The 144,179-nt window shown below is 41.8% G+C and overlaps 1 protein-coding gene across 1 annotated transcript; it reads right to left on the minus strand.

The window, feature by feature from the left end:
• Positions 1-202: 202 nt before the first annotated feature.
• ANKFN1 (ankyrin repeat and fibronectin type III domain containing 1) lies at positions 203-92,700 on the minus strand. Its single transcript, XM_073311045.1, has 17 exons — positions 92,500-92,700; positions 82,559-82,769; positions 75,251-75,445; positions 73,367-73,480; positions 49,680-49,777; positions 44,952-45,042; positions 40,721-40,828; positions 32,660-32,759; positions 31,297-31,429; positions 29,987-30,103; positions 25,618-25,833; positions 23,460-23,626; positions 21,013-21,163; positions 17,561-17,729; positions 12,529-12,695; positions 6,501-6,720; positions 203-1,002 (listed from the first exon to the last, which is right to left on the minus strand). Exons 1-17 carry the CDS (start codon positions 92,683-92,685, stop codon positions 203-205), a joined length of 3,243 nt encoding a protein of 1,080 aa, XP_073167146.1. The 5' UTR covers positions 92,686-92,700.
• Between the last annotated feature and the right edge of the window lie 51,479 nt (positions 92,701-144,179).

Here is a 144,179-nt window from a genome sequence, read left to right on the forward strand (position 1 = left end):
TTGCAGATGCGAGTGATTTGGCATGCGCTTTTGGGAATACCCATTTAAGGCCAGATCCTCAGCTGGTAAAGGAAGTGGAACGAGACGCCCGTTGAGGATCTGCATTTTAAAGGTCTTTTTGAAAATATGGTCCTAAATTCAGAATGCTCACAAGGCCATTTTGGGGGCAGTGCGAGGCAGTGCAATGACCCAGTGCAAACTCCTAAAGCGTGCTACTGAATACTTCAGAGATGGGAGAATTCGATTGATCATCCAAACCCATTTCCTGTCCCGTGGTATCATGCAAATCTCCATGTTCTACGGACTGCATACTCAGGGCCCAGGGCTTTCCCTCTTCGCCTGATAACGTGGTTTTGTAGGGCTCTACGTATATCCTACGGATATTCTGCCTTGATTCATGGTACTTGCCTTTCCCATCTTCTGGGAGGCTCGAAGCATGAGGTAAGAAAGCGCTCCGAGGACAATCGACGGGAATCCTTATTTGGTGGCTGGAGGTAGGCTCCTGTGATAATTCCGTGGCTCGTGTGAGATGCTGTGTGTACACGCCTTCGGAAAGAGAGGTGGGCTGCGTCTCACTGTGCACTCGCAGCCAGCGATGGTGCCGGCTGAAGTAGTTATAGTGCTGATGTTTCCCTTGCTTTGTTTTTTTCCCCAAGAAACTCAAAGGCTGCCTGGAGCTGGAAGTCTTGTCCAGGCTTTTTGATGTGAACCCTCCCGTGGTCAGACTGTTCATGTACTCCGTGCAGTATTCGGCATCGGCATCCAAGTCACTGCCCCCTTTCGGGTCTTCTTTCAAAGTCAGGTGAGGCTTCATATCATGGACCTGGAGGACATCAGGTGCACTGCCGCCCAGGCCACCCGCTGCCTGTTGGGATATGTCATGTGAGGATGAATAAACCAAATCCAGTTCTCTGGGGCTCAATGCATCACTGGAATCATAGTCGCTGTCGGTTGGAAGAAACACTTCAGAGCAGCCCTCTTCGTCCGAGCAGGGCTGGGAATCTGAAAATCGAAGACTCATTAAAACCGAATAACCACTAACATGACACACAGCCCCACTTAAAAGAACTGCTTAATACACTTAACATATTTTCTTAACTCGGGAGCAAAATGAATATCAGACATGTTTCTGGCAACCTCTGTGTATTTCCATTGTGGAATTTTCCATGGGGCCAGGTGACAGTTGCAAAGAGGAGATGGTTGTGGTGGATTGATGGGCATGCTAGCCAGGAGATAACGTCACAGTAAGAAACAGGAAGGGAAGAAAGGACTAATGAAGTGATGGGAGGTGAGCAAAGGGGAAGAACTGGGGTTGAGATGAAATTTTAAAGTAATCTTGTTTTCTGAGTTTCCAACTGAATTTCATGGAGATTGAAATTTTGGATTTTGAGAAACTGTAACCCAAATTCTATCCGCTGTTAAGCAGTGAATTGATTTAAACCTGTGTAATCCAGAGCAGGATGTGGCCTTACCGGTCTTTAACGGGCATGGAGAAAAGATATAGAGCTGCAAGAGCAAAGTCTGCCCTTTTGAAGGAATGTTTATCCAGATCCCAAACTGACAAATTTAATCCACATGTGAATTTATTAATCAAAGTTCAGACTGGCTTCCGCACCGACGTCATTGCCATTCTTTTGTCATGGCAGCATTAGGGCCAAGTTCTGCAGGAACGTAAATAGCGGTGGACGTGAACTCATGGGTCCGATTCTCTGCTGCCCTCTATAGGGGTCGTCAGTTACACCAGAACAAAGCAAGCACAGAGTTGGTATAAAATAATGCCCACTACTCACCTTGCATTGGTGTACATGACCATATACGAGGCGCAGGGCAATAATGAATCAGGCCCACCTAGGGGACACATTATGCTCTTAGATACATGGTGTTAATGCTAACTATCTCCACCTAATCCAAGAGGATTATTCTGCATTTGCACCATGTTATTCAAAGGAGAATTTGGCCTAGAGAGAGACCATGAAATCAAAGGAGAACATTAATATATAATGGATTAAATCAAAGTCAGGGACACATGCTTCTATAAAGGCCACAGTTTCCACCCAAATTCTCTGAGCTTTTTTTTTTTTTTGCTTTTACTCAAATAAGAGCAGATTTATTTGGTTTTCTTGACAGTAGGAAACTGCCATTTAGAAGTAAAAATAAATTATTATGACCAAAAAGGCTGTGGCAGTTGTTCCATGCAGCATCTGCAGCTTTTGTTTCTACCATGTCATTAACTCATTGCTTAATGACAGCTCAGCAGAACAGTGATTTATTTTTCCCCCGAAGTCCTTATTCTATTAATGAAACAGGCACTGTCATTTAATTTGCCTCCAATTTTCTTTGCTGCAATCCATTTATTTCATCGATTTAATTTTCCAGCTATTCAGAGCAGCGATAGCAGCCAATGAAGTGGGTATAGCATTTTACTAATTTGCTTAATTTTATATTCTTAAAGGGTCCATCTCAGATCACTTGGGACACCGAGCCATCTGAAAACAACAATTAAACCAAACTGGACCCAATGGCTCAGAAAGTCAGCTGCTTCGTTAATACAAAACCAGATGAGCATAGGAAAGAAATAGTGCAAAAAGAAAGAGTTGTCAAAGGATGGGAGGAAAATATGATCCGAGATGAACATGGAACAGTTGACCTCAATGTTCTGAAATGTTCTTTGATGCCTCTGTGGAGCACTAAATCCTCAGACATGATAAGAGACATCCTGGGCTCACTATTCCTCAGCCACTTATATTTCATATTTTGCAGTTCACAGGACTTAATCATCATGGATGAAATTCATGCGTATGCATACCAGCCCAGGGATAGCACACCACTTATGTCCTCAAAACAGACCTAAGAGATGCACAGATCTTGTGCTGGCCATGTGCAGAAGGATGAATTTAATTCTGGAATACTTTGCGTTGATATTGTTGCATATATGTTGCATACGTTGTACAAACATTAATTACTCTTCACAAAAGCCCTATGGGATAGCTACTGCAGGTTAATATCTTCACTTTACAGATGGGGAAACTGAGGCAGAGAGACAAAGTGATTTGTCCACAATCACATAGCAAGTGGCAGAACAGAAACCAGAACTGCCAATGCTGCCATCCCCACAGGCTACACTACCTCCCAAGTACAGCATCAAATGCAGTATGGCCTGAATATAATGCGTATGTTGGATTTAGCATGCAGTGGTGTGGGTGGCCTGGTATATACAGGAGGTCAGACTAGGTGATCTAGTGAGCCTTTCTGGCCTTAAACTCGATGGCTATGAATGTGGGGCTGCTCAGTGATTAGTATCGACCTGTACGCTGAGATGTGTTTTGCATATGGGATTCCTGAACTGGAGGGTTGGAAAGGAGCAGACACTTTCAGCACACTCTCTGACAATCATGCACCAGTGACTGCAAGCCATTTATGGGTCTAAATGCCACCCATACAATGGAGCAACCATTGCAAGGGCTTTCTCCTAGATGGCCTGGCTGACTGGCTGGGCAAAACCAGTCTGAGGCAAAAGGAAGGCTTCACAGCTAGGCCCTGTAACAAAAAAATTGAGCAATCAAATATAGAAACTAGGCTCAGGTGACACAGGGAAGATGGGGCTTTGAGAAAAGGGAATTTCCCAAGAAGGGGAAGATTCTGGGAGACTAATGCAGTGTGAAATTTTTCTGTATGATTTTTCCAGTCAGAACAACTTTTTGTTTTGAAATTTCCTTCAATTTTATTTACCACCCTTACCTTTTAAACATGCTCAAAACTGAAACAGAAGGTTTAGTTTGGGTCAGATAAAATGTTTTGTTTGACCTGAAACAATCTTTTAAACAAACTTTTTGGTGAGCCAAAATTTTTGAAAAGTTTTTATTTTGGGTTGACCCGAAACAATTGTTTGATTTTCATTTTTCAGAACTGCCAGCCAAACAAAACATTAGCTTTCCACACAGCTCTAAGGGAGATATACTCGCTGGAAGGCAAGGGAAGACCAAGCTGGGTCCCAAGAGCTATGGGACTTGCTAAAAGAAGGTGAGTTAGTGTACTTGGACTTTTGACAAGGTCCCTCACCAAAGGCTCTTAGGCGAAGTAAGCAGTCATGAGATAAGAGGGAAGTCCTCTCGTGGATCAGTATCTGGTTAAAAGGTAGGAAACAAAGGGTAGGAATAAATGGTTAGTTTTCAGAATGGATAGAGATAAATAGTGGTGTCCTCCAGGGGTCTCTACTGGGACCAGTATTGTTCAACATATTTATAAATGATCTGGAAAAAGGGGTAAACAGAGGTGGCAAAATTTGAAGACAAAACAAAATTACTCAAGGTAGTTAAGTCCGAAGCAGACTGTGAAGAGAGACAAAGGAATCTCAAAAAAGGGTGACTTGGTAACAAAATGGCAGATTAAATTCAATATTGATAAATGCAAAGTAATGCATGTTGGAAAACATAATCCCAACTATACATACAAAATGATGGAGTCTAAATTGGCTGTTAACACTCAAGGAAGAGATCTTGGGGTCATTGTGGATAGTTCTCTGAAAACATCCCCTCAATGTGCAGCAGCAGTCAAAAAGGCTAAAAGAATGTTAGGAACCATAAGGAAAGGGTTAGATAACAAGACAGAAAATATCATAATGCTGCTCTATAAATCCATGGTACACCTCCATCTTGAATACTGCATGCAGATCTGGATGATCCATCTCAAAAAAGATATATTGGAACTAAAAAAGATACAAAGATGTGCAACTAAAATGATTAGGGGTATGGAACAGCTTCCGAATGAGGAGAGATTAAAAAGACTAGGACTTTTCATCTTGGAAAAGAGATGATAAAGGGGGGATAAGATAGAGGTCTATAAAAGATTGACTGGTGTGGAGAAAGTGAATAAGGAAATGTTATTTGCTCCTTCACACAACACAAGAACTAGGGTCACCCAATGAAATTAATAGGCAGCAGGTTTAAAACAAATAAAGGAAGTACTTCTTCACACAACACACAGTCAACTCTTTGCCAGGAACTCTTTGCCAGGGCCCATGTTGTTAACAGGATGTGAGAACTAGATAAGTTCATGGAGGATAGGTCCACCGATGGCTATTAGCTAGGATGAACAGGGATGTAATACCATGCTCTGAGTGTCCCTAGCCTCTGTTCACCAGAAGCTGGGAGTGGGCGACAGGGGATGGATCACTCGGTGATTGCCTATTCTGTTCATTCCCTCTGAAGCACCTGGCATTGGCCACTGCTGGAAGGCAGGATACTGAGCTAGATGGACCATTGGTCTGACGCACTAAGAGTTGGGTCTTATGAGTTGGGTCTCTTTTATTCTTGTAACTCAAGAAGCATGCTAGCTTAATTTATCTTGTAATGAAGTACAGCGTTAGATGAGACTAAATTTGTGTTTTCTCTGTTTGTTGTTTTGAAACCATTTTCTCTAATGCTTTGTTCCATTTACTAATAAACATACTTGTTTTAAGAAGGCTGTTGGTTGCTACTTCACTGGTCATGGACTCCTGAAGTGAAGAAATGCAGGTATCCAGTGGGTTTTGCATGATAATAAATAGTTGTCATAGACAGGGTGTTGTACCCAGATCCCAGTCGAAGAGTGGGAGAGTTGTGAATTCCACCCCAAGACAGGTAAGGGCATGAGGCTTAACACCCAAGGAGACAGGTGTGGGGTGGAGCACTGATGGAGACTGGAAAGGGGCCCATCAGGGAAATCCTCTGGCGGGCCTGGATGGTTTGTTTACCTGCAGCGTCTGCAGGTTCGGCCGATCGCAGTTCCCACTGGCTGTGGTTCGCCGTTCCAGGCCAATGGGGGCTGCGGGAAGTGGTGTGGGCTGAGGGATGTGCACGCATGTATTTATTGTTTTGTATTGTCTGGTTCACTTCTTGTGGGGACTGCAGAAAATGGGAGTGACAGTGATTCATTGCTCCCTGAAGCCAAAGGGAGTCCTTCTGCTTACTTCACTGGGCGTTGGGTCAGGCCCGAAGCCAAGGACTTGAATGCAGAGAAGGTGATGTCTAGGCTGCCAGTCTGGGGAAGGCATTCCATGTGTGGGGAGGGAAGGGGGGTGGTGTGAAAAAAGAGACTGAGGTGGGCAGGAAGAAGGAGAAGACTGGGTACCATTGATGGTGAGGGGAAAGGAGAACTGCAGGGAATGATACTGCGGTGACGGGGAGACTGAGCTAATAGATGGTTTTTCCATCTGCAATTTCTATAATTCTGAGATTATACTGAGAGTGAACATTCAAGAAAAAAACACTGAAAGTAGGTATTGGAAGGCACTGTAATTTGATACCTCTTTCCCCCAATCTATGATTATCCTATCCAGCCTGTCAGTTTAAATAATAAATAATAACACTAAAAATAAAAAAATAAAACGGAATAATTGTTAAAATACCTCAACAGGCATGGAAAAAATACCACAGACTAGCTCCCGATGCAAATAGGAGATCAAAGGGCCGTCTTGATTTTCTACTCAGTTTCACCCAGGGGAAAAAAAATCCCTCTCTTACCACTCAGGGCTTTTCTCCTCTGGCTTCTGGCCTCTGGTGAGGGTGGTGGTGATGGAAGACAATCTAGATGGGAGGATGTTGAATTTATTTTCTTCTGATTCTGCTCTTCTGACAGGTCCACAAGCTTTGTTATGAGCAAGCCAGCCACTGGCTGTTTGTACCTGGCATACTGCAGTGCCTCTGTGATCCATCTCATTTCACGCCAGATCTCGTCAATTTGCTTTGGAAGAAAGGAAAAAAAAAAAGAGAACAAACAAAAACAGTGAAAATTTTTAATCACCCAGTGCTGAAGGTATTGATTTTGGTTTTCTTTAAAAAATATACAGAAATTGCCAGTTCTTTTTACATATTTTTATTTTTTCATTTAATTTTTACAAAAAGATGTATAGAACCAGGGTACAAATCTACATAGCACCATTGACAGAGCATAGAGAGATGGGCCCAAGCAAGGGAATTCAAATCCAGACCAGCTTTGAGGGGTTTGGGTTCATGTTCATGTTCAGGCCCATGCTTAGGCTGCCTCGAGGATGACCATTCTGTTTCATGGCAACTCTCAAGGTTTTGAAAGTTTGGTTTGGTTTTGCATTGGAATGAAAACAAGACTCTGGAACATTTTTAGGAAAACAAGAATTGTGTCAAAATGTCCATCTTTGGATCAAAACCTGAGCTTTTTGATTCGGGAAGCAGGCATGTGTGAGCGTGGCCTGGTGGCTACGGCACAGACTGGGATGTATGAGACCCAACTTAAGTCCCTGCTGAGCCTGATTCAGAGCAGACTTGTTCATTCCAGATCATTCTGAATCAGATAGAGCAGGGACTTTAACATGAGTCTCCTACATCCAAGGCCAGTGTCCTAACCACCAACTTACAGTCTCTCTCTCTCTCACCCCTTCCCCTAAATCAATATATATTGGGGGAGGGCGGAGTCAAGGCTCTGCACAATCTCCACCCGTCTGTATCGCAGGGGAGTAGTGGCTTCATGGGGATCTCCACCTACGCTGTGACCTGCAATGTGGGTAGCTCTTGCAGGGGAACAAGTTGGCACATTGGGCAAGTGACAATCCTGCCTTCTTTTCAATGTTGTAGCTGTGTCGGTCCCAGGATATTAGAGAGACAAAGTGGGGAGGTAATACTTTTTATTGGACCAATTTCTGTTGGGGAGAGAGACAAGCTTTCAAGCTACCCAGGGCTCTGCTTCAGGTCTTGGCGATTCCCAATAAAAGGTATTACCTTACCCACCTTATCTCTCTAAGCTTGCCCTTAACATGGAAAGCCAAATTCCCGCTGGCTTTCCCCATTCTCAAGAACTCCAATGGGGCTCCACAGTATTCAAGCCAGCACAGAATCTGGCCTCTGCTGTTATCTTTATTGATATTACATTTATGCCCAGAGTCCCTAATCCATCCAGACCATGGCTCCATTGTGCTAGGCACTGTACATATATATATATATGGAGACATGATTGCTCCCTGAGGAACATCAACAAGCAGGTGTGACAAATACTCTGCAGGGTTAGGGGGAAGGGAACCAGGAGAACAGATTTTTAAAGAACAACATGATGGTGTAGACTAGTCACCTGCGTAACTGGATGGATTTTTTTAAAGATATAAATAAATTATAAATATTAATAACAATAATAAATCCCGATGGCCATCTGTCTAGCCATTAGCAACTGGCAGTTTCCTGTAGGTAGAGCCTACAGATGCACAGATACAAAAATTTGGATCCGTCTCTGATCCACAATAATTAACTTGTATCTGACTCACGAGCTGCACTCTACCTTTTATATGTATCCACATCTACATCCACACCCACACAAGCACCTTATCTCACTGTTAGAGCCCTGCGTGGATACAAAAATTTGGATCCGCATCTGATCCCCGATCCGCAAAGATGGTAAACAATGCAACCGCATCTGCAGATGTGGATTTCCACAAATATAAAGTAGATATCCGCAGATTTGCAGGGCTCTACCTGTAAGAATCACAGTGGATGTTCAGAAGAAAACTGAAGAGTAGGGCAGGATGTTGGCTTTTCAGCTCCTACTCAAGTCAATGGGAACTCCCTGGGTGCCTTCAAAGGTTAAATTTGGCCTTTTAACTCACATGATGATTACAAAAAGTTGTGACATTTCACCAAAAATCCCTGGAGATCCTGTGCTCACATGGGAATTTTTTTTGCTCCCTGTAGAACTTTTAAAGCACAGAGGGCGGAATCCAAAGCCCACGGAAGTCAAAGGAAAGAGCTCATTGACTCAGGTCTGTGATCAGTAATGTTCCTCATCAGAGCTGGCAAACAGAGTGAAGTGACAGGTTTGTAAGTTAGATTCCTCCTTTAACAAGAGTGGATCTGCTTCAGCGCTAAGCTGCCCCAGTGTAATATCGGGGATGGGGGAGAACTCTACAGAAATCAATGGAGTTCTGCTGGTGAAAATTAAAATCAAGCCTGCGGTTTCATAAACTCTTGGTGAGAATTTAGTGCACGTGAAACGTGACAGGCTGGAGAATGAAGGCCTCCAAACCAAACAGGCACAACACATACAATAGCCGTTTGACCTTCTCTATCAACTGGGCCAAAGGGCCTCAAAACTGGCCTGAAGGGATCACCTGTAGGGCTAGTTGAGGTGCAATTCAGTTTCCTTACCCATCAGTTGAGTTAGGTGACAAGGGGCTAATTATTGTGGTGACAATGTTAACGAAGGCCACAGCTGTAGGCTGAGAACTGGACAGAATCCACTAACATATTTCATCATGGCCACTGGTCAGATGTTAGATTTTATTTATTTTTTTAGTTTGGTTTCAATAAAAGAAAATGCCCCTCTCAAAACCTCTAGCACACTGGTTCATTACGCATAGAGGGAAAGCATCTGCACTGGATCAATAGCCCGAAAGCCCCCGCCTTCTCCTGGAAGCCTTTCTAGTTCGCATCCATTTCATTAATACTAATGGGATCTGTGCCAGAGTTCCATGCCCTGAACTCCTCTTGAGGCAATGGGAGGTGTGTGGATAAATCGATAGCAGGATGTGACTTTAAGTGTCTGCACAGAGAGGAAAACGGGCACCTGTTAAAGTGAAGAATGTCTTTTGATAGTGAAACTGAGTGGTTATTTTTAATCGATGTAAGTGCTTTGACAACGGAATGGATGCTGCTGCAGCCATTTGAAGGGATGTAGCCGTGGGTGCAAGCTCCCTGTGATGCAGGTCCCTTTCCAGAGCTTCCTGTGGGCTGCCACATCTCTTCCAGTGCAGGCTGCTTCACATAAAGCATGACTGAGTCCTAAGGGATAGCATTAAAGCTGCTTAAATGGAGATGCCTTGAAGCCAAAGTAGCTAACTTTCTGCAGTGATGGCAAGAGCAACGGGAGAGTTGGTCAGTGAAAGGGTGTGAGTGATAAAATAATATAACTTGTGCTGAATTGGGAGTCGGTGAGTGTGCATAAGAGAGTGGTACCTTCCGTGCTGGGAGTGTGGAATGGGGCTTCAGTGGGGGAATCAATTAATAGGAGGCTGCAAATGAAGATTGCATAGGGCTTTCAATTCAACGCATCCTCTCTTTTGGTTGCCCTTCTTGCTTAACCTCCAATTCTGCCCCGTTGTTGTGTAAGTGGCACACTCAGTGCCATAGCAGTGCAAATTGCACCCATCCGGCATGATTCTCCATTGCCTTGCCCCTTCTGCCATCATCTCCACCAACACAAAGTGAGGGCACAGAGGATTTTGCCGATGCTTGGCATTGGTGCAAGTGGCTGCACAAGGCACCGGGCAATGGAGAATTAGGCCCATTATGTCACTTGCATCACTTTTTATGGCACCCCAGAATTCTACTCTGAGCCCTTTGTGCCAGGCCCATTCTCTTACACCAAATCAGGATGGTTTCCCAAGTTGCAGAGAAGCAGCAAGCAGTACATACAATAAGAATCAAGGGCATATTCTGGCTCCGCTGAAGTCAATGATTGTTTTGCGACTGACTTCAATGGGACTGGGATGTTCACCCCCAGGGTAATGAGAAGTGGTTCAGAGCATCTTCAGAAGTGGAGCTTTTCACCTATTTTACTGCAAACTGTAGAGAAATAAAGGGACTTGACAACATAATTCCATCTCATTTCAAGGTCTCAGTGTAACTCCAAGAGGTCGATGTGATTGGCCAATCAGCTAGCATGCGCCTCGCCCATTTGGCTTAGAGAAATCTAGATTTCCATTCCATAACTCATCCCCTAGCTGCATGCAGGAGAGATAATATTTTCACTAAAATGTAAAGCCAATCGGTTTTCTCCCCAATACCATTATAAGGTGTCTCCTGGGATACCTGGCCAGTCACATTTAATGAGCTAGGCTTCTTATACAGTTTAAGAGTATTTGAAGCATTACAGTATATAAATTATAACTTAATTGCAATTTCAGCTTAATTGCTGGAGAATATGCCTACACATTTCTTTTCTTACTACCATGCTGGTTTAGACTCCAAGTACCTTATCTGCTATTTTTTCTTTTTTTTTTTGGCTGCCTTCTGACTCCTTTTCAGAGCTGCATTTATATAGACTCCTTTGCTCTTTACAATGTTTGGTTTGTGTAGTAACTTCAACACTGTCTTAGATCTGGGATCACACAAATGCTCTTGTGGTTTTGTGGTTGCCACTGAAGATTGCAGTATGTGGTGGGCTGAGATATTTTCGCCAATAGGTGGAATACAGCTGGTTTTCATTTGAGAGGAAAACTGACAAGGCTAATACGTTTTCACAATAATTCAGTACCAAACATGGGGGTTTAAAGTACTCTCCTAAGTTTTCTTCAGAATATATATGTGAACTGAGACACCCTAGAGCAGCAGGGACAGTTGCTGCATCTACAGCTCTCCCTGCAATTTTATACACACACAGTGGCCTCTTTGGAGATGCTTTGGAACTTAGTTTTACTGCACATGGGGTGGCATGTCCCACTTCGCTGCCACTTGACAACTGCTTCTCCCCCTGCCGCACACAGATCCCTTCCCACTCCCATGCTCAGAAGAGCCAAATTGGTCCTAATGCTTGAGACCTGCTGGGTTTCCTGGGTGAATTTCACCCTTCATGCAAAATACATGCATTCCCCCAGCAACCCGAGAAGGTTTCATGCACTAGGACCAATTTGGCTCTGCTGAGTGTGAGAGTGTGGAGGGACTTGGGGAGAAAGCAGTTTTAAAGTGGGAGCACAGTGAGATATGCCACCATGTGTGAAGTAACACTAAGCTCCAAGGCAGCTCCAAAGAGGCTACTGCAAAGGTGGATTTGACTGCACGACAAAGATCAGCACAGTCATGGTCAGCTGGTCCATAATTATGTAGTTTTAAGTGGCCACCAATCTCTACAGAGGGGGTGAACAGTTGTGTTGGCCCATATTCCAACAGCTTGAGTTGCAGGAGAGTAAGGGCTGTACAGCTGATTTGTGTCCTGTCCTGTAGATGGACTGCATCCATAAATGCTTTGTGGAAGAGTCATAAGTTTCAACCAGGGAGTATTAGTTACCAAAATAGTTTGCAAGAGTCACCCTGGTGTAAAGGCCCCCTAGCACACAGATAACCCGCCTCTGCCTGGTTCTTTGTGTTGTCACTGGATCACATTGTCTTCAGATCATTTTTATTGACAATGATCTATTCCTATAGCTTGTGCCCTTGAAACAACTTTCATTTTTTTTCTTTGCAACCTGCCAATGAGAAAAAAATGTATGTCCTGTAGAAGAGAGAAGCTATGAGCCAGACTAATGCCCTGTGCTTGGCATTGGCTTCCCTCACACGGAGGGAGTCAGTTCTATAACCAAAACTGAGACATTTCTTTACAACATTCTAGTGTAATTGTCATTTGATTTTATCCATTACAAAAATCTCTTTTATAAAAACAACCATTGGAGAAATTGTGCTCTAGGTTTGGAATTTCATAAAAAATAAAATGTTGACACCACTAGTCTTTTTACGATGTCTACAAATAATTCTACTTTTAGATTCCAAATTATAGACCTTAAAAATCTCTTTGGTCTACTCAGACACAGACTGTTACCTGTATATAGTCTAAAACTTGCTGGTGTCTTTGTTTGGCAGCAGCAACTTCCCTGTCTGAAATTGCTTCCCTTAGGGACTGCTGGGTTTTCAGAGAGTCCAGCTCTATGACAGCAGAAAGGTGGCAATACAGACTAATAAATTTCTCCTTGTAACAGCAAAAATGAACTGTGAAAATGACAGAGAAAAAAATAATTAGTATTACATTCCGCTCCTGAAATCCTTACCTTCTTGAACACAAATTTTAATTAGACAGTTATTGAAATTCCTGATGGAACACGTTGAACCAGAAATAAATAATAAAGACCTGATTCTCCTCTCACTTGATGTCTGGGTTTCAAGGATGTTTGTTCTGGTGAAACTGATTTTGAGCCCTGCCTGGCCTGCTGTTTTTGCCAGGTTGTCTACCTTTGTAGCTTTCCAGAGGTGTCACTTAATAGCGTGATATCATCAGGAAAGTCTAGGTCTTCCAGGCATTTGCCATGTACCCAGGCTATACCATTGTCTGTTTGGCTAACACGCTTCATTATCCAGCCTACGGCTATGCCAAACAACAGTGGAGATAAAATGCAGCCCTATTTTACACTAGTTAGTGTCCACAAAGAACTGCTCAATAATCAGAAATCAGGGCTGCAGCACAGCCAGACTCTGGGCAACCTAATGAATTTGGTGACACCACCTGATGGGTTGGAAGAGTCAGCAAACCTGCTATGTTTCAGAGGAACAGCCGTGTTAGTCTGTATTCGCAAAAAGAAAAGGAGTACTTGTGGCACCTTAGAGACTAACCAATTTATTTGAGCATGAGCTCATGCTCAAATAAATTGGTTAGTCTCTAAGGTGCCACAAGTACTCCTTTTCTTTTTGCAAACCTGCTATGAGGCCTAGCAGCAGCAACAGGTGGCTGCTCAAAGCATTTGCCCACAGCTGCGACAGCTCCTGCCTTGCCTCACTCCAGGTAACTCAGCCTTGACCCGCAGCTCTGATTTCTGTCTTTGGCTCTGGCACCTGGCCTATGACACCTGACTCCTGCTCTAACCATTGGACATGACCGCCCACATCCCGATCACTGACAGTTATTCACCCTTGCAGAGAACTTCATGTCTCTGTACGTGGCCTTGATGATGCTGATGACTTTAACTTTAGTCCTTCCCACAATTCTCCTCTTCTGCCCAAAAAGGACAGACAAATTCACCCACAGTTTACTGAGAGAGAATTCGGAGAGCTTACTGCAGTGCAAAGAACCATGGGATATGTCCCCACAAGTCCTAGTGTCATACAGGAGAACCAGTGTGGACACAGCAGCTTGAGCAGGCCTGCTCTCACTCAAGCAAGGCTAACTTGAGGGCAATAATTAAAGTGTTGATCACTGCAGTAACATACCCTGTATTTCAGAAAATGCCCCAATTTGGGCAGAACAATTATGCTTTTCGGGGTCTTTCCTCACAGTCCATCCCCTGAAAATTCAGGCATAGGGAGAAAGAAGGAAACCCAGAATACAACCTCTTGCTTACTGGGGACCTGGTACTGTCCCTACAACTTATCAGAGGACTTCAAGTTTCCTTTGTACTTTACTAACCTCAGTCGTATAGTACATATCTTGGTATGGTAGTGAGGTACTTTTTGTCTTGTTATGGAATGGTTTGTTAACCATTTGGCAGGGGACTTAGAGATGGGGTAGTTGTGCCTGTGTTCCAATCAAAAATAGAGAAATATATTTTTCTCTCTTTTGCACGCCACGTGACAGAACAAATATAGGAAATCAAGCTACAACAACTTTGTTTGTAGAATAATAGAGGTCTAATCTGAACCCAAGAACCCCAGAAAATGGAGAGTCAAAGACAGAATTCTTTGCTCTGCTTTCTCCCCTCATTGTCTCTAGATATTGCCAAGATCTAGTCTGAACAGTGTGTGGTCTTACAGCATATATGCCATATGTGCTGCACTCTTGAGTGAATTACAGCCGTGGTTTCAGCTTCAGTGCTGAAGTTCCTAGCCTTTGTGGTTTTAAGGCAGAGCCTTTAATGTTACTTTAACAAATGTTACTTCAACATAGTCTTTTGTGGTTTTGCAATTATATATTTGGTAGCCACCAGCTAATGGGGAATGGAAGCTTCTAATATTTTCGATGTGAAACACAGCCATTTGATAGAATGTTGGGGAGACGTATGTAATAAATCAGAGAGAACGTATCATCGGCTTTCGGCCATAGGATTGGTTACTTTTTTATTTAAAGAGTAAAATTTAGCCTTCATTGTTATTCTTTCCACTATATTACACATTCTTATCACCGGAGCCTCGCTGGGCAGCGAGGAGTGGGCCCAGAACGCCGTAGGAGTGATCACCATTTCCCTACTGCATGCAGCAAGCTGTCGCAGCTACACTGCCTCACCCTGGTCTATGACTAATCTATGGAGTGCACAAGAGGCAAGACTCATTCCTCCTAGGACCTATGCATCACACAGTGAGGTTTCAGTGGTGCACAGGCCCTCTGCCCAGGAGGGAATTTCAGCCAATGTGAATGCACTTAAGCAAATCGAGTTAATTTCTCCCCTCTCACATGGGCAACATGGTCTGTACCCAGAGCCTGACTGTAGATCCTGAGTTACCCTCTCCTTACCTGTCTGATCTATTATTTTACCACCACACTGTCTCCAATGGAATTTTAGAATACTGCCTAGGAAATAACACAGCTGTACATCCTCCTGGGAAAGAACACAGCTCCACCCTAGTCAAAACAGCGGTGAGCTGGCCGCTCTGCATCTGAATTGACTCAGCTTTAGCAAGGGCAGAAATGAATCCATGAGGAAGAATGGTCCAGGGGTTAGAGCCCTAGACTAGCACTGGGGAGACTGCCTGTGTGACCCCAGGCAAGGTAATTAACCTATCTTGGCCTCGGTTTCCATCTGCAAAATGGGGATAAAATTTCTTGCCTGGTGAGGATAAATATATTAAAGATTGTGAGGTGCTGGGATAAGAACCCAAAATAGATTTAATTGGGGATTCAACTGAGTGACAGAGGATAACACACCTGTGACTTGAATGCTTGATTTCTCTATTTCTGAATCACAAGAAGCATAAAGTGTAATCTCAGTACATCCTGCTTCCTTATATTTCAATCGGCTGCATTCTCACATTCCTTGCCTTCTGCTGCGTTGTTACAAGACCCTCGTCTGTACAGGACTAGACTCAAAAGCGCGACCCTATTCACATCCACTATATATTTGAATGAAGACAGAGAAATTGAAACTGGGCTATTTGTTTCATGACTATATTCTATCTTGCAGCTAACAGCGTGTTGATAAATCTCTACTTTCAAGCTTGCCAATGTGTGGCCCAAACCATGGAGACATGGGACAATGACCAAAATGTAGAACATGTGTGCTTTGTTGTGTGTTGCACCCTAAGCAACATTCATGTTTTTTGATGTATAAATTTTCACCACTAAATCAGCTTTGTGGCCTGGTAGAGGTTCAGTGAGGGGAAGGAGGCCTGTTACAGAGTGAAATCTGGTTTACTTGACTCGCCCAGGGCGAAAACATCCTTCAAAACAATTTTATATTTAAAAGTGGGTCTCTGTTTCTGGTCCAAACATGTAACAACATTCAGGTGTTCCAACGTTTGGAACCAGTGTTCTTATCCTGGCTCCTGGGAGGTTTGGAGAGAAAGTCCCTGCCTGGGTTTCTTATGGGATACCAGGTTGAGGAAGGACTATGGAGGAAGGGGAGGTCTCTGTCCAGTTACCCCCAAAACAGACCATTCTTCAGGCATAGCTCTTCCTGTATCTGGTGTCCCAGGAGACACCCAGGCAGGGATTCCCTTTTCCTAACCTCCCATAGCCTCCTGCTGTCCAGTTCCTTCTTCCCTATCACACTCAGTTCATGCTACCTTCCCACCTGCCCATACACAATTCCTAATGCAGCCCCCCCTTCCCAATTAATACGAGCTCCCCTCTCCCCCTGCACACACAACGGATGTAGCCCCCCCTTGATCAGTGAATGCAGCCTGAGAGACACACAATTACTGCAGCCCTTCTACCCCCACCACGAATGCACTTTCCTGCCCTTCCCTATCTTGGAGTGACAGCTTTTGCTGGGGTTCAGGGACTGCCCATTGCTGCCCCTCTCTTGCCTTCCCCTCCAAGGTGACTGAGCGGAAGGGGAGAAGGAGGAAACAGAAAGAGGCCAGGAGTGTGGGGCTGGGTTTTCCCCCGTGTCTCTCCTCCAGCAAATATGTCAGGCTCAGTAGCTGCCTCTCTTATCCCCTCTCTGAGACCTACTGTGAGATCCTCTGTGCTGCTCCCCTCCGCTCCATGGAGGGAACTGAGAGAAAGGGGTGTCAGGAGCATCTTTTCCTTCACCATCAGTCAGCCAGGAGATCCCGCTCTATGGAATGCCACCCCAGCATGCACTGCAGTGGGACAGGGAGGTTGAAGTGGCTGTGATGCAGGATTCTTCCTCGCCTCACCATGGGGATTTTGCTGCATCCCTGTACTAACACTGGGCCCTTTGGTATTTCAGGATGAAAAGCAAAGAGATGGGCCTGATGTGTGAACATCCTTAAAGCGCCGGGGTCTCAGGCCCTGAGTAGGATCCTCTATAGCAAAAGCTGCAATAATTCTGCACTATAAAACTGCAAGATCTGTCCATTGACCTACTTCTTCTCCACGATGATGCCAACCTCACTTCAGAATAAAGACATTTTTGTGGCTGCTCTCAGAATATCAGGCTTGGCATCTTATGAGCAGTATAACCCCCCACCCCCGCATCCTCCTCCTCCATAATAGACTAGGGCTTATGCTTGATAACTGTGGGCTTTTGCTCTATGCTTTGCATTTCAATAATGATGGCTATAGTATATACTCCAGCCGCTATGCTCCTTCTATAACTTGTACACAGTTATAGGTAGTGTTGTTGCCAAAGCCATCATGTGATTTATTGACTCTCCACTGGGACAAGGGGGAAAACAGATACAACTTTGTGATTTTATTATAAGGAGTCTAGGTTAATATTTCTAGGTGAAGCAAGCTACTATACCGAGTTCAAACATCTGAAGAGGGAGGTTAAGAAATCCTGAATGTGGGGTGTAAGGATTATTCTGTCCTGGGGCAGTGCAGACATCGTCTGAGGCGGGGAGCAGGAGAAGAAAGGAGACATTGTGACCCAGTTCCAACACCTCCTGTGTATACAGACGGAAGTGCTTAGCCTGCAGAGGGACACGCGCGGGGAAAGAAGTGGGAGAGAGTTACAACATGGCACTTATATAAACAACACCCCAAATGGTATAAAACATTAAAGCAAACGTGCACAACATCAAGCTTGGAATTTTTATAAAACATAAATATTAGGGGGACTTAAACTCGGGTTAATGTCGCTACATAAAATCAGGCTTTAAAGCTGTAATGTTCCACATTAAAAAAAAAACCCACACAAACAACCCCCCTGAAAACAACATTTATGTTTCTTATTAGGCAGAAAATGATCACATGCCCTATGCTTTTCAAGATTATGATTGCATAATTATGTGAAAACATGAAAATGGATTCAATTAAAAGCCTTTAAGATTCAATTTAGGTCTGGTTAAGAGAAATATGCGAACCCCCCTTCCCCCAACACAGGACTGAAAAGATTTAGCAAGTGCTGCATGAAGGGAAACCGGCACAAATAGTAGTTGGATGAAGGCTGTTGTGTAGCTGCCGTGGAAAACACTGTCTTTGTGTTCTGTATTTGTATGGTGCAGGCTACAAGGGAATCCTGGGCCATGATTGGGTCTCCTAGGTGCTACCACAATACAAATAATAAATAACAACACTTATATACCGTTGTTGAATCCAAAATTAAATTCCTTAATCCACAATTAAGGACCTGATTCAGCCAAGCATTTAAACACATGCTGTAAGGATGTGTTTAAGTGCTTCATTGATTGGAGATGGAGCTCAGCATGTGCTGAAGTGCGTAGTTGAACTGGGGCCTAAGGAACAAATTGAATTCTGACTTACACTCTGCCCAGTCCCCACTGACTTCAGTAGAACTCCATTAGTTTTTTAAAAAGTGAATAATTTGGCATGAGCACTCCAAGTCTGCCTGGGGACCCGGTAGCATGGAGCCCCGTATAGGATTCTGAAATGGGAGGAAGTGGCCGCAAATCTGCAGCATGAGGCACGGGTCACTTGCAGGTTTAAACTAGTGTAAATGGTGAATTCGCTGTAACTTGAAGGCTTTAAACTATGATTTGAGGCCTTCAGTAACTCAGCCAGAGGTTAGGGTCTATTACAGGTGTGGGTAGGTGAGGTTCTGTGGCTTGCAATGTGCAGGAGGTGAGACTAGTTGATCATGATGGTCCCTTCTGACGTTAAAGTTTATGAGAAAGTCTTAATTTTGGATATACTTAGGTCTTATTTGGATTTTGCATTGGCACAGGGTCTGTGTGGGGCCTAAACCCAGCCCTTCAGTATTAATAAAAAAGTTTCATTGAAAAGTTGGACTAGATTTCCATTTACACTAAGGCCACTTTACACCTCTCTGAAGTGTAAACAGCCTTTAAAGCGAGTATACCAATAATGACAGGTTTCAGAGTAACAGCCGTGTTAGTCTGTATTCGCAAAAAGAAAAGGAGTACTTGTGGCATTTTAGAGACTAACCAATTTATCTGAGCCTAAGCTTTCGTGAGCTACAGCTCACTTCATCGGATGCATTCAGTGGAAAATACAGTGAGGAGATTTATATACACACAGAACATGAAAAAATGGGTGTTATCATACACACACTGTAAGGAGAGTGATCACTTAAGTGTGTATGATAACACCCATTTTTTCATGTTCTGTGTGTATATAAATCTCCTCACTGTATTTTCCACAGTATGCATCCGATGAAGTGAGCTGTAGCTCACGAAAGCTCATGCTCAGATAAATTGGTTAGTCTCTAAGGTGCCACAAGTCCTCCTTTTCTTTATACCAATAATATAGTTCCACTGTAAGGCCTCTTTTACATTGCCAGAGCAGGTAAAGTGACCTTCCTGCACATAAGAATTAGGCTTATGGGTTTTAATTTTTTTCTTCCATCACAGCCACATCTTGGCTTCTCTCTTAATCTTTTCTATCCTTTCTCCAGCAACTTCTTTACCTGTTCAGATTTGCTTTATTCTTCAGTTTGCCATACAGCCAGATTCTGATATCCTCACTCACCATGCATTGTATATTGCTATACAAGTAGCGTCACTAAAGTCAGGGCGAATACTTGTGTGAGCAACTGCGCACAAGTGTAAGTAAAGGGTAGGCAATCTGGTCCATCGTGACTGGGCATCTGCTGCTATTTTGGCCAACTCACCAGAGACCTATCGGGGACCTAAAAGAACGAGCAGCTATAGCCTAAGTTAAAGATCCAGAGTCCCTTGCAGGGGCTGTAACAGACCCATATCTCCCATGGCTTGGGCACAGAGGTGGACTGGTAGCGACCACTTACCAGTGGCTTACAATTGGATAAGTGTCTTTTGTTGTATAACCACAGTAAGTTCCTACTTCATGCAGCGTTGTGTGAGTGAAAAATAAATTATAAACACACTATAGGCTTGCTTAATGGCCGATGTGAAATACATTTGTGTTGGGACTTAGTTCAGTTCCAACTAGACAGGTCTCCACTACTACGGCTGGCCCTAATGGGCATTTTTAATGGCAGCATCAGCAGAGGCCAAGGATTGAATGGGCTATGGAGGCTCACCTATGCTCTCACCTCAATGGGTGATATCTCAGTTGACACACTGTGTGAAATCCTGGCCCCAGGGAAGTCAATGGGAGTTTTGCCATTCACTTCAGTGGAGCCAGGATTTCATCCACTGTTTAGGGAAGCTTGCACTGCTCCTGCCTATATTATCCCTATTTAGTGGGTGGAGGATTTCAGTCTCCAGGGCAGTGAGTCTGGAAGACCGGAGCTACATTTTCAGAAGCACCAAATTTCCATTGGATGTAAAAGAATTTAAACTCAATAGTACATGTTGGGCCAAACTTTCAGCTGGCCTTCTTATAAGTGCTTACAATAGCTGCAGATGCAGCCACAGGAATTTGCAAATTCTCCATGGCCATAGGCAAATACATATTTGCCCTTGCAAGTAGGATAAAGGGACACCTTACTGCTTGATGTGTGTGCAAAAGTGCCTGTCTGCTCATGCATGCAGTTGCACAAATACAAAGGCATGTGCCTGCAAATGCAAATGAGGAAGACGACTGAAAAATTGGCCCTGTTGATTGAGTGTTTTAGTCCCATATATTCATATACTCCAGGAAAGCATGCTATCCTAAAGGTGATTTTTACCAGATGATATTCCCAATACACTTAAAATAACCCTAGTTAAATAAACTCTTTCTGATTGCTTTGCTTTTGCAACTCTAACATGTAATCGCTAGTAGAACTATATACAGTTTTTAGATTTCATTCATGTTCCCAAGAATCAGTTGAAAAAAAATAAAGGTGATAAATGTCACAAAGCACAATACCTGTCGCAGAGGTAGATTGATCTGTTTGAGGAGAGCTTTCACTGCCATCTGGAGCTCACAGAAGAACAACTGAGTAGGGCAGTCTGAAGCATGATCCACACTTTCCACCGATTCCAAGCCAGAAAGCATTTGGAGCCATTCCCACTCATTTCTGTATGTTGAGTCGAGTTAAAATTAGAAATATAACAAAAGTTCAGTGCACAAGGAAGAATTTACAGTATGTGCATTTGGGATCGGTTGAGGGTTTAATCCTAAAATAGTCAAATGTTCTAAAATGATGCAGTCCTGCTTGTTTGTGGTTAAAAAACCTAAAAAACCTAAAACAGTTTTCTGTTTAATTTTTCTAGCACGTGTACATCAAGCTGACCCATTCCTTGCTAACATCTGAAAATCGACTGCCTTTGAAATATTTCAGCAAGATTTTTTCTTGGAGAAGAACTCCATTCCATGTCCTTTAAAACATACGTTGGTCTACAGCTGCTTTTACTGACGAGTTCAATGTCTGATCAGCTGCAGACATCTCCTATACTGAATGCAGCCAATGAACTGGATTCAGCTCTAGAGCAGATGAGCATAGGAATGGCACTACTGGATCAAACCCATAGTCCATCTAGTCCAGTATCCTATCTCTAACAGCGTCCAGCATTGGATGCTTCAGGAGAAGGTGCAAGAAACCCCACAATAGGCAGGCATGGGGCAATCTGCCCCATATGAAGGTCTGAACCTAATTCCTAATAGTAGAGATTGTTTTAAACCCTGAGACGTGAGGTTTTGCATCCCTTCCAAAACTGTTATTAAGAGATCCAAGAAAACACCAACCAGCAGCTCATCTTCACAAGAATCAGAAAGAAGCACTGGATATATTTGGTACATGTACCCTGGATGCCAACACCATCTCCCACATGAAGCTGTCAAGTGCAAACCATCTGGTGTGAGGAAACGAGGATGCCCAAGAGATGCTTTAAGAAGAACCCTTAGAATTAGGCAGAATAGTCAAGCTCCACACCACAGAGCAGATGGAAGCAATAGCAAATGACAGAGGGGAATAGAGGATACTAGTTTCTGCCCTGTTTACCAAGGGAAGGATGTAATGTAATGTAAAACTGTTGTTAGTATTAACTATTACAATGCTGGATGGTCTTGTTATCCATATTAATGTCCAGCCCATATTTGAATCTTGCCAAGTTCTTGGCTGGTTGATGGAACCATGTGGGCTAACAAACAAACAAAACAAACAGAGGAAGAAAGAAAATGCACTGATGCACTGCCCCAGGGGTGAGGACTGTGGAGACAGAACCAGGAAGAATGTGTTGACCCAACAGAGAGCACATCCAGAGCTGACAGCATTTGAACAAATGTGTTTTTTCAATCATCATCTATTTTATCGTTTAGGGGCAGGAGGGAGTTACAAACAAGGTATCACAGATCAGAGTATATTTTAAACTGACTTAACACCCTCTTAGGCCCTGATCATTCCCCCACTGAAGGTCAATGAGGAGACTCCCATTGGATCAGGCCTTTCGGTCCAGATCCTACCATCAGAGTCATGTTGGAGGACCCAGGCAGAGCCCCAGGATTGGGGTCTTTGGGCCTGAGCCATATCCCAGTGAAACCGATGGGATTTTCAACCAGTACGGGCTTTGGATCAGGCCCTCTGTATACCAGATAGATGGACGTAAGCATGTGCACATTTGAGATCAATATGGAGCTCTATGATACGCAGCTTGTGCCAAACTTAGTTGACAATTATACCTGCTCAACCAACAATAGATTCAGTGGGATTATGACTGAGAGTAGAATTTAGCTCTAAATGTTAACAAGTAACGTGATAGATGGTCGATAAGGGGTATACAGTAGAATTCATAAACTAAATAAATATTATATTCCAAGGGCTCTGCAAGGTGGTGAGTGCTCTGGTCCTGAACCAGCAAAGCACTTAAGCACATGCTTATCTTTACGTGGGTGTGCAGTCCTCCTGACTTCAATGTCTCAGTGCCTAAATTTCTTGTTATCTCAGGGCCAGTGTGCTCAATGTTTTGTAGGTTGCAAACCTCTGAGTTCACTTTACTCCTCTTTATTCAATGTGATGCAATTATTGACAGTACTGTTGTGACTATCAGCATTAATTATTAGTTATCTGCATCTTCTGTTTCTATTTATATAGTAGGTTTCAGAGTAGCAGCCGTGTTAGTCTGTATCCGCAAAAAGAAAAGGAGTTTTTCCACTGAATGCATCCGATGAAGTGAGCTGTAGCTCACGAAAGCTTATGCTCAAATAAATTGGTTAGTCTCTAAGGTGCCACAAGTCCTCCTTTTCTTTCTATTTATATGGTAGATTTCATATTTGGTGCCACATAAACCAAACATATTTTCACACACTTGGCACTTGAGTTTCCAAGTTTGATCAACTGTCTTAAACTAATGAGTATTTAAAAAAAAATCACTTACTTGGAAACATTGCTGTTGTCTCGGATTTTAACATGACACAGAATGTTGGGCAGCTTTTGCAGTACAAGGACTTTGATTTGATCTACAGAGCTGCAGAGTTTCAGGTAACCCAGATACAAGCCAGGAGGGAGGCGCTGCTGGCTTCTTTTGTGGTAGAAAAGTGTTTCCTGTTCGAACAGAAACATTCCTACATATAAATGCCCGTTTTCCCCCAGATAAGAAGAGAGATCTGCTAATGCTTTTATAGCAGGTCTTTTGCTTTAAGAGTGTCCTGAATCCAGAAAAACATGTAAGCACATGCTTAACTCTCGGCACAGCCACAATCCTCTTGCAGTTAGGAATGTTAAGCTTGATGCACTGAGGCTACTCGTGCTTAAAGTTAAGCATGTGCTTAAATGTTTTGGTGGATCAGGTGCTCAGAGTGCTCAGCACCTTGTAGGAGTCATCTGTAAAACAATAACTATCCAAAAATAAGAAGCATGTTGCAGTCCTAAAGCAAAATTCTCCTCTCTGATCTGTGCTCCGGGCTCTTTTATGCACAGTGTAAGTCGCCAGTGAACTCCTTCTACAGTTACTAACATCAATGAGGAGTTTTCTGTGTGCACCAGGTTGTCAAGTATAGTACCAAAGTAAAATGTATTGTCAAATGAATTACTACATTTTCAACACAATGAACTTTACCATCAAAAAGAGCCTGGAAAGGACTGGCACCGATGTTCTCTTTGCTGTAGCTAGCAGACATTAACCGGGCTATGTATAGCATTCCCCAAAGACTACCTTAATAAATGAAGTTGACGGCCATCCTGAGTAATGTGTCCCTCTGCAATGAGTAAGGATTAAGCCACCTGGCCCTCTGCCTTCACCCTTGGAACCATCACATTATTTGCCAGTGCTATGCTTGGCTCTAACTAGTGCAATTAGATCTTCATTTTCATGAGCACTTCATGAACAAAATACCCGCCTGATGATTCAACATGTAATACAAGAAAGGGAGGGCATTACACAGGAATGTGCAAACCATTAGGGGGAAATTTTTCCACTAGGATCTCTGTGGAAACCTGATCGGACCTGTATTTTGTGTTTCCTGATATAAAACTTTTGCCCAGATTGGGATTTTTTGCACCTGTGAGACATATTTTATATAGTACGTCGAGCACCAGATCAAGTATATTTTATTGTCATTTGGAAATCTTTTAATTTACCCCAAACCTTGCAATGTGTACATATGATTACCCATCAGCTTCTGGTGCACAAAAGCACACAGTCACCACCCAAGAAAATGACCATAAATCACAATTAGCCACAGTAGTCAATATCTAGCTGAAGTGACCCAAGACAGAGCTAAGACAATAACTTGTCTGGAAGTATTTCCAATGAGGAGGTGATCCCTAGGTTTAGAGAGAAGAGATATTGATAAATCGTTCTGTAGGATATATCCTGCTGTCACTTACACACAACTTCTCTTGACTTCAATATGAGTTATGTGCATGAGACAACAGAAGGATGTGACTTTAATAGACACAGTTCTGCAAGGTACAGAGCACCTGCAACTCACAGATGTTAAATGGGAGTTGGGGGTGCTCTTCACCTTGCAGGATCACTCCAATATCTTGGCGTCATTCCACCACTGAAGTCCACTGGGAATTTGACGTAAAAACAGATGGGAGGATATGGTCTGTAGATAATTCAATGGGAGCTGATTTCATTGGGAGTTGAGGGCCCTCAGCAACTCCCAGAAACTTGAATTTGTCTGGGTTCAAAAATAAAACCTGGTTTTAGTGATCAATCTCTGATGGAAAAATCATATAGTCTATAATAGAAAATGGTAGCTTCTCTATAGCTGTTCAGAGCCATCCTATAAGAGAGAATTACATCCCTTGCTATACAATTCTACAGCATGGTTCCAAAAACCTACAGAAAATATATCAGTCTCCTTTATATACTATAGGTCTTTAAAGTCATTTCTATAGAATCTTATTAGTTTTATTCATATTAAGAGCTCAATCCAATGCCCATTGAAGGCAATGGAAGACTTTACTCTCAATGGGAGCCTTTCCATGCATTGTAATGGGCATTGGATCAGGGTCTAAAACCTGTAAGACTTTTCCATAAAGCATGCTCACAGTCACAGGCTTTTAAAAATTAATAAAAGTGCTACCTGGATTGTTATGAGCAAGATGTCTAATGCCGTTGGCTCCTCGGGAGTTGAAAGGGATTTTCTCTGGCTTTGTAGCTTGGATATTTGCATCCATTTGCCATTAAAAAATGAATAGAGAGTCTCTACTTCTCTTATCGTAACTATCAGGATATTGCCATGTCTGTCCTTGATCGGCTCGTAATAAACTCTGCCTAAGTTGTGAGTTCCCAGCAAGTTCTAGAAAGGAAGCAGATTACAAAGGACAATATTAGCCATTACACATCAGGAGGGTGACATTTCCGGCGTAGGCCTAGCTCTGTTCCCACTGAACTCAATGAGTGTTTTGCCACTGACCTCAGGAGGAGCTGGTTAGGCCAATGCAAAGCACTTCTGCTATTTCAACCCTATGTCCAACATCATTCAGCGCAATCAGAGAAAATTCTGCCCTGGGTTGCATGTGTGAGAATTGCATTGTAGAATTTGGGGGCAATTCCTCAGCTGGTGTAGACAGAGGTTACTGGTAAATATCAATCTGATCATTATGACAAAAGGTCTTTTTAAAAGACCAAATTGCAATGTGATTTACATACACAACCTAGGGCAGAATTTTTTTTCTAGTTGCATCAAGGTCTGTGAATATAGGGTGGGATTTTCAAAAGCACTCAGTGTTGGCCTAACTCTGCTCCCATTGACTTCAATGGAATCAAGCTGATTTATATTGACTGAAGATCTGCATACACATTCCAACCTATCCAGGTCTGATTGTGGGATACAATGGGTGTCAAAGATGCTGTACAAGGGACACCAAAATGACTGATTCTGGAAACTTAAAATGCTGTTGAACTCCCTCCTTTAGGGTCAGTCACTTTCTATAAATTCAGGTTCATTATTTTTTCTGATGTAATTTATTTCCAGCAGTAAAAGTGAGGGGACACCAAATATGTGCGGAATGCAGGTCAGGTAAATCTGGGACTAAAATGAGTGATGTCTCTTGACAAGAGGGACTTTTGAGAGGTATTGATCCGCCCCTTTTATTTTGAAAACCAAAAATGTGCTAGACAAAAACAGCAGAGACCCTAACAATCTGCCAGGCCAAAATTTTTCTGGCAAAATATCTGAAGATTAAATAAATTTATTAAAAAGAACAAAACTAACCTCTGTCAAAATCCCTTTCCCCACATAGGAAGAATCAGCCTGTCGATGTGAGCACACTGACTTCAGTGACCAGCCACTGAAGAGGTTCCCAGATGTCTTAAAGAAAAATGCCTAACATTTAAAATATGCTCATGACTTTCGGAGTTTTCAAGAGATCTACAGTAAGCTGGTAAGGGGTGGAGATTGTTTAAAAGGAAAAACTCAATTGACAATGTAGCACATTGTACATATAGGAAAGTATGTAGCTGTACTTTAACTTAATGACATTCTGCACTGATAGATTACCCTGAGTTGATTTATCTGCACTTAGCAGGCACTATTTACTTATAATCTGTATTATTAAATTGTTTATAAACTAAGCACTCAAGGTAGTCAGTACAGTGGCTGTCATTTATAAGTAGCTTTAAGTAGCTATTTTAGTTTTATGTAGCCCTCTCTAGGGCATACTGGAGAAGGCTATGTTGCCACATGCTCTTCTTTTTTGCTGCCTGTAAAGATTAGCCTCCTAACCCTACCAGCATGGCAGGGGGTAGATTTTGCAGTATGTACTGGCATATGTGTCTAGGAAGGGGATGGGAGACAGTACACTAGCCAGAAGCTGGTCATATATTTGCCATTTTTAATTAAACCTGTTGTAATGGGATTATTGACAGCACTAGATTCTGAACTGAATTCCAGCAGACAGAATGGAAGAGCCTATGATGACTCAAGAACATATTGCTAGTACACAAGCAAAAAACATTTCTGAGCCTCCCCCCGCGGTGTGGCATTCTATCACTTATGTTTTGTTTGCTCTAGTTGTCTAATGGTAGCAGCAGGCAAAATTACAATCCCCAGTCTCTTTGAGTCCACTGATCCAGTCCCTTACCAGCTGTGTTGTCACTGATTTCTCCCACTCTGTCCTAAGTTCCTATGGAGTCAGTCTGTTAAACAGCCTCAATAAAGTTTATTCAACTGTATAAACTTTATTGAGACCCTTCCTGGGTAGATTCCATTAGACCACATACTGCTAAAGGTTGGCAGATTGGTGACAGTCCTATGTTCATCAGGGGACCAAACTGATAGAACAAATGTTTAGGATGATAAATTTGCCAAAAAAACCACCAGAGCAGTATACCACAGGGACAAACACACCATCTTTCTATGCTTCCAGCTCTTCTCTTATAACTGCTGCTAGCAAATCGAATGCAATGTGCCCAATATCTTGGGTATCTCAAAATACAGTCTCTGTACATTTACAAAGAGTATTAACAACAATGGTCTGTTAAAGACAATCTGCGCAGGCAAAATTAAACTCAGCTCAGCATAGGAATGTGTGCCACAGAAACCAAGCTCGCTGCTCTATATGGAGGCATTCAGCAAATATGGTGAAATCTGTGAAGTGACCACTCAAAGCTCTGACAAGCATCTATTGCTTAAAATAGGTGGTTCTATAATAAGGGGTATGTCTACACTTCAAGCTGGGGGGATGCAGGGCGGTCCCAGCTCAAGGAGACATACTCGTGCTAGCTCTCATCAAGCTAACATAGTAGCTGTGGGGGCATGAGCTGCAGAACAGGCTGGCTTTCCTGAGTACACACCTAGGGTCACGAACAGGTACATACTCGGTGTGGCTAGCCCATCCTGCCACTCACATCGCCATGGCTATTTTTAGCACAGTAGCTTGATGAGAACTCCTGCAAGTTTTCAACTTGAGCTGGGGCTCACATCCCCTCCTCGATTGGTGCAGTCATAGCCGAAGAGGGAGCAGACGTGTACTCCAGACATTTGCAGATATTTTGGGTCTACCTCCCAAGACAGGTGGCTGCCTGGGAAGGCTGGTCTCGGGCACAGCTTTCATTGTAGATAAATAAAAAACTAATATAAAGATATTCCTAATATGCCCACATCGCTAGTTTGTCACTAGGTGCCAGAATATCATGGATACCATAAAACTCCGTTTTTGACGTGATCTGGAATAGGAATAAGAGTGGTCTTGTAGTGACACACCAGCTGGGACTCAGGCAAGCTGGGTTCCTTCCATGGCTCTGCTCTAGATTTTCTGGGTAACTTTGAGCAAGTCATTTAAAAAAAAAACAAAAAAACCAAAACCAAAACCCCTCTGTGCCTCAGTTTCCCTATCTGTAAAATGAACTAAATACATTAATGTTTGATTTAGTTGGGGATTGGTCCTGCTTTGAGCAGGGGGTTGGACTAGATGACCTCCTGAGGTCCCTTCCAACCCTGATAATTCTAATGTCCTGGTGATTGGGATGGGGGGGCATAGAAATACTCAGATAGATTGACAGCTCTGGTGTATAAAGGCCCCAGGTAAGTCATTTATTTCACCATGCAGTTTCCTGAGATCTAGGATTATTATCATTATCAATAATTATTTGCATCTAAAGACCACAACTGAGAAAGGGGCCCCATTGTGTTAGGCACCCTATGTACGCATGACACTCCGCCCTCCCCAGAGAGTTTACAGTCTACATACACAAATCACACCAAAGGTGGGGAAAAGGAAGTGTTATTAATGTGTCTGATCAATTTTTCTTTGACAATCTCTATTCAATTCTGTAAGCCTATAGCCAGGAAGGATGGTCTTGTGGTTACACCACTGACCTGTGACTCTGGAGAGCTAAATTCAATTGCCACCACAGACTTCATATGTAACTGTGGGCTTCCATTGACATGTGATGGAATTTCTGTCTGTAAATGAGTATAATAATGCACCCAAACTTTTGTCTGCCATGTCATTTTTGACTACAAGTTCTCTGGGGCAGGGGCTGTCTCTTCCTGTGTGTGTGCCCAGCACCTTCCACAAAGGGGCTCTAATCTTGCTTGAGGCCTATAAGTGCTACAGTAATACAAATAACGGTAATATAAAGGTCTTTTCCATATGAAGCATCTTGGCCTTTGAGTAATATATCTCAGGGTTATGATTGCTGCTCTCTTTCTGTGTGTCCCCGACCTGCAAAATCTTGGACGTATTTGGGATATTTATTTGCTGCATTATGTTTGTTTCTTTTTCTGTTATTGTTTCTCCTTCCCCCTCGCTTCCTAGGGTTTACTTTTTACCTGACCACTCTTTTCCAGCAGGAGATATAGGTGCAGCAGCTCACTTCACAGCAGATGGTAATACTACTCCCAAGGACGAGCCCGTGGGGAGTGCTAAGGCAGAGAACAGCTGGTAGCACCTTTCCTCAGAGACCATGAATGAAATTAACGACTGAAAATATGCAGTGCAACTAACCTGTAACTGTGCAGTTGCTGAGACCATCTTTTGCCTGGCTTGAAGTGCTGTTGATGAGGACATGGATATGGACATATTCTGCCTCAGCCATCTGATATCATCCCACATACAAGACAGCTGCAAAATATATGTCACAGTTCAATCCCCTTTGTTCTCAGTGCTTGAAAAGCCGGCAGCAAAAATAAAAGCATATTTGGCTTTGGAAAAATCAGTAGCTATTGTTCATTTTGAGTTTCTGTGGGTGGTACTAAAGCAGAGAGTTACTGACTGGAGAGAAAGAGAGAGCGCGCCTTAGAAAAAGATCCCATATCTAGCTACAGAGAGAGCGAGCATTTCATAAACAGCATGCACCTATCCCGGTTCATCTGTGGATCTTCATGTAAGATTGATTCAGTGTCCACTTGGGTTAAAAAATAATGTGAAGATGTCTTTAATCCTGGACAATCAAAACACCAGCCCTTGAAACTTCTGGTCCGTGGTTAATGTTCTTTAACTCCTTCCTTCTTTCCCCAGAAGCCCTTAAATAACAGTAACTGGAAAACTGGAAGCCCTTAAATAACAGTAACTGGTCATGTGGGATTAGACATCTCAGTGAATGAATTCTGCTTTGGCCAGTGCCTTCCATGCCCATCAATGGGTTAGGCAGGATTTATCCCTTAAAAATGTTAGAAGGAAAAATAATTAACCCAAGCAAAAAGTACTGTGCTCAGGACCGGCTCTAGGCACCAGCAAAGCAAGCACGTGCTTAGGGCGGCACATTTCCAGGGGCGGCCTTCCGGCCACCCTTTCTTTTCGGGGCAGTTGTGCTCTCTGAGCTGCGCCCCTTAGACGGGGTGAGGGCGCCGCGCCCCCGGCTGCAGAGGGAAGGGGAAGCCCCAGCTCCGGGATGCTGAGCTGCCAGGGCCCTGCCGCTACCTGGGGAGGAGAGGCCGAGTCCTGCCGGGGAGCCGGGGCTGCGCCCCCTCATCTGCGCCCTGGCTGCTGCGCTGCCTTGTGCCACCCCTTATATCGGGGCTTCTCTGCGCGGCCGGGCGGGGGAGGGGGCCAAGCCCCTGCAGGCGCTGGGAGAAGGTGACATCACTCCCTCCGCTTCCAGCGCCGCCTGCGAGCCCCAGCCCCACCTGAGCTTGGGGTGGAACTTTTTTTTCCGTGGGGCGACAGAAAACCTAGAGCCGGCCCTGACTGTGCTTCATCACTTAGCTTCTTCACTCCTGTCAAGTTTTGTTCCGGAAATATACTAAGGTCGGAGCAATTTCTGGTACAGACCACTCATTGAGAGTCACTATGTGAAATTAGATGCCTGTTGTTACCTTTGTGAACCACAGAAAATCCTGCATAATGGAACTGGTGTGAGAGTCATCAATTTCCACAATGGGGATTTGATCTTCATTGGTTACTAACAGGTTGTCTTTGTAATAAAATATGACAGCTATGTAGAGTCCACTGAAAGGAAGAAAGACAAACAAGAAAGCGAGCAATCAGAGTCTCAATAGCTGTCTAAATCAGCACCAAGTGTCCTGGATAGGCAAAGACACATAGATCCATAGATTCTAAGGTCAGAAGGGACACTTTTGATAATCTAGTCTGACCTCTTGCGTAACACAGGCCATAGAACTTCAGCCAGTGATTCCTGCAAAATGGTCACAGGAAATGTATCGCTCCAAACAAAAGAAACTACCACAATGTCGTTATCTAGGACTCTGATCTGCACGGCTTGCTCAAGTAAAACAACCCGTTGACATCCATTTCAGCGGGATTTTTGCCTGAGTAAATGGTGGATGATTGGGGTCATTATGTTTTCTGAAATCATGAAATGTTAGTATTTTGTACAAATAATGGGTCAAGTTCTGCTCATTTCTACACCAGTGTAAATCTGGAGTAAATCCACTCAAATCAACAGGGCTATTATGGATTTACATAAATGTTCCAGAGTATAATTTGGCCAGCATATCTGCAAAACTGGTCATAGAAATCATTCCTTTCAATATTTACTCTTGTAATTAGTGACATAAACCAGTCGCTTTAGGGAATTTAAAGACCCCAGAGAGCACTTTTGGAAGAATCAAAACTCTTATCAAAACACAAAGAAGAAAAAGCAAACGGAACGCTCTTGGTGATGAAAGAAGTAGTAATCCAGTGTGGGCAACTTTCATTTACTGAAACCAAACCATCAAGGCTCAGTGCTGCCTGGGTCACCAAGGTCGCAGAACTAGCTAAAAATATTAGGGACCTCTCAGGTGGGTTGCTTGCTGGTGAAGGGGTATTATAAATATACGTAAGCAGGCTGTCAACACCCTACATTTTATGTCATAAACAAACGAAATTCCACTACTGAGCAGCAACAAAACCAGCATGTCAAAAACATTTAAATCACAGCATTGTGGTTTTGCGTGCAAAGTTCCATGATGTTATAAGTCCGCCGCCAGCAAGACAATGGCAAGATTCCCATTGACTTCAGTGGGTGCTGGCTCAGGCTCAATGAGCCTCATTTTCCACTCAGCCACCCCTGTTTTTTATACCTTCATGGACTTCACCACGGTTATGTCTGATTTATGGCAATTTAAGCCACAGGAGAACGTGTCCATAGCTATGTCTGAGTTGCGGTCTTTTGGGTGTCTAAGCTCCCATTTGTAGCTAAATTGGCATTTTGGGAAAATGAAATATATGACAAACCGTTTCAGAGTCTTCACAAACTTGTTTGAAGAATGGAAAAGATGCTTCAGGCTCCTGGAGACTGATTGCTTGCGACCAGCATTCTGTAGTTTAGAACTTTCTAAAATGGAAAATAAAAACCAACAAAAAAATCAGAGTGTGACTTTAAGGTTACAGGAAAATATAAAGAAAATTTGTGTCTTCCCATCTCATTACTTTCAGTATGTTTATGCTTATCCACAGACAAGCATTTCAAGAATGCACCCCTTTTCCTTACGTGTTCATGCTGTCGGTGATCAGGAAGATTAAAATGATCTCCTAATGCCAATGAAATCTGGAAAAAAATCTTGTTAGTTTGCTCCCAAGCAAGGACAGGCCTGAATCAATGTCTTGGATCTTGAGCTTTATGCCATTCAAAATCTGGTTCTGAATTTTGCAAATGGTCCCTATAATTATAATGGATGGAAACAAAGCTCCAGATCTGAATGCCCTTGAATTTTATGATGCTTGAAGTCATGTTCCAAATTTTGTGACTTGAGCCCATCTATACTCTCAAGCTCCTAGTAATGGAACAATTGATCTCCTTGTTTTGGTTTTAAACACTTAGAAAGGAGGGATGAGACTTACAAAAGCAATGTCAGGCATTAACATTTTGGTGACATCAATAAAAGATTAAATAAGACAGCGTAAGTGTCTACATGAATACTTAGTTCGTGGCAAGCTGAGGTGTAAATCTACCTTACTGTGTGTCTGACTGTAAACGCGTGATGGGTGGATCAGATCTGATAACAGAAGAAATCACCCTTTTCAGAGGTTCTAAAAAATTTGGTTAATGTTTTATTGGTTACATCGCTTTTAGCTTTCTTGAGTCTCTGCTAAAATAGTGTTCTGAGGGCCTGATCCGATTTCCTTTGAAGCCAATAAAAAGACTCCCAATGGGAGTTGGGGGGAACTGTTATGAGAGTGCTCTACAAAAGATATATGTAAATAGTTTTTAGAGGATGTGCCAGTAAATAGCACTCAAGAACTTGCAGCACTGTGCACAGGTTTTGTACAACCAGTAAAAGTCACTGTTGTGCTTTGCAAATCGCTTTTGGTGTATAGTTTTTTACATGCAGCTCTCAAGAGGAGCAGGCTTTCAAAACTGGTTTTACACTGATGAAACTCCATTGACTTCAACGGAGTCACTTCTATTTAACACTGGCGTCAAAGAGAGGAGAACCAGTCCGAGAGAGACAAGTCTCATGGTATTTCTGGCTGATCTGGAAAGAAAGAAGGGTAATTGTGTGAAATTACAGTTCAGTTTTAAAAGGCCAAGATGTTCTCATTGATTAGATGAAGTCTGGATAAGCATCTGGACTGAACCTCCAATACATCTGTAGGTTAACCTTTCTGTTTCGGAAAAGCTTATTATTCTGCCAGCTCTTTGCCGAAAACTGTTTGTTGCATGTTGCTAATCAGTCTCCTTGGATATTCTCAGGGTAACATATTTTCCTCGTGCCTCTAATGCTCAATAGAAGGTGTCTGACTGTGGCTCCTTAACAAGTTCTAAGTCTGAACATTTAAATTTGTTCCTGTCAATACCCCATCTGTGGAAGTACTCAACATATTTTAAAATGATGAATAAATTTGCACCGTAATTTGCACATTGAAGACCACAGAAAGAAGATACATTGTTAGCATAATTATTGCTCTGCCGAACAGCAAACACAAAGAGAACAAGTGAGGTGAATTTATTATGCAATGATACAGTTCAGAGATGGGAAAAACTTATTAGGTCATCAAATCCATACTCTTTCCAGTGCAAAACTCTTCTCAATTGTATTGTCTCTAGTGCTTTGTCTGGTCTAGTTTTAGATGTCTCAAGCTAAGTTCTTCCTTGGAAGATTATTCCTTTTATCATTATTTATTATTTACTAATTGTATTTTATTAGTGCATAGAGACCTCAATCAGATCATACCTCCATTGGGCCAGGCTCTGCAAAGACACAGGGCCAGATACTGCCCCCTTTACTTATGCTGAGTAGCTGTTTTCTACACAAGTATTCTCATTGATTTGAATGGGACTACATCGGTAGTAAGCTGCTACTCACCATGAGTACAGGTAGCAAAATCTGTCCCACACTGTAAAACAATCTCGTCTCCAAAGAATTTATGGATGGGGTTTTCAAAAATAGCCAGTATTAGGGTTGGCTGGAAAACAAGAATTCCGCTGTGTGAAAAAAATTGAGGCTTTTGCATTTATTTTTGCTCTCTCTTCTGCCTGATTTTGAGCAGGAATTTGAACCCGGGGCTCCCACATCCCAGCTAAGTCCCTAACCACTGAGTTAATGGATATTCAAGGGTAGGCTTGTTCATCCCTCGCTCTCTCTCCTTCCTTCCGCCAACCCCTCTTCTCACTCTCCCATTTTGACCAGAAATTCCAACATGGGCCTGAGAAAACTTCCTGACAAACATTTCATCAACACCTATACGTTTCTGCAAAAAGTTTCAGTTTTGACAAATTTGGCATTTTCTGACCAGAAAAAAATGCGTCGTTGAAAAATTCCCAACTGGCTCGACTCAGCATTAGTGTATCACGGCTCCCATTGAAATCAGTGACAGCAGAGTTAGGCCGACATTAAGTTGCTTTTAAACATCTCAGCGTACAGTCTTAGAGACAAGAGGCAACAGGTGGAGGGAAGATAGGTGAAGAATAATCTGAGCAATAATTTCACAACTAGGTCTCCCATAATGTAATGTTTTCTTATTCTTTGTATTGCAGTAGCAACTAGAGGCCCAAACTTGCTCGGCACTGCAATTAAGAGTTGGTTCTAGCCCCAAAGAGTTTACAATCTACAGAGTCAAGACAAAGGAAGGATTATTATCCCTGTTTTACAGAGAATGAGAAACTGAGGCAGAGAGAGATTAAATGAGTGGCTCAAGGAAAGCCAGGCATTGAAGCCTGTCTCCCATGCCAGTGCCTTAACTAGGGCTATTCCTTCTCTCATGCCCTCTCTAGATCCTTTCTCCGACGTTCATCTTCAATTTACTTTTCCTTAATTTTACCCCATTACTCTAAGTAACACCCCTGACTCCTTCTTCAGTGTTTACATCCTTCAAATACTGGTTCTGCCTTCTCCCCGCCCCCTGGAGAACGACAGTACTTGGAAAACATTCTCATGGATCATTATTACTGCCAAGTGAGTGTATGTCAGTGTATCTCCATAATGTAAACCAAACACTGTGTTAAAGCTCATGGATCATGCTTCCTTTCCTCCTTGACTAAAACCAGTTTAGCAATACCATTTCCATCCTAATTATGTAAATTAGATTCTCTCCTGTGTATGCGGGAGCTGAGTTGCTACAGGCAAAGCAACATAACTCCACATAAAATGCCCAGAGATTATAGCACTGAAATAATAGGGAACATTTAAAGTGAGCACACATGCTATTGGGCTATTCAGTGGTTTGGATTCAGTCCACAGCTTCTTAGATGCCAACAGCAAAAGAAATAATGTAAAGCTACATAAAAGACTGTAAACTTTCCCACATTGTTGTTCGCTTTTGTTTTACAATCTTCTGTAAGTAGAAGCCAGCAATGTGGAGCTGGGATTAGAGGATAATTTGAATCCAGAGGAAATGGAATTTTAATAGTCTGTTATTTAATTAACTAATAAATAACATGGAGTGCCCCTACTAGTAAAATATCAGTAGCAGCAGAGCAAGTCAACATTAATAAATGATAAGACAACCACGCTATGAGCTCACTTAACAAAAGCCTTAGCACAAACATTTACTGGCAGAAATTAGGGAATTGCTAGTGATTAGATTGAGATCAGAAACATTTAAACTTGGATTGTGCTAAGCAATTAACCACCAATGTAAATTTATAACGGGGCAGTTTCTCTTTCTTTAGGCAGGATGTCTAACTGTTTCTTTGCTGTCCACTAAATAATGGAAAATGCAACTGATATTTAAAAAAAGCAACACACATAGAGTTGTGGAGGGATAAGAGCAAAATTGCACCCAGGCTTCCAGTGTACAATAATCATGGCACCAGTCTCTAAAAGAATCTCTGTTACTTTGTCTCTTCTGTTTTCCTGACAAGGAAGAACATTTGGATGGAAAGGGTCTGCTTGTCTATCATCCCATCACTGCAGAAGCAAGTACCTCTCTCACAACTGGTGTAAATGAGAAGTAACTCCTTTGATGTTGATGGAATTACACCAGCGTCAGATTGTTATTAGAGGAGACTCCAACCCAATTAGGCCAGGGGTTTCCATAGAAGTTACATTCATTCAGAGTGAAATTCAACCATGAAGCGGGTCAGCACAAGTCCTATTCAGGACTCAGAGCCCACTTACCTCTGTTTGAGGGCATAAGCAGTGCCTAGCCTTTGTGCTGACTTGGCACATGGGGCTGAAATTCACCCTGCGTGAAAATGGATCCAGTGGCTGGAAGCTGAAGTGAGACAAATTCAGACTAGAAAAAAAGGCGTACATTTTTAACAGTGAGAGCAATTAACCACTGGAACAACTTGCCTAAGAATGTGGTGGCTTCTCCATCACCTCAAGCCTTTGTAACAAGACTGGATGTCTTTCTACAAGAGATGCTCTAGCTCAAAGAGAAGTTATGGGCTTGGTGCAGAAATGACTGAGTGAGGTTCTCTGGCCTGAGTTATACCAGAAGTTCAGACTGGATGGTCATCATGGTCTCTTCTGGCTTTATAATCTATGGATAGTTTTGTGCGTTGTTTTCAACCCATGGCATTATGAAAGCCCCCTCAGGCCTGGTATTTCATATTCACGCTAAACATTTAGTTCAAGCTAAAAACTTTTAAAATATGATGCACTATGAAATCAGAGCCCCCTCCGACCCCTTTGCTAAATGAAAAGAATGGGTTCTGCTGCTTATGAAAGAAATTACTACTAAAATATTTTTAAAAATTAACCTCTGACTTGTCCAGTAAAATATATTTACAACTATGTCCCAGAAAGAAAATATTTGGAAAGCATTTCAGTGAAGACAAGGGTTTCTCTTGTAACAAAGCACCACACAATTACTTCTTCCTGCACAGAATTTGTTTGGAATCAATGATCCTACATTAAAAAAAGCACTTAAAAGTACAACTGAAGTATTGCCAGGACATATGTAATTGTAGTAACTTGGTTACGCTATTCTGTAGCATGGTATTATGAAGACAAATGGATGACTTTGTTGTTTGTAATCATCAGGATTTTCCAGAAGATTAAACATATGAAAGCAAAGCTTCCTAAGCAATTCCCTAGGAGATTTCATCATATCACAGAGCAGGTTCAAAAGCAACAGCTGATCTAATTCCAAAAGCTCTTAAACTCACTGTACATTCCAATGTATTCTTCCTGGTGCTTTTGTGAGCTTTTCTACACACCAGGCCAAATTCCAGGCTTTCGTGCAAAGCCTGACAACCAGGCTTTGTGCAGAGCTCTTTGTGGAGACTGGGGAATTTACTCCTCCTTTATCATGCTGGAGCACTAACGCAGCTGCTGCCCTTAGAGTTCCCCTTATATAGGGAGATTTTGGTCAGTGGGATCTACACAGTCATGGATCTGTTACTGATGGTCATTCACCAAGGCAGCATGGTCTAGTGAATTGAGCACAAGGCTGGAGGCCAGGGAGGCCTGTGTTAAAATCCTACTTCTACTACTATCTAGTCTTAATTTCTACTAAACACTGGGCCTGATTCTGCTCTCACTTAAATCAATGGAGTTACACAGGTAAAGATGGTCTGAGAGCAAATTCTGTCCTATTTTTCAGCTATGCTGCAGAAACAGACTCAGAGAGCCGCATCCTCAGCGGACATAAATCAACAAAGCTTTATTGAAGTCAATATACCTATGCTGATTTACACTGGCTGAAACTCTGACCCTCAGATTTTAAGGTTTAACCTGAAGAGCGCTGTGTGGCCTAGTGGATTTGACATAAGACTGAGTGTCAGGAGATCAGGGTTGTGACACTAACTCATAGCCACTTCACCTCTCTGAGCCTCAGTCACTTCCTCTGTATAATGACGTAACAACATTTACTTACACTCTGTTGGACGTGTTGTGAGGCCTAACTAAATAATGGGCCGGCTCCTCAGTTGGTGTAAATCAGTGTGGCTCCATTGAGATCAGTGGAGCTGTGCTGATTTACTCCAGCTGAGGGGCTGGCTCAGTCTTTGCAAAGTGTTAGATTGATGAAAACTATTACGAAAGCCAGTTCTCAGTGGACAGGAGTCATGAGGTCCTTCCTTCCAGTCCGTGATCCACCCACTAGGCAACCCTTCTCCTGCTACAAACCTGGCTTTCCGTTCAGCTTGACAACTCCCAGCTGCAAATTGCAGAGCAAAAGTGACCTTGTAGTTCCCTCCCCCCACTGTACTTCAATGGAAACAGTTTCCAGGCGCCTCTAATTTCATAAAAATATTGAAATGGAAGGGGCTGACACCAGTTACACAGCTTAGGCAAGTCTCCAAAGGCTCTTTTATCATGTTACAATTCTCATTCATCCAATATGTGATGCTTTGCTACAACACAAGCGATTGAGAATTTTTATATGATCCAAAGTAAGAATGTGTGCCATGGCGGGTGCTGCCAGATGGTACTGTTCCAGAGAGTCTTCCAAATTCTTTTTCTTAGCATGCAAGAAAATGCTCAGCCTTGGGAAAACTCACTGTATTATTATTAGTTTTTCTAGGCAAGGAACAGAAATGGGAGTTGCGAAAGCAGCAGCCGAATTTGCTTTCTGCCTTGATCTCCAATTGGAGTCAATTCTTGAGGCAGAGGTGTTCCCTGGGAACTTGGCATTGGCTTAGGGCTGAGATTCCTGAAAGAATGGCTTGCCCTGCATGCAGTTTGTGACCACTTCTGCTCCAGGACTGGTGTGTGTGCAAATAAAATAAGCTACACTTAGAATATACCCAGACTCTGTATCATTTATTTCTCCTCCACTGAGAAGTTGACCTGAAAGACCCTGGACATCTGCTATTGCTCAGAGAGGGGAGACAGTCTCATGCAAAACAGCCCCTCTCATAGTCCTATATGAAGCCAGCTATTTAAGAGTCAGAATATGCAGTCTGCAGCTCACTTCCAAAATCCTCTACAAACGATGGTGTTTTTGTGACTCTTCATTGGAGAAACATTCTATTTTCTTGCAATATTTCTTTTCAATTTCCAAATAGCCTTGCTGAATTAAGTTGCCATAGTTACAATAGGACTGTGGCAGACCCTTGATCATCATGATTATGGCATATTTGCACTCAGAGAACTAAGGCTGCATCTTTCATGTTCAGTCTTAAGCACTTCTGTGAATGTGAATCGTTTGATGCAGCTTGGAATATGATAAGTAAAACAGCAGGGGAAAATGACAACTTCTCAGCAGTTTGATTTCTTCAGTTAAAACCAAATTCCAAGCTTTATTCCAGTTAGAAATCGGATTTAAAAAATAAATAGGAACATTTCAACAGTCGATATAGAAGAGAGACTTTTAAACAGCTTTAAAAAGTATCCCAGGCTGCTGCTTTGACTCTTGAGCTATCAAAGGCACAGTCTGGTTCCTATGAATGAAGAGCGCAGAACTGGCTGAGATTCGAACCCTCTCCCCGTTTTGGGTTGTTACGTTAAAAAAAAAAACGTAGCAGTCTTGCCCTCACACTGGTTAGTACAACAATTTTTCATTCCATTGGCACCACCTCTGCTAGAGTACATAGTGTCTCCCATCTGGAGGCGGCCAAGTCCTCTCTGTTGATCCAAAATAGTTAAAAAAAATTATTGGGGTGGGGGGCGGAGAATAGAAAGAGAGATCCTTGAAGCTTTTTCATGGATCCCTGCATGAAAACAATTTTCAGGGAAGAACAATTAAATGAGAGCAGGGATGCACGCTTGCTTTCACATGTTTGCATCTGACTTATTGCAAGGGTTAAGAGCAAGATAGTACGCTCAAGTGATTCCAGATGGGCCAATATTAATATCTTTCTTTTCCTGATGAATGAGAAGGTATGACCCAGTTAGGAAACTGCTAAAATTACAGGCGCCACAGAGGCTTTGACTGGTGCCCTACCACAGATTTTTTTATCCTTACCTCGGCAACTGTAATGCTGATGAGCCGCTCGAACCTGCTGAAGGAGACGTTCCAGGGCTTCGGTATGTCCCCAGTGCCTAGGTTCTCTGCCATCGCAGTCTTTCCAGTCTGTTGAACAAAAGAAATAAACAGATGGAAATGTAAAGGAGGAGAAGAGGGCTCTAAAATGTTTTCTTGCTCCTCATGTTTCCTGGCTGTTGTGGGGGGGGGGATTTGCATATATGCACATGGGATGGAATGGCACTGCTACACTATAAGTTTCCTCTCCCCCTGCAAAATAGATAATATAATAATAGCAATATAGGGCAAGAGATTCTAAAGAAATCAGCTCCCAGCAGCTTCTGTTGTGACAATTACTGCCAGAAACATCTAGCTGAGGTACCTATATGCCCCCCACTGCCATAGCTGGTCAGAAAATGGGGTTTACCATAGCCTCTGAATGTCTCACAATCGTTAATATAATTATCCTTTATCCCATTTTACAGATGGGGTGCTGAGACACAGAGAGAGACTAAGTGACGTGCCCAAGGTCACATGGGAAATCTGTTGTGGAGCAGAGAATCGAACCCAGGTCTCCTGATGGTGCCCAAACCATTGGAACATCCTTGCTTGCTGGGCTCAGCACTTTTGAAAACCTGTTCCTGGTTTGCTAGCTAAAATCTCAGCCTTACTAAGACCTTCCATCACAAATTCTTTGTCATGGGCATGAGAAAATCAACTGAGTTCATGAAATCCAGGCGAGCCATGATTTCAGATAATTTAAAATGTTATATTCACACTTCTTTTATTTACAAAAATAAAATGAAATAAAATAAAAAAAGACCCACACACCCCGGTTTCACAAATAAAAGCGTGCCCTTGGCATGTCAGTGCATCAACAGATTCCTTCTTCTCTTCTCAGCGGGCACAGAAGACATGTGCCACCAGCTAACTGCTCACTTGCTGAACATACAGTACTAATTTAAGTTGAGAGTGACATATTCCTTCCCAGAGACTCAACATGCCAGAGCCCTAAATGTGTTTTAGCCTTGACTTGCTACAATGATAACAAGCCCCACATACGGGTGGATGTAGTGGACAGTGGCTACTCCTATAGGCTATGGAAGTAACAGCTGTAGAGAAGTATCCTTTATGTCAGATATTCTGGTGGATGTCAAAAGCAATAACTTTTGTAGGTCAACACTGGGAGATCAATTCTTAGCTATATTCGGTATCCACTGGGTGCAGGTATGTGGGGAGACACATAGAAACCATTTGCTGCTCGCGGATCCTGGGGCCAGCTGGAAGTTGGTGTCATTTAGAACAGCTCAGCTTGGTTTGGCCTTCAGAGGGACATCTGCCAGCTGGGGATGGCCAGAGCAGAGCAGCATTCTGGCCATACCTCTTTTATTGCCGAAGTTTTCCTCGAATACATTTACTGGAGCTGGGGTGGGGGGTGGGGGGAGGGAGAGGGGTTAGAAGCCAGCACTCAATGAGTCCCCCATGCCAGGAGAATCTCCAGCCAAGAAGATTAATTGACTTTGCAATCCCTCGGTGCCTTGGGGGTGGAATGGGAGTCAAGCTTGAACCCTGGATCTTTAATTCCCCTAACACATTGATTCTCAGCGACCGGTCCACGGGCCGGTGCCAGTCTCTGAGATCTCCCTGGCACAGGCAGCAAGCTGGTCTCTGGGATCAGAAAGGTTGAGAAACTCTGCACTAGCATATTTTTCTGGCGGTAATTATAGACCATTTTATAGAGTGTTAAAGAATCTAACTTTAGTTCGTAGCTTAGGGCCAAATTCTGCTCGGTTACACCAGGGTCATTCCAGGGGCACACTGCTCTTGCTGAGTACTTGCTTTGCTAGCTTTCAAACCCAGTGGTAAAGGCAGTCCCCTGGATAAAGACCTTCTCACTAGAATAAGTCCTGCTGACTGTAAGTGGACCAATGAATAAATAGCATGTTGCTATTTAGCAAGCTGAAATTCTGACGTTAACGTTACCTCATAAAAAGAGTTGAAACTTAGGCTAACAGAGTCTCACTCAAGCTTGAGCGTGTGTCATTGAGGACACATAACAATGAAAATACACCATAATGGCCAGCTATACAACGGGATCTGGGCCTGCTTAATAGTACCGTGTTCCCCGAAGAAAACGTATGCCAATGGTCTTGTTGAAACACTGTTCTTTGACAGTTCTTTGCACGGGGGCCGTGCGTAAATTTCCATATGTATCATGGGCAATGACTGGTCTCTTTCTACTGTTGCCATGCCTGCCTCTTCTAAAAATAACACTGCAGCCTGCCACGAGTGCCCCACCTGCAGCCGTGGCACCATTGTCATAGAAGACGTTGACTGGGAGGAGGTAGGGGAAAGGTGGCTTTACTCCACCTAGATTCTCAGAAGCTGTGGGGACAAAGTGGCCTTAATTCTTACTTAACTGGGGCTGCCTATGGCTGCTCTGCAACTTTGTGTCCCTGCAGCACCGAGCTCTATGAGCACTTCCTTTCCCACCCGTGATCCTCCAGAGCAACAGTGCCCACAAGGAAGGCCACTGTTCATTTGCTTATATCGGCCCTAGGCTGCTCCTAAACTGGGGACATTCTCTCCCAGGCCACTGAAGCACCATACTGCTGCCAGAGTGGCATAGGCAGGCTGCAGGAAGGGCCACAGGGTTTTGGTTAGGGCTGGTCAAAAACTTTCCATCAAAACTGCTTTCGACATAAAATTGGGTTTTTGATAAAAGGAAAAGTTTGCTGGAATGTGCCTGCTCTCCTTGAAAATGTTTGTTTGTTGGAATACCGAAAAAGCCAATCCCAAAAATTTTCACTTGAAAACCAATTTTTTGGGTGTGTGTGTGTGGGGGGGGGGGGGGTACTTGTGGGGAGAAGTTTTCAATTAAAAAAAAAAAAAGCAGGTTCTTTTAGAAAGTCTTAACTTTCTCCAGGAAAATAAACCCCATTTTCTGACCAGCTCTTGTTTGGGTTCATAGTGCCTGATGGAAAGCCCACTGAAGTCTGTGACAAGACTTCATTTGACTTCAATGGGCTTTGGATCAGGCCCTTCTTGCAAAGTATTTTTAAAAGGTTGAACAAGAATACAAAGAAAGAGGCACTGTCAGAAGGATGGGACAATACAATATTCCCAGAATAATACCTCAGTCCAATACAGGGCTCCAGTATAAAATGCCACTTGTTTTGTCAGGGGTTCCCTGCTCTGCAGGGTTATGCTGTTGACTGACACTGAGGGTTTGTCTGCACTTATTGGTGGACCCACTCTGCGGCGATCAATCCACCGGGGGTCAATTTGTTAGAGTAACTCTGGATTTATATTGGTGTAAGTGAGAGCAGAATTCGGTCCAGAATAAGCCAGTAGTACTGTAACAGCCTCATTTACCCAAATTCCACTTCCCACAACTCTCAGCTAGTTAGTGTCAGTCCAGCTTCCTTTATGTTCTCACATTACCATTCAAGCTTATTAACTGGTTACATTAGCCTAATAAAAGAAAGTGCGAATGCAATAAAATGAAAACCTTCACCACACTAATCAATACAAGGGAAGCTGTAATGTGCCTAGCCAATTCAGCAGTGAATACTAATCCAGGAAAAGTGACTAACAATAGGATGCCATTAGGATAAATTAAAAAATTGCAAAAGAAAAATTACGGTCCCAGTGGAGTTTCAGCAAACCCACCATGATTTTTAAAAAGAAGGCGGGTTTCAGTCATGTGGAACACTTTAACTACTACTTAACTACTACTGTGAACATGCATGCACATAAGTATCTCTACTTATATGAGCAGTCCATTGACTTCATTGAGAATTAACACCTCTCAAAGTCTTAAAGGATTGGACCCACAATGTTTGTTTCAGTGCAATGCACAGGGCAGAATTGTCTGCGCTATCAATGTTTTCCTGATGGTAGTTCAGATTCAGACTATGATCTTCTCTTTTCCTTACATTATAGAAAGTTCAATATGACAGAAGCCTATTAAAGGACATAAGGATCAAAATCCTAACTCTTGTGCATATATGTATGCAGGATCAGGTCCTAAAGAGACAACCTGCTGACAAAGGACTGGAAAAAGTGTGGAAGTGGAAACAGTACAGGATAATTCTTTCCAGGTTTTTTTTGTTTGAAGTTATATTTTATTTATTTCATTCCTGGGTGACAATGGGTCAAATTCACTTTAAAAACAAAAAGACTCTGATAAAGTAGCTCTAATAAATCAATCATGGTGATCTTAACCTACTAGAAGGAGAAGCACAGGCAGGAGTGGTAGTCTGTGAAGGTCCCCATCCTTTCATGTTGTATGCTGAGACACGAGCGTAATAACTTTGGCCCTGCAAATGCGTTGAAATGGAAACAAAATGTTATTAAACATTTCACTTAAAATATTAACAGTAATACTTTGCACTTTGCTTCTTCAATGCCCCATACAAACATCAACTAATGAACCCCTTATCATAGCGACTTTTAAAATTACTTATAGCCAGTTCTACATTCCTAACTCATACCTAATAGGGCCACTGAACTCAATAATTGGTGCAGAGAAGTTAAATGACTTGCCCGGGGCTATACAGTGAGTCAGTGGCAAAGTGGTGAAATCAGAGAGATTAGTATGTACGTACTACTCACTCTAAAGGTCATAGAATCAGGGCCTATGAAAATATATAATGAAGTAATGATTACAGTTTTAGGGGTTTTTTGTTTGTTTGTTTGTCTCCCAGCAGTAGAGTAATCCCTATGACTGGGATCAATAGAAATCTGCTTTGTTTAAATACTAAAAGTTTACCCAAAGCTTATCTAACTGTCCATCCTCTTTGGTCTAAAAAACTGGGCTGGAGTTGCGATGAGAACAGATGTTTTTGCTAGATTTACAGCACTTCCCATTCTAGTTAGGTTGGAAAAACTGCAGAAACAGCCTCCCTCTGTGATATTTTGGTCCTTCTCCTCTGGTCCTGGAGGAACCCAGGAAGCATTGAGGCTGGCAAAGGTGAAACGCAAACAAACTAAACGTTAAAACAACTTTTCTGAAGTTGAAAATAGGTTCTGGTTCAGTTCAAACCAGAGGTACAAAGATGATTGATTCCTTACTAATCCAATCTGTTTTGACCATTGCTTGTCTACATGGCACAAATCTGGACTATAGGGGTATGAACTGTACAGTGCTCTAACGTGTTGAGCTGTAACTGCTCCATGTAGACCTTGCTGGCACAAAACCGAAAGATACCCAGCTCACACTGATGTAAAGTAGAACCTCAGAATTACGAACACCAGAGTTACGAACTGACTGGTCAACCACACACCTCATTTGGAACCAGAAGTATGAAATCAGGCAGCAGTAGAGACAAAACAAACAAACAAAAAGCAAACACAGTATTGTGTTAAATGTAAATAACTAAAAAAAAAATAAAGGGAAAGCAGCATTTTTCTTCTGCATAGTAAAGTTTCAAAACTTTATTAAGTCAACATTCAGTTGTAAACTTTTAAAAGAACAACCATAACGTTTTGTTCAAAGTTACAAACATTTCAGAGTTACAGACAACCTCCGTTCCCGAGGTGTTCATAACTTTGAGATTCTACTGTAGTCCCCTTTCAAACAGGATTACATGATTGTATACTAGATACCTTTTAGTTTACACTGGCGGAGTCAACCTGGAACAGTTAGAGCATGACTCGTTAGATTGCTCTACAATTCACACCCCTGTAGTCCAGACTCTGGTGATGTGTAGACAAGCCCTACGAATATAACTAAGGATAAGGTCCTTATATCCTTACTCACATTGGAGTATGCATCCGATGAAGTGAGCTGTAGCTCACGAAAGCTTATGCTCAAATAAATGTGTTAGTCTCTAAGGTGCCACAAGTCCTCCTTTTCTTTTTGCGAATACAGACTAACACAGCTGTTACTCTGAAACCTGTCACATTGGAGAGTGCCTTATTTCACAAGGAATCCCTAGGGGACTGATTCTCATTTGCATGAAGTTGTCCGTATGCCGCTCTGGCAATGGTAACAGGCCTCAGTATAAATGAGAATCAGGCTCACTGACTTCAGTGGGACTACTGGTGCATCAGGGTGGCAGATTCTGGTCCTTAGGACCCAGTCCTGCGAATAGTGTTTAGTCCCACTAACACCACAGTAGTAAGCTACTTCCAGCACTATGTGTTGGCAGGATCAGGACCTTAACTTGCTTGTAAGCTTGTGGGCAGATTCACCAGCCACAGAAGGAAACTACAGGCTTCTTTGTTCTATCTCAGGTACTTACATGGTCAATTTACTGCAGTATCCGAGTGCCTTGCAAGCTTCTCACAACACCTCTGTGAGGTAGGGAAGTCCTAGTGGGGGCAGAGAGGGTAAGTGACTAGCCCAAGATCATGCAGGGAGTCTGTGGCAGTGTAGGGATCTGAAGCCAGGCCTCCCCACTCCTACATGAGTGCCCTAGTCACTGGGCCAGCCTTCCCCTGCAACTCACAGCAATTTCCTCAGGACTTGTTTTGTTTCCAAAATTCAAAACTAGAGCAAATAAACTCAAGCTACTGAATTATAAATGCCTCAGGCATTTCCAGCCTCACACAACTGGGAGAGAGGACACATCTGTTGTGGCAGTCTCCTTTGCATCAGCTTCCTCTTTCCTTTTATAACTCTGCCTGGATCAGCCATGCGATAGGCGGGAACCTGGTAACTCCCTACACGCTCGAGTGCCTTTACACCTCGTCACACCACCAGAGCTAGGATACTCAGAACTAGGGCTGGTGTTCACTCCTTACTTCATTCCATTGTAGCTAGGTAGTACAGCTGAGTACTTAAATAGCTCAGCTACAAAGCATCAGGTAAGGAAGGCAGGAGAAGGAATGTATAGTGATTGAGTGTGTGGCAGATTGCAATTTACTGCATTTTGACAACTACAATCTCAGCTGGAACAGATCGTCTCTTGACTGAGACTGTGTAGTGCAAATAAGTGATACATTACACTTATGAGACACCTTTAAATTTAGGACATCAAGATGATTTCCAAGCACTTTTCAATCCTCAAAACACCCCATGAAGTAGCAGATATTACATCTGTTTCCCCCATGGTGAAACAGAGGTTAAGGCCCATATCCACAAAATCAATGGAAGTTAGGAGCTTAAATTCCTTTGTGGATCCTGGGCCCAAGTCACATAAAAATTCAGTCACATAGCTGGGAACAGAATCAGCAATTGCTTGCCCAGACCTGGGTTCTAACCACTAGACAATGTTCCCACACCCAGAGTCACCTTCCTCCAAACATACTACCCAAGGTGCTTTGACCAGAATATCATGAGAGACTGGAAGACATAGTTCAAAGATCTCCACAAAATCCCAGTACGGGTGGATCCCTGAGTTAATGGACCACAGTGGGTCCAAAAGAGACATTACAAACTATCAATTATCACTTAGGGAGACTCTTGACATTAATGGACAGCTCCACAGTCCTGCATCACAGCCTGCGCGCCAATGCAGACAGAAGCGTCTGGACACCTAACACGGCTCCCATCAAGCTTTACCATTGATTTGAATGAGACTAGCGTTAGCCCAGTGAGGAGTGCTTTTCGAAAATCCTGCCCTTCATTTAAAGATACGGCATCCTTGGCAGAGAGTGTGAGTGCAGACAGCGTACAATTGGCTCTGCTGTTAACATGTGCCCCTGAAAGTGACTATGCAAGCTGAGGTGCTTTTATGTCTAGTAAAGGTACTTTGAGAACATAGGTACTTTGAGGTACGTTGAGGAACATAAAGGTACTTTGAGGTACTTTGCTGAGAACATAGCCCAAATGCAGGAAATACAGCTATGGCCCGGCAGCCTGGAAAAGTTTCAAATCAAAGCTCTTCAGACTGAAAAAATGCCTGTTCTATTCTGGCTGGGAGGTTTTTATATTGTGCCCATCACTTTACTCTTTGCCTATCTACCCTACAATCGGACCTGTGACTGCTGCGGGGTGGGCACCCCTGAGCTAGCTTTGACCTAGCTAGCATGAGTGGCTATAGGAGTGACGCTCCAGCAGCTAGCTGCCTAAGTAAGTGACCAGGGTGGGCTTGTACAGCCTGGGTTGAAGCCTGTGGTGCTGCAGCCTCACTGCTAGCTTAGAGTTAGCTTGCGTATGCCTACATGGGCTGCAATCATCCCTCCACCTGCAGTGTAGACATGCTTCCAGGCATACACATTTGAGAATTTTAACCCAAGCAGACAGTCAGATCTCGAACACCTGTGCTTCAGGGTACTGGCGAGGGGTTTTTGGCATAAACTTGTTTTTCTCTCTGCTGTTATTTTGTCTTAAGGGCCTGATTCAATCCCGAGTGAAGACTCTCATTGACTTCAGTGTGTGCTGGATCAAGCCCCAAGTGAATGGTTCCAGCGCAAATATTTGTGTGAATTTTGAACAAGGTTTGTTCTCGGCAAGTATTTGCAAAACCAAAATTTGCTTGCACAAATGTTCACAAAAAGCCTGCAGAAAAGCGTTACAAACATATGGTTCAAGTTAGCCTGCTTAAAAATCCAAGTGAATATTCATGAGAGATTTTCTCCGTCATTGACCCAGTTCTTATCTGTATGAAAATACACATCTTCTGAAAAGACTGCAATCAGTGACTTTGTTCCTGAATGAGGTAGAGGAGATAGAATTGTTATTTTAACCATCAGACATGGAGTCAGGATTGGATCTCTCAGGAGCCTTTGATCTGCACTAAGATTATCCTGTGATCCAGAGAGCAGCGGCTTTCATTCCAATCTTTTCTGATCTCCCCATAACATGACAATTTACAAAACAGTTCCTGCTGTCTCTCTATTCCTTTGTGACTTTCAGATTATGGATACCAGACATATTATGCTTAATAACTGGCAGTTGTTGTCAGAGGAATGGCACTTGGCTGTTCTTGCCAAGAGGCCTGGATGCAAATGTCACAGCCCATGTACCATTTGGGGAGTTTAAGATCTAAATTAATGATTTGGCATTTACCATTCTGAGGCCTGTGATGGTGCATCTCAAAGACTGAAGATTGTCCATGATTATTTCCCCAGCCAAAGGAGAAAAGTCTTCAGAACAGCTCCATTCCACTAGAAAATAAATAACAAGGGGGAAATGTAATCAGATTTCAGTGTCAGGTAAAGAAATTGAGGCAGTTTAGCAACTCGGAAATTAACTAGCCTTCTTTTTCTTCCCCCCGCCACCTCCCATTTCCCTATTAGCTCTCCCATGGGACTATAGCGAGACAAAATGATGATGTTTCACAACACTGTGAACAGCAATTGACTGTGGTTTGTGTGTCTCTCAATAACAAAAAATAGCTCAAAAGCTTTTCATAAAAGTACATTTAAAATGTTTTGGCATGCAAGTTATATTCAGTTCGCATTTGCTCTCATTTAAGCAACTTCCTTTTAAAGAAAAAGCAGCAGCAGGAAAAACATCTTGTGTGGAGGACTTTGGTCTGCAAACACAATGAAGCAAGCCTATAAATAAAAATCAATAGAAAGCCCCTGATCTTGCAAATGGATTTGCGTGGGTGGACCCTTGTGCCTATGCAGAGCCCCAGGGAATCAGTGAAGTTTCACACGAGTGCCAAGTTCTGATCATAGATTCCGAAGCCAGAAGGGATCATTGTGATCATCTAGTCTGACCTCCTGTTTAGCACAGGCTACAGAACTTGCCCAAAATAATTCCTAGTGTAGATCTTTTAGAAAAAACACCTTGATTTAAAAAAATAGGCAATGATGGAGAATCCACCCTGATCCTTGGTAAATTGTTCCAATCGTCAATTACCCTCACTGTTAAAAATGTACATGTTATTTACAGTTTCAATTTTTCTAGCTTCAGTTTCCAACTAGCTGATCGTGTTATACCTTTGCCTGCTGGATTGAAGAGTCCATTATGAAATATTTGTTCCCCAGATAGGTATGTATAAATTATGATCAGGTCATCCCTTAACAGTTTCTTTGGTAAGATAAACAGGTTGAGCTCCTTGAGTCTCTCTCAGTGGTTGTCAATCTTTTTTTATTTGCGGACCCCTAAAAAATTTCAAATGGATGTGCGGACCCCTTTGGAAATTTTGAATGGAGCTGCAGACCCCTTTGGAAATCTATTGTCTGTAAATATATGAATTCTGGCCAGTCAGTTTTCAGTCTAAATCTTTTGCGGACCTCTTAGACATAGTCCATGGACCCGAGGGGTCAGCGGATCACCTCAGCTTGAGAACCACTGGTCTATCACAATAAACCACGTTTTCCAACCCTTCAATCATTCTTATGGCTCTTCTCTGGATCCTCTCCAATTTATCAACATCCTTCTTGAACTGCCAATCCCAGAAATGGATCGTATTCCAGCAACAGTGAGAATGGTACCAAATACTCTACTCTCCTATTTATGCATCCAAGGATCACATTCTCCCTTTTGGCTATAGCATCCCACTGGGAGCTCATGTTCAGCTCCAAGTATTTTTCAGTCATTGCATCCCAGGATAGAGTAAATATGGCCTACATATTATAACACATCACGTAGCTATTACTGCAGGAGCCATTACCCCTTTTTTGGCCTAAAAGTTGGCCTGAGTGGCTAATAAAACTTTGGGTTCTTGCAGGTTGTTCCAGTTAGGAGGAGAAATGGGATGGGGCCAGATACCTCTGATGCAATCTTGTTTATTTACAAAGAATGTACAAAGTCCTGTTTCCTTGAACACAGGAGGAATCAAAGAGGAGATAGTTTCTTGGCATATAGCCCCCAAACTCTTTTAGCCAGCACCACTCTGTGCTTGTCCGTGCTGTGTGTGTAGTTTTCTTCTCTCTCTCTTCCACCAGCCCACCCAGAACAATATCCAGTGAAACCCTCTGTACATGTAGTACTCATTCCTGGGTCGACTCGCAAACATATTTGTTTTAGGAGTGGACTTTTATAAAGGAGCATCAGCTATCTTAAATGATGGGTTGGAGTTGCAACCACCAGCTTCAATGATATTTTGCCCAACCCGCAACAGAATTATCCTCTCTGGGCCTGATCCAAAGCTCACTGAAGTCAATAGGAGTCTTTCTATTGACTTCAGAGGACATAGGACCAGATCTCTACTCCATTTCAGATTGTGTTACATAATCACAGAAGTCACACAGAACCATGAGGAATTACTAAGCAGTAGCCCACTATGAAAGTGAATCAAATGATGCTGTATTGACATATACTTTGCAACTGAAGGGGCTTATCCTGTGGGCTTAAGCAGATGCTGGGGTATCTTTACTCACTTAAGTCTTCCCATTAACTTATAAGAAGTTCTCATGAGTGAAAGATTTACAGGACCAGTCCCACTGCCATCAATCTCCCCCCTCCATTCCTTGCAAAAATGAATGAGAACATAAAAATAATATAAAATAGAGCGATGCAGACAAGTTAAATAGTTTTTAAAATGAGCACAAGCAAGTGGGGAAGTGTGACTGCTGACAGGAAAATAGCCTCTCTTTTTTTAAAAAAATTATACTCTAGCAATGGCAGGTACCAGGGGTATAGTCAAAGGCCAGTTACTACTGAAGACTCACACATCTGGGATTTAATAGTTGTCCACTTCAAAAACGCATCAGACTCAAACTTGTGGACAAGCTGTCATCCTGGACATCTATTTCAACAAACCCCCACAATGTCATTAAAGGTTAGAGACCAGCTTCTTCTCTCAGGTATGCTGATGTAAGTGTGGAAAAACTCCATTAGTTTTTTGCATTTACACCAATGTAACTGAGAGAAGAAGTTGCTGCAAAGATTTTTGCATTTTATACCCCCAAAATTCCCCAGAGAGGTTACTATTTTCAGAGGTTTAATTGTTATCAGCTTTAGTTTTTAAGATCAAGCACTAGATAAAAGTCTATTTAGAGCATATGATTCTCATACAGATCACTGGTAAAGCTGAGTCTGCCTTATTTGGAAAAAAAGAAAATAATATTTCACAATATTTTCTGCTTAGCAATTAATTTCCATATGTCTGCAGGGTTGCCAGAACAAGAGGCTCATGCCACCACCTTTCCCTTCTCTTCTCATTCCATCCCGCATGCTCAGCACTCCCTTTCTCCCTGACAGTGCTGTGTGATCTTAGATATTATATGCTATGTTCTCAAACACTTTAACATTCACTGCTAAGTAAACACTGTTGTTCTTGATTTTGTCCATTTGCCTCTGGCTTTTTTCAGGACACATTTCCCTAGAGTTCCGTGGAGTTTTAACTACCTATTTACCACTGGCTTTAATGGGAATCTCCATCCGCCTCTATGAACATGTAGAGATTGTTACTGTAAGATGTTGTAGGGTTTTTGGTGTGTGGAGGGTTTAATTATAGCAGTGCCTGTAAGTGCCATTATATTTGATGGCCTGTCAGAGTTTCCATTGTAAACCATGATTTTCAGGGTTTTATAACTCAGCTGTATTAAATCACTTAGAACTGAAGTCTGGAATGCATGCTGCTAGCATGGACATGTTCCCTTACTGCAGTAGGGTACATTGGAGAAGCCAGTCCTAAGCTGCTGAGCATCTAACAAACAGGCTTTCCGTCATTTCAGCTGCCTTTTTTCTTCTCACAGATCCAGGTAAAACAAGATGGTGACATTTAGGGCCAGATTCTGTGGAACAGCATTTTGCTCCACTCAGCCCAATGGGACTAGAGCCAGAGTAAGGTACTTCTCAGCATGAGAAATGGTGTGTGTCCTGTGTATGTAAGACAAATGCTCGAAACTCTGAGAGAGCGGAGACTACGGGAGCTTTAAGCCACCTTTGGACCTTCCCAATCCTAGGCTGTTTTGGGGATTGTGCATAAATTTACACAGCCCAGGAAGGCCATCTAAACTATGGCAGCCCCCACAGGAAGCCCCGAGGGCTGTAGTGCTACCAGAAATCTCTGGCTTGCTGCATGCTGCAGCCCTGTCCTAGCACGCTCCTCCTGCCCCAGCACATCCACATGCTTCAGGGCTTACAGGGGAGTCCTTGGAAGGCAGCATTATGTCTATCTTCACCAGTGCATGTGCCAGGAGAACCCTCCTTCAGTGGGAACCAGGGCGTTTAGGGTCCCTTTACACTGCTCTGCCTGGTTTACCCAACATGAAGGATTTGGAGCAGGGGTGAAGATCTCGACTAGCTTCAGAACCTGGTCCTTAATATAATGAAAGTCCTTCAAGGAGTGTGGCCCTGATTTTCATTGACACTAAGGCTCCTTGACACCATTCTGTAATTTATGCCCATTTTAAGGCCCCTTATAAGATGCCAGGGAGGTGTAAAAAGGCCTGAGTGTAAATGAGAATCAGCTTCTGTGTCTTTGTATGTATTCGGACAGGAGCTAGCATAATGGGGCCCCATTTCTGCTTGAGACCACTGGATGCTAATACAGTTACATAATATTAACAACGGCTAATGGCTTGTAGAAGGATACCTCAAAAAAGAGACAGAAAGCCTCATTATGAGTGCACAAGAGTAGACCTTAAGGACTAATTGCATTCAAAACAAAATTGACCATCAGAACTGCTCCCCGAACTGCAGAATGTGTTCTGAAAAGGAAGCGATGGTGGAGCATCTGTTGAGCAGGCACCCGTCACATGCTCCAGTGTCTCTTCCTTTTCAGAAGAGCCTGGGCAGGAGGCAATATGTGAACAGACACAATGAGGTCGCCAAGTCTGTACTGGAGCCTCTGTGGCAAGTACGGATTTAAACGCACCATGCGGTATTATAACCACTGAACCGAAAGCGCTCTAGAGAATGAAGAGGCTCAGATTTTATGGGATCTGGCAATTGTCACAGACTGAACAGTGCAGGCAAACAGGCCGTACACAGTTGTTGTGGAAAAGAAGACAAATAAGACCATGTTAACTGAGATTGCCATACCAGCAGACAGAAACACAAAAAAGAAAGAAGAAGAGAAGATGGCAAAGTCTGAAGAACTCTGCCATGTAGTGGAACGGTTATGGACAACAAGAACAAAGATGATCCAGTGATTACTGGAGTACTTGGAGCAACCCAGAAGGGTCTGAATGAGCTGCTCAAAGACATGTTAGGAGTGCAAAACATCACGATCAGTGACCTCCAGCAGACAGTGCTCTTAGGCAGTGGAAGAATTTAAAGGAAAGGCAAAGGAGAATGATTGTATCTGAGCACACAAAATGCAGGAATTCTGCAGAGGGGTTAACAAAACTCCCGACTATCCAATCGTACAAAGTAGGGCTCTCAAGTGATTAAAAAAAATTAATCGCAATTAATCGCGCTGTTAAACAATAATAGAATACCATTTATTTAAATATTTGTGGATGTCTTCTACATTTTCAAATATATTGATTTCAGTTACAACACAGAATACAAAGTGTACAGTGCTCACTTTAGATGTATTTTTGATTACAAATATTTGCACTGTAAAAAAAACAGCATTTTTTCAATTCATCTAATACAAAGTACTGAAGTGCAATCTCTTTATCTTGAAAGTTGAACTTACAAATGTAGAATTATGTACAAAAAAACCTGCATTCAAAAATAAAAATATAAAACTTTAGCGCCTACAAGTACAATTAGTCCTATTTCATGTTCAGCCAATCGCTCAGAGAACAAGTTTGTTTACATTTGCAGAAGATAATGCTGTCTGCTTCTTGTTTACAGAGTCACCTGAAAGTGAGAACAGGCATTTGCATGGTACTGTTGTAGCCGGTGTCGCAAGATATTTATGTGCCCAGATGCATTAAAGATTCATATGTCCCTTCATGCTTCAACCACCATTCCAGGGGACATGAGTCCATGTTGAAGATGGGTTCTGCTCGATAATGATCCAAAGCAGTGTGGACTGACGCATGTTCATTTTCATCATGAGTCAGATGCCACCAGCAGAAGGTTGATTTTCCTTTTTGGTGGTTCAGGTTCTGTAGTTTCCGCATCAAAGTGTTGCTCTTTTAAGACTTCTGAAAGCATGCTCCACACCTCATCCCTCTCAAATTTTTGAAGGCATTTCAGATTCTTAAACCTTGGGTTGAGTGCTGTAGCCATCTTTAGAAATTTCACATTGGTACCTTCTTTTGCATTTTGTCAAATTTGCAGTGAAAGTGTTCTTAAAACAACCAACATGTGCTGGGTCATCATCCGAGACTGCGATAACATGAAATATATGGCAGAATGCGGGTAAAACAGAACAGGAGACATACAATTCTCCACCGAGGAGTTCAGTCATAAATTTAATTAACACATTTTTTTAATGAGTGTCATCAGCATGGAAGCATGTCCTCTGGCTTGGTGGCTGAAGTATGAAGAGGCATATGAATCTTTAGCGCATCCGGCACATAAATATCTTGTGATGTCAGGTACAACAGTGCCATGCGAATGCCTGTTCTCACTTTCAGGTGACATTGTAATTAAGAAGTGGGCAGCTTTATCTCCTGTAAATGTAAACAAAATGTGTTTGAGTGATTGGCTGAACAAGAAGTAGGACTGAGTGGACTTGTAGGCTTCCAAGTTTTACATTGTTTTGTTTTTGAGTGCAGTTATGTAACAAAAAATCTATATTTGTAAGTTGCACTTTCATGATAAAGAGATTGCACTACAGTACTTGTATGAGATGAACTGAAAAATATTATTTCTTTTGTTTATCATTTTTACAATGCAAATATTTGTCACAAAATAATATAAAGTGAGCACTGTACACTTTGTATTCTGTGTTTTAATTGAAATCAATATATTTGAAAATGTAGAAAAATATCTAAAAATATTTACTAAAATTCTATTGTTTAACAGTGTGATTAAACCTGTAATTAATCACGATTAATTTTTTTTATTGCAATTAATTTTTTTGAGTTAATCCCGTGACCTATTTGCGATTAATCAACAGCCCTAGTACAGAGTCATGATCAGGATTTTTTGGTGACTTATGGGATATATTTTAGACAGTAACTTTCCCTTTTATGCTTAAAGATCTTCTACGTTATGAAGGCTATTTGTTTAAAAAAAAAACCCAACAAAACATCCCCATGATGTAGTACTGAAGGATAATAATTTATTAAATAAAATAATAAAAATAATAATCCATTTCCCCAAATATTCAGAGATCACAGAACTCAAAGAAAGAAACTGGGTAATAAAAAGGTGTGCATTTTACGAACAGCAAGAAAAGGCTGAGGTCCCCTCCCTCCACAGCCATTATTGTACCCATCAAAACAAAAGAGGAGGTTTTCAAAATAATAAAACAAAAATGTATTGTAAACAGGTGAAAGCAGTGCTAACAGCTCCGAGCAAACCGATGCCCTGTCTCACACAGTTAGCTGGGGGCATGAGATAAGGGCAAGTGATTCTTTCTAATATGCTCACTCGGCACCTGGCCAACATTCTCAGCTAGTACTCCCTTGAGCAATTGGCAGGTGCCTAGCTACTGTGTCCAGGGGAGAGTGGCTGCCACTCTGCGGGTGTGACTAGGGGTATGTCTACACTTTGAGCCTGTTTAGGCTTAGATTTCGTTGAAATAAACTGCAGTCAACTGCAAATTAAAAGCATATTACTGCATAGTAAACCTTGTTCTGTGGCTTATTTATTTACACAGTAGTATTTTTACATAGCACAGTCCCAGTGAAAAGAAGCTAGCATGTCTGTGACACAGTCTTCACAGTCACTGTAATAATTTCTAACTGCAGGACTGCATCCATTGACTTCAATTGACATTTGATGAGGCCCACAATACAGAAAAATACTTCACGGTAAGGATAATGTGCTTATTGGTGCATCTCAGAGCGCACTGAGAGCAATTTTGGCAGAAGTTTCATTGCATATAATTTTTTTTTTAACTATGTGTTAGTGTATGTTGCAAAGCTTGGTTGAAATGAATAAATTACCGGCACCACCGGATCTGAATGCATTTTTTTTAGTGTTGTATGAATAAAAGGCAATGGTATGATGTTGCAGAAATGCACTTCCTGGTAAGAATACTAGTTGCTGGGATGGTAATATTCTGAGCAATGGTTCAGGAGGCTGCTTAAAAGGACATGGAATATTAATGATGCATCACAGTGTCATCCACAATCTGACACATACACAGAAATTAAGAGACTAATGCTCCATTGTTTTACAGCCTCTTTATATCATTCCAGTGGTGCAAAAAGGCGATAAGCCAGATGGAGCTGCTTGTCAAAGAATTCCTCTAGTGTACTGGGCATAGCTGGAATGTAGCCAGAATGTCTATTCACTTTGGCTTCCAAGTAGCTGGAATTTGGACACAGACTGTTCAGCCTGAGAATAGGGGAAGCACAAAAGTCGCTCAAAACCACCTTCCACCAAGCCCCATTCCTGCACTGAGCACAACTTGGTAGGACCAGAGAATTGTGGGCATCATTTAGGGCTTGATCCCGCATCCGCTCAGGTTAATGGCCAAACTCCCATAGACTTCAGAGGGAAGCAGGGTCTGTTCCTTTCTTGTTAGAGAAGGAGACTGGGAATTAAGACTTCTGGGTCTTATTTGAGACTTCTATTCCAAATAGTTTCCCCAGGCTCTTCACCACCATTGTACTCCAAACTCTACTCCCTTCCTGTTCCGGTCAGTTCCTGACTCACATTTTATGTAGAAAAACAAAAAACAAAAAAAGGTGTGTTCTTAACTTGGGTTAACAACTCAGGTTCAATTCACAGTCAAGACACGGCAGCTTGGCTTTTAATTCAGGTTAGCGGCTCAGGTGAAATTCTGTAGGGGTGCCGAGGTGGATCTCAGGCTGTTAACCCGAGTTCACAGCTGAGTTGCCATGTCTACACTGCTACCTTAATGTGAGTTAGCTAACCTAAGTTAAGACCACTCTTCCCCCTCCCTCCCCCCCAGTGTAGTCATACAGTCTGGGCCTTAATTCACCACTGATTGCCCTGCACTTGATGTTGCTATTCACACCGGTGCAAAGGGAGGGCAAAACACCACCAGATCAGAACTTCAACACTTTACATTCACTTTGTACTGGGATGCAGGGCAATCGAGAATCAGATCCTTGAAGACAACTTGGATGATGGAGAACATCGGGGTTGGGCTATGGTGAACCAAAGCAAAAAAGCAAGTGCCAGAGCTGAGAACACTCCTCCTGATTAAATCAAGAGACTGCTAGCTGGAATGCCTCAGACGGCCTTTATCTGTATTAGAGCAACTTTCACTGCTGTAACTTGCAAACCCCTCATATAGACGTGCTACACTGGTGAAAGGCGGGGCCTCTACTGGTGAAAGGCTTAGACAAAGGGCTCTGGACTATGGAGGTATGACATGGCTTTACTGCTATTGCACTGGATTCAATTTGCAACGGATATTGCAACTCACATGGGGCAATGAGAGAGAGAAGCCAGTGTCATAGGACACCCTCCAGTCTGAGCTGCAATACAGGGCAGTAACAATACTGTAATAATCCTGCAAGTCCTCATGAGGCCAAGCTAAGAAGTGGCTCTGTCTGTGGAACTGTCCCATGCTGATGATACTGCTGTTTTGTTGAAGTGAGGCTGACCGTTATATGGCTAATAGCCTCTAACTCTTCACTGTTTCTTATTCCCTTCTTCAAACTTGAGAACAAAAGGTACTTTCCTACCAATTTTGTCTCTTTTGCCATTTCACAAATATTAGTTTCTTTCCCTTTTGTTTCATGGTTTAGATTGTTAATGCACAACCCTTTTCAAAGACGGCTGCACAGATTTGGGGTATGCACGTTGTTGCTTAAAAATGTACATGCAGAAGCAGTGAGAGGGCACTAAATATTGCTTTTGAGTAGGTCCTACATAAAAAATGGCCATTGACAAGGTTTTTTTTAATGTTGGTTATGGAGAGGTAGATTGAAAACATAAAATAAAACATGAGACGGCAACATTTTAAAGGTTGGTAAAATTAAAGCTCTAAATAACATGATGATGGGACTTTAAGAAAGAACAAAAGACCGTCTCCCCTCAGCATTTTAAAAGTGTGATGGGTCTGACTTGAACCCACAAAAGCAGAGGTATAAACATCTACGGATGAAGAGGGTCCTTTATAAGAGCTCAAGAACAAGAGCTTGTCTTATAGACTGTAGCAGCTGAGCTGTAAGATACCTTAGCGCTGCTGGGTGAATTAAGGATGGAGCATGCTCCAGCCCTGTTCTCGACACCCGAAAGGCCTGCTTTGTCTTGAACACTGAATGTCCTTGCTGTTGCGGGTTTCTATCTGACTCTTAACATTATGTCAGAGCAGGGGTTTTTTTTGTATCTAATATATTGGTGACTATGTGTTTTTAATGAAGGTGCCCTGTATTCCGGAGCTAGCAAATGCACGGTGTGTAGCTGCGGTTGCCAAGATAAGTAGTAATTTTTAAATAAACAGCAGTATAAACAGTTACATAAAACTCATGTAAATTGCTGGCACATAATTTTAGACTGGCTTAAGTTATGTAACCTACTTTTAGCCAAGATTTTTTTTCTTTTTTTTTTTTTAAAAAAAATACCCAATTCATGCACTTTACATTTTAGAACAAGGGATAGGCTTCTTGTCACCTGTTTCTTTCCCACCGCTCCCTTTTTGGGGGCGATGCGCAGAGTGTAGGGCAGCTCACCAGAGGGATGGACGGACAAGAGATACAGCGAAGGTAATAAAACATCTCGCCCACCCCAATCATTGATTTATTCAGGAAAGGAGCACCTTTTCCTGAATAAACAGAAAGCACAAGCCACAGCAGAATTGGTCACTTCTTTTGGCATTTGTTTCCTCACTCACACTTAAATTACTTACCAAGTTGCTCTGTAGTTTAATTAGATCCAAAGATTTGATTTATGTTGGGAAGTTAGACCAAAGTCCCTGGGGGACTAAACTATTGTGTGCCACAGGCGGAGAATAGAAGGGAGCAATGTGCTTCAATGTCAGAGGCCTTTACAACAGCACGGAGTTGATTAAGTGAGATATACCCAGATGATCCAGGCAAGTGAACCATGCCTCATCCTGCAGAGAAAGGAGCCCCCCACCCACCCCGACATACACAAGGTCCCAGCCAATCTGACATGGGAGGAAATTCCTTCCTGACCCCAAATCTGGTGATCAGATTAACTGTGAGCATGTGAACAAGACTCATCAGCCAGGCATCTAAGAAAGAGGATTCTCTGTACCACCTCACAGCACTAGTCTACTCCATCCAGTTTCCTTTCTCCAGCTGCGGCCAATCTTTGTTGCTTCAGTTTCTTCAGTTCTTTTCTAATTCCAAGTATTGCACGACTCCCCCCCCAAGACCTATACACAATTTTCACTTTCCCCAACAGACACTTGGGATCTTCCTTCAAATTCTCTAAAGGGCAGGGGATGAGGAGATAGGAGCACCTGATCACATGTAATTTACTAGGGGCCTTAGCGTAAGTGTGATTCTAGTCCAAAGGCAACATGTCTTAGAAAAGCATAACTGCTTCTGGCCCCAATCTTACAAGCCCCCCATTCCCAGGGAATAGTTTTGACTCAAGCAAGCTGTGCCACCAAAGCCATGGGGATGGTGCACACCAGTAAGGACTATACACATGACTGATGCATGCATTGTCTACGCTCAGGCTCTTTCTGAACTCTGCTACATTAAAAAATCCAATTAAAAAATTAACAGTCGTAAAGACGCATACACAGAAAAAAGGTCATTTCACTCACATGTGCCCAACATTTCAGGTATCAGAATGTTTAATGGCAATCGAACAAAAGAAAATACACTAACAGCCATCAAGTGAAATTGTTTGATGCCAGCATTGTTCTTTTAGTGCTGCAGTGTTAGAAACATTAAATAAAAAAAAAAGTCTTATTTGCCGAGAGCATTAATTACTTATGTTTAGGGGTTTTATTTTTTCTAAGTTAATCCCTAAATTCTTTTTAAAATGCCATTAGATAGTGGTTGGGGATCAAAGAAATTCTCTGCTCAGCATGGGGGCTGCCTAAGCTGTGAAATTTTACTTTCACCAACAAAAGTACCAACTTTGAGGTGAAGAAAGAGGATCAGAAGCATTAGAGACAGAAGCAGAGCGCTCAGTGAAGATAAAGCAAACACAAACATGGGTTTACTTGCCCAACGTGTCCCTTGCTGCTTACTGTACTTGCATTACTTTGAGCAAGGAACTCTTCTTCATACAGGAAACATGATCCAGGCATGGGGATAGGAAGGAACACAAAGTGTAGCAGGACTTGCAAATGGGGTAGTTCAATGTAATTTGTCAATTGGCAGGACCATGTGAGAGACCCAATATTAGTACAGTAAGGTCCTGGATTCTGCACACTGAGGCTTTTTGGATGTTGCAAGGTCCACAGAGATGAGCTTGACTGGATCCCCAACTGCACAGTACATTATGAAAAATTGGATCCTGCAGCCAGGCAAGGAGCTGGTACCAGATGTAGGGTCCTGATCCGAAACACATTGAAGTCAATGGAAAGAATCCCATAGACCACTGTGGGCTTTAGATGAGGTGACTGAAATGTTGTCAGACTGTGACATGTTTCTAACTTGATAGGAAAGTGGATTTCACAATATTTTTCAGGCCCAATGCACTTGTGTATGCCATGGGTCAAATCACCTTCTGGCTCAGTGAGACCTGCAAGAGAAAGGCAGGGAATCTCCATGAGAGTCTCCTTCGGAGCTTCCCGCTTAACATCTTCCAGCAGCGGGAGGGGTTCTGGTTCCTGTAAAATTTGCAGTGGGTGACCCCAGGGGTTGGGAGCCCTCACTAGAGCTGCAGAGGCAGGAACCATCCTACAGGGACATTTCTTAGCCACCTGAAAAGCAGGGTGTCCTGGTGGAATGAAAATGAGGCTATGAACAAGGAGGGCTGGAGTTCTAATCCTGGCAATGCCATTGATATTTTGCCCAAAGTTACACAATATACTTTACCTTTCTATCCCAGTTTCCCATTTCCAAAGTAGGGATAATAGTTATTCACGAAGCCCAAGGGGTGATGTGAGGGTTATTGATCTAATGTCTGAAGGGTGCTTTCAAAATGCAAAGTACTAGCAAAATACTAATTATTAATTATTATGATTAGGGATGTCCATTAATCACACGTAACTCACATGATTAACTAAAAACATTAATCACGATTTTAAAAAATTACTCACAATTAATAGCAATTTTAATTGCACTGTTAAGCAATAGAAGAGCAATTGGAATTTAGTAAATATTTTTGGATGTTTTTCTACATTTTCAAATGTATTGATTTCTTTTACAACAGAATACAAAGTGTACAGTGCTCACTTTATATTATTATTTTTGATTACTAATATTTGCACTCTAAAAATGATAAAATAGTATTTTTCAATTAACCTTATTCAAGTACTGTAGTGCAATGGAAGTGCAATTTACAAATGTAGATTTTTTTTTTGGTTATATAACTGCACTCAAAAACAAAACAATGTAAAACTTGAGAGTCTACAAGTCCACTCAGTCCTACTTCTTGTTCAGCCAATCATGAAGACAAACAAGTTTGTTTACATTTACGGGACATAATGCTCCCTGCTTATTATTTACAGTGTCACCTGAAAGTGAGAAAAGGGGTGTGCACTCTTTTGTAGCCAGCACTGCAAGGTATTTACGTGACAGATACGCTAAACATTTGTATACTCCTTCATGCTTCAGCCACCATTCAAGAGTACATGCTTCAGTGCTGATGGAGCTTGTTAAAAAAATAATGCATTAATTAAGTTTGTGACTGAACTCTTTGGGGGAGAATTGCATGTCTCTGGCTCTGTTTTACCCACATTCTGCCATATATCTCATGTTATAGCCATCTCAGATAATGACCCAGCATATGTCGGTACCAATATGAGATTTCTAAAGATAGCTACAGCACTTGACCGAAGGTTTAAGAATCTGAAGTGCCTTCCAAAATCTGAGAGGGACTAGGTGTGGAGCATGCTTTCAGAAGTCTTAAAAGAGCAACACTCTGATGCGGAAACTACAGAATCCGAACCACCAAAAAAGAAAATCAACCTTCTGCTGGTGGCATATGACTCAGATGATGAAAATGAACATGTCCATGAGATTCATAAATTTGATAGGGGTGATGCGTTACCTAGGGACGTGGTGGAATCTCCTTCCTTAGAAGTTTTTAAGGTCAGGCTTGACAGAGCCCTGGCTGGGATGATTAAGTTGGGGATTGGTCCTGCTTTGAGCAGGGGGTTGGACTAGATGACCTCCTGAGGTCCCTTCCAACCCTGATATTCTATGATTCTATGATTCTATGTGTTGGTCCACGCTGCTTTGGATCCTTTTAGAGCAGAACCCATCATCAGCATGGATGCTGTCCTCTGGAATGGTGGTTGAAGCATGAAGGGACACATGCATCTTTAGGGTATTTGGCACATAAATAACTTGTGATGCTGGCTACAATAGTGCCATGTGAACGCCTGTTCTCACTTTCAGGTGACATTGTAAACAAGCTGGCAGCATCATCTCTGACAAACGTAAACAAACTTGTTCTCTGAGCGATTGGCTGAATAAGAAGTAGGACTGAGTGGACTTGTAGGCTCTAAAGTTTTACACCTTTATTTTTGAATGCAGTATTTTTGTACAGAGTTCTGTATTTGTAAATTCAACTTTCATGACAAAGAGATTGCACTACAGTACTTGCAATGGGGGAATTGAGAAATACTATTTCTTTTGTTTTTTACAGTGCAAATATTTGTAATCGAAATAAATAAAAACTAAGCACTGTACACTTTGCATTCTGTTGTAATTGAAATCAATATATTTGACAATATAGAAAACACCCACAAATATTTAAATAAATAGTATTCTAGTATTGTTCAACAGCGCAATTAATCATGATTAATGTTTTTAATTGCTTGACAGCCCTAATTATTACTTATTAATTATTATTAAGTCAAAGCAAATGTAAAAGGTAAACCAACATCTCCTAAAATCATCCATTCAAAGGTATGATGCTGTATTTCTTGTTCACCCAAAATAAGGACAGGATCAGACCCTAAGTCTCTGGGTTTCTCATTGCCATTCACTTTGACTGGCTGCTCAAAATGCTCATAAAACACAAAGCAGAAGATCAGAATAACTGACTTGAGTAGTTTTTGGCTGATCAATTACATTAGTTTTTGTACCTTCATTTAATATTTAACCCTAGCTGATGGATATTGTCCCAGTTCAGGGCAACTGCCACTATACTCCATCTCCTGGTCCTACAAGGGCACCCAGTCCTCAGATGATGTCACCTCTCTTGGTTGGAGACCCATGTCTTTCTCCCATCTGACTGGGGTTTTTCCAGGCTGCCCAGCTCTCTGCTTACACTGTGAGTTTCCCAGCGAGTCAGACTCACTAAGCAGGCTTGCGTTGTCTTTTTCTCAGAGGTTATGAATAGTGTAATTATCACAGTTCTTAGATACCACACAACTTTTCCTAAGCAAGCACATTAATTCTTACGGTGAAAGCACTATAGAGAAAACATATACAAACCAATGAAAGAAACCGAAGCTAATATGCTTTCCAGCAACCCTCAACTCCAACCAGGGCTCTGGTAGGAGTCTGTCCTTCAAACTCTACCCAGGGGGTTTTTTGTGGTCACAATTTCATAACACCCTTTCACTCGGAACAAGGAAACTAATGTGTACATTAGCCTTTCCTTCACGCAGCCTGGGTCTTTGATCTGTAGAGATCGTGAAGAGGTAATCAGCCAGACAAAAGTCTCCTCCTCAGAGAGAAACTCTAAAAGGCTGAATCTTGGCATAGCTGAAGGGGGTACATTTGCATCCTCCCTCCCTTTGATTTCCTGCAAAACCCACTTAATTAAAATTTCATTCTTGTCTGGCCCATTGTCTCAAATAGCCCTTTGATGCTCATAACTCTCCCAGGGTTTACATTAGTCTTGTCTCCCCCCAGATATGTTACATACAATCCCACAACACCACGTTTCATTTTTACAGTAGTTCATTTATGGTACTTTGGCAATAACACATCAACTTTTGCATTTTTAATACAATGAACTCCAAACACACTTAAACTTAATTCAGTAAAGCTACCCAGAATATTGCAGGAAATTGTCATATCTGTCTCTGGTATCTTTAAACTAGTCCTAAAGTTTAAGAGCCTTTTTTAAAAAAAAAAAAGTCCAAAGGATACTACAAAAGCTGAGAGGACTTGAAAATAGAAAGGTTTGTTTTAACATGTCCACATTTCTGTACTTGTTGGGCATAAAAATAGAAATCAAGTTGCACAGTCTTGTTAGCTACCGAAATGTAGTGTGCAAATAAAGTGCCCATGAGACCTAATAAAATGCCGTAAATGAACTACTGTAAAAATAAAAAACCAGACCACACCTATTCTGCAGCATAAACTTGAATATGTTACAAAGAAATGTATTCTTTCATTTTTAATGCAGAAAAGAACTGATTTGGGGATAGAAGGAAAAAGAACGTTTAAAAATATACAGAAATACTTAGAATGGTTGGCAAACATGGCATAAAGACCAATTTGGATATATGGTGCCATTAAGCTGTGGGTAGACTCAAGTTGTGATGTAGCATTTGCTGCAGCACTTTATAAAACATTCATTGGAACTTAATGTTACAGCATCACAGTTCTTGGTAAGGGCTCAGTCCTATGGGTATGTCTACACTGCAGCTGGGAGCGAGCGCTCAACCTGGGAAGTCAGAGGCTCAGACTAGCATGCTAAAAATAGCAGTGTGGACATCGCGGCTTGGGCGTGAACTCAGTCTCTCAAGCCCTCCCAGTCCTCCGGGCTTGAGCTCGGTTGGCTAGCCCGAGTCTCCACGAGAGGCGCAATATACACACTGCTATTTTTAATATGGTAGCTTGAGCCCTGCTAGTGAGAGTCTGGTCCTGGGCTGGGAGGCTGGCTTCTAGCTGCAGTGTAAACATACACTAGGAGTTTATGTCAGCACCCTTAGCTCCTACCCACTGAAGTCAAAAGGAGCTGAAGTATGTGTATTTGTTTTATTGACTCCTCAGTGACAACGTTTAATGGGGATGGCTGTCGTGAGAGAGAGAGATGGGGGAAAAGGCTGTAGGTGTCATATGTAAAAGAAAAAAAAGGACACGTGCAAGTTCTACTGATAGACCAGTTTAATACAGCCTTACAAAACCTGTGTGCATATGTGCGCTGGATTACCTGCACATACATACATACTGTCTATTATATATATAAAAAGAGAAAGAACGAGAGGGAGGTTGTGCGTGTGTGTGTTGTGACAAAGTTCCTCCTCTGCCTTGGTGGGTCCTGCGCTTATTGGCGGATCTGCTTGCCTCAGAGATTCTCGGCAGCCCTCAGTTTGGCTCAAACCTGCCATCCACTCAGCTAACCTCATCACTGGCCAGCAAGGGGGAAATGGAGAAACAATCCCCGCAGTCTCTGTGTCCCACCTAGTGAGTCAGGAACAGGGCAGATCCCTTTGCAATTTAGACCTTCCCTTTTGGTGTTTCTCACAGACCGGGTCAACTCCTCCTGTGTCCAATCAGGAGTTGGAGGGATGGAGGGAACCCAGGCCCACCCTCTACACTGGGTTCCAGCCCAGGGCCCTGTGGATAGCAGCTGTCTACAATGTTCCCTATATCAGCTGCGTGACAGCTACAACTCCCTGGGCTACTTCCCCATGGCCTTTCCCCAGCACCTTCTTTATCCTCACTGCAGGATCTTCCTCCTGAAGCCTGATCATGCTTGAACTCTTCAGTCCTTCCGCAGCACGCCTTCTCACTCCATGCTCCTTGCACATCCCCCTACTAACTGATGGGAGATCCTTTTTAAACCAGGTGTCCTGATTAGCCTGCCTGCCATAATTGATTCTAGAAAGTTCTTAATTGGCTCCAGGTGTCTTGATTAGCTTGCCTGTCTTAATTGATTCTAGAAGGTTTCCGATTGCTCTAGGGCAGCCCCTGCTCTGGTCACTCAGGGAACAGAAAACTATTCATCCAGTGGCCAGTATATTTGCTTTCTACCAGACTCCTGTATCCTACTGGTCTGGGTCTGTCACAGTGTGTAGACCCAGAGAAGTCAATGAGAGTACAGATTATTCACAGGAATAAAATATGATGGATCAGGAAAACTCCCTAAATTCTTTTTACAATCTTAAACTGTGATTTTTCAAGTAAAGATTTTCAAGGGAAGACTCCTAGTTTAGGGTGTGTCTACACTGCACATTAAGCCCAAGCTCTGACTCAGGTTTGAGCCCAAACCACACACACAAATCATTCCACACAGAAACCAGTCTGATGGGGTCAGTAAGCCGTCAGGACTCAGGTCCTAGGATCCTGCTTGGGGGATAGGTCAGAGCCAAGTCCCGGTGTGACTCAGGTCAACCCCTGTCATTTTGCAGTGTGGATGCAGCTCAAGCCACAGAGCCGAGTCCGAATGTCTGTGTAGCATATAAAATGCACAGGTATGGGCTTGGGCATACCAAGTCCACAAGCCTGGGTCCCACAGACCCAGGTTTACAATGCAGTGTAGACATACCCCCAACTGACCTCAATGGGCTTTGGATCTTCCCCTTAGTGCTTGTAAAGGGTAACTGATTGAGACCCTGGGTCAATGAAGGTCTATTTATCTATACAGCGTGTACAATGCAAGCCAATCTGTGCAAGCTTCCCCATTCTGCCACGCTGGGGGTCCCAAACTCTGACTCTAAAAGGGTTTCCCCTCTAAGTATGAAATGGGTTTTTAGTCTCCAAGATCCATTCAGTTCCCTCTCCTGAGACTTCCAACAAAAGTGTCAAATTGCATCGATTGTGCTGGTAATATCGACACCCGTTTCTCTGGGAGCAGGGCTGAGCCCAGTAAACTCACTACACATAGGACACCAAGCCAGCCATCAGATGGTAACAAGTTTTGGCCACTTCACTTCTGACCTGGGCTGAACCAGTGACTTAGAGGTAATTAAAGAAAATTATACTAATGCAAAAAATGTTTGAGGTGAACCACAAATTGCCCTGGAGGAAAGGAGGTATGGAATAATTTTTTGGTAAAAAATTGAGCAAGCAATAGCTGCTTTCTCCCTCCTCCACCTCGTCTTGATCTAACCTGACTGCTTGACTTTTTCTTTAAGGCTACAAAATTGACACAAAAGAAAAACATACTTTCCACCAGGCAGAAATCCTAGGAGGTAGTGGGGGACTATTGACAAACAGAAATGTGTAAAATGTTTAACCAAAAAATTAATAAAAAGAAAATAGTAACAGGGGGATCAGATGGTCTAAACAAATCATCGTCCCCCCAACTCGATGTCAGGCTGGGAAGCTATTTCAAAACCCACCCAGAGAACTTTGTAAGACCTTGTTAAATGCAAATACTGCTACTGAAAAAACAGCTTGTGAAGCTTGTCATGTGGGCCTTGGGATCAACGTTCACGCAGATAGTAGAGAAGCTCAAATTGCTCAGTTAAAGGGCGACTTTGAATCTCTCTCTGTTTCCTACTACAGCTTCAGACTTGAATTTTTCAGGTCTGTTGGCTACATAACTAAACTCAAAACCATAAGCAGCTTCACATTTTTCACCAAAAGAAAATTTATTTGTCTAACATATGTTTTCTTCAAAATTAATAAGATATACGAAACTCAGGGGTATAATTTGAGACTATATTTCATGGTAATTTTTCATTGGTGGTTCATTCAGTGGTTATCTTCTGATATTACACATGCTCTTGTTTATCTTGATGCCTGGGGAATTTCAAGCATTTCTGACAGGAGATTCGTATAAAATAATATTGTGCAATAAAAGGAGATTATATATGCCTGAAATTACATCTATTGTAGGGGGAAAACAACAACAACAACAAAAAACTGGCTTAAAAAAAAGAAAAGAAAGAGACGTAGCATTTTTTCCAGACTGGCAATACTTTTCCTCCAGTGCAGTTTTTGAATTTCGCAACAATCTTTACAATTACCTTTGGTTAATGATGTTGAAAAGTGATTTTCATTTAATTAAACTCTGTGTGTGTGTGTGTGTGTGTGCGTGTGCACACGTGAGAGAGAGAGAGAGAGGACACCAGTTAAAAGGATTACTTCTTGAAGACAACAGTTCTTGAATGCCCTACTTCCAGGTTCCAATGGGACAACAGTGAGGAATAAGGTCTCGTCTATGCTGGTGTTATGGTTTTGTGGGTTTTTTTGCATCAGTATAGTTATGCTTGTACAAACATGTAGTGCAGGCTGGAGCTGTCAGGAAGTTTTCAATCAAACCTTTTATTTATTGAAATACGCTGATTTGTTGAAGCAGAAACTTTTAAAAGGTCAGGTTCGATGAATTTTTTTACTCAAAGTATTTTTTTGAAAAAAATGTTTTGACATTTTCTAAAAGAAAAATTTCAGTTTTCTGGTTCAAAACATTTTTGTTTCCAAATTTAAGGTAATTAGAGTAAAATTTTTTTTTAAATACCCGAGAAATCAATTGACCTGGAACAAGATTTTTTTTTTTTTTAGATTTTTCGTTGGTGAAAATTTTCAAGATTTCGACGTTTTCATCCTGCTTCGGAATGGGAAAATATTTTTATATCTTGAAGATCTTCACGGCATGGGAAAACTGTTTCCCATCCAGTTCCACTGTAGACACACTGCCTCAATGTCAAAATAACTGACCCAATTTCAAGCTGGAGTAAGCCGTGCTGGTGTAATTCACTTTTTAACACCGGCGCAGCACATTTACATGAGGGTGCAAAGAGGTTTATACAGTGTAGGCAAGTCCGAGTGTTTGCAGGTTCAGGTGCAAAGCTTGTCCTCAGGGCATGATTAGTCAATCTGAGATTTTTTCCTGGTGAGTTAATGTAATCCTTAATATCCTTTTGCTGGGGTGGGGTCTTTCTGGAACTGGTATGAATATTTCTCTGTAGCTTGGAGATGGTTATTACAATTATTGTTATTATTATTATTATTATTGATTTATGTCATGCCTGTCTCAAGCCTCAAAACACTTTACTGAACTACTATATACATAGGAATCATTTCACTTCAGACACTGACATAAGGCAGCCTTCTCTGGAGGGAAACTAAAGGAGCCATTAGGATTGTGGCAGTAAGATTGAACGGCAGTCCACGGTAGGAAGTAAAGAATATCTCAGATCCTTAAAGAAATGGCTTGGCAGAATGCAGTCACAGAACTGGAAACTAGCTGGGACCCCAACGTTAACACCCATCTACCTTGTGTGCTTCAATTAAGTCTCTTAAAGGAAGTAAATTGCTTTTATGGGTTAAAGAGAATGCAAAATGTTATTGTCCTTTATTATTTAGAAGTTATATAATTACCAAGGAAAACCCTGCACAGGATTCAGATAATGTTCTGATACATGTTTCTGAATCACTTTGAACAAATAGGCACATGGGGAAAAAAGTTATTCCACAATGCAGATTCAAGCCACATATCAAACATGTCAAAAGACATGCCATGAAAAGGGCCTTGGCAGCTTGTCAAAATGCTAAGTACCTGAAGCAACTTTAATCTTGATACTTATCCAAAATAATCCATAGATCCATTGAAAACATCATTATTAGAGTTTGGTAGTGAGGAGGAGAAAGACTACTATCTCTCCTGATTCCTTCTTTCTTAAAAATAAATAGTAATGTACTATTTATGGCCCCCAATCAGGAAAGCACTTAAGTATGTGCTCAGGTGGTTTGCTGAATTGGGGTTTATACTTTTCGCTAAAAGGTTCTCAATTAATATTATCAAACCATCTTTGTGGGAACAGTAACTCTAACCTTGTTCAAAACATGAGTGCTCTTTTGAAAGGTTAATTTTAACATAAAGAAGTTTGCTCTGCAGTGTAATAAACAATTCCATATATTGTGCTTAATTAATCCCCACAAGTCGCCAACAGGACCCATTAATGCTCTTTCTTTTCATCTAACCTTAAATATGCAAGTTTCCTGGGATAAAGGGTTTAAAATGAACATCTTGGTAGAATTCATGGCCATTCTGACCAAGCATAGAACAGTCAGCAGTATGGATTATTCAAAGCATGAAGGCACTCGAGTGTGAACTAATCAGATTTAGGAAAGTTATGTCAATTTGGGTAACATTTTTCTTGCCTTCATATCTGCAGAAAAGAGGATAGAGGCTATAAAACAGATTCAAACTAAACAACTGTGTGTGGGGAAAATATCACACAACCTTTGGAAAGTACATATTTTAAAAAAATAATCAATTGTATTTGGGAATTTACATTATTGTGAAGTTATGACTTGTACAAGATTCACTAGTCCCCTGCATGTTGGATATATCTGAGTTTTGTCCTATTAGGTGCTTTTGAAAATTTAACCCAAGTGATTTAGGTACCCAAGTCTCACTTTCAGAAAAGACATAGGCACTTAGATGCCTAGGAGACTAACTATCGGTGAAAGTCATTTGAAGGCTCCTAAGTTACTTTTGAAAAATGGGGTCTAGTTTCTTAATCACTAAATCGCTTTTGCACAGCTAGTTAGCTGCAATATGGGTGATTTAACTCTCTTCTAAAACCATCAGGTTTGGGGCCACTTTGCGTGTCTGGACACAACATTGACAATGAATTCTGAAGTTGATGTGAGCCACGGTTACTCAGTGTCTTTGAAAACAAGATTACTTATTTTAGGTGTTAAATGTGAATGTAGATGCCTAACTTTAAGTACCCAAGTTTGAAAGTTTTGGCCTTCGCCTCTCTCCACTTCATTTTAACCAATTTGCAAACCATTATAAACCTGTCAGAAAGGTGAAGATTGTTGTGTTCAGTGTATGATAAGGACTTGGACAGGAGTTTTGGCAGTGTGGGCTGCGACAAAAGGCTGGATTTTGGAGATGTCGTAAAGGAAGAAGCTGCAAGAATTAGACACAGCCTGAATGTGTGGGCCAGGCTTAATTAACTGAGGCTTAATTGTTTACATATAGCTTTTAGATCCTCAGATGAAAGGTCCCATGGAATTGTAGAGTATTACCGCTACTAGGGTGATTAGTATAAGTGTACAGGATTAATCTGGTTAGGAACTAGAATGGGCTTCACGTGAAATATTCCAGCAAAGAAAAAATGATGCTTTTCCTTTCTAAAATTCGTCAGGATGAAGCTTAATAGAGTCCATGTAAACACACCAATGGCTTTAAAAATAGATTTGCTTTGCTTACAAAAAGAAGTATTTTAAATACTTAAGCCCCTCTCCGCAGCCTCATGAACTGTATTTAATATTCATTACAACAATGCTGATGAGCTGCATGTGCTTGGAGTGTTTAGCAGGACTGTTCAGAGAAAGGTATTTTCTCTGTTCATTCCACTTTAAAGACTGTAACTGGTGCCACCCCTAATGTGATACTCTTCCAGGAATTATGTGACGGCACTGGAACAGCTAATTAGCTGGGCTGTGTGAAACCACAGCCAGCGGCTTCAGCTTCCAGAGGCATTCCTTTAAGGGATGGCAGTGTGGCTTTGGCATGGGCAAGGACACACAGGGTTGTTAAGAAGCCCACAGGCTAGCTGATGTTTTTAAACTGGCTCATCCCATGTTCTAACCACAATGAGTCAAGCTAACTTCAAGGCACCATGGATAATGGTTTGGGTGAACTGTCTTTTTGTCTTACCGTCTCATTAGGGAATCCCATCCAAAACATTCTCATGTATACACAAATAACCAAAGAAATATTTCTATCCAAATGAGACTTTCAGAACAAAATATTTTCTGCAAGTAAATAGCTCATGATTGAGCCCTAACGTTTCTGCGCACTCTTAAGAAAGGTAAATGAAATATGTTCAAATCCAGTACCTTTATATTTGGTCACTACAGCCGAGTTGACGCTAAGAGGTTCTTGGAAGGTGACAGTGAGTGATGTGCTGCTTGTTACCATGAAACAGACATTGGTTGGCGCCTCAGGGGCTCCTGGGAGAGAAGAAAAAACATCAGGTCCATAGCACAACAAATCCTATTCAAACAACGTTTGTGTGTCTTCAAAGAACCAACTGAAAACCACCCGGCAATTGTGAGCTTTGGTTCGTAAGTGTTTGTGTTCCTTGCCTTTTGAACATTTTAATTAGTGCCTCAACTAACAATATCCTGCAGACACCATTTGTTTCTATCATGGTTTTCAGCTCCTTTGGGTTAAAAATATCTTCCTGTACATATGTAACCCAATAGAACAGAATAATGTTAATTATGTCAATGAAAAGCCCCTATAAATCTTTTGGTGTGGGTGGGAGGAAAGAAAAGGGACAAAAAGTACCATAAAGAGCTAATTAAATCATCAAGATTTCACTAACAGATTCAAATGTATCACATGACAGAAAAACATTTTTACATTATTCTGGTTTAGAAATGACCAAGATTGTAACAGCTACTTTGTATATGTTTCACTATGGTCATTCTAATGTGTCGTGGCATGAAGTCTCTTTTGAGCATATAGATCAGTTCGAAGAATAATTCAGTCCAGAAATCAAATTAATTACCTATTGTTTGTAGGAAAAACTGGCAATCCCTTTGAACATGTAAACGACTCTGAAGTCATGTTGGATGTGGATGAAGATGATATAGTTATCTAACTTTTTACATCTAATTTAGGATAAGGGCATTAAGCAAACTCTTGTCATGTAACATAACACATGCTGGCTGATGGGCCAGATCCTCAGCTGGTTACTGGTATATACCAGTGTAGCACCACTGAATTAAATGAAGATACACTGGCTGAAATCACTTACGGATGTGGCCTAATATGTTTACAATTTTGTCATCGCAAGTAATGAACATTACATGTGTAGTATTCCCCATATCCTAATTCAGAGAACACCATAAATACATTAGAGGAGTATTCTCGGTGTGTAATACCCTTTAGATAAAGTTAATTATTTGCAAACAGATTTTTTGAAAGGTGGTTCTAAAGATGTTAATGGTGACAATGATTGTTTGTCACTGAATCTATTACAGCCAAAGGATCTAAATTTTATACAAACAGAAGTTTCAATCTCTAGTCTACTCCTCTCCAAGTGCCACAGTGTGCCTTTCTGCACAGAACCACATTTAGAGGGGCTTAAAAAGATCCAAAGTTTTGAAATTGGCTCATTTTCTTTGTCGAAGTATTGCATTTCAATGCCAACAAATAGGATTAACTTCTCACAATTTTCTGTGTGAAAACTTCATTCTGGTGTTTCACCACCAACAGAATTGTTTAATTGTTTTTTCAAATTATGATAAAAAGGTTGAATTTCCCCCGCATTTTTCCTCAAATGTCCCTATTTTGCAACTATCTTTAATCACATTAAATGAAACCTGAAAGGAAAATGTAAAAGCAAGGAAATAGGGGAAAGGGAAAAGGAGTGTGGCTTAATGGTGCAAGAATTAGACATTGTACCAGGAGCTTTAGGGTCTGAATATCCGAACAGTTCTGAACACACAACTCCCATTCTGTAGAAGCTGCACACATGCAATTGTCAGGATAATTGGGCCTCTCAAATTCTAGCACCAACTCCCTTTCCACTTTTGGGCAGGTCACTTATTTTCTGTGCCCAGTTTCCCCACCTATAACCTTCAGCTGCTTCCAGGGGCATCATGAGGACTGATTAGAGCATTTTTGTAGAGAAAGAATTGCTCTACAAGTGCAAAGTATTCTTATTTAAAGCATATTCCTTTTAGGTGTATAACCACCTTGGTTCTACTTACTGGCATGCTCATAGCCTGCTTTCATGCGCTTGTATAGCCTGTATCTCCACTCCCACGCTTTTAGTTGTTTCTCTTTGTCTGTGTTGTCCATACTAAGACCTTCACTCATCACTTGTGCAGACAGCTCACTTACTCGCTGCTGGGCTTCCTGGACCAAGGTGCTCAGATGCATTGACCTGCTTTCCATATTAACAACTGCCAAGAAAAGGGGAATGCAAGTGACTGCTTGATGGCATGATAAAGTTCTGTCCTCACTTACACTAGCACAACCCATTTAAAGCCAAATCCTCTCCATCCTTCGAGTAGCCCTACTGAAGTGAAATGATGCACATCTGGTGTAAACTGGCATTGCTCCATGGAAGTCAATGAATCTATGTCAATTTATACCAGCTGAGGATCTGTCCTGTTTAAATGAGACTAACCACATGAGTAAGGTGAGGAAGTTGAAGCTCAAGTATTTATCATATGTCTGAAAGTGTCTTAAGCAAACCAAAATTACCCTACCTCCTTTTCTTTCACGTTGACGGATTATTACAAAAGATTAACAGCCAAAATTAAAGCTTTTCAGTTTTCACCCAGTTTTCAGTTTTACTTGGTCATAAAAACCCATACGCTTCTAATGAACAAAAAGCTGTGGTCAACGATGGACAAAACATAAAATTCACAAACATCTACAGGTCAAAAGAAACAGCTGTTGGAAGCCCAGGAAGGATGGCTTTTTGGTTAAGGTGCTGGAGTAGAACTCAGGAGATCGGTATTCACGTCTGTGCTCTACTACAGACTTCCAGAACGACCTTTGGCAATTCACTTAGTCTCCCTGTGCCTGAACTCCCCATTTGTAAAAGAAGGGTAATAATAATTCATTTGCCTGCCTTGTCTTGTAAGCAGGGACTGTCTGAACGTGTCTCTGTGTGTGTATTATTATTATTTAACATTTATATAGCAGTAGTGCTGACAGCCCAGCCAGGTCTGGGCCGCATTGCATTAAGTGCTGTATAAACATACGGAAAATGACAGCTACAGAGGTTAAATCTAAAATGGGGCCCAACTTCAGTCGAGGTCTGGGAGCACTACTGTAATGCAAACTACCGCCACGACTGCCTAGTGAAGTTGCGTGGAGCAAACTGTTTTAGAATTGCTCTTGTTCTGAAATATTTAGGGGAGTTTGATCAAATTATTCGCAATTTAGAAAATATTATTTGCAAAGCTGCTTAATTTAACATGGGAGGAAAAGTGGCAAATCCAGGTGGTGGTCAAAATTCAGGACATAGTGTAAAGGAGGAGGACTCCTGAAATCACCAGAAATAATCTTGCTGTGGAGTGCAGTAACTTTCCACAAGAGCTGTCTGATTTTAACATCAGAGTCATAATTGCCTTGGACCAAAAAAAAAGGGCCCTATTCATCAGAATAATTTACCACGACAAGCCACAGCTCTTAGCAATGCTGGGGAAGATGGGGCTTAGGGACACAGCCAGGCTACTGGCTCCTTTATGACTTTTATGGGATCTGAACCAACCTTGCCAAAGAGGAAGTTGCAATGACCATTTAAAAAGGGACCAAGGCATCTCTGAGAATGCAAACATATATGATATAGGGACAGGACTCTGACCTGCTGTGACATAAAAAACACCCCACATAAAAGCAAAAGCAACCAGATCTGGGTGTTAAGTGATGCCTTCTATAGCTACTCCACTATATCAAAAAATCAGTCCAACAGCTCAGATAAAGCAGAAGTTTTGCACCAGGAAAAAAGCCGAGCGATACTCTGATGTGTATACATATATGTGTACACGTTTTCATTTCAAACCCCAGTATCATGACTGGAGCTTAGCCAGGAGTCCAAGGATAATCCCACTTACTACTGTGAAAAGTGTCATCAGGCATTTAACAACCACAAGGGGAAGAGTAAGAATTACTCCACACCTCTGACATCCTAAAGGTTTTTGAAGAATGGTCGTCTCTAGAGCTCTGCTTTCAGAAGCTGGCTTGCAGCCTCTCGCCTCCAAGTACGATCATTCTTCATGTGGACATCTTGTGGACACATAGCCATGCTTACCGCACTCGGCTGACATCTTCAGAATTCGCTACCTTCTGTGAGACCAGCAAAGGGTGACAGACCTTCCTGGATCCATGCAAATGGTAAGTGTGGAGCATATCTGATAGCATATCAGGACTGAGAGGGAAGGTTCTATGGGTCAAGTTCTCAGCTGGTGTAAACTGGCATTGTTCCAAGTTCCAGAGGATGATCTAACCTTATCTCCCTCATCAAGATTCAACTCAACAGTTGTCAGGCCTTGGCAAGGTGTAGAATGTTTACAGGCAACAACCACTGGACATGTTAATTTTATTTGTACTTAGTTTTGCACAAATAAGCCAAGATGAGAACAAATGATGAATAAAATCAGTGGAGGAGAGAGAGATGGTTACACAGCACAAAGTGGACTCTGAGAGCAGGGAGAGTAAAGCAACCTGCTTTACATTTTTAATGTAAATGTTCTAGGGACTGCACTATATCCTTCTGCCTATTTGGTAATTAAGGGAAGAATGAGCTTGTGCTGGGGCTCGCACAGACTGGGCTCCACGTGGATCTGGAAGTGGGAGTTGTTGCTCTCTGATTTGCTTTTGGATTTCCACACAGAAATCCAAGTAACGCAGCTGGGAGGTATGTCACCTGTGTCCTTTCTAAAGCGATGGCAGTGTAGCTACAAGGGGACCCAGCTAATGGTATGTGATTCCTGCTGGACCCCTGCTGCTAATGGGCAGAGGAAAGGGGAGAGGAAAAGCAAGAGCTATTCTTGTAGCAGGGCTGCTGTTTTCCCTTGGAATTGGGGGTCGGGGCTCCTTTCGCTCTGAATCACCGAGGTCTGTGAGGGTTGGTAGGTGGCATGCCCTCCACAATCCATAGCTCCCGAGTTCCTTCCACTTGTGGGGGTGGTGCAAGGAAAGCTCTTCAAGAGTGACCTCGGGGAGATTTCCGCACCGTGGCCCACTCCTGTGTGTTTTGCTGGGGTGGGTGAGGAAGAAAGAGATTTCCCTTGTTCCTTACTCAGGGAACTGATGAAACTAAGGGAGGGTTTCAGGGTGTGGCCCACTGTGAAGGCCAGTGGAAGGCCACATTGCCCTGGAGAGGAAACAAAGAATTCTGAGCCTCACGTGTAACAGCCACATGACAGAAAAGAGTGATGGCATGACTGCCAGGGGCTGTGCTGGGCGGAGATAGTGGGCAGAGTTGCCAGGCACAGGTACCTTGAACCACAGAAAGGGTCTCAAATGAGGCAGCCAGCGAGAGGCCAAGTTTATACATGTCTAGCTGTCCAACAGCCTTTGCAACTGAGTTGCGTCCTACAGGGAAGGGACAGGTGGGAGTTCTACCTCCAGATCCCTCTGCCCATTGAAGTCAATGGGGGTCTTTCCATTGGATGTTGGGTCAGGCCTCCAGAGCCCAAATGCCATGCGGGTGAAGGGGATTTCACTCTAACAGGGAAGGAGGGTCTGTGAAGTGTGGCAAGGGGGCAGAATAGGGTAAAACAACGATTACTGCCAGCTTTGAACAATGGAGACAAATACAGAGGGGCTGAAAGCCATTCCATGGAGCCTTGAATGAGACACTTTCCTTTTCACTTTCAAGCAGCGACTTTAGATCCTCAAGGACAAAAACCCAGTGATTTGGTTTTTATTGAGAAAGCCTTAACCATTATTTCAATCAGAAAAACTGAAAATCATGATAAGTGAAGTGGAAATTTGGTGGGCATATTTTGAAATGGAAATGAAGTGGTTATATATTCATATTCTCCGTGTTCATAGGCATGTTTGCATTAATTACAGGAAATGAATACTAATTTATGATTGCCCCTGCTTGCCATCAGACTGCATTTATTTACAGATGAGGTCAATGAAAAATTAGTTTAGTCTTTTTTTTTCTTTTTTTTTTTACTGCTGTTTAGAACACTCAAGACTGTGTTTTCCTCTAGATTTGTCATGGTTAATGAATGTTGCTTCAGCAGTCAATCATGCACTCTAAATGCTGTCACACTTTTTTTTAAAGCCTCAGTCATGAACCATGACAGAAAAATAAACAAATAAATATAAAGCAAAAAAAAACACAACTCTTTTCACTGAGCAGCTACACTATGCAAAAATCTCTTGGGAAGGTTAAAGGAGGCCAGAATAAATGATAATATAAGTGCTGTGGACATAGAAAAGCAATAAAGGTGTACCAACACTGAGGGTCTGGCAAAAAATCCCAACACACACACCCATACACACGCACACACATACACTCTCTAGTGAAAAAAATTGGCAATGTGAGTAGCCTCAAGGTGCAATTTCCTGGAGCACTGAGATTGACATGCCAGTCCTAAATGTTGTTAATTTAACTAACTTCAAATTAATGACACAGTCTGCAGTGGCTGAACCCTTCAAACACAGTCTCATTATAGCCTTGCTGGGAATGTCCTAAATATAGGCATTGACAGTTTAAAACAAATTCGTATATATTTGTGTATTTTTAGCCAAAAGTAAGGCGTCAGAGTTTGTGTCATGGTTTAAGGTTGATTAATTGACTTGGTAAATTCTCCCCCCTCCCCCGCACTCCCCAAATTATGCAGGAAAAGTCCCATGACAGAAGACAAAGGATAGTTTTATAACCACAATAAGTGCTATTAGTGTTCCCGTGCAGTGAGGAGGTATAATCTGAGCTGAGTTTTCATTGGTGCAGTTACCACATATTTACCGATGCCATCCTGCCAGTTCATTGCTACTGTCATTCTCTCATTGATCCAAAGCCCAACAAAGTGAATGGAAAGACTCCCATTGACTCCACTGCGCTTTGGATCAGGCCCTAAAATTGTGGTAATCTGATTTTAATGGGACTGTTAGCTCAACAGTGATATACCTCCACATTCCTTGCTACCTCGTTGGGACACCATGGCGTGGACCAGAATAATCGTCCCATTACTCCATAGGCATAACAGTCTATTAGCCTGTTTCATATACTCAGTGCCATTAGGGACCTATGAGCTCTGTATTACTGACTCAGGCCCTGTCTACCTATTTTCTAAAGATTTCCCACTATTGCTAACATCAGTTCAGCTCCACTGGTGTTAATAATGTTAAACTGCCCTAGCTTGGATGGGGTGCTGGCTGAGGCAATCATTTTTAACACGGTTATTTAGCTCTGGTAACCCTGCCAGCAGCTGGTAGTCCATCTTACATATTCCTAAGGCTGGGTACACTGAGGTCCTTTTATACTGGCTGAATGGCATAAATAGGCCATGCTCTAAATAGGAACTAGGAACCAGATTTTTAAAGGTATTTACTTGCCTAAAATGCAGCTAGGTGCCCAGTGGAAGCACTAAACACTTTTGAAAATCCCCCACTGGCAACTATCTACATCAATAGGTTCCTAAATAATGATAAAAATGTGGGCCTAAATCCACTGATCTAGTCTGACCTCCTGCATAACCCAGACCAGGTACCTGAACATGATTGAGTCCAGTAATTTATAGTGACGGCTTCTGTTTTTCAGGGTGTATTAAGTTCATTTTTTAGCAATTTGTGTTCTGTGATGATATGCAAACATCAGGGTTTTTCACTTTTTATATACTGTAATGAGAAGATTTTTGGGGGGTACATCCCAAAATTCTTGTTTAAATAGGATCAACTTTAATTTTTATTATATGTATAAAAATGACTTACATGTTAGTTTAAGCTTTGTAAATTTGTTATGGATCCCTGGTTTAGCATTTAGTGCATTTCATATACCTCTCCCTGGCACTAGGCTGACATTTTTTATAACGCATATTTACCACAGATAGAAGCTGATATTTAATAAAAAAATAAAATAATACAAATACGCTCACCATCATATAGAGAGATTGTGTCCTTTCCCATCATATTAATATCCCAATGTAGTCAAAAAGTACGTTTATGATGTCAAGAATAGTCATTTCCATCTTCAAGCAAAATGGATTTTAAAATTTTTATTAGTTTTTTTAATTGCATCCACAATTCATAATGCAGAAGTGTTGTAAATTCTGTTTGCATGTACAGTCCTCCCTATCTATGGAGTGTCCACTGGAATGTAGGCATTGGCTGCACTCAGTAGCGGAAGCAGATTTAAAGTACCTAGCATGAATTAATGTTAGATACAAGCCAGGGACACTGCCTATAGGGAAAGCAGGGAAGTCAACCTGAATTGAGTAACCATTTCCAATATCTTTTTGGCTGTTCATTGGATAAACACTAATTTTTTTTTGTATTTGGGGTGTTTTATAGGTGTTTTTTACTTAAAACCTAAAATCAGAAGCCCTACCTATAGTTGAAGTACAGCATATACTTTAGAAAGACATCTTGTCTCTACTGAAAGACAGTAAGTGATTAATTTGCCACTTGTCTTGGTACAGCTATGCTAGGGCTCGCAATGTTGCTAACACTAGTGGACATGAACCAGTTTTAGCAGCAATGGGGCATTTGTAGACAATGTACCTACGGCAGACGGGTCCATAGAGCCGTGTGACCCAGAGAGAGAGAGGATGCAGTCAAGTAATAGATTTTGCTTTCTGCTTTGTGTCTTTCATCCCAAAGAGCTTTAAAATGAAGATTAAACAAGCCTCAAAACATAAACCTAATACTTAAAATGGAGATTACTGCACATACCATGGTAACTTGAGCAGCTATAATTGGTAATTGTCAAGTATTTAATGAGCCCTAACCCTATAGCATCATATAAACTACCATTGTCTATACTATCTGCACTTGAGGGGTGTAAATTCTAGTGTGCACTAGGGTGTCTCACACTAACTACTATCATAACAATAACTCTGATAAATATGGATCCTGTGCCTACGTGGAATACGTATGTCTTCATGTTCCTACACGGCTATACCTATGGAGACTCATGGGTGACACACTGAACCAGCGAAAGTGAACAGCTATGTCTGGACATTATTGAGGCCATTCCCACGTGACTTTGGTGTGTTCCCTCTTTACGGCACACGGCAAGCAGCTAACTTTATCCCCAGAGCCACTTAAAGCTAGTCTAGAGGTTGGGATTTGCTGGGTTGGTAGGTTGCACCCCAGTTGCTGACACATGGGACAGGAAAGACCTGCTGAGCTTGTGCTCAGGAAGCAAATACCTCTGCAACTGTCTCCAGTTGTCGTGGTGTCATTGCTGCCTGTATTCATCTTACAAACAAAAGCAGATGGGCTTTTCTCTTTTATGTAATTTAATTAAGCCTCCCAGAGCATGAGGAAGCCCTTCGTATGGATTATTTGGAGCAACACAATTTGTGTTCTGCTATACTTACAGTGCGGGCTTTCCTTTGCGCCAATCCTCAGAAGAATCCTAGCGATAGGCACGTTGTTTGTCAGGATGGCAATATCCAAGGGAGTTAATCCCTCACTATTCGGTGTGTTCAGATCCAGCTCCTCTGGTGTATATTGATAGAGGAGAATCTGAACAGTGTCCAAATCCTGCTGTTCCACCGCCTCAAACATAGCTTCGTTGCACTGGAAATTCTGTACATCAGCAACAGCAGAAATTAGTTACAATTCTTCCTATGGCAGCCACAAGTTTTATTTTGTATCCTGTTCAAGGGACCACTGGCCCAATCCTATAGTCCAAGCGTAAAAACTACAGGAAGGGCCCTACCAGTAGGTTCGTCTCCCCCTGGAGATGTGCAAATTGTTTTCAGCAAAGCCCATCTCCCCTTGCTTCAGGTTTCATTATACCCTTGAACTCAGTTCAGGTTCGTTGGAAGGTTCAATGAGGTTCACAATCCTTCCAAAGCAAATCTGAGCTGATTTACAGGTTTTTCCTGAAACCAAGCCACAGAAGTGATCTTTTAAGATTTAGATGTGAAACGGGGTGAAAGTTTGTGGTTTTGGCAGAGGGTTTGACTCTGAGGTTGTTCAAACTCCAAAACTCAAAGCAAAACACTGGGGGATGTAACCCAAGGTAATCAACATCCAGCTAAAACAAAGCAAAACTCAAAAAGTGTTTTGCAGCTTTATCATGAGCTGGTACCAGGCACTGGTTCTGAAATTGCTCATAAATTCTGAACTCTTCAGGGCTTATTATTATTATTTGTTTTTCCATAGCACCAAGAAGCCCTAGTCATGAAGCAGGACATCTCTGTGCTAGGCTCTGTATAAAAACAGAACAAAAAGATGGTCCCTGCCCCAAGGAGCTTCCAATCTAATTATAAGACAAGACACAACTGACGGAGGAGTACCAGTAAGAAAAAAAAAGAGAGATAATATTTGTCAGCATAATAGGCAGCGGTCTCTGCATGCTAGCAGTGTATCTGGCTTCTCTTCACTGCTGTAAGAGCTTGGAGTTATCACTTGAGTTTTTGCTCGTAATCTGACTCCCATCCACCCAAAAAAACCTCTAGCTCAAGTTAAATGGTATGTCTGCACTGTAATACTAGCGCATGCATGCATTGTTGCCCACATCCCTCTACCATCCACACACAACCCCCCCCAAGCATGTGCTTATTTGTGCTTTGAACCTGTGCTTGCTTCAACAGCTTGGGGTATGGGTGAAAGCTCAGGCTGGAATCCACCCACTTTGCAGTGAGGACTCAAGCAAGATCACATAAGTCCTGATGATCCTCCAACACCCTTCCCACAATTCCCCCAAAGGACAGACAAGTTCTCCCACAACTGACAGAACTGACTGTGAAAGAATCCTAGCCTTTCTCAGCTCAAAGAACCCTGGGATACACCTCCAGAGACACAAAAGTGACAGCCGAAACAGGGAGGATACAGTAATGCAGGTAAGGCTTTGCAGAGGAAACTTTGCAGTATAGACATACCCACAACTACCCAGCAGCTGCGAATGTAATCACTCCGTGCAACTTGACTATTGCTGTGCCGTGTAGACAGTCTCACTTGAGCTAGGGTAGGTTAGCTCGACGGCAATAACTTGAGTGTACCAATTCAAGCTAACTGTTGCAGTGAAGACAAGCCCTAGGCCACTTTTAAATACCCTAATAATTTCACCTGCTTCCAGAGGAAACCTGTGACTAGGAGAAGGATTGAAACTCAGTGGAGCTTGTCATCATTAAGTAAGAAGAGGGGATGGGACTGAAGTAGATTAACTGTCTGGGTACCTCCAAAATATCGGCAGGCAACCAAATACGTGTATCTGTGTGGTACTCAGAAAAATGCAGGATTGAGTGGGTGAGCACCTGAAAAATAGAACCCAAGGATATACCATGTATTAGCATCTTCTCCGCTATTCTAGGCTAGAAAAGGACAGTGAGGCCCTCTTTCCCCTCAACAATAGATAAAAGAACTAAGAGAAGTGATAAAGGAAGAGAGATAGGATGTAAAGAAACATATCACTCCTTAATTGAGCTGGGGAGAAGCAGGTGCCGGAAGCTAGCATGGTCTGCAGGGTTTTTGTTTATGAAAACATCCTTCTAGGGCTCTACAGTGGTGACGTGTTATTTGCCAAGTTACTTTAAACTCCCTTTCAATGTCCCTTTGTGATAATTACCCAACAGCTTTCTTCTTTTAAAAGTGAATTATTAGAAGCAACTGGCCAGCTGTGCAAAGAGAGCTCAGCATGTTGCCATGCAAGGGAGCTACAGTTTGGGTGGATGTACTGTGCTGAAGGGCGCATTAAAGAAATACTTGGATATGAGAGAGAGAAAGAGCTTCAGGACTGAAGCTTGGCTCTCCCTCGCTGCTGGAAGTGGAAATGTTACAGAGGCAGCCTGCTCAGCGCACTCACTAGCTCTCCCGTTTGGCCTATTGAAGGCGAAGCGTTGCTGAACTCTGCGTTCAGGCCCTCATTGCTGCAAGAGGCCTGGCGGAGCGTTGGAGAGTAAAAAGGGGATAAATGAAGGGATTATGGAGACTCCAAGGAGGCATCTGTGGACCTCTAGAGGAAAATAATTATTACCTGTGAAAGGGAAGCTCTGATAACATTGAACTCAGCTGGAGCTGCAGGTGATTGGCACCTCTGAAAATCAGGCCCAAGATGTCTCGAGTTGGGCACCCAAAAATTAATGGATGCTTTGGTGGATATAGGACTATACTAGCTTTTCAAGACAGTTCTGCTAGTATATCTTTAATACCTGTCAATGGCATTGTTGAATCAATACTCTGCTAGTTGTTCCACATTGTGTGGTGGGCTCTGTGATGTACGCGCTATACTAGGATGAGATCCCCAACTCCAGTGCAATAGATCTGAGCTCTGAAGCAGATCAAAGACCAAAAACCCCCAAACCAAAAAGTAAAAAAAACCCACCCCAACAAAATTTCTCATAGAATAAAATTTTCAAAATCTGTGTATTTTGGGTCAATTGAAATGTTTCATTCCCATTTCAACTTTTTTAAAAAAATTATAACGTACATTTTGAAATGAAAAATCAAAATGTTCCTAATGTTTTGACCTTATCGAAACACTTTGTTTCAAAGTTTTGTCTTTTTTAAAAACAAACCTTTGCTGAAACCTACTCGTTCCAGCACAAAGTTTAATTTTCAACAAAATGGCATTTTCTGATGGAAGAACTTAGTTAGAAATTTTTTGACCAGCTCTAACTATAATGTTCTAAACAAGCAAACTACCTTAAACGTATACAATAACTTTATGAGAAAGAATGTAACAGTGCAGCACACCTTCTGCTTAGAGGAAACATGGACATTGCTCAACATGGGAAATACAAGAAATATTGCAACTACTGAGATGACGTTATCTAAACGTTTAAACGGGCAGCCACTCTAAGTGGTACTACTGTGATAAAGTAGATACGGTGGCCCACCCAGAACAGAGATTAGCAGTATTTAAAATTGTCTGCACTCAAAATTTTCACCTGTTTCATTTCACCTCAGCTACCATAAATAACACACATTTGCTTTAAGCTTTTCAATCCTTTCTAAGAAGGTTGTATAATAGATCACACCTGTTGCTTTCAAAATAGGTCTTTCTGTACATTTTATTTTGAGAGCCCAAGATAAAAAACTGAGAAGTAAACGTTTTTCTCTGACAATTTCCAAGCAACTCCATTTCATAAACACTACTCAGGAAAGACACTCAAGATAACTAATTAATTCTCCTTGTATTTAATATAAGGAATTCTAATAGCCAGATTTCATATACCCACCCAGTGCTTTGATGCTAGTGGGAGGGGTGCAAGAGAAAAATCTTAAAATGATAGATGAATGAATGGCAGATGGATAGAGATTATCATCCAGTTATCTAAATCATAATTTGAATAGTTTTAAAGGCAAACTGTCATTGGTTAGGGCACGTCTCAATGTAAGAAAAGATCCTGTCACATATTTCTCAATTGTAAGGCAAAACCTAAAAGGAGAGAAATTTTTACTGCAATGCAGCAGTTGCCTTGCACTACACAGCAGCTCCACACATCTGTTCCCCTCCTTTTCTAATGCTTGATTTGGATCACTCTGAAATTAGAACTCAGCACTTTCTTCATGTGTTTGTGGGGTTCCCCTCCCATCTGAGATGATAAAACACTGCTTTTCATTAGTGGCATGGATCCTGAAACATTTCGAGTGTCTTCAACTCCAACTGGAGTCAATGGGAATTAGATATTATTACATGTATTTAATAGTTGCCCATTATTATGCTGTCTAGGCACATTTAACATGTTTTAAATTGGGTCATTAACATTCCAGATAAGAAGAGCAAAAGGGTTACACTCCTTTTCTCCCTGCAGCTTTAAGGCTAAGGATGGAGAACTATGAACTATATCCTACCAAAACCACCTTTATATTAAAAATTAGAGTTGGCAAATAATGCCACTTTTTGTTTCTCCAGGCATATTTGTTTGGACTTTAAAATAAATTCATTTCAGTCAAGTTGGTACCCTTTCTAGTTCATTTCCTGTGAATATTTGAGCTCTCTATTTTACTGCCACATACATTAACAGAAAGCAAAATTCAAAATTAATTTCAGAATATATGTCAGAAGCACCTGCATGTTCATCCAATTTGAAAACAGAAACTATACCAGTGCAATGAAGATTATCTGACTAGTGTTTATGGAGCGCTATTTAAAGACCAAATATAATCATCCACTTACTTTGTCTTCATATTAATGCAAAGCTCAAAATCAGTCTTACAGACATTACATCATATAGGGGCAATCCTTGCATTAGGAAAAGGCAGAAAAAATAATAGGCTTTATAATTTGGGGCCAAATTGTGCAGTGTGCATTGTTTAGCTGAACTGAATTCAGGGGCATGACTCTGGATTTCTAGCCTATAACTGGGAGCAGAATTTGGCCCTTTCTTTTTCAAACATATACTATTTTTATATGTATGGTACTAGACAGCAGGCTGGGTGCTATACAGCTGCTGTACCTAAAACAAGTTCTGGGTGAACATTGCACAAATTATTGGGGAACTTTGATGAGATTTTTTTAAAATTCAGGCTCAATAAAGCCTTAATTCAGCAAACCACCCCTATTCCTCAATGCATTTAAGCACATGCTTAAATTTAAGTGCATGCCTAAATCCTGTTGACTTTCATGGGACTTAAACAAATGCTTAAAGTTAAGCAAAGGCTAACGGGTCAGATTTTCAAAGATATTTAGGCACCTAAGATGCCAGTAAGTGCCCAGTGAGATCTACATAGACATTGTTCAAAAAATCATATTAGGCTCCTATCTATATCTTTAGTTGCCTAAATGCCTTTGAAAATGTGGCCCTAAAAGCTTTACTGAACAGGGATGCGCCTAAACGTGTGCTTAAGTGCTGTGCTGAATTGGGGCCTAAATTAGTTCACCCCAAAATGCAAATACGAAAGTTCATAATCACACAGAAAATCTGATGCAGAGTTGCTCTCATCTAGACAAGGAGAAGAGCAAGTATTGTAACCTACTCTTGGCATCCAATCAAAACAGCAGAGGCCAAATTGCAAATATGCTGAATGAACAATTCAGAAGCAACCAATAGGCTGAAAAGTATTTGCATGAAATAATTGTCTAACAGTTTTGAACACTGAGGGAAAAAAAAAAACAATGGAAACTGTAGTCTATTCTTTTTACCTAGGTACTTATATGGCCCTCCTCCTCCTCCTCATATCTGAGCATCTTGCAATAATTACTGGGTTTTATTCTCATAATATGCTTGTGTGAGAGCAAAATATTGCCTCTTATTTTAGAGAGCGGAAAGGGTAAATTAAGTAACTTGCCTCAGGTTGCACTTGGTGTCTGCCGCTGAGCTAGGAATTGAACCCAAGTCCCAGTGAAGTGCTGCACCCACTAGGCCATCCTTCTTCCCGGTAGCGCGCAGTTTGCAAACAAGCAATATCTTTATATACTATATCAGTTAACGCAAATAGTTCACCAAACTCTTATTTAACACATCCCTTAGTATTTGCTATACTATATTCAATCACCTGCAACTCCTGGGGATGGAATTCAAATGGGGGAAAAGGAGGACTGTGATCTCATCAGACCGACATGTTCAACTTCAGACCAGCTGGTACCATCAAAATGACTCAAAAGTGCCATCCGACTTCATCTGCACCCACGGTATATTTCTCCACTGTGAAAACATCACTGGGAGCAAGCAGTATCTGATGGCCCAGTTACAAGTGATCAAGTGCAGTTTAGGGACAATTCTCAAGTTTCTACTCCCTTAACAGAGTTGCACGACAAGATTAATTTATGGAGGGTGTTACACAGATGCAAAAATGTACACTTTGAAAAGAACCACCGTGCTGCTTTGCGGTAAGCAGTAGCTATGTTCCAGTGAAGTGATTAAGTGCCGAGTGTTTAAAAACGCAGTCTCATGGAGCTATTTGCTTTGGGTTACCTAGAAAAGCCCATGTCTGGTGCTGGAGTTGGAAACAAAATGTTAAACTAGTCCCAGCAAGGAATTGCTTTGACAAACATGAGTGGGAGAATAAAGCAGCTTTGGGAGGTGGCTACGTCTCTGGCTGGACAACAAATTTCTTGAATGGAAAGTGTTGCGTAGAAAGAATGACGAGAAACCTGTTCACCACTGAACGGTGAGTAAAGGGTCTAAAAATCCTGTTCTCTCATCTGGAAATCTGATTTTAATCAGTGTGTTGACCCTATACCACAGATGTCCTTTAAGTTGAGGTTTAGGATTAAAAAACGTATCAGCTAACACCTTGATGTGTCATATTTTTACTCCTTACTGGTAGTTTCCTGATTATTTTCCACAGTGAACAGTGAAAATAATAGATAGTTGGTTGATTGGCTTGCTTAGCAGGGACCTGATCCAAAGCCCACAGAGGTCAGTGGGAATTGTGTCATTGACTTCAATGGGTGTTGGATCAGGCTCTGGATCACTGATGAGATATAGAAACTTTCACCTCTAGCATTTGGCCTACAGCAGGTCAGTCGTGGCAAAAAGCCATTACACTTTCATGGCTGCATAATGGATTGGAGGCCATAAAAGTAGTGAGGCTCGATCTATTTCCCATTATACAACTGTCCACATCATACCTGGCAATAGAGTTTTGTCAGTAAGGCTGAGGACTGAAACAAACACTCCCATGCGTAGAGGGGGTCCTGACAGGTCAGATCTGAGAAGGATGGTGGGCAGTGAGAGAGCAAGCCAGCAGCTCTCTAGGTGACAGAGGAGTTCAGTCTCCACAGCCATCATTTGCACCGCAGCCTTTTGGCTGAGAACAGATTTATACAGTTTAAGATCTGATGTGTTCCCTGTCTGGGACTGCAAAATAAGTGGATTTTTGGAACAGGGAGCTGGGCTAGGAACTCATTCCATCCACTCCATGCATCAGCCTGGTATTGCAGTGCATCTGCCAGCACAGTAATCATACAAAAGACATGATTTAAAAAAACCTGGTAAGAAGAAACAAAAAAAAGACAGGAGATGGGGTGGAAATCATGACCCAGTAGGCCTTTTCCACCGCTAACTCCTATACCTAGGCCTGTAGCAAACCCCCTAAATCCAAATGCTCCCCAAAATGGATCCATTCAAACTTCATTGTACAAACCCCTCTCATGGGTTAGATCAGGGGTGGACAAACTTTTTGGCCCGAAGGCCATATGTGGGTATGGAAATTGTATGGCGGGCCATGCATGCTCATGAAATTGGGGGTTGGAGTGCAGGATGGCATGACGGCTCCAGCTGGGGGTGCAGGCTCTGGGGTGGGGCTGGGGATGAGGGGTTGGGGGTGCAGGAGGGTACTCCAGGCTGGGACTGAGGGGTTCAGAGCACGGGAGGGGGATCAGGGCTGGGGCAAGGATTTGGAGCATGGAATGGGGTCAGGGTGCAGGCTCCGGGCGGCGCTTGCCTCAAGCAGCTCCTGGAAGCAGCGGCATGTCCCCACTCCGGCTCCTATGTGGAAACACGGCCAGGCAACTCTGCGCCCTGCCCTGTCTGCAGGTATTGCTCCTGCAGCTCCCATTTGCCTTGGTTCCCGGCCAATGGGAGCTGCAGGGGCGGTGCTTGGGGCGGAGGCAGCATGAGGAGCCCCTTGGCTGCCCCTATGTGTAGGAGCTGGAGTGGGGACATGCTGCTGCTTCCATGAGCCACGCAGAGCCATGGCACACATGGAGCGGGGCAAGCCCCAGACCCCACTCCCCGGCAAGAGCTTGAGGGCCAGATTAAAACGTCTGAAGGGCCAGATGCAGCCCCCTGGCTGTAGTTTGCCCACCCCTGGGCTAGATAGTGCCATTTACGTGCAGCTCCTGTTAAGGGGAGGGGTGTAGCTGCTCTGACGCAACGGCAGCATCAGGAGGTGCTGTGCCTCAAAGAAGAAATTCCTGACGCACACAGGCTATGTTCCCATTACCAAGCCCATGCACAGCTGCTTACCTCTCCCACAGCCAGGCAGCTCCCCTGGCCAGTGCATGGAAGACAGGAGACAGCCAATCCCCTGTGCCCATCATAGGAATGGGGACAGAGCCGTCCTATCATGTCCAGCGCACAGGGGCTGCAGTTCTGCCTAGCTCTTCTGCGGGCCATGTAAGAGAACAGCAGTCTGCTAATGCCCTCTCTACTGCCATGCTCCTCTAACAGGGCCAGGCTGAATCTAGCCCTATAACTTCATGAAAGAAACATCTAGCCTGATCTACGGGCTGTGATTGTTTTGAATTAACTCTCCTAGGGCTTCAGCACTTATACTGCTGCATGCAATTTTTCTTACATATAAGGCAGATTTGCACATGTTAAGGAAATCTAAGCCATACATCTTTTTCTGGCCAGTCATACGGTTCCCATTAGCAATATGGGCCTTAGGCAGCACTGTCCTGCAAGGTGCTGAGCACACTAGCCCTGATCCAGCACAGCACTTAACTTTAAGCCCATGCGTTGTTACTGTGCTGGCTGGGTGAGCAGACATTTCTTGGCACATCCACAGGCAGCCCCTCCAGGTGGCTGCTCCTCCCCTCCCTCAAGAAGCAATTCGGAGTAGAAATCCAAGGGCGTGTCCTTCCTGCCTCCAGAGGGGAGGAAATCTGCAACACCAGCAGCAGGAGGGCAGCTGCCTCGGAACCTCCCTCCAGTAATAAACAGATGAGGTTGTGTTGCTTACTGAACCTGGGCCTGAGTCATTCCATGGAGGTCTTTGCCTGTTTGTCCGAGCCTGTCAGAATGCAGCGCACGAGGCTGTCTCTGCAGCCCCACTGAAGTCAACAGGAGTAGTCCTGCGCTTGGTTAAGTGAGTGCCTACGTGCTGTGCTCAGCATCTCGTACAATCAAGGCCATAGATGGGCTTTGCGACCAGAGGAGAGTGCCAAAAGCTTGGATGTGTATGGGTCCTTGGCTCTCTGTCTAGGTTCTGATCTGGTGCTCACCATCCTAGCCTGGGACCCTTGTACTTATTCGACTGTCACTTCCTTTGCTGTTTAGAGCCATTGGCGCATACATCAAACTTCTAGAGAAAATGATCGTTCCTTATGTGTCCAAAGTGGGCTCGACGTTTTCCTTATCTTTAGGGCCAGATTCTGCCACATTTACTCATACTGTGTCGAACCTTACACCTTAAAAGTGGACTCCTCATGGAATAAAGAACTGGTACTGCAAGGGGGCTCCAGAATCTGGCCCCCAGGAAAAAAACCAATATCTGCTATCAAGCACAGTGCTTATTACCATGTGCTTCACATCAGTGGGATTCCTCTGTGTCATAAGCTCAGGAACAGGTGTGTGTCGAGCAGGTCAGTGAACAGACAAAATGCAGATGAAGAAGGATGAAGACAGGGGTACAACAGAGAAGCGAGGTCAAGGTGAAATTAGCTAATATGACAGTCTGTTACAAATGAAGTAATTACCACAGAAGTCTTTCGGAGACTGAGTCGATCTGATCTGGTCCTGAAATATGCCTCATCAAAAGATGCGTGACTCCCCTTCAGCTTCTCGGAGAGGTTGCGATACAGTCGTTTAGCAGCATTCGGAGACGACGGCCCACTGTTCTTTTTTGTCTGCGAAAGGTTCAAGTTCTGCATTTGCTGTGTCATTTTCACGGGGCAGTTCCTAGAAAGAAGGCAATGCAGCCATTGGATACAGGTTTGCTACACTATCTTCATCTGTTCAAAACTCATTGTTGTCACACACACAGCAAGACTTATGCAGCAATGGACTTCCATTAAGGTAGGCCAACCCCACCCCAAGAATACGAAGGGCCATATTTTAGATCCTTTCCATTGCTGAGTTGCTGCTTACAGAGATAGTCCCATTGACATCAGTGGATGGGAGTGTGTATGATGTGGACACCAATGGGACCACCCCTATGAGTGCCAGCCAATGGGAGGAATAAGAGCTCTAACATGTGGGTTTGATACCCAGGGAACTGACGAAGTGAGTCACATTGTGGGAAAAACAACAATTCTGGTAAAAAAAAAAATTAAAAAGTGGGGGAGGAGTTTGGGTTAAATGAAAACTGGGAAAAGGGATTTATACTCTATGTATGTAAAGTGATGATATTCCCTAAATTCAACCAGAACAAGCAGGATTGCAGAATCAGGACCTAGCAATTTGGCCCTACCATTTATTGTCATAAAAGCTTTTCTACTAAACACTTTCTTGTCCCGTAATTGCGGCTGCTCTTTGCCTTTAATTTGCCTCTAAGATTTAAAGCTCAACACCAACTCTCACAAGTCCTCTAAGTCTTCCATTCCCGTTGGTCAATGGTGGCACAGCAGACATTCTGAACACAAAGGTGTCCATTTACAAATAACCTCACACATTTCCCAGGCTAACGAGGTACTACAAATAAAGAAGTTCTCTGAATGACGAACATATGCCCAGAGACTCGAGATAATTGGGACATGTGACAAGGAGACTTCCTGGTTAAATCAGCACACCAGTGTATACAAACAAGAACAGAACTCTGTGTGAGCAGCATCCCTGCAACTAATGAGCAAAAAATGGATGCAAGGCAAAGCAGGCCTTCGAAGATCTCCAGGATCGTCTTTCATTGAGCCTGATGGCCATGTGAGACTGCACACGCTAGAAGTTATCTTGCTTTTTCATTATTATTAATTTGCATTTTAGTAGAGCCCAGTGGCCTGAACTGAAATTATGACCCCAGTGCACTAAGCACTTGCACAAAACACAGAGTAAGACAGTCGTTTTCCCGAAGAGCTAGTCTAAATAGATGAGACAGACAAAGGGTGGCAGGGGAAACAGAGACACAGTCAGTGCCTTTGCCTAGGTCACACAGCAGATCAACAGCAGAGGCAGGAACAGAATCCAGGTCTTTTGAATTACAGTGTGTTCCATTCACTGGACCAAGGAACCTTGTAATATTATACAGAGGTTACAATAAAAATAAAAATCTACCTTTACCTGAAATTCTGGAATTATTTTTCCTTTTTGCAGTAGAGGGAAATTGAGGTAAATGATCCTCTTCTTTTCTCCTCCCTCCCTGCAAAGTAACACACAGGAGTGGCCAAGTTTAGTGGAAGGGGGTTTCTGTAAGGGTAGCAGGAAGCTGGGTTGGAAGGTCCCCTCCATCCCATCCGGCTGAGGAGCAGCAGTGGAATCACTCTGCATGGTGCTGCAGTCGTCCCCTACTGGGGCAATATCCCGTGGATCCATATATTGGAAGATTTCCCCCTAGTCCTAGTTCCCCATACCTAGCGACATGGGGGTATGAAAGGAGCCCCTCCAAACTTGGTCTCTATGGCACACAAGGGATGTGAACACTCAGCATGGGTGCCACAAATCCTTTTTTCCTCATCCGCATGGTGGAATCACATTGGTTACATCTGGAGCAGCATGCATTGATCTGCCCCCACATACTCCATGAACCAGATGTGGAAACGGTCAGTAAGCGCTGATTTTACCGGCCAACACACGACAAGTGCAAAAACCATTCTGTTTTACTGATGCAGTGAGCGGCTCAATCAGGAGTTTTAATTGAAAACACGAGCAAAGGTGCAGTCAGTGAAATAAAACGATTTTTTAAAAATGGCTGTTAAGAGTGTGCTCGCATTAACTCCCTATTCAGACTCTTGCCATTAGTTCAATAAGTTTCTAATGAAAGTGTGAAGATACGTTTAAAGAGGTGGTTGGATTTGGTGTGTTGCCCCCAGAGATCATCAGATCCCACAGTCTCATGTTATTAATATTTAATGGCGACTCAGCACCTTACCAAAGATCACTTTATTCTCAGTCGCTCAGAGTGATGGCAAAGAGCCCCTCGGAATGCCCCCATGATAACCTGCTTCCCTGTATTCCACTGAGCAACAGATTTGAAACACAAAGGGCATCTGCTCTCACATCAGCTTTACCCTGCACTGACTACAGTATATGGCTCCTTCTGTACAGCAGCGTGTGCGAAGAATCAGCGCCAAACGCTGTGTACCAATAACGTGAAGGGTCTTGCAAACACTCACAACATAGTTCAATTCACTCTGCGCCTGTTTAAAAGTTCCAGGCATCCAGTCATGGAGCAGAGTCTACCCCACACAAGAAAAGTGAGCAGTCATGTACTGCAAATAGTAAAAGGGGAAGTTTCATGAATAATCCAGGGGCTGCAAATAGTTTGTCCAAGTGGCTGAGCAGATATTTGTGACTAGTGTATGCAGGGGAGATGTTCAGAGGCCCAGGGGACCAGGAAACACCCAACTTTCACTGAAAGTCGAAGGAACTTGGGCACCTAACTCCCATCTGCGCCTCTGAAAATCTCCCCTTGCATTTGCAGAGATGATGAATGGTTTGCAAATGCCTTGATAACAGCAAGAGAAAAGGGCTAGGTTCATTTGTAATGAACAAGTCAAACAGCTCTGCTTGGTACTGAATGGGACTTCTTAAGCCTAGAAATACCATCATGCTACGACTAAGAACAAGCAATGGTGGCATTCGATGCTTGCTACTTCCGGCTGATCCCATTAAATCATTAAAGAACTAAGAACAACAGTGTGAACTACACCCATATCAGGACTGTGAAAAAAACACCGGTCCCCCTGACTGACATAAGTTTCACTGACAAAAGCGCCAGTGTGGACAGCACTATGCCGCCTGAGATGCACTTCATAGCTCCTGCCGCTTGTTGGGGATGGTTTAATTATGCTGACGGGAGAGCTCTCTCCCATCGGCACAGAATGGCTGCACAGGAGACCTTACAGCGGCACAGCTGCAGTGGTACAGCAGTGCTGCTGTCAGGTTATGTCTACACTACAGACCTAATTCCCACTGAAATAAACTGGAGTTAGGCACCTAGACACCTTTGAGAATCTAGGCCTGTGCAACTAAATAGGCTGCCTTTCCATCTAGAGCCAGGCCAAACAACCTATGTATTGGCCTGTCAATGCCATTCTAAGCGCTTACCCACATGGCGCATTAGTCCACACCAGGGGGTGTAAATGCTAGTGCCCACTACTGTGTCATACACTAACCGACCCAGGTGGACCCTGCCACCAACGCCTACCTCTTTTATAAGAAGGGGAATTCAGCCTCTGCTGGTGGCAGAGCCTGAACAAATCTTCTCTAAATGTCAGCAGTCTTGATTTCCCATGACTTCTGACTGCTGGGTGATGCTCTGTTAAAGGAGAGCCCAGTCCCCCATTTGCTAAGGATGGACAGCTGGACCATTGTGTTGCACACTGGCAATCCCTCTGGGAAGCTGTGATAGGCAGGAGGTCAGACTTGATAATCATGATGGTTGCTTTGGCCCTTAAAAATTGATATCATTGCTCCATTGACTTCGACAGTTATAGCACTGTGCAGCTTGAGTAACATGGTGGTGAATGAGGCTTGCTACATACAAATGAGAAAGATGCTAGTGTAACCTCAGGGACAAAATACGTTTAGGTACCAAACATTTGAACAGCACCCTTCTGAGGACCATTGCAGTAGATTGCTCTATCCATGGATGTATGCAGTGGTGTTGTAGCTGTGTTGGTCCCAGGTTATGAGAGTGACAAGGTGGGTGAGGTAATATCCTTTATGACACAAACTTCTGTTGGTGAGAGAGACAAGCTTCCAAGCTGCACAGAGCTCTTCTTCAGGTCTGGGAAAGGTACTCTGAGCGTCACAGCTAAATAAAAGATCGAACATATAGTTTAGCATAAGTAGTTAGCACCTATGCTAAGGGGCCATTCCAGGGGAAAGGGAACCATTAACACCCCTGCAGTCACAGGACAAAAAGGGGGTTAGTTGGTAACAGATTTTGTAATAAGCCATAAATTCAGTGTCTTTATTAAGGGCATGGTTTTTAGTGTCTCGCAAAGTTATGAATTTAAGCTCCCAGGCTTGTCTTTTGAAAGTGTTGTGCAGATTTCCTTTGAGGATGAGGACTGATAGATCACATATAGCGCGATCACTTTGTGAAAAAAATGTTCACCCACAGGTGATGTGATGTTTTTGTCTTTTATCATTTTCCTGTGTGTGCTCATTTGAGAGTATAGTGATTGTCTGGTTTCAACCTACATAGTTGTTACTGGAACATTTAGTGCACTGGATCTTGAAAGGTGTGTTGTGGGGGATGTTGATCATTGTAGCCGTGGAGATGTGTGTGCAGGTTTTGCATCTGTTGTTCTGGCAGGGTCTGATGCAGCTTTCAGTTGATGTGGCCTGGTGTGTGGGGAGCTTGCTCCTGATGCTGAGCTTGGAGGGTTACCGGCCACTTCACCTTGAATGGCCCCTTAGTTTAGCATTAGTAGTTAGTATATATTCTATCTGTTTGATCTTGTATTGAACTGTGACACTCTTAGTATCTTTCCCAGAGCTGAAGAAGAGCTCTGTGTAGTTCGAAAGCTTGTCTCTGTCACCAACAGAAGCTGGTCCAGTAAAAGATATTATCTCACCCACCTTGTCTCTTTAATTACCCATGAGTGGTTTTTTATGAGTTAGCCATAACTGATCTTTAAAATCAATATGCAGGTACAAAGGCAGTATTTCCCAATGGCTATAACACTAAATGGGGTGTCAGGAGACCTGGGTTCTATTTCCTGCTCCGCCACTGGCCTGCAGGATGATGTTGGGCAAGTTACTTTAACTGCTCTGTGCCTCAGTTTCCCCATCAGTACAATGGAGATAATATATGGCTCATTTGTAAAGAAATCTGAGATCTGCTATACAAGAGCAAACCTATTATTATTTTATTTGTGCATATATGAAAAATATACATCTTTATGACCACATAACCCCATGGGTGTTGCTCTTTATCCAAGGAGAGATAGGTCAAAGAGGAGGTTGAGTAAACATAGCTATAAAGCTTGCAGTGATTCAGTGACACCTTTTTTCTATGTGACAATAGTAGCACATCCACACTGATCCTGTATTAGGTCATCAGTGACCTTAAAAATGTTCACTGGGCTATTTTTATATATGAACAGAAGTACATAAAACATCACATGAACTAAGCACACAACAGCCAAGTAACAGTTGGAAATAATGTAATGCAAATTCATTGGAGTCCTGATCAGCATGTTCATAGAATGTTTGTAAAATGCAAATTATTGCTGACGATTACTGCATTTAGGACAGCACAATGGGATATGTAATAAGCAGTTATGAGATGAAAGAAAGGAAAGGGAAAATGTATGCTGCATTTCACTGAAAACTTTCTAGTAGTGTGATCTTATTAAGCTGGAGAGCTGTCTCCCAAGGGAATTGATGGAAACTAGACTCAGTAAAAACACGGAACAATCCTGCATTGGGAAGGCAATTTGATAATCTATGGGGTCTTTTCATCTCTAACTCACATGATTCAAAACTACTCCAAATGCAGGGATATTCAAATTGGCTGGTAGCAGTTTTATAACATCTAAGCAATTTTATAAGAACATCTTTAGGCTTTTTTTATAAGAAATTCAGGTTAGCTTTCAGAGCCATGTCAGATGATACAGCAAAACATACATCATTATCACTGAAGTTACACATTGGACATGTCTTCATGTTTTTAACATATGGACAATTGAAGATGTGCTATGATGAAGGATGGATGATTTCTAGAGTTAAACTGGTAGCAGTGTATTATAAAAAAACAAACCCGGTAGGTGCTAGGTGGTGCAGTGGGGATGATATATTCAAGGCTTTCACCTCTGGAAACCACAGCACATATCTAGCTTAGGTCACAAATTTAAATGAGTTAGGTGATCTCAGTGCTGTTCTGAATAGGTCTTTTTGTGCACATCACAATAACCGTCACAATATTTGACCTAACTGGCTAACGCTTGTCACAGTCAATCAAGAAATTGACGACAAATGTGCTGCAGGTTTGGGGGCATAGGTAGTGCTCTGCAGGGTAGCCTGCAGAGCATCTGCTCACATTATAACTGGGCATAACCAATACTGTGAGTAGTCCACTTTTTTACGAATTAAAAATCACAACAAAAATGGTTCCAATAATGAATATCTGAATCACCGAGCAAACAGTCTTCTGCAGACATTTTACACTAGTAATGGCCATCACATGCAGACACTGGTTCTCATTATCACTCTCATTTAGCATGTACCAACTAAGAGAGGGAAGTCACCCAACACATGTTTCATACTGTACACAATGTAATCTAATTTTTGTGATCAGGTTTCTGATCACACATCCCAGGCACTACTTAAGTAATCTTTCCTAACAGGCATGTGTTTTAAAAGTGCAGATTTGAGATAAAATCCATTTAAATAACCTACCCTTGAAAGCAGCTTATTTCATCTTGGGGAACTGATCAAATATTCACGCACAGTTTCTAAAATCACATTGCAAAAGAAAAACAAATCCCTGGATTACGTATCGGTGTGTGTCGATTATACACATATGAACATACTGTATACACAGGCACACTGTATAAATACAGCATAGGTGTAGATGTGTTAACTTTGGAAGATTTGATAAAAAAAACACACACACACAATAGATAATAATAACCCCCCCACACACGTATTTATTAAGTGATTTCATTCACCAACACATAGCTAGAGAACATATGAGTTAGAGAATTAAATTTGACTTACCAGCTTAGGCTGTACAATGCAGAATGGAAACAAGTTGGTAGTAATTGTCCACTATCTTCATTCAATATTTCACATTGGCTTTGCTTTCTTTTCTGGTTCAGCCTCTTTCCTACACTGTATGAATGATCAAAAAAGGAAAGAGCTTACTACAAGCAATTACTGACGTCCAAGATCACTGATTAAATCTCAGTGCAAAAACCAAAGATAAAAACAAATTATGAAACATCTGAAGTAAAATATCTGATGTCTTAACACTACTTGTGCTCTTAGTGCTGCAGCTATAGTAATGACCGGTATCTAAGGCTCTTGTTTCTGTAGTCAAAGATGCCATGACTTCTGTATGCTTTTAGCCTGTTGTGTCTCTAAGAATTGATCAGCACAGCATGCAAGTAGAACAAGTAATCACTGCCCAGAGTAAACAAAACGAGAATTGTAGTCAATTGTCACTCAGTATGAACAAAAAGACATTAATGCAGTCATCTTAAAACAATTAGTTCTAAGTTAAATCAATAAGAGAAAAATAATCCTCGCCCTACACTTTGTCCAGCAATTCATGATTGCATATGATGTACTGTTCTTTCTTTCACCAAGCTACCAATACAGCTGTCTGCAATCATAGCAACAAAAGCAGCAACCATAGCCATAGCTCTGGGACATCTGCAAGATCATTTCAAAGCTCCCAGCATGAATAGGTTATCTTTAAAAGGTTATGAAACCCGTAACTCCCCCCACCCCAGCACGTACAACTTTAATGATGCTTATATTTTAGTTACAACAGGTCCCCAAGAATTAATTTTAAAATGCTTCTGACAGTACAGCCTGGTACAAAAACAGTGACAAAAAAGAGGTGGGGTTTTTTTTAAATGTATAGTAGAAAATGTAAAACCTGGATCCCATTGAACCCAGTAATATGTTACAAAGTCAGAATATGCAAAAAGTTTACCAAACCTCAGAATGCTAAAAATACAGATATGTGTTGGACTGAAGATAAACAAAGACGCTCAAGTAAAGCACTATATGTTTTTGGATCGCCTTCCTGGTTAAATTCGAACAACCATAAAAGTTAAGCACCTAGCAACAGAATAAAATGAAAAGACTCTTTTAGATTCTCACTTTGGGATGTGTCTATATCAGTTGTCTATAAGAGTGATTTTACTATTATTATTTGTATTATCATAGCGCCCAGGAGCCCCAGTCATGGGCAAGGATCCCACTGTGCTAGGTCCCTGCCCCAAGGAGCTTACAATCTACATATAAAACAACAGGTGGATACAAACAGACCAACCAGGGGGTACAACAGAACAATGAAACAGTACTGGCCAGCGTGATAGGCAGGGACCTCACATACTAGTAGCCTGCCCACTGTTCAGTTTTTTATAGGCACTGTGGGTTTTAGAGTGAGCCTGGAGTAGCCTCTCTGACTCAGTGCAGTTACTCAGGTATGATTCTGGAAAGTGCTGAGCATGCTCTGGGAGATGGTGGCCACGCTTGATTCTCACCCACTTCAAAAGAAAGTTGAGGGTGCTGAGCTTCTTCTTGCAGGGTGGTGTCCTGCTTACGCCAGTGCAGCTGAGAGCAGAATCTGTCCCTATGCCCCTACATGACATGGGGTCTGTTCTTACACAGCCTGCAGCAGAACTGGCTGGACAGCTGAATATAACTCTGACTTCTGTGTTGAATGGTAAGTGCTTTCAAACTTTGGGGAGTTTGAAATGTGGATCTAGGCGCTCTGCAGCGTGAGCCCATCTCAGGTGATTAGTCAAAACAATGATCCTTAGATTGGAGCCAACTAATAGCGATCATAGCCTTCTACTAACTATAGCTTCAGCAATCTGTTAGGCATAAGCTGCATAGTATGGAGTAAGAACTCCAATCTGTTTTTTGAAACTTGGTGTCAGACTTCAGTAAACCTAGTGAAGCTGAGAAGAGGTCTGGACTCATGAAGGCGAGCACTGGAATTATTTTAAGCGTCTACAGGTTTGCTGCTTAATGCCGACATGTTAGCTGCTTATGTTTAACTGGTCAGAGCAGTGCAAAGTGTTCCCTGCAAAACCTTGGCACTCCACAGAACTCACCTGGTTTCGGATTTTGTTCTAAGCTGGCAACCCAGCCCAGGTTTCAGTAACAAGATTTGCCAAACTGGGCCTAATATTTGACATTGAAATGGTTTTGGATCAGAACTGGGTGAAACTTGGTGGTTGTTTTGCTTTGAGGTTTTCTGATTCATTCAATCTCAAGACTCAGTGAAAACCTACTGGGATGCAAATAAATCACATGTGAATTGCAACTGCAGAAAATCTTTGCATCTCGGCTTGGGCCCGTTTGAGCACCATTCTGTCAATGGTGGAGGATGAACTAGTTTGGAGACTACTTCAGTGGTGATGAACTCGTTTGGCAAAGGAGATCTGTCAGAATGGGTCTTGTTCAAAAGCACATCAGCAGGGAGACGTAAGGCTAAACAAGGCCCACTGTGATGGAAGTGCCAATCTTGCTCACATATTCTCATGAGGAAAAGCGTGGTTTGTGGAAATCTTTGAGGGTGTGGGGATAAATTGAAAAAAAAGTGTTGTTTATGTAATTAAAGGACTGCTGAATAATTATGAGAGCTCCCTATTTCTCCCAAGTTTTTAATTTAAGTTTCAAATATAAAACTTAAGAGCCAAATCCTCAGCTGGTGTAAATCAAAGTAAATATAGCGACACTCATTTATACCAGCTGGGGGCATTTAGTGTGGGTTGTGAGAACTTGAAAGCCTCTCAAAGTCCTTTCAAGGCAACAGAGGTATAGATGTTAAAAAGCAAGAACAAATGCCTTAGTTTCAGTTCAGCTCAGGATTCTTTTCTAGCTGGCATGTTGAACAGCACCTTGCAGGTCTCTTTATCAAAGTCAATCGCAGCTGGCTTCAGACATCTGAGTTGAGCTCTGTGAAGTATAACTCGGTCTGATAATGGATCAGTTCCTGAAGTTATCTTAGAATTTCAGAAAGCACTTTGTTAGCCAATAGTTAAACAATGCTGACAAATATACGGAATCAATAATTTCTTGTTCCAGTTTTAAATTGCTTACAATTATTTCAGAGTGGCTTGTCCAATGTCACTCAGAAAGTTAGTGGCCGAGCTGGGTTTGGTCTCATTCAGGCTAGTAACATATCCATGTGGATATACAGTAGGGCTGACTGGTAAACAACTATTTTGCTTCATGAGCAATTTTGAGTTTTTAAAATACGTTTCCATTTAAGAAGACTGGGAGGTGGGGGGGAGAGGAGTGGAAGACCCAGATCAAGTCCTGCTCTTCCTGATTCAGGGAACGGAAAAAATACAATGACCAACACAACTCAGATTTAAAATACCACACTTTGAACATTAAGAGTAAACCATCCATAGAGTGAGGGAAAAGGGGAAACGTGATCCATCCGTAGAGTGAGGGAGAAGGGGAAACGTCACATGAAAGCTCATGAGTAAATTCTAACACACATATCTGAGGAAGATGAGATCCTCTCAGTTATTCTGACAAACATAAAAAGTGCCCAGACTCATCCAGCAAATTGTTCAGTATCAATTATTTGTTCAGCTGTAGACATTAGCACAGCGACCTGGCCTTTGTCTCTGCTAGGATTTTAATTTGCTCTTGCTGCCTATTTTTCAGCTAATATCCTGATACTCCTCTTGTTACGCCACAATAGTTTCTACAGCTGCCCATTGTAAATTACGATGACAAGAATCTAATTCCCATAAAGATTACAGATGAGAGGAATAATAAGAACCATTATTATTTAGCAAAGCACTTAAGCATCTGCCTAATTCTACTCAAGGCAAATGGGATTTAGGCACATGCCTAAAGTTAAGTGCATGCTTAAGTGCCTTTCTGAAATGGGGCCTTAGTATAAGCCGGTATGTATTTGCTCCCAGAGCTCTGTGGGGCCAGTGATGGGGGATGATATACATTGCCCCGACCCACCCACTCTTCCGCCATCTCTCTCCCCACTGGTGGAATCCTGTTAGCAGTCATCGCTGCATCAGTTACACTCGGGTCATCTTTCCAAGCTTTTTCTTTGCAACTACGAGGATTAGAAAAAGAAAAGGAGGACTTGTGGCACCTTAGAGACTAACCAATTTATTTGAGCATAAGCTTTCATGAGCTACAGCTCACTTCATCGGAAGCATACTGTGGAAAATACAGAAGATGTTTTTATACACACAAACCATGAAAAAATGGGTGATTATCACTACAAAAGGTTTTCTCTCCCTCCACCCACTCTCCTGCTGGTAATAGCTTATGTAAAGTGATCACTCTCCTTACAATGTGTATGATAATCAAGGTGGGCCATTTCCTACAGGACAGGCCTAACAAAGAAAACAACAGAATGCCACTAGCCATCACCTTCAGCCCCCAACTAAAAGCCCTCCAATGCATTATCAAGTATCTACAACCTATCCTGAAGGATGACCCAACACTCTCACAAATCTTCGGAGACAGGCCAGTCCTTGCCTACAGACAGCCGCCCAACCTGAAGCGAATACTCACCAGCAACCACACACCACACAACAGAACCACTAACCCAGGAACCTATCCTTGCAACAAAGCCTGTTGCTAACTGTGCCCACATATCTATTCAGGGGACACCATCACAGGGCCTAATAACATCAGCCACACTATCAGAGGCTCGTTCACCTGCACATCCACCAATGTGATATATGCCATCATGTGCCAGCAATGCCCCTCTGCCATGTACATTGGTCAAACTGGACAGTCTCAACATAAAGGAATAAATGGACACAAATCAGATGTCAAGAATTATAACATTCATAAACCAGTCAGAGAACACTTCAGTCTCTCTGGTCACGCGATTACAGACATGAAAGTTGCGATATTACAACAGAAAAACTTCAAATCCAGACTCCAGCGAGAGACTGCTGAATTGGAATTCGTTTGCAAATTGGATACAATTAACTTAGGCTTGAATAGAGACTGGGAGTGGCTAAGTCATTATGCAAGGTAACCTATTTCCCCTTGTTTTTTCCTACCCCCCCCCCAAGACGTTCTTGTTAAACCCTGGATTTGTGCTGGAAATGGTTCACCTTGATTATCATACACATTGTAAGGAGAGTGATCACTTTAGATAAAAGAAAAGGAGTACTTGTAGCACCTTAGAGTCTAACCAATTTATTTGAGCATGAGCTTTCGTGAGCTACAGCTCACTTCATCGGATGAAGTGAGCTGTAGCTCACGAAAGCTTATGCTCAGATAAATTGGTTAGTCTCTAAGGTGCCACAAGTACTCCTTTTCTTTTTGCGAATACAGACTTACACGGCTGTTACTCTGAAACCTGTCACTTTAGATAAGCTATTACCAACAGGAGAGTGCGTTTGTTGGGGGGGGGTGTTTTGTGAGGGGGGTGGGGAGAAAACCTGGATTTGTGCTGGAAATGGCCCACCTTGATTATCATACACATTGTAAGGAGAGTGGTCACTTTACATAAGCTATTACCAGCAGGAGGGTGGGGTGGGGGGGGAGAGAAAACCTTTTGTAGTGATAATCACCCATTTTTTCATGGTTTGTGTGTATAAAAACGTCTTCTGTATTTTCAACAGTATGCATCCGATGAAGTGAGCTGTAGCTCACGAAAGCTCATGCTCAAGTAAATTGGTTAGTCTCTAAGGTGCCACAAGTCCTCCTTTTCTTTTTGCAAATACAGACTAACACGGCTGTTACTCTGAAACCGAGGATTAGAAACTTATTTTTTCAGCGATTTTCTTCTCTTCTGTGGAGTCTTATCTTGTCCTGTGGGCCAGATGAATTTAGCAAAAGGACCAGATGAAGTCTGATACATAGCTTAGACGAAAATCTGAGTGATGACAGTTAATTTAACTTACCCACAGCGTGAGCACCAAATCGACAGAAGCAAGTAAAGCCACTTTGAGGGGTTCTTGTATCCCCATTGGAATAAAGATGTAAATATTTGATTTAGCTTCAGTCATCACTAGTCTAGGGACAGGTTTGCCTATATCTAGGTTCTTTACCTGTGCAGCTCTCCTATGGATGAGAGCTCTCTGGCTGCTTTAGGACAAACAGAGTGTGATGACAATTTAATACAACTGGTCAGTTCATGACCATTTCCTGGTGGTTCCTTCCCTGGTGCCAATATTCCTATCCCTTCTGCTTTCATTTTGAAGATTGGCTATTGGATTTGACCTCATGACTTATCTTTTCATGGTGTCTAGTATTTCTCCGTATTCTTCAGTGCAAACATTAGTTGGTAGAAAATGAAACAAAGACTTTTCTCTTGTCCAGGCTACTTCTTTAACAAATAACTATTTTGCTAACATTAACTGAAATTAATGCATTGAAAATCCTTCCTGCCACGTGGGTTTAAGTTCATTGATTGCAAGTTCAGAAATGAAAGGACATAAAATAACATTTAATAAATAAAGTAAGAATAAATATGCTAAGGAGGGAACTTATCATAAAGGAGAAGAAACATGGAATAAATGATCAGGAAAGGTGACTGAGTAAGAGAGTATAAATGAGTTCCAGAGATACCGACATTGATTTCTGAAGAGGAAGAAAAGATTGAGAGGCACAGAGAGAAGAAGAAGTTGGGATTAAGATAAAACAAACAGTGCCACAGGTTGGTCTGATCTGGTGCAGGAACTCACATGTTCTTAGACTTTGGCGATTAAGGGGATTCCACTGGTTGACTTATATACACATCAGCTATTTAATATTTCAGCTGCCCATATTTCATCCTGAATTAGTTGAGCTGAATAGTTCAACTACTCTGTTTCCACAAACTGTACTAGGGAAGCAACACGTTGCAGTGGGGACATTTTCATATCCTTCTTTCAATCACCTTACAAGGTGAGCTGCGTCCAGCATATCACTAACTGAGCCACTTTGCATTCCAGCAGATGATTTATTTTCCTGTAGATGTGAGTTTTGCAATATATTTCATTTACCATGGCCTCCCTAATTTGCTGACTAACTGGAATGTTTAACATAATTTTTACCCTGTGGTAGCCTCAAATGTATATACAATAGATATTTTTGCAGCTAAGCAGTATGTTTTGCTGGATTCCAGTTCCATTGATCAGATTTGTACTTATGTCTTATGCAAAGTGATAACATACGTAGCATTTTGCTTACCTGAATGGGAATGCTCAGATGGTGTGTTGCATCTCAAGGTAGGTGGGCAACACTAAATTTTTAGGTTTCAGAGTAACAGCCGTGTTAGTCTGTATTCGCAAAAAGAAAAGGAGGACTTGTGGCACCTTAGAGACTAACCAATTTATTAGAGCATAGCTCACGAAAGCTTATGCTCTAATAAATTGGTTAGTCTCTAAGGTGCCACAAGTCCTCCTTTTCTTTTTACTAAATTTTTATTTCATCAAACAATAGGTGGCAGTATTCACTCAGTTCTTCACAGGCAAGATAATGGACCACGGAACAGCAGGAACACACATGTACTGCGCTGTCCCAGTTACACCACGTCCAACTCTTAACTACCAGGCAAATTTGCACAAGATATTTCAGTAGGAATCATTTGCATATTCTAGGCCAGATCCTCCGTGTATGTAAGCTACTTTAGCTCTACTATTGTCAATGGAGCTAAACCAGTGCTTAATTGGTAATGAAAGAGGTTCTGGGGCTCAAGCAATTAGGTGCGAAAGCTCAAGCAATTTTTTTACATTCATATCTGACATGGCAAGCGCAGAGGTGCCAGGGCTTTGAACTGCCAAGCCCAGAGGGGCTATGGCTCACCCCTGGCAAGCCCGGGCACAAATTAAGCACGGAGCTGAACTGATTTACACCAGCTAAGAGTCCGGCCCTATGCACATAGAGAGGATGCAAAATGCTCAAAAGAACAGTGGGGTTTGGAAACTGGAAGTAAAGTTTGGGGTTAAGAAGCCTAACTAATCATGTCAGGATTTTTAAAAACTTCATATGGGGCTTGATCTTGCTCCCAGTTCAGTCAATAGAAAAACTGTCCTTGTCTTCAGTGGGACAGGCTTATCATTTCCTGTGGTTAGAAAACTATCTGGTCACTTGGGGGTCTGAATTCTCCCACACGAGTGTAAATAAAGAATGACTCCACTGAGATCCATGAAGGTACTTCATTGTAACATTAGTGTAAGAGAGAACACAATCAGGCCCATGAAGACTATAATCATTATGAATCAAAAAGCAGCTGCTAAGGCCACCCATGACCGATACATAGATCGGAACTTATCACTAATGTTTCCTGCTGGAGCTGCTGCCCTATGGTAAAACAGTGAGTGTTCCAATGTTGTTAGCTAATGGTTGCCCTAATTGTTTTCCATTCCAGGGCAAAGCTAAACATGAGGGAGCACATTCATTTTCAAAAAGCTTGCAAAATTACATTCAGGCCATTAGAAGTAACAGGAGATACTGCTGTTCCTCCGAAATGAATTACCCAGTTGAATGCCATAGGAATAATGAAGCTGTCAACAGCCAAAGTGCAGCTGTGATATTTTGTCAGTCTCATGCCATCTATTCAGCCGCTCCTCATGGAGATAATTTATGTCACATATCGATTGGTTAGGACTACTTCCAGCAGTGATGCAACAGTGTTTATATCCAAGTAATCGGAGCACATTTTACAAAGAGAAATTAACAAGCTTTTCATAACTGGCAATTTCTAGATTAGGAAGAAGGGGGAAAAAGCTGCCATTGATCAAAACTAGTGTGAAAAGAGCACAAATTGTGGCAGAAACCGTTTTCTGAAAGATTCCAGAAAGATATAAAGAAAGGTATTCATTTACTCATTAGCTATGAGGTGACAGCATCTTTAATATTGGAAAGTGGAACAATTTCAGCCACATTTTGTAACCGTGTGACACCTTTGTCACACCAATGACAACGGTGTGCTTGAGGAACAAATGTCTGCAGGCCGGTGTCACTATGACCAGCTTCTGATTCAGCAGCAGGATGGGATGTTTCTGGGAGTGGCACATTCCCCCACCCCCGTAACCTAGCATCTGAACAAGTCTATCATGAAACACTGAACTAGTGTCATTAGTTTTTAGTCTGAGCGAAAGAACAGATTTGATAGTGTCTGCAATCGCTTGACTTTCCCGTTCGCCTGCAAACATTGTTCATTACACCAAACATTTGTTCACAGGGCTGTCTGTTCCTGGTAACCACAGCAGTGTCTACTCAGGGCAGCGATACGTCTTGAACAAACGTTCTGTAGGGATAAAAAAAAAAATCAAATATTTTGATTACTAAAATGAAACATCAGGACTATCCCAGTAAAACCGTGACATAGGGTCATTTTAATAACATAAGAACATGACCCTTTTGGGGCCTGCTAGTTCTGCAAAGACTAAAATTGGTAGATACTTGAATCAGCTGGGCAGATCTGATTATTTCTTTATTTATTTATTAGTTAGGGTGAAAATTGCTGTCAGTTGGAAACCCCAGTCTTATAGGAGCAGTACAGAAACACAGACAGAAGAGAAATGATCACTTTGAAGCAACTCCAATCTTTCCAGTGCAATTTTATTCTACATTTAGTGAAGACCCTGTCTAATCAGCCAGTATTGCTGGTCTCTTAAGGTGAGTTTTACATCATTAAGCACCAAACTGAGATCAGGGGCTGATTGTGCTAGACACTGTACATATTTCCAGTAACAGACAGTCCCTGCCTCACATTGCTTACATTCTAAATAGACAAAAAGTGCTATTATCCACATTGTACAGATGGTGAACTGAGGCACAGAGAGACTAGGTGACTTGGCCACGGTCACACAGGAAGTCAGTGACAGAGCTGGGAATTGAAGTACTCTCCTGCATCCCACTCCAGTGCCTTAACCACAACTTCCTTTCTTCATCTGAGACAAACAAAATGCCCATTTCTTCTATAAATGGAACAATGAAAGGCCTGACTCATTCACACAGGGAACTGAACCAAACTTGAGGTTAGCTTTTCCATGTAGAGCGTAAGAGATCTATACCAGAGCGCCCAGCGTACTGTCAAAACACATTACTTCCCATTTGAGAACAGATTTTTAATATGGTTAAGTAACTAGAACAATAATTTCAAAGGGTAGCCGCTTTCATCTCCTCCCTCAAGCCCCAAAGATGATTCATCCGTGTTTTCAAATATAGCTATGTTAGTCCCGCAGTAATAATCAACATCCTTACAATTTCCTGTTTAGTCACTGCTGGTATCACAACTCCTCTACCACAGTCCAAAGTGTAATAGAAGGCAATCCCTGTTCTTTAATGTTGACAGGTTTCAGAGGGGTAGCCGTGTTAGTCTGTATCAGCATAAACAACGAGGAGTCCTTGTGGCATCTTAGAGACTAACAAATTTATTTGGGCATAAGCTTTCGTGGGCCAAAGCCCACTTCATCAGATGCATGCAGTGAAAAAAAGTAGGCAGGTATAAATATACAACACATGAAAGCATGTAAAAGCACATGTAAGGCAACTCCCATCTTTTCATGTGCTGTATATTTATACCTGCCTACTTTTTTTCCACTCCATGCCTCTGATGAAGTGGATTTTAGTCCACGAAAGCTTATGCCCAAATACATGTGTTAGTCTATAAGGTCTATAAGGACTCCTCGTGGTTTCTCCTGTTCTTTTATGTACCTGATTATGTACCTTTAGTTGTACTATGCTTAGAGCTTCTCTTTTCATTCTGACACCCCCAGTATGTCCTGAGTGATGAATCAATTAACCCCACATGGGGGGAGGGTGCGGAGGACAAGGATTCTGAACTGTTTTCACCTTTCAACTTCTCAGAGCAAGTTTCAGCAATTCATTTATCTTTGTTTTCCTCCTGGTTAAGGAGAATGTAAGCAGCAATAAGAAGATTCCTAGTATGGGTTTCCCCATTTAAGCCCTGATTCAGCAAGGTACGTAAGCATGTGTCATATGTTCAGTTTGAGAGAAGACAGGGCAGCAACCAAGAGACGGGAGGAGGATGGCTACAGCTAACACCGAAAGGCAGGAATATTGGGCTGAATCCTGACCTCCTGTCTTGGCCCCCTTTGCACCTTCATTGCCCTAACAGGACAGCTGGCGACTCTCCTTCTTTATGCCTCTCACTTTTTCCCAACGTATACAGGATGATTCTGGGCTGGCTTGGGTGATCCCTGGTTGACAGGCGTTCTCTGGTGTCTATGTAATTTAGAACAGTCCTTGGGCCACTCTAAGTTATACTCTTGGTCAGCTCTGCCTCCAGTCAGGCCCCGGGTCACAGAAGTGTCCTTTATCTTTCATATTGCTGCTAAGATAATTCTTGGTCCCATCTAGAGAATCACTGTCTGAAGTAGTCCTCCTTATACCAAACTCACTAAATCCACGTGTTTAAGGTGCCTGGCACGCCTAGTTACAAAATGACCCTCTTGTATGTTAATGGACTCCCGTTTTAGAAGGAAGGTAGAATATGTAAGTCCCAACTCCACTTCCCCATCCAGCAATTTTTTAAAAGAAAAATCATTAAAATAAGTTTTTCAAAAAGGTGTAAAAAATGTAACAAGCTTCTACAAATATCTGCTAAATATATTTTTTTTAAAAGAAAACACTTAGAAAATGTTTGCACTTCACCACCCTAATATTAATTTAGTCTGAGGTGTCACAGGAGACAGATGGGCAGAATAATTTGCAGTTATGTTAAATGATTGAATATCAGTTTGCAAACTAGGCCACATGGTCCAATGAAGCGCATATTCACTTGAGCTAAAAGTGCTAATTTGAGTTCATCTGAATTGAGTTAATAAGTGTTTGTAAGAGCAGGTGGTTTAGGTGGCTTAATTAAGAAACCGCTTGCTTTTCACCTTTTGGAACTCATTTCCTCCCGGGTCAGAGTTTGGTGATCTTACAGCTATCCCACAAACTTTTACACAACTTGGAATGATTAATAGTCTCTGTTCAGAAAAATTATGAGGTGCAATAGAGGGAAAAATTAATTGAATTCACACAATGCAAAAAAACCTGACTGAATAACTTTTCGCTTATATTATTTTTCGTAAGTCCAAAGGTGTGTTTCTTCTGTTTCTATTTTTGTATGTGTGTGGTTTTTATATATATATATATAAACATAGACATACACACATATACACATGCAGATGATGTATGCACATACACAGGCCCTGGTCCTACAATGAGATGCATGCAAGCACCCATATGTTCAGCTAGAGTCCCTTGAAACCATATATTGGACTGGTGAAACTGCCATTTCATATACCACTGAACAATGAAATGATAAACTAAAACACTTGAGTTTTGGTACAGTATAAAATGTGTTGGTTTAAATGTCAATGCAATGTAACAAGGGATAGGAAACCCTTTTAGAGTTCAAGGTTTTGCAAATCTCACTGTTTTGGAGGTTTGCAGAAGTTTGTGAGAACGAATGATTTCCCAGTAATTTAAGTTACATGATATGGCCCCTGCATAGTTAAGTTCAGATCTGGATCCAGAGCCACATTTTATCAAGGATTATTCAGAGGCAGGGTTGGGATCCATTTAAAATATAGGTTGGCTTTTGAATAAAGTTTTAATCAAGATACCACTGGATTTTTCTCCCGCATTATAGACCATACAGCTATCGAAATGCTAGAAAGGAACATCCAGCCTGTGCTGCAATTGGAAAGCTACATAGTTTTTATGCTATGGTTGTTACGCCATCAGCCAAAAGAATGAATCTTGCCTCTGTGAGACATCAAAGATCTGTGCTGTCTTTAGGGCGCTATTCATGAAAAACAACCTTCCTAATTTAGTATAAAAATTTGTCACAGATCACTTGAACTAGTAGGGCTTTAAAAGAAGAAATACCAGCATGTGAGCAAGGTTTGGACATGCATAGAATTACAGCATTGCTAACACACGCGATTTTATTCTGAGTTTTGGGATGTTTGGTGTTTTTCTCGCAGCACCTGGACTCCTGTATCTACAAGAGAACCTCAGCTTTCATTTAAAAAATAAATTCTAGCCCTCATAGTAGGAGAGAAAATATGACCCAAATGCTCCCAATGGATTCAAAAAGCCTGAAGGCAAATAAGAAGAACCCACATTTTATTAAATCTCATGAATTTTGAGACCTAACTCCTGACCTTTGAAGACTTGGAGTTCTCATCAACTGAAACCAAGAAAACAACAGAGAACCAGCCCCTTTTTACTATCAAAAGGAGAGATGACAGATTCCCATCCTGAATCCCCCCTTACTCTTTTTAATTAAAATCAGCTGAATTGAGATGTAAGGAGGCAGCCTCTCTGGCATGAAAAGGCATATATGAAACACCTTGGCCTTATATCAGTCATGTGACCTATAGAGATTTGCAAAACCAGGTAGAGCACTGGACTGGGACTCGAGAGACCAGGCTGCTATTCCTGGCTCTGACACTGGCCTGCTGGGTGACTTTGGGCCAGTCCCTTCACATCTGTGTGCCTCAGTTTCCCCATCTGTAAAATGGGGATAATGATACTGACTCCTATGTGAAGTGCTTTGAGATCTATGGCTGAAAAGTGCTATGTAAGAACTAGGTATTATTATTTATTCCCTTCCCCAGCTTTTGTAACTCTAAACCACTCCTCTTTCATGTGCGCCCCACTTTTGTTTTCCCTCAAATACTTTTTTTCATATAAAATGGAAGAAGTAATGATTCTTATATACAAAAATTCACATGACGGTTACACTCTGCCTGCCAGCAGGGATCACGTGGGTGCTGCCATTACCACCAGCCTGGTCAGGACCCGTTAAAACCACACCTTCCCAAAAGTACTGGTGAGGACAGGTGGGATTTTCTGGGGGGAGCTTGTTTTTCTGTTTCTCTTTCTACATGATTTAAAGGGCTAGTCCCAACTGACTGGGTCAGCTGGAATTTCATCAAAATTGACATGTTCCAGCAGAACATTTCAATTCTGACAAATTAGCATTTTCCAATAGAAAACCATTCTAGTTACTGGTATATTGCCGAAACAGACTGACTACTTATGAATTTAAAAATGGAATGGGGAAGGCAGTGCTACTTGCAAAGAAGGTTCATGTTTTCATCTCAACGATTGCTAGGGAGGGCAGCCGCTTTTCAGATGGAATGACCTGTTCCTTTAAGGGGAGGAAAAAGATGGTCTGAGGGCTAACAAACAGGTCTGGGACTCAGGAGACCTAGATTACAATGCCAGTTGATGTGCAACCCAGGGCAAGTCACACTAAACCACATTTTTAAAGAGATTTAGGTACCTAATTCTCATTGATTTCAATGGGAATTAGGTGCCTAAATACCTTTAAAAATCTGTCCCTTTCACTCTCTGTGCCTCAATGTTCGAACTGTAAAATAACTACCTGACAGAGGTGTAGTGAAGCTTAAATCATTCATGCTTGTAAAGTGCCCAGAGATTCTCAGATGGAAGACAGATTTATTACATATAGTCCACTAACATAAGCCCTAACGCTTTAACAGTGCATTTCTTTGCGATGTTTTGCAGGGTTTGCGTTTTACAACACCACATTGTTTTTAATTAAGACCCCAATGAGAGTTTTAGGATTATCCACTCTCCCTGAACGAACAGAACTTTATTCAGTAGGCATTTTGCCTTCATCTTCCAATAGTTCTTCCCTGACAATTAAACAAACGAGGATCATACTACTCAATTTTTATCTTTCAAATCCTTGAGAGCTTGCAAACTTTCTTTCTTATCTGTCCCAGTTGGCAGGGACTCAGCCAGGAAACAGCCTCCTCCTTCTGAAATAAACAAACTTCACTATACAACAAAAGGTCCCAGCTGTGTTTAGTGAAAAGCAATATGAACAAGTATTATCAATATAGGATATTTTCTCAGAATCAATAGTGCAGCTGGTTATATTGCCCACCGTACGCTATGAATAAGATTAATTTCATTCGAGGCAAACATTAAGCTACAAGGGGGAACGGGGAATCAAGCTGAGAAGAACCACGGCTCGCTTGTATGTGGGCTCGTAATTTGTTGAGGCTAAAGCTGTCCACTGAAACAAATCCACACTTTTTTCTGTTGTCTACATAGCAATCACTTATTATAGCGAAATCACTTGACGTAAGAGCAGAGGAGACTTGCCAAGTAAAATCATACATTGTTATAGGCCACTTTAAGCTAAAAACAAAGGAGTACAATGACAACAATTGTCTGCTTTGTGTTAGGAAAGAACATTCTATTCTGATACTCCTTGCCTACTCATTCCAATAAAGAAATATTAAAAACAAAACAAACAAACAAACAAACCCAACCCAGACGGAGATAGTTCCTGATCTCAGGCTCACAGACTGGTGTAAATCCAGAATCACTCCATGGAATCAATGGATTTACACTGTTGGGTCTATTAGTACTAGCAGCAATAAAGTAGCACTTACATACCTCAGTGGAGATCACAGCTCCACTGTGCTAGGTGCTGTATAGGTGAGAGGGAAACAAAAGTTCAGAGAAGTAAAGTGACTTGCCCAAGGTCATTCACTAGATCAGTGGCAGAGCTAGGAATAGACCCAAGGTCTATGCATGCCTTATTCATTAGGCTGTGCTGCCTACTCACATTGTATCCACACTGCCTTCTTGAGAGGAGAGCCTTGCCCAGGGTTCGCTAACCTTTGGTTTTCTCTTTTAAAATTCTATCTTGGAACTGCCACCCCTTTTGCAATTGAATTTCAAGCCACTCACATATTAGGGTGATAACTGCAATATGAAAACATAGATTAGATTAGGTAAAATGAAATTAATCTAGACACAGGCTTAGTGGGCAAAGTACTGGCGATATATCCTGTTACCATTTCCCCAAGCCATCACTGGTTTTGAAATGAGGCGTGTAAAGAAGTTCTTAACTGAAAATATACAGTGTAGATGCACATGCTAAAGATGTGATAGAGCCTTCTGCAGAAGTAATTCTGCAGATTGATGAAAACATTATTACAGCAAAATGTCACAGTTTGACTATATCTTCCCGTCAGCTGAAAGATACCCATGGAAGTTTGAAAGAACTGCTAGTCATTAATAAAGTTCAGCCTTTGAAACTTGATTCCTGAGAAAGACAGGGGCAAAAAAGTCAGAAAGGAAACAAGAATGTGCTTAGCAGCCTAAGAGAACATTGACAATGTCAAGAGTGTCTAAAAATAGAACGTTCTTACATATCAGACACAAAGTACATGGGGGAGAATGTTGAATTTCAGGACACTTTGACAAGAGCAAGGAAATGATCAGTTAAAGAGGAAATATAGCATGTTCTCCAATACCTAAGCTCAAAGAGGTCCCCAACTTAATAGTCTTAATGTACCTTGCTGTGCTGTGTGATTAGTGGACGATATACAGTAAACATTGTCCTTGTGGATTTACATAAGAAGCTTAAGATTTCTAATGTAAACCAGTAATAATAAGAGTATCCTATATTTCATATAGTTCAAGGGCTTGTGATGTGTGTGTGGTACATTTTGTATTTTGGAACTCAGAAATTTTTTGAGGTTTGTAAGAGAAGAATACAGTATAAATCACTATTTAAAAAGGAAGTGGGGGTGGGGAAGGATTGCTTCCATGTAAAATATGATTCTAGTTCATGAAATGTAGAAAACAAAGTTGTCTTCTGGCCTGTGACTCAATGTAATTAGTTTTAGTCTGAAAGGGTTTTCCCTTTCCGCCCAGTACAATTACACACTCCTAAAGAAAGAAGCTTTTAATCGGCATTCTCACAATGTCTTATCTGTGCTATGTGAGCTATAGGATGGGATTTCTTTATCTTACCCAGGGTGGGAAGGTTGGGATGTATTTGATTGCTACATCTAGGAACGTTAATGGATCCCAAGCCATATTTAGGGCACTCAGACATCAAGGTGAGTCTCTACATGACATAGATAAATAAGGGTCTACAGCTCCTAGCACAATGGGGTCCTGATCTATGATTGGGAAGCCTAAGTGCTACCATAATACAAATAAAAAGTGTCCAAATACATTTGCAGGTTTTAATTGAATGACTATTATTCTAATTTAACATCTCACACTGGCTTTTAAGCCTGATAGAGGGTTGATCTTAGGTTTGAATGGATGATGTCTCTCAATCTTTTGGGCTTTTATTCCAGGGACGTTCGTAGTTTCTAAATCCAAAAAGGACCATTGTGATCATCTGGTCTGACCTCCTGCATGAGACAGACCATAGAACGTCCCCAAAATATAGTAATTCCTGTTTGAACCAACAGCCTCTCTTTTTAGAAAAATATCCAATCCCATTCTAGGCTCTGAGGAGCCATTTTAGCATAATGGCAGGCAAAATCCAAAATCTGTAAGAAGTGTTTTTTGATTTTAGGGCCGATCCATCTCTAGCTGGCGTGATGCTGAACAGGATTCGTTTAAACTGACTGCAAAGTGGTCAACCTGCCAGTTAACAAGACTCTTTAGTCATCTTAGAACACGACACAATTTTATAATGAAGAGAAGCTCCTTGGATGGGAATTTCAGAAGGCTGAGCACCCATAGTACCAAATGGAATCAGAGAAAGAACAAATTAGGTGATGCTGATCTTTCTGTAGCAGAGGGAACAGAGAACACCCAATGGCCAAAGACAGTCCCATCAGAAGCACATCTCAAATTCCAAAGAGAAGAATCTATAACACACGTATGTTGTATTGCTAATGACAATTTTTGTGACAATGACCTTTCATAGAGGCTGAAACGTCTGGCAAAAGGATTCCTATGAGAGTAATATGTGTAGATAAAGAAAGTCCTTCCCTATCATACAGGAGATCAGAGATGGGAAACATCACTGAATGGAGATTTTGTCTTTCTTCAACTCCAAATAAATCTAACAAACAAACAAACAAAACAGTACCTAAGGAACTTTAGCATCATGCTGTTCTGTATTGTCAATCAGCTGCCAAAATGTAAAGAAAACTCTATATTCAGATACTATTTCAGAATGCACAGACAGTGCCTCAGTTAGCCATGCGGCGTGTGTGCTGTGAGCCAACTGCACCCCAGAAATATATGGGGCATGTGAAGTTAAGTCACAGAAGTGAACAGGTCATCGCTAAATTACACAACAAAATAAAATGTGAGGCGCTCCCGCGACAGCGTTTGGTTTTTGCTTTGGAAATTGGTCTCCCGTACAGAAAATCCTATCTGCCTATTTGGGGAGAGGACACAATAGCTGAATGCAAAAAGAAAAGGAGTACTAGTGGCACCTTAGAGACTAACCAATTTATTTGAGCATAAGCTTTCGTGACCTACAACTCACTTCATTGGATGAAAACCTTCAGTGGCTAGTTCATGTGATCAACCTTCTGTCTTTTACCAATGCTAGCTTGTCTCACTCTGAGTTTATTGTACTAAATTTTCAAGTGACTAGTGATTTTGGGTGCCCAACCTGAGATAAGTTAAATGGGCCTGATTTGCAGAGAGTGACTGCTCTGGCCTTTCTGGAAAAAAAAAAACCAAACAGATCCCCAGATGCTCTTTGGAGTTGGACACACTAAAATTTAGACCTTTTTTTAATAAGAAAATCTCTGTTACAGCAGAAAATTTTGAATCTCTTTGGAAGGCTTAAAAAATGCAGGGGGAGACATGCAGAAAATTAATTACAATGGTCAGGAAAATGAATTGTCACTTAAAATAATCCATTTTATTTTGTTGGATTTAACAGTTTTCCTACAAGGTTAGCACTAGAGCAAAGTGTATACTGAAAAAAACCACCTCTAAATGTTGACTATTTTAAAGCATCTGTTTAGATTGTGTTCACTCTTGTGCTGTGTTTGCTGTTCCCAGAAACAGCGAATTTTAAGTGATTTTTGGAGACTTTTCACAGGAGGGGAAGTCATAGCCATGCTGACAGAGTTCAGTAAGCTTATACACCCCTTAATTCTCTCTTATGCCCTCAAAAGCCCTTCAGTGGGATTTACTGATGCGTCCAAAGTAGAGTTGGATAGAAAACAAATGTTTTCCTATTAACAATGTTGAAGAAAATGAATAAAAAGTAATTTCCATGACAACTCAGTGGGAAAAATTGAGTTTTTGTTCAAAACTGAATTTTTTTTTCAGTTTCTGGCAAATTGAAAACCAAAAATTTAACCCCAACTAAAAATATGTTTGAGAACATAAATAAAAATTTTCAAGGGAAGAGGACATGTTTTGTGAACATTTACATGTAGTAAAAAACCCAATTATTCATCAATAAAAGCTTTGATGGAATATTTTTGACCAGTCCTACTGCTTAGGACTTGTGCTTGTCCTCTGTCCAGAGGGGAATTTCACTAAGAAAGCACAGTGTTATGTATAAAAAGAAGAGGATCCACACCAGAAACCTGACACTAATATTTTGGCTCATCTGCCAAGGGACAGAATCATATTATGTGACCTATCTATCGAATCAAAATGAATGTACCTGGTTAAAAGTTAGAATATCGAACAGTCATGATGACTGACAATGCTGGTGCATGATCAGTAGACAAAGAATTTTTCACCAAAACTAGCTGGTGAATCATTTTGAATCAGTAAAAAGTTTGGAAAAAAATTGTATTCTGCTTGCAGACAAATGAAGAGAAAGAGAGGCAAAAGCCATTTGCTGCCAATTACATGACCAACTTTAATTACCATCTAGTATTTTTCAGTATAGCATAAGTACCGCTAACACAATCGGAAAAGGATGTATAGGTGGGCATGAAGTGAAAATTAAGCTTGCTAGTAAAAATGTAAAAGTCACTGATGTATGAAAGTAATTACAATGGAATTTTTACATCTATTGGTTCCTTATAAAAAGATGTTAACTTATTTTCACCTCCAGTTCCAGCACACACTGACATAATACAATTTCACAAATTTCAGGTAACAAAGGACTTTGCACTGTTATTAATCCAGGAGCAAATGAGAGAGAGAAGGAAAAAAGAAAACTTAGCTAACCCTGTCACATTGTGATGAAGAAGATAATCAGTGGCATTTATATTATCTGTGCACTTAGCAAAACGAATAAATGACAGAATCACATATCAACATATTCGATCTGTTAAGAGTCAATGATACCTTAAAAAAGGAGAATCTTTCCATTAACTTCAGTGGGTTTCAATGGGTTCTTTAAGAATTGCATTTGCAAACCATTCTTTGACCGAGGAACATGTTTTGCCTGTGTCATTTCTACACCAAACCAGGCACATCATAGGTTAAAGCCATTTCTAGAATAGCTGATCATTTTACAACTTGTCCATATCAACCAAAGTTCATTTGTCAAGTTTTTATCATGGCATCTATCATTATATTAGAATGCCAGATCCTAAAAGATGCTGAGTGTCTCCAACTCTCACTGACTTCAATAAGACTGTCAATAAAAAAGCCTCATGAATCTCAAGTGTTAATGTGCCCACCACCTTACTATCTTGGACCACTATGGTTTGGAGACAAAAGATTAAACAATACAAGAAGTCTCCCCACTCTCCATCACAGCAAGAACAATTGTATTTACAGAAAAGAGGTTGGAAGACTTCATTGACAATTACTGAAATGTGTCCCGTACATACAAGGGCCAGATTCTCAGCTGGTATGTCAGATTACATCAGCTGTGGATCTAGCGTGCATGCATGCCGTAAGAACAGAGACATTTTTCCTTGTAGTGTGTCAGTTAATGCTTAAAATCAGTATGTGCACCATGCAGTGTGACTGTTGTTTTTTCCTAGAGCTGGCCAGGAATTTTCCAGATAAACCTTTTTTCAATCGGAAAACATCGATTTGTTGAAACCAAAACTGTGCAAGAAAGGGTTGGTTTCAATGAATTTCCCAATTTGAAAAAAGTTCCAATATTTAACAAAAAGGTTCCACGTTTTTGTTAAAATGAAAAGTTTCTTTTTTTATTCAAAATGACTTTTCATATCAAAATTAGTTAATTTATACTAAAAATTGTTAAAATCAACAAATGAAACATTTTGAAATTATTGAACAAAATGTTTTGATTGACCCCATTTAATTATTTTTTTTTGCATTATTGGTTCGTGAAAATGTTCAAAATGTTGGCTTTTTGTCATGGTTCAGGAGAGAGGAGACGTTTGAAATCGTAAACTCTTGTGGGATGGGAAAATCATATCCCACCCATCTCTAGTTTTATCTATTCTCCATGTGATCGCTGTGTAATAGCATTGCACTGCTACATAAAAGAAATAGGTTTGGAATAGAAATTACCTCAGACCCTTGGGATAATGCAGGCAAGTAGTGCATAAATATTACGCAGTATGTCTCTGAGGCAGGATTGTCAGACCACTCATCCTCAAATAACAGTCTTTGGATGATCCATGAAATGGCATAATTCATGTCCTAGAAGAAAGCTCCTTACTCAGACCCTCTTCTCATTGTCTGGAAAGGAGGAGAAGATAGTACAATAGCATATTGCACTATTGGCAGAATGGGGAGCCAGATATCATCCACCAAAATGAGACGATAGCTCCCAGAATCCCACTTGCCAAGGGGCTCCTATTAACTGGTCTCTGTTAATTGCAATATTCACCCTTCACATTCATTTTAGGGTTTCAGAGTAACAGCTGTGTTAGTCTGTATTCGCAAAAAGAAAAGGAGTACTTGTGGCACCTTAGAGACTAACCAATTTATTTGAGCATGAGCTTTCGTGAGCTACAGCTCACTTCATCGAATACACAGCGTGGAAGCTGCAGAAGACATTATATACACAGAGACCATGAAACAATACCTCCTCCCACCCCACTCTCTTGCTGGTAATAGCTTATCTAAAGTGATCATCAAGTTGGGCCATTTCCAGCACGAAATGGCCCAACTTGATGATCACTTTAGATAAGCTATTACCAGCAGGAGAGTGGGGTGGGAGGAGGTATTGTTTCATGGTCTCTGTTTATATAATGTCTTCTGCAGTTTCCACGGTATGCATCCGATGAAGTGAGCTGTAGCTCACGAAAGCTCATGCTCAAATAAATTGGTTAGTCTCTAAGGTGCCACAAGTACTCCTATTCATTTTCTGAGCGCTGAATACGGTTGGTGACATTATTGATGATACCAAAGCATATTGCATGCTTCAGGGAAGCATTTCCCTTGAGGTTAGATGGTTTTGATTTAAACTGAACTGGTTAACTGATGGTTGATTCCCAGGTTAGGGTCACAGAGTCATTTGCAATGAAAATAATTGGTAATAAAACAAAAACACAACAGACTCCCTCACCTCACACACCAGAACTGCTTAAGCCCATTGTCCTTTATCCTATTAGAAACCTTGAGAAAAGAGTTGCTTGGTCAAGGGGTGACCTCAGCTGGTAGATGACAGATTTGGACTGATTAGGAGCTATGGAGTGTTTGTTTTGCAAGGCCATAGGCTAAAAATCAGTAGCAGAATGAATCTCACAAGTGATTTCAAGGAAGGCACTGAATCCACCTAAAACACTGTTAAGTGCTTTCAGAGTAATAGCCGTGTTAGTGATGAAGTGAGCTGTAGCTCACGAAAGCTTATGCTCAAATAAATTGGTTAGTCTCTAAGGTGCCACAAGTACTCCTTTTCTTTTTGTTAAGTGCTTTGAATCTTCAGAGGGGAATCCCAGGTGGTGAAACCAGGGATGAACAATCTGGCAAAGAGAACAGGAGTACTTGTGGCACCTTAGAGACTAACAAATTTATTTGAGCATAAGCTTTCGTGGGCTACAGCCCACTTCATCGGATGCATGCAGTGGAAAATACAGTCGGGGGATTTTATATACACAGAGAACATGAAACAATGGGTGCTACCATGCACACATGCATAATGAGAGTGATCAGTTAAGGTGAGCTATTAGCAGCAGGAGAGAAAAAAAACCTTTTGTAGTGATAATCAAGATGGGCCACTTCCAGCAGTTGACAAGAACGTGTGAGGAACAGTAGGGGGGAAAATAAACATGGGGAAAGTTTTACTTATGCTCAAATAAATTGGTTAGTCTCTAAGGTGCCACAAGTACTCCTTTTCTTTTTGCGAATACAGACTAACACGGCTGTTACTCTGAAACCTGTTACTTTGTGTAATGACACATCCACTCCCAGTCTTTATTCAAGCCTAATTTAATGGTGTCCAGTTTGCAAATTAATTCCAATTCAGCAGTCTCTCATTGGAGTCTTTTTTCAAGTTTTTTTGTTGTAATATTGCGATGTTTAGCTCTGTAATCAAGTGACCAGAGAGATTGAAGTGTTCTCCGACTGGTTTTTGAATGTTATAATTCTTGACCTCTGATTTGTGTCCATTTATTTTTTTACGTAGAGACTGTCCGGTTTGACCAATGTACATGCCAGAGGGGCATTGCTGGCACATGATGGCATATATCACATTGGTAGATGTGCAGGTGAACGAGCCTCTGATAGTGTGACTGATGTGATTAGGCCCTATGATGGTGACCCGTGAATAGATATGTGGACACAGTTGGCAACGGGCTTTGTTGCAAGGATAGGTTCCTGGGTTAGTGTTTTTGTTGTGTGGTGTGTGGTTGCTGGTGAGTATTTGCTTCAGGTTGGGGGGCTGTCTGTATGCAAGGACTGGCCTGTCTCCCAAGATCTGTGAGAGTGATGGGTTGTCCTTCAGGATAGGTTGTAGAGCCTTGATGATGCGATGGAGAGGTTTTAGTTGGGGGCTGAAGGTGATGGCTAGTGGCGTTCTGTTACTTTCTTTGTTGGTCCTGTCCTGTAGTAGGTGACTTCTGGGAACTCTTCTGGCTCTGACACTCTGTTTTTTCACTTCAGCAGGTGGGTATTGTAGTTTTAAGAATGCTTGATAGAGATCTTGTAGGTGTTTGTCTCTGTCTGAGGGGTTGGAGCAAATGCGGTTGTATCGTAGAGCTTGGCTGTAGACAATGGATCATGTGGTGTGGTCTGGATGAAAGCTGGAGGCATGTAGGTAAGTATAGCGCTCAGTAGGTTTCCGGTATAGGGTGGTGTTTATGTGACCATCGCTTATTAGCACAGTAGTGTCCAGGAAGTGGATCTCTTGTGTGGACTGGTCGAGGCTGAGGTTGATGGTGGGATGGAAATTGTTGAAATCATGGTGGAATTCCTCAAGGGCTTCTTTTCCATGGGTCCAGATGATGAAGATGTCATCAATGTAGTGCAAGTAGAGTAGGGGCATTAGGGGATGAGGGCTGAGGAAGCGTTGTTCTAAGTCAGCCATACCTTCAGCCCCCAACTAAAACCTCTCCAGTGCATCATCAAGGATCTACAAGAACAGACTCCAACGAGAGACTGCTGAATTGGAATTAATTTGCAAACTGGACACTATTAAATTAGGCTTGAATAAAGACTGGGAGTGGATGTGTCATTACACAAAGTAAAACTATTTTCCCATGTTTATTTTCCCCCCCTACTGTTCCTCACATGTTCTTGTCAACTGCTGGAAATGGCCCATCTTGATTATCACCACAAAAGGTTTTTTTCCTTGCGTGCTGATAATAGCTCACCTTAACTGATCACTCTCCATTATAGCGTGCATGGTAACACGCATTGTTTCATGTTCTCTATGTATACAAAATCGTCCTACTGTATTTTCCACTGCACGCATCCAATGAAGTGGGCTGTAGCCCACGAAAGCTTATGCTCAAATAAATTTGTTAGTCTCTAAGGTGCCACAAGTACTCCTGTTCTTTTTGCGGATACAGACTAACATGGCTGCTACTCTGAAATCTGGCAAAGGAAGATAAAGAAAGGCACCTCAGCAAAGCTGTGATGTTGAATTTTAGGTTTGCATGCTAGACAGAATGAATTTATTTATCTAACTAGGTAACCGGATGGCCCTCGTCCCCTTACCATGTACGTGCCTTGACGTTTTGTGGGCTCAGAAATATAATGTAATATTTATATTGCATTTGCAGACATCAAGCATAAAACTTAATAGAATAGCATTCTTTAAAGACAGGGAGACTGAGGTGGAAGGCCAGACTGTCAAAGGTATTTAGGTACCTAAAAGTGAAAATAGGCACCTTGTGGGATTTTCAAAAGCTCCTAACCAGGTTAGGTGCCTAAGTCCCATTGATATTAACTGGTTAATTTCAGTCAATAGGAGTTAGACCCCTAACCTGCCTAGGTTCTTTTGAAAATCCCACTAGGTGCCTATCTGCACTTTTAGGTACCTAAATACCTTGGACATTTTGGCTCAGAGTACTTAAATGCTCCAGGTGACAGAGTGAATTTGTAGCAGTGCCTGGGATAGAAACCAAACACCCTGACTTCTATTTTCATGTTTTAATTCTCCATCTCCTGTTTCATGCACAAGAACAGTTCAGAAAACACTTAAAAAAAAAAAGAAGATAAAAAAAGCTTGTCCTGCACCACTAAGTACACTGTGTAACAGGCATGTAATCCCTTGTCCTTCCCTAAAAAATAAGTGAATCACAGTCACAAGGACCTGAAAGAATAATGAAAGCCATTTTCCTTTTTAAATCTGTGGCCTGAGATTGTAATTTGACAATTGTAGGCTCCCCTGGAATTTAGATGTCTGACCATCCCATCTTGGTAGGAAGGCAATAAAAAAATCGGAGTCATTTACCAATCTGATAAAGTGCTATTCTGTGGCAGATAAGAACCTAAGAATGGACATACAGGATCAGATCAATGGTCCATCGAGCCCAGAATCCTGTCCTCAGACAGTGGCCAGGTGCTTCAGAAGGAATGAACAAAACAGGGCAATTATCAAGTGATCCGTCCCCCTGTCACCCAGTCCCAGCTTCTGACAATGACAAAAGATGATGATGAAAGAAATACCAGTTCCTTGAAAAGACGGACAAGTCAGCACTGAGATATATACTGCAGAATAACCTTCTGGTAGAAGAATTATAACACACAAATTACAACGCACATGCAATTGTCCAAGTGGCAGTTTTCCACTGCCATTTAGCAGGCATTTATTACAGCCTAGCTATGCTCCAGTTACAGCAGCTCCTTTGTCAGGGTGAAAGATGATGGAATGGGGGCTCCCATTTTCAAAAGCAGCAGGAGAGCTACGACAGCAAACATTTGGGTCACTGTTAGATTGTCTCACTAAAAAATTAGGCTCTCCATTCTTCACTACGCTGATGATCACCTTATGGAATCATCCTTGCACCTTCAGAGTGGGATTGGAGTTAAACAGCTCTGTCACCTCTTGCTGTCAGTTCTGGTTTACACTGTCAGTGAGACAAGGTTAGTGAAAATTCAGTGAATGTTCAGTGAAAATTATCACCATCTTCTCATGCAAACTATCCCCATTAATCGGTAACCAATGATAAACGCCATTCTGAAAAATAGTCTCCTGTCATTCACCTAACCAGCAACCTAATGAAAACACATCACACCCCGAAAGCAGTTCTGAATAAAGAAACTGTTGCCTTATAATTGTGATGATGTCAAAACACTTCTAGAGAGAACACTTTCCCGTCACTTTTCACATGGATATAGATATGTCTTTTTTGTTCCATTATGATGTTATTTCTTCACATCATTTTAAGGCACATTATTAATACTTTTGATTGAACAGCTTTAAGCTTTACTACAAGCAAATTATCATAGTAGTAACCGTCCACCCCTATTTCCTACAATTTATGATTGAAAGCTTTGGGCTATATTCATACATGATGTAAAAGTGGGTGTAAGTTAAGCATTACTAATAAGTCAGGGCTGGCATGCTTTATCCGACACTTCCATTACACCTTGGATATTTTTCATATTTTGAGCCCCACCCTTCCATCCTTTCTGCAGATAAGTTACCCCAATTATTATTCACTTTCTGAGATGTAATACACACACTGATTCTCATGACCCCTGACTTTGCCTTTATCACTTGCTCATCCATAATATTATCAGTTCATAGAGGGTATATTTTTATTGGTTCTCTGACCATGCCCACTCCTTGAGATCACTCTTCCCAGATGGCAGTATAAAATAAGGAATATTTTGGAGGCACAGCAAGGTACACACCTACCAGGTACTACTGCCCCTGCACACTGATCCTGTGCAAAATCTATCCCACTAGCTATCTATCTTAAGTACTTATACAGCCCGCATTACCGTAGTACCTGAGCACCTCAATCTGCAACCTATTTATCCTCACAACAACCCTGAGAAGTAGGGAAATCTATTATCCCCATTTTACAGGCGGGGAACCAAAGCACAGAAAACTAAGGCCTTGGCCATAGGTGTGGAGTGATTCTTGCATTTGGGGAGGCTGGGCATGAGTGCTGGAAGCTCCCTAGAAGTGGGGGGCCCACAGGCGCCTGGACTATGGCCCCGCCTCCTGCTCCACCCTAAGGCTTCGCCCCCACTTGGACTCTTCCCCCTGAGGTCCTACTCCCACTTTGCCTCTTCCCGCCAGAACCCCCATGCCCACGACTCTCCGCCCCCCCCCCAAAGTCCCCCTTGCCCAACGCTTGCTCCTCTCCATCCCCTACCCCGAGGCCCCTCTGCCCACTCCTCTCCGAGTGATTTGGGGGGGAGGGCTCAGGGGAAGAGGTGGAGTGGAGACAGGAAGAGGCAGAGCCTGGGCAGGGCCACAGTGTGGGTGCTGGTGACCCCGCCAACTTCTCAGGAGCTTCTGGCAGTGGTGCTCCAAAGGCGGTGTGCTGGCACATCTCCAAAGGGATGTGCGCTGCATCTGGCATTTCTTGCCCAGTTGGGGAGGCTGAGCCTCCCCAAGCCTCTTATATCCGTCACCCATGGCCCTGGCTACACCTTATGGCAGCGTATAGAGTACAGGCATTACGCATGTAGCAACACGCCACAGTAAAAGAATAGCTACATGCCGCAGTGAAAGGCTTGCCAGAGTCTTTCCCAGCTGCCCCACAGCAGCCACAGGCTTTCCCTGCGGTGAGGAAAGGCTTTGGCACAGGGGAGGCAGCGGAACACTACACTGTTAAAAATAGCAGTGTAGGACTGCTTGGGTCTCCAGACCGCCACCGAGAGTATATACACTAGGGTTCAGGCACGTAAGCCATTCTATTTGCCAAAGTCACGCCTCACCATCTACACTGCTATTTATACTCGTGCTAGCTAGGTGTGCCATGTCAGTACTCTACACAGTGCTGTAAATGTAGATGTACATTAAGTGACTTGCCCGAGGTTACATAAGAAATTTGTTGCAGAGCAGGAAACTGAACCTGAGTCTTCCCCTTCCCAGGTTGGTGCCTTAGCCATTGGGCCACCCTTCACCCCTTCTATTATTTTTGTCTATAATTCCCAGATCTCAAGAACATCTCCACAGTAAAATCCATTTACACTATGAATTCCTTAAAATATAAGGGCGAAAAAACTTTGTCTTATTGGTGTCCCGAAGTTGTTTGCTAATGTCAACACTGTAACAACATGTCACTTGCATCTGCAAATGTGCCTTTGAAATATTAATACCCAAGAGCAAACTGAAGTCAGATGAAAATAATATTTTAAATGTCATTCATTCTTCCTTTTTTAAAAAACATTTGCTGTAAAGCTTATTATTTAACTACTTGTGTTTTATTGGTAAAAACAAATATGTAAAAGCTTACGCACCAGTGAAAACACTTTCTAAATAAAACAAACAAATCCTAACTAAACAAAAAATTGATTTTCATCTAAATTAGGAGCCAGATCTTGCTCAGACTGAGAAATCAGTGGTGAATATCCCATTGACTTTAACAGATATAGGACTTGGCCCTTATTGGGCAATTTCTTAAGCAAAAATAAAATCAGTTTTGGCCTGCTTAGTTCTATTTTATTATAAACATCTGCACAATAACAAAGTGCAAAGTATTCAAAACTAGATCATGCACTGCCTCTCAGCAGCCGCTAATTCCTTCCCCACAACCCTCGGTGCATGGGAAAGGCATCACATGCACGAAACCCGTTCTCCATTCTTTACATAAAAGAAAGACGTAAGATCCACATGCACACTGAAGTAGGTAAAATCAGTGGAAAGGAGAGGTACAATTTAATAGCATCCTAATGTAACACACTGGAAAGCCTCTTGAATGTCTAACTGTTTGGTGTGCTACTACTTCAAAGGTTAGGTAATTGAAAGTACCTTCACAAAGCACTGATTTACGTAAGAAAACAAGCTTTCATATAATTTTAAGAATGTTTGTTAGACTTTTTAAAGCATGAATTTAATTATTGACAAATATCCCCTTTCAATTTTCTTTAATGTACCTGAGCTGATTTTCATGCTAGGAAATTAAACATCAGAGAATTGATTCTCAATCTATATTGTTCTGGTTCTGGGTTCCTTTAAAATAAATCGTAATAGTCTACAAAGAGGGCTAACATTTTTAACGTTATTGTGGAATCCAAGGAGTCAAATATCATTCTGCTAACCAAATTAGTGGATGTAATAACCCATGGGACCACACACAGGCATTAGACTAAGGGCTTGTCTACACAGTCCTGCAGCTCAGACTACAGGGGTGTGAATTACTGTGTGCACCAGAGTGCTGCACTGTAACTACTCTGTGTAGACACAGTGAGTGGGAACTAAAAGGTTCCTACTTCACATTTATGTAGTCAAAGTCAAACAGAACTACATAAATGAAAAACAGGGACCTTTTAGTTCATGTCTGCAGAGTCCACATGGGAGAGTTACAATGCAGCACTTTGGTGTGTGCTGTAATTCACACCTTGGTAGACTAAACTGGGGCAGAGGAGACAGCCTAACTTCTAAACTGGTGTAAATCTAGACTAATTCCACTGAAGTGAATAGGGCAATACACATATCAAGAAGACAACATATTTATTGTAATTCAGCAATGTTCCTGGAATATTTATTTAATGTCGGTACAATGTAGGCCCTGATCCCACAAGCGGTTAGGCACATGCTTAACTTTATGCACATGACTAACCTTGTTGTTGCATACATTTTTTGTAGGAGCAGGTCCTTAAGAATACATTGCCACCACCCTCACTCAGCCATAGAGGAAAGTCAGAGGAAGTAAGGCCCTGCCCAGATAGTGACTGTGGCCTGGGGGAACAAAGCAGGGGCTATTTGCTGCTCACTGAGAATGAGTGGGCAGGGAAAGGGCAGAGGGAAGTGGGAGTGACATAGGAACAGCCATACTGGATCAGACCTTATGGTCCATTTGGTCCACTATCTGGTCTCCAGTGGTGGCCACTTCTAGAAGCTTCAGAAGAAGGTGCAAAAAACCCATTAACAGGCAGATGTGGGATAATTTGCCTCTCATGAAGGTCTCGTGCTGCTCCTTAGCAGTCAAAGACTAGTTTAGACTCTGAAGTATGAAGTTATTATTCCTCCCAAAATGTGTTAACTATGATAATTTAGGCTATTCTTGTTATTCACAAAAATGCCCATTCCTTCATTGACTCTTGCTGAGTTCTTGGCCTCAACAACTTCCAGCAGAAATGTGTTCCACAGTCTGATTACTCATCATGTGAAAAAGTGTTTCCTTGTATGAGCTCTGAATTGGCCACCTTTCAGTTTCACTGAATTTATGGTTATTATTTATTCTTTGAGTTATTGTAGCAGCTGGAAGTCCCAGTCATGGACAAGAAGCCAACTGTTCTAGGTACTGTACAAAACAGAACAAAAGGACAGTCCCTGCTCCAGGGGGCTTCCAATCTAAGAATAAGGCAACAGGTGGATACAGAATGACTGACAGGGGAGCACAAGGAAACAATGGGATAATACTGGTCACTACTATGGGCTGTGGTCTTGGCACACTAGCATCCTAGCCATTGTCAAGTCCCCTTGTTCTTGTGGTATGAGAAAGGGAGAATTAGACCCTTCTGGAATTACTGATTGCCCTCTATACTTGTTCGTCATTCAGAATAGCTGGCCAGATGCTCATTAGGGAGAAAGCTCCTCTCTGAAAAAGAGAGTGATAGAACTTATTCCAAGCCAAGAACAAGAGGGAGTCAAGGAAGGAATCAGGACTCAGAGATTGTCTTCACTAGGGGGTAAGTTGACTTAACTTACGCTACTCCAGCTATGTGAATAACTGGAGCTGGAGTCGACGTAGCTTAGGTCAACTTACCCCAGTGTCTTCACTGCCCTGCGTCAACAGGAGATGCTCTCCAGTCAATTTACCTTAATCTTCTTGGAGAGGTTGAGTTCTGCGGTCGACTGGTGAGTGTTCTGCTGCAGTGTCAATCTCCCCCTAGTGAAGACCAGCCCGGAGTCATAAACTTAGTTCTCTAAGCCACTGTTTCTCAACCTTTTTGATACCAGGGACCAGCTTGCTGCCTTCCTAAACTGGGTCAGGGAGATCTTAGGGACCCGTCATTGAGAAACGCTGCTCTAGGCTGCTCCTGCTCTGCACTGGAACTGGTTGGGAATTTTTCTATGGAAGGTTTTTGGTCAAAATTGTCACCCAATGCTAGAATGCACTGCACCATACTCAGGGCAAATTGTGAAGTTTCTTACAGTCTAGCCCTTGGTTTGCATGGTAGTTTACAAACATGTAAGATGACAAGGCCCCTGCTTTAAGGTCCTTTCCACCTAAGGTAGGCAGGAAAACAAATTGCTTAGACACACAGATCCTTTATGTCTTCAGGAATAAAATCTTTTGCTTTCCAAATTTCACCCCTCATCTGAATATATTTGTTTTCCCATAAAATGGCTTTTAAACAAAACACATTTTTGCAACCCTCCCCCTACCAAATTTTCAGCTTTAAACTAAAACGTAGTTTCAGTTGTTAAAAACTTACAAAACATTTGAGTTTTGTAGGTTTGGGTTTTCAATGAAAACTCTAATATTTTCAAAGAAAAACACTGACGAAAACTTTAAAATACTGGTTGTTTGTCAATTTTTTTTTTTAACTGGGAAAAACGGGTCATTTTCTGACCTGCTCTAATTTAAGGTTATTTCTGACCAGATCTATTAATTTCTTATGGGATCGTATCAAATATTTCCTGCAAGAGTTAAGGTAAGGATTCAAAATAGGAACCCCAACAACATACTAATAAACAGGCCAGCAGCAGAAACCAGGACACGGGAGAGTCAGGCCTAGTGCAGGAGTCAGCAGCCAGGAATAGGAGCCCGGGATCAGAGTTTAAGGCAGAGGCCAGAAGTCAGGAATTAGTGCTGAGGGTCAAAGCCAGGTTACCTGGAGTGAGGCAAGGCTGGGACCAAGGCAGGAGCAGGACTGGAACAAGGTGGGAGCACGGCTAGGAACAAGCAGGCACAGGGGGCAATCACAGCTGTAGGAAAATGCTTTGAGCAGCCATTGAACAACTGTGGTTGCTGAGTTTAAGAGCTGGTCTGCTGATTCTTCCCATCCGTCAGGCAATGTAGCCAATCAGGCAGCCTACTACAGGCCAGCTATGCTTGTGAGGTCGCCCAGAGATCGGCACTGCGGCAGACCCTGATCCCTGGCATGTAGGCAAATACAAAAATTAAATAGAACGTTTCATAATTCCAGCTAAAAATGTGAGTGCAGAGGCTCCAAAGGAGAAAGGCAGAAAAGACCCCTAAATCGATGCAAAAATGTCCCTGTGGGACTTCCCATTGATCCTGTCTCGGCAGTTTACATCTCAGCTGTGCTCAGGTTATGAGATTCATTGTATTTGTCACTCCCATCTCTGACCCCAGGGAAAGAGGGAAATGTCATATACAAAGGTCTTCGCTCTTCCTCCCATGGCAGTCACCAATCACCAACTTGCCTCCTTCTCTATCAGGTAGCAGCCCACAATGCTCCTCCATTTTAGTCATTTCCCATCTTCCACTGCTTGGCTGGCTCCTACTAAAATACCCAAAAATTCAGCAAAGCACAGGTGTTCTTGTGCACCTTTAAGAACCTAGGTGACTCCACTGAGCCCTATGAGACTAGTCATGTGCTTAAAGTTAGGTACACGCTCACATCCTTTGTTGAATCGGAGCCTTACATAGTCTCATTGGCGTCAATGGAACTCCTCACGTGCTTGCTGAATCTGGTTCCACTACAGGGCACACAAGAGTGCAACCCTGAGTTACAGGCCCACAAGCAGGCCTGGGACCAGAATGATATTGTAAAGGACTTGGAGTGCCCAGAGTATGAATTCTGCTCTATGAAACCAAATTCTATTCGGACACAAACACAGCAGATATACAAAGTGCTCCCTGACCTTGGCAGTTCTGCCGGTGAACGTTGATACATAAGAGAAAACTTGTTCCTTAACAATTTCTCCAGTGCGATAGACCTAAATGGGCCTTTCTTCAGTACCAGCTTTGGTTGTTTTGTTCCCTCCTCCCCAAGATACATTCCTCCCACCCCTAAAGAGCAATATTTATGGTAGTTATTTAAATAAAAATTACAGCCACTACTTATGGTGACTAAATACAAATCCAGCACCCCACTGAATGCGGGAGACCCTTTTATGTGCCTCCTCATAAGCTCAGGGCTGTCCTCTACAGATGTCATTTTAATATATCTCTCTCCCACTCTCTGTCAAGGTTCCACTGCCCTCGAGCATCTGGCATTAAGGAGCAACTTGCTAGCATATAGCAGTAGCTCTTTGGGCATCAACATCGATTTTCCTCACCATGCAGTTAAAGAACACATCTCTGGTGTTGGTGCCTAAACCAGTGTTTTCCAACCACATGCACTGCTAGCCCTGAGACTTAAAGCTTTGTGACTGGCACACTGGGATCCCCCTGCCTCGCTTAGGGACAGATACAAGTCCAGCTACACCCAATGGGAGACTTTCAGCTGAATTTAACCGGAATGATATCAGGCCCTAAGTTTGAAATACGTTACATTAAGTGCAGGCCTGCAGAGGGCAGCTTCTTCCTTTGAGCCTCATGGATAGTCATGGGGTCGGAAAGAAAAGTGTGTGTTGATTAACGTTGGATGCCCTGGAAAAGCTGCCTAGGTTCTGTCTGAAAGAGGAACAATGGTCATCGGTAGCATATAGAGCTAGCTCAAAGAAAGTCTGGGTGAACCCAAAACAGACCCTTAGAACGTTTTGCAGTTCACATACAAAAGCTGCTGAAACTAGAGGAAATACTGCCCAAATGCTCTACTGAGGCATGAATGACAGCACTATATTACTGCAATACATTTGGTAAGAAATATAAAGAACTCTCCCCCCTCTTGCTAGAGAAGAATTGTGGTGCTTGATTTAATGAATAAGGCTGCATGAACTTATGTCATGCCCCTGTTGAGCAGCCAGCTTGGGAAAGTGCAAGTGTTTTATCTCAACAATACACAATGCAGCATGTGCATTATTGACAGATCTTGTTTCCCTCTGCTGACCTGTGGCTACCTGCAGCTTGTTAAACCACTTAATTTCTTTAACTACACAATCCCAACAAAGAAAAAAAAATTAAGTTGCAAAACCGTTGAATTTTACACTCTGCTCTTTTACAGCTTGTGAGCGTCATGGTTAATTCCAGATCCTTCTCTAAGCCCCGAGGTGGGGATTTTTAAATTAGATGGCCAAATCTAGAGCTGGGCATCTAATTCCCTTAGGCTCCTTTGAACATCCCAGCCTGGGTCTACAACTGAGCAATTTTTGTTCTGTGCACCTTTGATCTTTACAAAACACAAACACCATTACAGTGAATAACGTCGTGGCCTATAGGGTCAATCCTCCATTGTTTACCTCCGTCCCCCTCTGAAAGGTCTGGAAGTCTAGCAATACCAAACTCCGTTGGTTAAGTTGGGTTAAGATTCAGCAGCAGGTATCTGAGCACTGTGACGAATGAGCATGTGTGTCAGGGGAGACTCTTTAAACAAACAGTTGGATGCTTGGGAAGGCAGACTGAAGACCTAAGATCTTTTTCTCCTCCCCTCCCCTTCAAAACAGAAGATTAAGTTTGCTGTGAACATGAGCTGATGAAAAGAATTCACATAGTGCTTTGAATGGTGCCACTTGGAGTGCCACAGGAGAATTACAAATTGCTGTCAGAGACACCGGTCTCCCTTTACAGAAAGTTAACATAAAAGTACACATATCTTCTTTCTATAAGGCACTAACTTGTAAATTAACCTTTAATGGAGTATAAATGATGTCCTGAAAGAACTGCTTATGTAGCTATATTTATGATCTAGAAAATTGCAAATATTTACAAGATTATAGGTGTTAATGGTCTGTCAAAAATGTTTGTATATTGTACATACATTAAAGCCCAGTTTAAGACCACCCTGGTATAAAGACCACCGCCTTTCTAGTCCCATATAGGATTTCACTTTGATTCCATATATGCTGATCCCAAACATAGACCAAGACCATTTTATACAAGGAACTTGCTCTACAGATTTCATTTATTTTAAAGCAAGTGCCCAGATAGTCTGTGTGAACTGTCTACTAAATGATTCTGTCTGTAAAATTAATCTTGACTAAACAGATCTGATCTGTTATATTGCATAGCTTGTGGCACACTCTGAAAAGAAAGGAGAGTTGGGAAGACTATTCAGGAACAGAGGCACTTGCCTGGGAAACTGAACAGAACTCTGTTGCAATATAGCATTTGGTGTCCCCAACCCCAGCATCGGACCATGTCTCTGCCTCAGTTTCCCCACTCATGTAAACCAGCAGGCCAACTCACCAGCCACCTTCAGCAATGAATCTTTCCTCAGTAATGCTATTTCCTTCCCTTTTCCCAGGGATGCATTTATTGTTCAAACACAAACACATTTCAACATGAATAAAACCAGATAAACCTGGTCCTGCTGCTTGGGCTTTGGCTTACAGAGGTCATTCATCTAGCTGGTGTGGCAAGACCCATTCCAGGTCCTTTTCCTGATCCAGAGTCTCCCGCCTCCCTGCAGCTCTCTTGATGGAGCTGCAGGTTGGTCTTTTATCTCACTGCCTAGAGGGCAGCTAGTTAGTCATGGGTGAGGCTATGCCCAACTCTCTTGAAGGGGCCGTCCCACTCTGTGATGCAATAAAACTGAAACAGTCATAGTTACATCTCCTGGTGCACATTAACTTCTATTGGCTGGGCTCTCCTGCCTGTACAGAACTGTCCTTTGATCCTTATTGTGCCCTGAAACCATTTTGTTCTGGGCTCTCTAAGTGACCAGCAGCTTACCCAATAAAAGGGGCATGTCTCCCAATCACACTGAAGGGCCCATACATCTCTCCAGACCCTTACTAAGGGCTCAGTCCAATGCCCATTGAAGTCAATGGAAAAACTCCCATTAACTTCGAAGGCAACTGTACCAGGCCCGGTACCATACAGCTGTGATACTGTTAGTCACCTGAACATAAAGCAAACCTATTCTTCTCAGCAGCAATGTTCATTTAAAATTAATCATGATTGGAGCGTAGAACAATATATAATTAATTACTTGAGAAATGCCACCTGTCACCATGCAAACTGCTGAGAGATCATAATTTTCTTGAATTTATACTTTATTTGAAATGATCATATATATTTTCTGCAGATGATTCTCGGATTGCAGCTTGAGTAAGAGCTTTTCATATTCAAAATTGGAGCTGCTTTAACTAGAGCGCTATTTCACATGGTACATTTCTGTTTCCTCATGAGAGGAGTAAGGATAACTTTTCACACCAGAAATGTGATTCTAACACTCATACTTATAAATTCAAAAATCCCTTTCTGCAAACATTTTCCAGTAGAAGTAGTTGAAATTTTTCAAAATTTCACGTCAATTAAATGAAAAATTTTTTTTTTGAATTTCAAAACAAGAAAAAGAAAACAATTGCGGAAAAAATTATGAATGTTTTCCATATTTTTTACCTGCTCAGTTTTCCAGTAATTGTTTAAACGTGCTGTTTCTGCGAACATTTCTTTCAGTAAGTTCATTCACTAGAATATTTACAGGAAACAAACAAAATAAAAAAGAAGCACAAATACAATTTAAATGAAATCCAAACCAATATTTGAGGAATAAATATTTGGCGTACGTGCCCAGGTTTAGTTACAATGTGTTATTTCTTCGGTGACGTTCCATTCATTCTGCAATATCTTGCTATGTGACTGAATAAAGAAGCAGTTTTTCTTTTGGGTAAAGAGCCATAGGAAATGGTGAAAGAGCTTGTGCATATTTTCATTAATATCAAACTGTTTCTATTTTGTTTCCATGTCATTTTCATTTTTATACTTAGCGGGTCAGATCCTCAGCTGGTGAGAAGTGGCACAGTTCCATTTTGTTTCAATGAAGCTGCACCACATTTAAACAAGCTAAGGATCTGGCTCTATTTATTGGCGACTTTTTTATTATCCAATAAATTAGTATAAAGGCAATTTATTTTCTAACTTTGAAACGGAACTAGTGTTAATGTAACCATAGAGAAACATTTGAACTGAAATCCTATTGCAAAATGTTAACTTTTAAAAATTTGTCCATGGATCTTCAAATAATCTAATTATAATTTTTGCCATAAAGCATGTCAGAGGAATAATAAAAGTTAAGTTTCCCACAAATTATGAAACATTTAATTATCTTTAAAATATAATAAATGCTTGGTTGGTGCTGTGAAATGATGCTACTGAAATTTCAGTAAAGCTGTTATATGGAATGAACTGACTGATCTCAGGTTAGCAGCTAATAAATGGCAGAGGACATAACAAAGCTTACGTATTGGCCCCATTTCACAAGAACAATATTTGCCCTGTTTCTTTGGATTGGTGTAACCAGACAGACTGCCTGATTCATGGTATTTCCTCATTACTACTGCATGAATAGTTTTAATGAGCCCTCTACTGGGCTGATGTTGGTCAGCCAGGACGGCCTTGGGGGAGAGGGAATGGACAGCGATCTGGATTCGATTTTCAGATACACGTAGGTCACCTTCAGGGCTTTGCACACCCAGCCAGTAGGTCAGAGACCCCATCCCCTTCCAAACAAATGCAGCAGTAATAGGTCCTGGGAGAGACTGGATTTTTGACAAGTATTTTCCATGATCAGCATGATGTTATAAACCCAGTAGTTCTAAATCCTGGTTATGGAACAACCAAAACCTTCAGATAATCATGGGGCTGATCAAGCAAACTTTGAAATCTATACTCTGGTCCCCCAATCATGGGAAAAATTTAAAGGCCTGCTGATTGCCTCTTCCCAATATTGAGACTCATGAATTTTCCCCTGGACCAGCAAAGCAGCATGCTCTGCATTCCCAGCTCCCCACCGCTGGTACCAGCATGTGGATACCATGCTGTCATTTGGGGAACCCAGAGAACAGTGAAGAGGTGTGGGCTAGTTAATCTCTTCAGCCAGCCTCTAGAGCTACCTCAGAGAAACTGAATGGAAGCTTTTCACATCAAGTGAACCCTGAGCGGAGGGAAGAGGAAAGCACAACCCTGGGAGATCTGGTCATTTCACTGGGTTTTGGTGTCTGTTTCCTAGCCTTTAAAGGTGATTGCTTACTATTTTTGTTTGCTCTAAACCAGTCCTTTCTGGAAGCATGAACGGGTGAGAGATTTTAAAGCTACAACGTCACTGATGTCAGATTAAATTTTATCAGCACGGAAACAGACAATGAAAAATATACAACTCTGCCATTTTCAACTAGGACTGGCTGCCTACCTATTCCTGGCGGCCGTTTTTCTTGTGCTACCCCACAAATGCACTACTACAATCCACTGAAGCAGCAAACAACAATCAGCTCTTCACACTTCTGCTCTCATTCAAAAACACCTCTGCAACTGTCTCCCCAGGTACCCACTCTCGGGACAAAGTGATCATGCATCCTATTTATAAACATTCCTCCTTTTTGCACTGGAAATTTGTTATGCAGGGATGGAGTGGCTCAGGTACTATGGGAATGGGAGTCTTATAAGTGCCTATATGGCTAGATAAGGGTGCCTGGCACTGTGTATACACTACAGCCCTTGATGTTGGGCATCTTTTCAGCTCCGTTATATTCATATTTGAAACCCTGACACAGTCCAGCTAAAACTTGCATGCAATTAACCAGACTTGCATAAAGACATATTAATTTAAACACAATGGAAAGAGAACAACCCAACTCTTTAATGTTTTGTTTTTAAATCATTACTAGGACACATACTGGGTCTATTTTCTTCAAGGCTTTTGTGTAACTCATCACAAATCTGTTAAGAGGCTCTACATGCATGAAACATAACTGGTCACTGACTTACAGGACAATCTACCCAGTACTTATATCTATTTGTAGAGTGAGGCAGAGGCCATTATTTTCAGAGATGCTAAGCATCTGCATGTCCAGTGGAGATTGATAGGGCCCATGGGAGCTCAGCAGGGCTGAAAAACAGATCCTGAATTACTTCATCTCATTCTCTGCTGTTCTCTCAGACCAGAATCAAAAGTAGAGCAAGTACGCAGCAGAGTAATATGAGGTAACTTGTAAGTAGCTTAGAGATAAGTAATGCCTGAGGCACCATTCCAAAGTCAACATTTACCAGCATAGTGGTATCTGAGATAGGGCAATTACCATATTCCACTCTGTGGTGACTGCTTGCAAACATTGACTTGGAAATGGTAACCTTTATAAGGCTGCAGTTTCTGTCACTGCTGGTATCTAGTTTTCATGGAGACAAATAATTATATTAAAACAATCAACAACAACAACTTTGCTACGGGCCTCGCCCACATTGTGTGATTCCGCATTCCCATCACAGGCTCGTCTTGCTGGCCTCACTCAGGGTACAGCTACACTGCAAATAAAGAAAAAACCCACATCAATGAGTCTCAGAGCCCGGGTCAGCTGACTCGGGCTCGCCCTATGGGGCAAGAAATAGCAGCCTTGATGTTCCTGCTTGGGCTGGAGCGTGAGTTCTGGAATCAGCAAAGAGGGTTGGTGTCTTCTGCTTATGGCTAGGGCACTGGAAAGAGATGTACATTCAGTTCCCAGTTCTGCCATAGACTTCCTGGGTGACCTTGGGCAAATCACTTAGTCTCCCTGTGCCTCAGTTCTCCACCTGTAAAATGAGGCTAATTGAAATGGTCATATCTCCCAGGGTTGTGCTTTCCTCTTCCCTCCACTCTTTACCTGTCTTTTCTATTTAGATTGTAAGCTCTTCAGGGCAGGGACTCTCTCTTACTATGTGTACGTTTCATGCCTGGCACAATGGGGCCCCGATCTCAGTTGAGTTTTGCTGTAATACAGAATTATTATATAGTCGATATTATGGAGTGAAAAATATGTCTCTTTGGCTAAAGGTGCATTAAAAGAAGTTTGGTTGTTCTGTAGGTCATCAAAGTTCTTAAAAATTCATATGTCAGGTATTGCCATCTGAACCAAATTAGTTTTGTGGAACTAAGATTTCACGGCAAATAAAAATACTATATCACCTTAATAAAAGCATCATGTGCAAGAGGAAAATAAAGGCAAAAAAGATATAATTTTATAGGACTTGCACAGGTCTTCTTACTCTGAACTGAAATTCAAAACTACCAAAAGAAGCAGCCATCAGCAGCCACATAATCAATCTGCTACAAAACTGGTGCTGGTTTCTAACTTATTTGGTACAAAGGCCAGTGGAAAATAATAGGAAAGTTTGCAGGCCCGTAGTAAATAACCCTAATGCTTTGAAATGGAAAGAGCGGGCAGCCTACAGAAAGTGTTTATCAAAGTCATATTGGAAGAAAGAAATGTCACCAAACAGAACATTGCAAGCCAGATGCCTGGAGATGAAATGGGGTCAAAGATGCAATTCTAATTTTCATAACATCCTCCTAAAAACGTACAGGAAACTGCTTGCTGAAGCCCATTATGGTTTGGTTTTTCCCCCCACAAAAAGCAAAATGGATGTATAATGTGGCATTACATTAAATAAAATCAAAATTAGAGATGAAGTGGGGGGGGGGAATAGTCTGTTCATTAAATAAAACTAAATCCAAAAATCAATATAGAACTATTGCTAAAAGTAGCTGCCTGGTTATGTCTAGACTTGTGAGATCAGATTTACATCTTTCCATTTGCACTTGTGTGTTTTGCTGCTGGTTCAGACTGGAATCAGACCTTCCTTTAACCCTTTCATTGCAGGTTTTGGATTTACTGTATGTCATGTAGCCAGTAAGCTTTTCTGAACTCCAGGTTTCCTCCTTTTCACTTGTTTCCTCACTTCAAAGAGATGCCCTTCAGTATAGACCTATAGCTACTTCCAAACACACTTCAGAGTAACAACTGTGTTAGTCTGTATTCGCAAAAAGAAAAGGAGTACTTGTGGCACCTTAGAGACTAACCAATTTATTTGAGCATAAGCTTTCGTGAGCTCACGAAAGCTTATGCTCAAATAAATTGGTTAGTCTCTAAGGTGCCACAAGTACTCCTTTTCTTTTTGCAAATACACTGTTACTGCACAGTGATTTTTGTAAGTCATTTATATCAGAAATGTCAGAAAACAGAACATCTGGATTCCAATGCTACTGTTAGAAGGTAGTTGAAAAATAAGGAGAAAATGTTGGGAAATAGTAATTGTTTTTGCTCCTTTTTTATACGGAAATTTGAAATTTCAATGAAAAAAAATCAACATTTTGAATTTGAATTTTGTTCTTACATGCTCCACAGTTGACTGAAGATAGAGAAAAAAGTGAAAATTTTGCAAAAAAAATTCTCCACCTTTTTGTCCATCAAAATTTCAAATTTTGAAGTATTTTGAGCAGCTCAAGTTATATTGCTCCTGAACCTAACTGGAACGTTGTATATTGCACTTCATGCTTCACTTCCTTTCTTTAAATCCCCAAACCTGTCCAACTATACCACTAAAAATAACTATATCATACAGGTGGCTGAGTGAAATGATGTCCATTTCCACACGCTTCTTGAAGTGTCATCACTTCGACTGTACAACCGGTAGCAGGAGTTGCAGCTGCTCATTTCTGTGTTTCCTACTGGGCCTGGGAAATGTGTGGTTCAGAATATTGGCAACAGGTTAGTGAGAATTTCACCTCTACATCAGTCCTGCTTCAAAACCAGAACCAGTCAGTGGTGCCCAAATATCAATACTAATTGATAGCTCTCCAGCAAAGAGTTAATTGTGCTGGCCAAGTTCATGCATGATGTTTATCCATAACAGCACACAGCTGCTTTTGCAACAAGTATTAATTGGTTTTGTCAATGGGAGGCTCGTCGGAGAGGACAAGAATGGGACATGGACACTGCATTTTCTTTGCACCCCTAAAGATATGTTTCTTCAGCTAAAGCTCAGCTGGGAAGTGTGTGGGTGAAGTGTGCACTGCCAACACTACACTTGTTCTGGGGGTAGATAAAGGCCCTGATCCAAAGCCCACTGAAGAAAATAGAAATGTCTTCCCTGGGTTTTGGATCTAGCCCTAAGAAAGGACTTCATTCTCCACGGTGACCAGTTTGGTACTTTTTATGAGCACTATAGCTGAAATCACCCCTGTAGAGAAGACCAGTGTGCCACTTAAGTTCTACATAAACCCTCAGACCAATAAATCTAGGCTGAGATTTTCAGTCATTTACAGGATGTGAGCACCCAGTTCCCACTAGAAATTAATGGGATTTGGGTGTCGAAATCTCCAAGGTGGTTTTGCAAATCTAACCCCTAATTTTCATTCAAAAACCTGTAGAACAGCCAGGATGGGATTTTCTAAAGCACTCAGCACTGACCTCTCTCTTCTCACCATAAATCAATGGGGAAATCTGTACTGACTCCAGTGGGAGCAGAGTTAGGCCAATGCACAAACCAATAAAACGCATTTAGTTTCCAGGTTTTGCTATGGCAAAACCATAGAGAAAAGAAAAATGAAAATTTAACAAATTAGTGGAAACTTTTATTTTAACCTTTTACCCTTGGTTTCCATCCATTTCAGTTGCCTCCTGCTGACTTGCAAAAGAACCACAGTATAATTAATTTGCTTTAGTGGACAATAAAATAATGTGGAGAATAGATATGGGAACCACAGCTTTGGCATATTTCAGCTGACATTTTAAGTGGTAATTACTATCTGCCAAGTGTTCGAACAAAAATGTAATTTCTAATGCAAATGAATTCTCAGAAAAGTAGACAATGAGGTTTTAAACAATGAGGGGAAAAATAACAGCGGCATCTGAGCATATTCATACTGTTCTTGAAAATACAAAATGTAATGAGTTAATATATTTGCAGCGCATATAGTATAAACAAATTATGTACACATAGTGGCAACACAATGCAATTTATTTCCATTAACAAGCAACATAACCTACTATATGTATGAATTACAGAGTCTAATTCAGGGACAAAATAATTCCATATCTTAAAAGATGAAGTTTGCAATGAAAATTCAACCAAAGCAGACCCCCAAACTGACATTTTTTCCTATATATTCACCTACATAAGTTGTGTTACTTTGATGAACTGCAATGGGAGACACATAGCTACATCACACAACACTGAAAAAAGGATATTAGATCAATCTACAGATATCTATGATAGAAGGGTGGGGGGTATTTATTCACATGAGTAATCCTATTATCATAATATTTGAGTGTCTCACAATCTTTAATGTATTTATCCTCACAACACCCCTATGAGGTAGGACAGTACTGGTATCTCCATTTTTCAGATGGAGAACTGAGCCACAGAGAGGATAAATGTGTTGCCCAAGGTCACATAGGAAATCTGGCAGAGAAGGGAATTGAATTTGTCTCTCCAAAGGTTTAGGTTAGCGCCCTAACTGTTTCAGAGGAGGGACCTTAAAAGTCCACCCTCCCCAGCATTAGATTACACCTATATCATGTAAATAGAATTACAGCATTTACCAAGTGCTTAAATGGTTGTTGTTAGATTAATGACTATTTGGAAAGTTTTTGCAAGGTACCAGAGAAGGACAAAGTTTTATTACACTTAAGGCTGAACAGGGTGTCTACTATAAACTCTTTTCACTGTCTGAAAAATTCTTTCTTTGAGTTAAATATAACTCAGCCTTCAGGTCCTTTTTTTCCTTTCTTCTTTAATAAATTCTTAGTTTGAAGACTCATGCCCTTCTTGGCATTTGTGGGCTAATGACACAACTGATTGGAATGTTGATGGATGTCAATAAGGTCTAGTCTGGCACTTATGCACAGTAAATGGGCTGAAGATTCCCGTGTTAGTGGGATTGTGAAATAATTCATGTACATACAACAGTGCCAGGGTTTCTCACCACATTGGATACTTCTCTTCCCTCTCCGCTAATATTTGGATGGCTCTTAACCTCAGGCCCATTGTAATATAAGTGGAACCCTCCAACTCAGACTCCCTGACCTGCTTCTCATGTGTAGGAATACTAATGGGATGTTCAGTTGGCAAAGTTTTGTTGTCTGCAGCGGATTGCACAACAACCTAATTGACTTCTTTGAGGTCCAAAAAAACAACCGAAACCCACCCCCCACCGCCATCTTGAGTGAATAAAAAATAAGCTCCCACAAGAAGAACACAACATGCTCAAGATAGATTTTATACCTTAAACTTAGAAGTTGGTATAACACAATCTTTATTTTCTCATAGTTAAAACAACTCATCAAGAAATGTAAGCATCTTTGACAGAGATCACTGTATCTACAAACTTGCCTACCAGAGCTTATTGGCCCACTATCCTTCCTGTATATTTCCGTACACATTTTTGTCTGAATGACAAGTGGGAATGCCAGACTGAACTCACTGCATGTACAGTGTAACCAAAATCTTAGCCAAACCTATCTCTTGGACCAATTTCTTCTTGCCTTGTTATATTTATATTAAATTCTGATTGGAACAGTGTTCTTCACAGATATGAAATGACAAAGCTGTTATAAAACTTGCTAACCTTGCAAGTTTGCCTA

This window comes from Lepidochelys kempii, chromosome 14 (genome assembly GCF_965140265.1).
Source record: "Lepidochelys kempii isolate rLepKem1 chromosome 14, rLepKem1.hap2, whole genome shotgun sequence".
NCBI classification, from domain to species: domain Eukaryota; kingdom Metazoa; phylum Chordata; order Testudines; family Cheloniidae; genus Lepidochelys; species Lepidochelys kempii.

What these genes read in the sequence shown, in the direction of transcription:
- ANKFN1 (XM_073311045.1), bottom strand. Translation starts at nt 92,685, where the DNA reads ATGACACAGCAAATGCAGAACTTGAACCTTTCGCAGACAAAAAAGAAC. An exon ending in ATTTTCTGTGGTTCACAAAG is followed by an intron (nt 30,104 to 31,296) that starts GTAACAACAGGC and finishes TATATTTTGCAG; the next exon opens with CTGTCTTGTATGTGGGATGA. An exon ending in TCTTGCTCATAACAATCCAG is followed by an intron (nt 23,627 to 25,617) that starts GTAGCACTTTTA and finishes CTGTTCGAACAG; the next exon opens with GAAACACTTTTCTACCACAA.